At 40.7% G+C, this 144,179-nt stretch overlaps 4 protein-coding genes, 4 long non-coding RNA genes and 2 other non-coding genes across 23 annotated transcripts in view; 5 read left to right on the top strand and 5 right to left on the bottom strand.

Moving 5' to 3' along the window:
* Positions 1 to 2,306, bottom strand: part of LOC112841661 (interleukin-2 receptor subunit beta) — a 15,527-nt gene extending 13,221 nt beyond the window's left edge. The window contains exon 1 of the mRNA XM_025907658.1: positions 2,295 to 2,306. The gene's annotated coding sequence lies outside the window, so the exon portion shown is untranslated. The remainder of the gene's footprint in view (positions 1 to 2,294) is intronic.
* Positions 2,307 to 8,555: 6,249 nt separating this feature from the next.
* LOC102079296 (uncharacterized) lies at positions 8,556 to 19,591 on the bottom strand. Its single transcript, XM_025907657.1, has 11 exons — positions 19,509 to 19,591; positions 18,148 to 18,206; positions 15,741 to 15,951; positions 15,526 to 15,637; positions 15,327 to 15,417; positions 14,963 to 15,047; positions 14,733 to 14,866; positions 14,363 to 14,591; positions 12,451 to 12,535; positions 12,266 to 12,338; positions 8,556 to 11,033 (listed from the first exon to the last, which is right to left on the bottom strand). Exons 1-11 carry the CDS (start codon positions 19,516 to 19,518, stop codon positions 10,221 to 10,223), a joined length of 1,902 nt encoding a protein of 633 aa, XP_025763442.1. The 5' UTR covers positions 19,519 to 19,591; the 3' UTR covers positions 8,556 to 10,220.
* Positions 19,592 to 33,004: 13,413 nt separating this feature from the next.
* On the top strand, positions 33,005 to 33,077 carry trnav-aac (transfer RNA valine (anticodon AAC)). Its single transcript has one exon. It is a non-coding gene; the product is annotated as a tRNA-Val (tRNA).
* Positions 33,078 to 51,923: 18,846 nt separating this feature from the next.
* On the bottom strand, positions 51,924 to 53,057 carry LOC106097338 (uncharacterized). The gene is made up of 3 exons (XR_003220337.1): positions 52,751 to 53,057; positions 52,152 to 52,654; positions 51,924 to 52,047 (listed from the first exon to the last, which is right to left on the bottom strand). It is a non-coding gene; the product is annotated as an uncharacterized LOC106097338 (long non-coding RNA).
* Positions 53,058 to 58,098: 5,041 nt separating this feature from the next.
* On the top strand, positions 58,099 to 59,805 carry LOC109202572 (uncharacterized). The gene is made up of 4 exons (XR_002062504.2): positions 58,099 to 58,177; positions 58,670 to 58,828; positions 59,199 to 59,285; positions 59,661 to 59,805. It is a non-coding gene; the product is annotated as an uncharacterized LOC109202572 (long non-coding RNA).
* A 2,374-nt stretch (positions 59,806 to 62,179) lies between these two features.
* On the bottom strand, positions 62,180 to 71,579 carry LOC109202571 (uncharacterized). 4 transcript variants are annotated; one of them, XR_003220336.1, is made up of 5 exons: positions 70,674 to 71,577; positions 64,490 to 64,565; positions 63,738 to 64,226; positions 63,508 to 63,641; positions 62,180 to 63,366 (listed from the first exon to the last, which is right to left on the bottom strand). It is a non-coding gene; the product is annotated as an uncharacterized LOC109202571 (long non-coding RNA). The 4 variants fall into 4 exon arrangements; XR_003220335.1 differs by having other exon boundaries at positions 63,738 to 64,565; positions 70,674 to 71,579; XR_002062503.2 differs by lacking the exon at positions 70,674 to 71,577 and having other exon boundaries at positions 64,490 to 65,224.
* Positions 71,580 to 71,802: 223 nt separating this feature from the next.
* LOC102079083 (interleukin-2 receptor subunit beta) lies at positions 71,803 to 90,643 on the top strand. 10 transcript variants are annotated; one of them, XR_003220631.1, is made up of 12 exons: positions 71,803 to 72,024; positions 84,343 to 84,401; positions 84,877 to 84,989; positions 85,273 to 85,483; positions 85,587 to 85,698; positions 85,807 to 85,897; positions 86,223 to 86,307; positions 86,404 to 86,537; positions 86,679 to 86,883; positions 87,835 to 87,919; positions 88,032 to 88,104; positions 88,898 to 90,643. It is a non-coding gene; the product is annotated as an interleukin-2 receptor subunit beta (long non-coding RNA). The 10 variants fall into 10 exon arrangements; XR_002062497.2 differs by lacking the exon at positions 71,803 to 72,024 and adding an exon at positions 79,456 to 79,564; XR_002062496.2 differs by lacking the exon at positions 71,803 to 72,024 and adding an exon at positions 83,896 to 84,083.
* A 451-nt stretch (positions 90,644 to 91,094) lies between these two features.
* tmprss6 (transmembrane serine protease 6) lies at positions 91,095 to 112,283 on the top strand. Of its 2 annotated transcripts, XM_003459345.5 has the most exons (18): positions 91,096 to 91,359; positions 91,801 to 91,939; positions 93,302 to 93,444; positions 93,921 to 93,988; positions 98,454 to 98,641; positions 98,741 to 98,782; positions 99,864 to 100,068; positions 100,273 to 100,409; positions 100,965 to 101,077; positions 101,256 to 101,365; positions 103,821 to 103,963; positions 104,082 to 104,180; positions 105,974 to 106,087; positions 106,785 to 106,901; positions 107,107 to 107,275; positions 107,859 to 108,136; positions 110,939 to 111,075; positions 111,837 to 112,283. In XM_003459345.5, exons 1-18 carry the CDS (start codon positions 91,270 to 91,272, stop codon positions 111,999 to 112,001), a joined length of 2,457 nt encoding a protein of 818 aa, XP_003459393.2. In that variant the 5' UTR covers positions 91,096 to 91,269; the 3' UTR covers positions 112,002 to 112,283. The 2 variants fall into 2 exon arrangements, with proteins under 2 accessions (XP_025764039.1, XP_003459393.2); XM_025908254.1 differs by lacking the exon at positions 98,741 to 98,782 and having other exon boundaries at positions 91,095 to 91,359.
* Positions 112,284 to 116,583: 4,300 nt separating this feature from the next.
* On the bottom strand, positions 116,584 to 116,656 carry trnar-ccg (transfer RNA arginine (anticodon CCG)). Its single transcript has one exon. It is a non-coding gene; the product is annotated as a tRNA-Arg (tRNA).
* Positions 116,657 to 139,349: 22,693 nt separating this feature from the next.
* Positions 139,350 to 144,179, top strand: part of c1qtnf6b (C1q and TNF related 6b) — a 17,877-nt gene continuing 13,047 nt past the window's right edge. Inside the window, exon 1 of the mRNA XM_003459346.5 lies at positions 139,350 to 139,522. The gene's annotated coding sequence lies outside the window, so the exon portion shown is untranslated. The remainder of the gene's footprint in view (positions 139,523 to 144,179) is intronic.

Raw genomic sequence — 144,179 nt, 5'->3', positions numbered from 1 at the left:
CAATTAAATATAAATTAAAATATGAAAACAAAAAGAACATGCATATTCTCTGTCATATGGGCCTGCATGAATAAACTTTCTGAATCCTTTATCATCCGCAACTGAAAATAGTTGTGGATGATTACTACACCTTTCTAATGTGACGTTGTTGTCCCTCGCTCTCTTTCTCTGTCTCTCCCTCCCGCTCTGTTCCTGTGCTACTGCGAGTGTAACTACCGCCCCCTCTTCCCAGAGCAAAACACAAGGCTCGCATGCAGAGTGAAGCGGGAAAAAAGTACAAGAGAGAGGGTGAGATAAAGAAAAAAAACCCCCACTGCTCGCAATAAGGAGCTGGCTGGCGTCGTTCATGTCAAAGGTCCAGCTCTAACAGCCATTTCGTTAGCGCCCCACACATCACTACTGCCAACGGAATGAGTCACCACCAAAAAAAATCACAAAATTACTCTCGCAAAGATAAAAAAAAATACACATCTCTCCATAACAAAATGGAGCCTGAAAGAAAAAGAAATGTTTCTGCTGTGTGGGATCATTTTGATCTTTTAACTGCAAATAAGGTCACTGTTTGTCTGTCTTTGTTTCAGTGTAATTTATCAGAATAGGAAAAACAGCAATGTGACTTGCAGTGTGAATTATTTCATTTTATGCAGGTTAAATGTCACATCTGTTCTGCGGTGCTTTCTTACACAAACAAAAGCACCTCCTCAGTGTTTAGGCATTACAGAGCCAAACATGAAAATGAGGAGACAAACACACTGAGAATGAACACAGGTAGGCCTATATTGACACTGAACAGCTTTATCATCTTTTTTTTTTTTTTATTAATTTGTGTTTTATTATTTTGAAATCAAGCATCTAGGAAGACTGTTCTGGACCAGGCAGTCCTGAATTGTATTATAAAGGACTGCCAACCCCTTAGTATTGTGGAGAGTGTCGGAGAGAAACATTCCAAGATCAGAGGGTCCTTTAACGTACTGGGGGAATAGGAAGACATCTTATCAGAACCTTTTCCACCTGGCTTTACAGTTTGTGTACCCCAGCTTCATCTGTGCCCTGTGAGCGTGTTTTCCAAAGCTGGGGAAATGGTGTCAAAAAACCGCAATAGACTGAATGCAAAAACATTGGATAAACTTATTTTTCTGAATAGAAATTTATAATAAACTCTGAGTCAATTACATTTAAATGGGTAATATTATATTCACAGTACTTTCATTTTAATTTTCACTTAATGTCATTCACAATGTATTTTAAAGATGTCTACAATATTTTCAATGTAAAAGATATAAAATGATTCCATGGACAGTACAATACCTTACAGTGTATACAAGTGTGACTAGGTCATTGAATCAGTGTCTGTTGTGAGTCTCATGTAAGTTGCCTGCAATAATATTTAAAGTCCAGCAGGTGTCAGTATGGAGCCAAACAGCAACACTGTGTCGACACAGTATCATCGATACAGTTTGAATGTGCTGAAACGCTCCACGAGGCCTCATCTACCCATCACTACCCCAAAGTAACTTAATTAATAAAACTCAAAAATACATGGATTTGGTAACACAGCTCACCTCTCCTCTCTCATCTGAGTCTGGCAGAGACTGACTATATATAGGGCCATCAGTCTCCCTTCAATTATCCCCGCCAGCACCACTCACTTGGGCTGAGTGATCTAAAACTCTAATTAGTTGACTAAAAAGGACGAAAACCTCCTCTCACTTCTAATTAGCACATTTACACAACTAAATGGCTCTATTAACAAAAAAAATTCGGCAAATCCTTTTAGACCTGGTAACAAACAAAAGGAAGCATTTCTATGGTAAAAGAAACCCCTCCTCTTGGTTCAACCTGCTGATGTCATGTGTGACATCATCAGCACTTTAAAATGAGGAAATGCTAGGCGGGTCTTTCCCCAAACCTGACCTACATGAAGACTGAAACGAAAGAGCAAAGTAAGTATGAACAAACGACTTAATCTGTAACATAATAAAATCTAAAGAAACATGTATCTGACTATTTGCCTTAATTTGCAGAATGCTTGATTTGCCGGCAACAGAATGCTTACACAAATAAACCCGGGATAGTTAGTGCAGCAATGTTACTTTGACAAATAGCAAATGATAGCAAATAAATACACAGACAGAATAATGTGCATAATGTGCAAAAAAAAAAAGGTCAACACATCCAGGACAAATGGAGAGCATTACAACTGCTCATCCCCTGCGACCCTGAAAACGATAGGCAGAAGTGAATGGATGGATGGATGGTAATAAAATAAAAATTAAATACCAGTAAGAACCTACCAGTCCGGGTGTGTTCAGCGTTCTGTCATTTCCATGTCTGTAAGGTAATTCAGGCTTTACCATTGCCCTATATAGCACTTCTTTATTTCTTTTTTATTATTTATATCTAGTGTGATGTATGAAAGAGAGAAAAGAACAGAAGCAACACAATGTGGATGTTTTTACTGACGGTAGAAACTGGGTGTAGCAGGAATGAGGCATAATGCGACCATGATTCTGCATACTGGAACATTTTATTATATCTCACTCGATGGCTACGCACACACTTATGCGGCTGCTGCTCCCCAGCTGCCAGCCACACATATCCACAACAACAATGACATGACAGGACCCAGCTCAGTCTTTTAATGCGGCGAGGCATGATTGCAGATGCCCTGCGGGTGCTTTTGCCTACCCTGCAGCAGCACCGCCGACCACGCCCCGCCACACTTGGTGAAATGATTGGTCACATATTTTGACATGTCATATTAGGAACTGTAAAACACCACAATAGCCGCTATGAGTATGTTTTTCAATTCCCTTTGTACTCTTTATCAAGTTACTTAACATGTCAGCCACCAACGGCAGGTACAGCGGCACCTTGTAGACTTGTTAAAGTGAAACAAACTTTATTTGTTAACATTTTTTCACTATGACTGTGAAATAAGTGAAGTGAAAGTAGTATGATTTCAAAACTAGTGCTTAAACACTTAAAACAGCCACACAAACCTTAATTTCATGTCTTTGTTTTTTCTTGACTTTTCAAACTTAAATAATAAGTTCTGTTCTATTAAGGCTATTTTTAAAGAGTCCTTGGGAAATATGTCTTCTTGCTGGGAGAAGCTTGAGATCTCTTACCTCTGTATAGTACAGGGTTTATTACTAATTTCTACTAAAAAATTACTATTGGATTAGATACTTATTTGCAACCTGGCTGGCACATATGTTACTGTCAATTGCTTAATTATTAGCAATTACCCAGTGGGTCACCAGGAAACTTTAGAGGGTTGCGTAAGGAAGTGCATCCGGAATTATATCTTTGCCAACTCAAGCGCAAGAATCCATCCACTGAGGAAACCCTGTGGAAATAAGGGCTGCAGCGTAAAATATCATTATGTGGGCCCTACAAGCACTGATAGCAATCCACTCGTATATTTTCATTACTTATATTGTATTCTCCAACCAAATCCCTTAACGCAACTATTGTGCGCTCATGCAACTTGTAGAACAAAGTGTATTGTATAAGAAATGGTGAAAATGTGGAGCAAAAAATCATTAGCTGTCAAGGCTGCTGCTGCTGAACCATCACCAGTAATACCTGCAACAGCTAATAACAAGGCTTTTGCAGTCACAGAAGGCTGGTGTTGGACCAGCTGTGGAGAAGCACAGGAAGAGGGACTGAAGTCCTCAGGAGAGAGTGAAGAAGAGAAACAGGAAGGTGACATTAACATGGTGAGAAAATAGACAGAGGGACATAAGCAAGGATTCAAGTAAAATGAATGGCTACTTTGACTATGAGCCACTCCTAAAAACTGAATTGTACCAGAAACAACTGGTTGGGCCACCCTTAGCATCAACAACTGCAATCAAGTGTTTGCAATAACTGGCAATTAGTCTTTTACAGGAGGAAAAGACTAAATGGGGAGGAATTTTGTCTCATTCATTGTGCAGAATTGGACGGTTGTCATGACACAGCATCTCAATCTGATTCAGGTCAGCACTTTGACAAGGCGGCTCCTAAGTCTTCATTTTGTTTTCCTTAAGCCATTCAGAGGTGGACTATTGCATCTGGTGTGGTTTAGATCATTGTCCTGCTGCAGAACCCAAGTGCGCTTCAGCTTGAGGTCATGAACAGATGGCCGGACATTCTCCTTCAGGATGTATTGGTAGACAGCAGAAGTCACAGCTCCATTTACCACAGCAAGTCATCCAGGTCCTCAGGCAGCAAAACAGCCCCGGACCACCACACTACCATCATCTTACTGTTTGTATGATGTTCCTTTTCTAAAATGCTGCGTTACTTTTATGCCAGATGTAATGGGACACACACCTTGCAAAAGTGCGTGTCAGTCCACAGAGTATTTTCCCAAAAGTCTCGGGGATCATTAGGATGTTTCCTGCATTTTTTTAATTCAGTGTTTTCATAAAAGCCTTGTTTTAAAACTTTTTGTCCTCAATAACAGAAAAAAAAAATTAAAACAGGTAACACTTTATCCATCTCCTAAATTTATAAATTCTGCACTCAGCTTTGCAGTCTCCAGTATCATTGATGTGCAGACAGATGCTGCTCATTTTACAGTTTTGCTTGTTTCTTCACCTTTTCCCAACAAGCTACCTTTTAACTCCATCTTTCTGCATACCTGGCTTACCACTACACCTGCTGTCTTCAGAATGTCTGCCCGCAATGTAGCGGGACACAATGTAGTTCTGTCCATCCTTGATCAACCATAGTGCTAGGCAAACCAACTAGAGCTTGTACATGAAGAGCAACGTTATCCAGAGTCCGACCATCACCTGCTCTAATCGGAGGAAGCTCCAGTATATTCCGTAGCTCTTTTAATGCTAATTGTCTGGGTTGCTCATAACGCTCATCAAGGGCTTTGATGGCTGGAGTGTATGGGTCAGAAACATAGGGAAAGGCAAGAGCTAATCGTTTAGCTTGGTCTACTTTCAGATGATCGAGAAGGACATGATATTTAAATGAGACTGTGCAAATTGAAGATCTGGAGGACCTGCAAGAATGGGGAGAAGAAAAATGAATCATGAACTGCCTAATCTCCCTCATCATCATCAGGAGTTCCCTCATCACCTCATCTTGATTGGTAGGTAATTGAATAGGGCGTGTCTCTGGCTGGATTTCTACCTCTTGGGGAGGGTCCTGCTGCCCACGTTTGTCTGTGTCAATATGCTGGCATTTTCTTTGACTCTCTGTCTCACATCTAGTACTTCTAGCTCCAGGATACTGAATCTCATACTGGTAGGTAGGCAGGGGGGCGACTGTCATGACCAGAACGTCTCAAACCTTCAGTTAATGGCTGCTGTGAATCCATGACAATAACACGACTCCGGCTCGAAGGACTGTGTTTTGTAGGAAGGCTCAAAGAAGGTTGGAGCTTGTTACCATCATGGGCTCATCCGGTCAGGATGAAAATGAAGAGTCATCAATCACAGGTTTCTCCTATTATTTGAATATCCAGTATTAAAGGAAAGACACACATGGACTGCTAACTCTCAGCTGCTGCCTCATGTGGGAGTGAAGAAAGGGTGAGCTGTAGGTGAGTAGCAGTCCTTATATAACGGGTGACAGGTGAGTGCAATTAAGGGCAAGCACCACACCCAATCAAAGGTGAGGAAAAGAAACAAGGTGCATCTGGTGAAGTGAGTGTGCTCAAAAGTGAGTCTTTACAACAGGTGTATTGATGGATTAATGGATGCATGGATTGATTGATGTATGATAGTAGCAGTGTTGGGCAAGTTACTTTGAAAAAGTAATTAATTATAGTTACTAGTTACTTCTTCAAAAAAGTAACTGAGTTACAATATTCTAAAAGTAATTAATTACTTGAAAAGTAACTATTGCGTTACTTTAAAAAAAACGTTTAACCCCCTGGGGTCCAGGGTATAATTGGCCATTTTTAACTACTTTTGATTTTCCCTCCACATTTCACCTTTAAAAACTATTTACTTTGCCTTGTTTGGTATCATTCTTTTCAGCACAACCTCACGTGTCTGAATTTACAGTTATGTTTTCATTTTGACATACTGTATTAACACAATTGATCTAAAATCAGACAAAAAACATAAAATCCGAGTAGAAAAAGTGATATTTTTTACTGTAACAACCACAAACATGTTTAATGAATCATATTTCATAACTTTAAATGCAAATATAAATTGTCAATTTTAAAATCCTATGCACAAGTTTTGCAAACAACAAAGTTATTTGCATCCATTTTGTCACGGTCCTGGGTCAGTTCGACCCAGCATTTTGTGTTTCTTATGTTTTGGTTTAGTTTTGCATTAGTTCTTCTCTGCTGATACTGTTTTGATTATAAATATATTCTGTTTCTTTAGCTATATGATGATGATGATTATTTCTGGTTTAGGTTTCGTTATCGTGCCCTCATGTTTAGTTTAGGTTGCCTGTGCTTAGTCTTCTCTGCCTGTCCCCGGTAACCCCTGCAATAAAGCCGTTTGTTCGGAATTCACTTTCGCTTCCGTGAGTCCTGCATCTTGGGTCCTTCCTCTCTGCCTGCCTGCACACAGCCGAGACATGACAGATTTACCTTTTACCTTGATTTTTTAAATAACCATTTCAAACTATTTACAGAACAATCAGCTGTTCTTCAATAAGATGCCACACAAATTATTTGTGCCACTCCAAAAAAATAATTTCTGTCCACTATAAAGGAGAACATCACAGCCTGATACCTGCAGGTCTGACAGCAGCAGGTGTATCACTTCTGTTTCTACCTGGAGACAGCAGTCACCTCATTGTTCTGACACACAACACAAAACTATCCACAACACTACACACTAACTACACAAGACAGCACATTGACTACACACCCCAAACACGCTAAACGTCACAAATCTCTCACATCTCAAAACTCGCTCTCTCTCTCTCGCCGTCACTCCTAAAACTTCCCCTGTTTTTGTTTTGTTTTGGTTTTTTTGCTCATAAGCAGAGAGTGCTTGCTGCGCTGTCCTTAGACAGTAAACGTGACGAAACTATTGAGGAAAAACACGCGTATATATTGTTTATCATGACTCTGGTTTTACGTGGCCTATCAACACAATTTAAAAACTGGTATATATCACCTTGTTGCTTTGTCTTTAAGTGGTCATGTGATTGACTTACCACGACTACTTTATTCTTCCTCAGTCAAACAGCAGCACTCATGTGATTGTTTTGCCCCCTGAGCTCCAGGTGTTGTGCTAGACAGTGATCGTGATTACCATCCGCGGGAGCGCGCAGCTGCTTAAAGCTGTAGTCTCCAGATTACTTACAGCTACTTCCTGCAGCTGATATAAGATGCGGTAAACTGAACACAGCTTCAACCGTCTGTTTGCTGAAAAATAGTAATGGACCGCGTTTTCTTCTTAGTAACTGTAATGGCGTTGTAACGATAGGAATAGTAATTAGTTAGACTACTCGTTACCAGTGTTGGTCAAGTTACTTGAAAAAAGTAATCAGTTACTAATTACTGATTACTTCTCCCCAAAAGTAATCCCGTTACTTTACTAATTACTTATTTTCAAAAGTAATTAATTACTTAGTTACTTAGTTACTTTTTAAAAACACGATTTACAACCTGAATAGGTGATAAAGCGATAGATCTTTCAGCCCAATTCTACTTTTTCTGCATAATTCATCATACAAAATATAATCAAATGGAAAAGTCTCTTTTTAAAACTTTAAACTTTAAATCTTTTAACTTTATGCATCAAGCAAAAACTTAATTATATGCAACATTCTCTGACTGGAAGAAATTTGTTTAACATTTAAACCTATTTTCTGCACATTCCAGCAGATAAAATAAAATAATTTTTTGTGTTTACACTCACTCTTTCAAATAGATGCAAGTGAAACGCAGCAGAAAATAAATAAAATCAAAGACTAGCGGTCCTGTTGCTCTATTTTCACCTGTAAAGCAGGAGTGGGGTAGGCGGAGGTTTACCCTGGTGCAGGTGTGCCGCAGTGGTCAGTGGAAGAATCCGCGAGTTTCTCTGTGAATTTCACATTATGTCATAATACACTCGCTGCTTGCTTGGAAGTTTAGGGGTTTTTTTCGCTGTAAAAAGAAGTTTTCTTCCCACGCACAACGGACACTAATGTTTTTGTCACTTTTTATGGAATCAAACTCAAAATAAGGTCAGTACTTCCACGCTTTAAACGCTGCATGCTACACTCTGTCCCGCACTCCATATATTATGATCTGCACACAGCTGTTGTCACGAACGTGGCACACGCTTACGTCACTGTCATGAGACGTTCTCGCAAAAAATCACGGTTTTAGTAACGCAGTAACGCAGCATTCCTACGTGAAAGTAACGGTAATCTAATTACCGTTTTTGCAATAGTAATCCCTTACATTACTCGTTACTTGAAAAAAGTAATCAGATTACAGTAACGCGTAACAAGTAACGCGTTACTGCCCATCTCTGCTCGTTACTGAAAAAAGTAACACCGTTATTCCCATCACTGGATAGTAGTGATATAATGGGACTGTTTTTGCCCCCCCAACCTCCCTTTACCCCCAATCACCCCCTCAGGCGTGCTCTTAACCTCTGTATTTGGCACTTTAGCTAGTTCATGAGAGAGACAAGCGTCACTGACAGCCGGTGGTAACGGGGGATGTCAATATCAGGCACAGATAGTGGTAGGAAAAGTAAAGTTCTCTACCTGCTGATTCAAATATGTGATTCATGGTCAAACCCTTTTTAAAGCTGCGTATATTGCATTATATAGTGATTATTCACACGGCTCTGTTGGTGCCTGTCTGGTTTCTTGAATAAAATATTTAATCTAATTTTGATCATTGTTAAACAATCAAGTTGTTATTAAAAAAACAACTAGATAGAGGAAAAGACAAACTTTATGTACATTAGAACTTTTCACAGTGGTCACTGTTCAACATCGGGAAAAAAAGGGCGGTGTGAATGTGACGTCTGAGTAACAGCGCTTTATTACTGCCAATAAAATGCAAAAGCCCTCTATCCTGTGCCCAAATTTTAAACCTGAGTATGTTTGTTGAAAGGGTTCGTATACATTTCATTAGATGCGCGACAACATTTTTTTCTCCAAGAAAAAATTAAATCTTTCATCACTTCTTCTGAAACAGACGTCAGAGCGACGGAACCACGTACCGACATGAGCGCTGCAAAACTCTGCGGCAGCTGGCGCAGTGACTCTGGCCAATATTCTGACGCCCAAGATTCATCCACGTTTGGAAACTGGCTTGATGACGCATCATATGTCCCAGTGTCAGCGTGGAGCCCTGTCGCCTCGCCCCCACAACCCTGGACAAACGACAGGGACGAGGAAGAGGCGGTTCTCCCGACATCGATGCATCAGAGTGGGCATGGCCACCCTTTCAAAACCCAGAGAAAACACAGGAACAACTTTGTGTTAAAGATGATGACTATTTATATTTGAATTTAATTTAAGAGTAAAATTCTTAAAAAAACAAAAAACAAATGCAAGCTCTTATAAAGGTCAGTAATGTTATGAAGTAAAGTTTATGTTAGCTGCCGTTCAAATGTAAGTTAGAAATGTTGATATTTATTTGACAGATGATGGCGACAGACACAGCTCTGTTAATACCGTACTGTTGTCCTTGGGGCTGTCACAATATCACATTTTTCACAAGACATATCTATATCAGTCTATATCTAGACATTTGATTTTCAAATATCCTGATTATAGTTAATATGTGATTATCATGATACCCTCTAAATGACATCAGTTCACACACTATACAGAAAACACAACTATCTCAGCTATCTGGAACTTACATTCCTTTACCAACATTATTTCAGTACAATAAGCTACATGCCATTTAGATGATCTCACTAAAAACACAATATGAATGCAAACAGTTTTATTCATATAACCACATTATTATTAATTTGAGTTTAGTTTTTCATTAGATAATGCATTTCTCTTTTAACAGTAGAAATATCTGATGTAATAATTCACTTTTAAAAGCAAGGTTATAGTGCACAGTTCTGATATATGAAACATAATTTTGCATAAATATAAAAATAAAAGAAAATGCATTTAAAATATAAAATACATTGAATATCACCACCACCATTACTAAACAGCGTGAAGTGGATAAAGATTTATGTGATGTTACATTTTCCTGAGAACTGACTGGCTGTGATGACTCCTCCAAGTGCTACATGCTATTTTGTCCTGCTAGTTGAGCCTGCTGTCTGCTCTCAGCCCTCCTCCTGTTTCACTGGCATATATCCAGCACCAGAGGGCTCCACCGACCGGCCTGTTGACATCAGAGCAAACCCCTGTGTCATGTGACCTGTCTCCTCTTCACTACTGCTAACACCTGAATCCAAGCTGGGAAGCTCCGGGCTGTCAGCCTGCTGTTTCTCCACTCGCTCATAATCAGAGCAAACCGGAATAAACTTGCCAAACACACCTCCGCTGCTTCCAAACAGCCTCTGAAAATCTGCCTTTTGTTCATTCCCTTCCTCCTTCTCTTCCTCACCCTCAGGTTCCTCATCATGGCTATCAGTCATATTGATGCTATCTGCCTCCATGCTCTCTTCACTGACCTCTTCACAACTGCACATGCCTGAATCTAGACTCTGGAGCCTAAATCGATCATTGTCGAGCCTCTCAGTTTTCTCGTAGTCTGAAATCACCTGCACTGGCTCACTCTTACTGCTGCCTTTGAGCAGCAACATTAACGTCTCCTTTTCTTTCTCTCTCGCTTCATCGCTTTCCTGTTCTGTGCTTTTTCCTTCACCCTGACCACCAACAGGGCCATAAGGCGTGTCAGCCGCACAGGGCTTCAGGTTCCCAGCAGTGAGTGAAGAAATAGGAGGAGGGCTACAAAGCTCAGAGTAACTTGGGTTAGAGAAGCTGGAGCTGGTGGAGTCATAGCTGCCTTTGTTCAACACCATCTTCTCATCTGGCTTGTAGGCCACAACAGCATCCACAGGCGAGGTTAATTCTACAGTGATCATTTCCACTGGTTTCAAGAAGGAGTGAAAGTATTCACTGGTGAACCCACTCTGGAGGAGAGAAGTCACAGAACAGAAGAAGAGATTAGAAAGACTTGAAATATACAAGATATTCAATCTGCACTTTAATGGAATCAATTAAATAGGTAAGCATCAGGTGTTTGGGGCGCTTCACTCATACTTTACTGAATTTGAATGGTTTGGGTCATAAAGGTCTTAAGTCTGTGGCTGGATCAGTGAGTCACTATGTCTGTCTGGTTACACCTCCCACAGAGTTCACATCTGTCTGCAATGCTCTGTCTTTTTATGGTACATGTTGTGTTGGTCTGCTTTTTAAGTTGCACTGAGCTTATTTTTGCTTTTAGACTCCTTAAACTCTCTGTAGCTCCCTGCTACTTTACAGAGTGTTTTTAAATGAATATTTTTAGACATGAAAATTAGACCTTGATGCAGTCTACCTCTGTGGCTTTACAGTGAGCCTTGTTCCCAGCAGGCAACAGTTTAACAGAACAAATATTGTGAAGTGACTGTTGTTGTTAAATGGTGCTGCATGAATAAAACTGCACTGAACTGAAATCAAATCATTGTATAACAGACTTCCCCATGAACTTATCCAGCATCTGATTTTAACACTGTGATGAGGCACCCTACTCTTAACCCTAACCCAGTGGTCTCCAACCCTCGGGCCACGAACCGGTACCGGTCCGGTAAGAGTTGACGCTCGGGTGTGAAATTTATGGTTTTCAGGGTTTTTGTCGTTAACTCGGTTTCCCCGAGTCTTTTCCTGTGTTGTAGTTGTGTTTTATTTTGAAAGAAACATTTACACGTTACCATAGCAACCAGGGAGCATTAAGGGGCAGAGAGGATGTTACTCTCAATGTTGTTGGCGCATTTCAGGAGGACGCCGCTAATCAAGTTACACAATTACACAGTGAATGTGCGTTTATAATTATATTTACAAAATACCACCAGGTCATATCATTTAATTTTTTTGTGTTTATCCTTGACACTTTAAAGGCCGGTCCCTGAAAATATTGTCTGACATTAAACCGGTTGGTGACGCAAAAAAAAGTTGGGGACTGCTGCCCTAACCTAAAGAAGAGTCACTATTAGACTTAAAAGTGGTTAAAACTGAACTTTGAATATCTGGTAACAATTTAATTTACTGCAAACAAATTCACCACAGTATTTCATAAATGCTATGTTTACTGCCCTGAAGTGGCCACAGTATTATGTAATGCATGTGTTTTAACAGAGGAAATATCTGTGGTTCATACGCTTACCTGGATTTCTCGCAGGAAGGATTTTCCTGGGTCTGGTATGGGTCGACCTTTGATTTTCTTTACTATGTAAACCCTAAAAAAATAAAAATTAGCCAGAGTTGCCAGAAAATAACTTAAGTGAATCAAATTAGAAGAAGGTATAATAATATTATTTGCCATAGAAACTTGTGTCTGTGTGCACGTACCGGGTGGTTTTGTGAGTGCTTAAGAGCAGGCCTGCCAGCAACACCACCACACCGACTATCGTTACAGGCACAACAAACGTATTACCTAAAAAATACGGGACAGAATAGGTCACAGTGGCTCAGAAACATGAGAAAACTGGGTCAAACAGCCAAGTCCATGAGACACACACAGGTTTGTCTCTGCAGGCCGATACAGTGAATTTGAATAGAAATCAAGATGTGACTGTGATTTATTATTCAGACTGCATGTTTGAGTTTCCCTCTGTGTCTTTTGGTTCATCGAGTCCTCTGCCTTACTGGTTATGTCTCTGTGTTTCTTAGTTGCTGTCTCCACCGTGTCAAGTTCGCATCTCTGTGTTATACTTCCTGTTTTACTTTTAAGGTCCGTGTCTCATGTAAATGTGTTCAATTTACGCTTCCTTGTCTCGTCAGTTCTGATTTCCCCCAGCTGTGCTCTCCTTCTGTGTCTCATTCCCCTCGTTACTTCCCAGTGTATTTAAACCCTGTGTTTCTCTGAGTCAGTGTTGCGTCGTACCCTCAACAAGCTGTGTGTTCTGCTTCTGTGTTTCTAGTGTTTAGTCACCTGCTCAGGTTTAGTATTTATTTTCCAGTGTTTCAGTTCCTCTGTTCAGACTTTTGTTTGTCTTTTGGTGAGTTTAGTTAGTACGAGGTTTTTCCCAGCAATAAAGCTGCGCTTTAAGTTGTACTTCCGTGTCTGAGTCCTGCATTTTGGATCCACCACTCCTGCTTGCCTGCCTGCCACACAGCCAACCATGACATCTTTCCTTTACTGCAGCCTCCTTCAGTTGCTGTTTGCTTCTGGGTCTTTCTTCTGTTTGTCTTCATGTACTGCCGTTACGTATTTAAAATACAAAATATGAGTAACTGTATAGTTATAGTTACCATTTAAAAAGGTGGTATTGAGAATAGAGTTTATTTTGTTGAAATTAAGGGATTACACGGTGGTCTTTTCATGTTTTATATGTTAGGCTGTTCCCTCTCTATTTTTGGTAACTCCACGCCGATGGAAACCCAAACAAAACACGCACTAAGAGGCTCTAATGTCTGTGTCTCAATCTGGCGGCCCATGTCATTCCTACTTGCGGCCCGCATAATGACTTGACGAAATGTTTTTAAAAATTGTTCAAAAAATTATTTAATATGAAGGCAATAGGCAGAGTGTTACAGGCATAGCCAGTGGCGGTCCTAGCCTGTTTGGCGCCCTGGGCGAACACCCCCTCTGCCCCCCCGATAGTTGAACAATGATCACAATTAGATTAAATATTTTATTCAAGCAACCAGACAGGCACCAACAGAGCTGTGTGAATAATCACTATATAATGCAATATACGCAGCTTTAAAAAGGGTTTGACCATGAATCACATATTTGAATCAGCAGGTAGAGAACTTTACTTTTCCTACCACTATCTGTGCCTGTAGCGGAGATGACAATAAAGTTTACTTTGACTTCAGCAGCGAGCAGGCTCACCGAGGGCTCTCGCGCTCACTTTTCGCGTATAGAATTTTGAAAAAACATCAGTGCAAATTATAAGTCTGTATCATGATGTCTGGTGTTTTCGTGTTTGTTGGTTTGTTTTTATTTTGTTTTATTTTGCGAGTTGGTAATTTTTGCTGCTCCAGGCAGCCAGAGAATCCCCTGCCGCTCCGCCCTCTCCTCCCTGTGCCGCAAGCAGCATGCGCACCTCGCAAACGGAGGGCGCCCTTGCTCCCAGCAAATGGGCGATAGAAAACCGATCGGTGCCTATGCCATTCCCAATATGTGCTGGCATGATGTCGGGGCAGCATGAGTACGAGCAATTTTTTTGCTCGTACTCATGCTCAGCATGAATGAAATGGAAAGGTTTTGACATTAGTATGTTATATTAAACAAAACATGTTAAGATAAATGTACCTGATGTTGGTTTTATTTTCCCTATTTGTGACTCCCATGATGCAGTGGGGCTCCAGTCACTCCAGGCTCCCTCGGGTTGAGGTTTAACAGACCGCACACGAACTCGTGCCTCGTACCTCTCGCCTCGTATCAGCAAATCTTGCTCCAGCTCTGCCTTGCACCCTGGCTGTATCTTGCACTCCACCTCTTCATTGCACTGAATGCCACGTTTTTTGCGCACAGCAGGATCCTGACACACAGAAAGCAGCGCGGGGTTGAGAATGAATCTTGCTTGGATTCACACAGCCACAGGGTTGTCATTTAAATGTGCACTTTTAAAATCACTTTACACTTAAACTTGTTCACATTGTGTCACAAAATCTAAACTTACACTCCATGACTGATCCTGCTTCTTCCACTGCAGTTCACTACTGTATGAACTGATCCTTTCATGTTCAGAGACTTGGGACAACCAGGAAACAGAGGTGAAGTAAACTTTTGGCTCCGCAGGAGGATTCACCTTTACTGCAAGATCACACACACAGTTGTTTTAGGTCACCATGAATAGCTCACATTGTAAATCACAAAGAGCAAATATATTATACTGTAGATTACACTCACTATGACAGGATGGCTTGAAGGAAGTAATTACACTCTTCATTTGGTTGCAGTTCAGATTGAGGGACAACACATGGGAAGACAGAAACTGAAAAAAAAATGTTTTAAAAATATTTACTGTTAGAAAACATTTATTACAGAAGTTTCTGTTTGGCAAACTTCAAAGGGGGCTTAACAAAAGCTTGATTTTTTTGTAACGACAGAAAAACTAACTATTTGGAAGGAGTCAATGACTGCCCCGAGAACATTACTTTCTACTTTCTGTAGAATATTAGTTCTGACTTCTAATTAAACTACAAACTGAGATATAGGATATATGATTTTATCTCGGTGGTGCTACAATAATTTGATTTGTTCACACACTCACAGTGTATTCAATTTCAAAGATCAGGGAGCACTTCTTTAGCGCTGGTCTGGAGACGTCAACAGATTTTAGGTCACAGGAAGCGCTGTAAGAACTGAGAAAAACAGTATTAATCTCCTTTTGGTGCACATGATGACAGGTGTGAGTTATGTATTTTGAGTTTTATATGTTGAGGATTTCTCTTTGTGATTGAGGTCCTTACATGCGTCGAGATTTATAGTGAGCATCTATCGTGCATGCAGTGTCATCAGACATGTATTTGCTGTTCCACAAACATGTGATGATTTTATTGTAGTCAGTGTAGCAAATGAGATCTGTGAGAATTAAAACAGGAGAGATGGAATGAAAATGAGTAAATATATCAAACAACAGATCTTAAAATCAGTTAAACATGAATCAAGAGGATTAAAGACTAACTCTGTGGCAGGCTGGGACACTCATCACTTCTGCAGAGCAGCAGCACAGGCAGCAGAATAAACAGGGAAAGGGTTTTCTTATTTCTCTCCATTAAGTCGACAGTTTTCTTTCTTAGAGGCTGCTGGGATGGTGACTCGTGACTGTGACTGGAAGATTTGAAGGACTGTAGTTGCTTTAGGTATTGACTGACTGCTTTCTGATTCTTGTCATCCTGCAAAGGTAAACACATAAAATAAAATGTTACCATGTTAGCAACATGATTAGAGACGTTACTGAGTTTTATTTCTCTAAACAGTCAGACATCAACCCACATAAAAACAACACAGTTGGCTACAGATAAACACAGAATAAACAGAGGACGGAACAACAGAAATACAAGTGTTTCAGATCCTGCCTCAGTTTGTAAAACTAAAAGCAGTGATGATGTAATCCAGACTCCTACTGTGTAAACTAAGGAGCACTTAAACTTACTGTGCTTTAATTTCAATTCAAGTATTTATTGTCATTGTCAAGAACAATGAAATTGTGTTTGGAGCTTCTACAACAAATAATAATAAATACTAAATTCCCCTTAGACCCAAGTGTGACTATTTAACCCAGTGTGACTTCAGTGCAATGAGACGATCCTTAGCAAAAACATGAGAATATGACAGGTAATGTTCATGGGACATTCAAACAAAGACCTGAGAAATATGACAAAGTGCAACAGTGCAACCCGTTCATTATTGTACTGTGAGATATGATAAATGTCTATATTTCATACCAGTTCACAGCTATTAATAAGTTGGATATGGTTATTGTCCGTGAGAGGGGGGGGCAGAGAGGGGGGGGGGGCGAGTTCAGGAGCCTCACAGCCTGTGGATACAGGCTGTTGGCCAATCTGGACGTTCTGGCCTGTATGGACCTGTACCTTCTCCCTGAGGGCAGCAGGTGAAAAAGGTGGTGCGCAGGGTGATGTTGGTCCCGCAGGATACTGTGCACCCTCCTCAGACAGCGAGTGGGGAAGATGTTGCTAATCTCTGGCAGAATCGTTCCAATAATTCTGCCAGCTTCTTTCACCACCCGCTGGAGTGCTTGCTGGTCGGCCTTGGTGCAGCTGGGGAACCACACTAGAAATCCGTACGTCAGAACGCTGCTGATGGCACAGTTGTAGAAGTTCAACATCAGAGGTCTGGGAATGTGTGCGCTCCGCAGTCTCCTCAGGTAGTAGAGGCGCTGTTGGGCCTTCCGTACAGCTGAGGTGATGTGGTTGCCCCAGGACAAGTCCTCAGTCACAGTTACCCCCAAGAATTTAAAACTGCTCACCCTCTCCACCGCCTCACTGCCAATGAAGAGAGGCAGGTGGTTGTTGTGACCTTTCCTCCGGAAATCTACAATAATCTCCTTGGTCTTTTTGGTGTTTAAGACCAAGTTATTGTCGCGGCACCATGACTCTAGTTGTTGCACCTCTGTCCTGTAGTTTGTCTCATCGTTGTTAGATATGAGTCCGAGCACTGTGGTGTCGTCGGCAAACTTAACAATGAGATTGGACGCGCAGGAGGAAATACAGTCATGAGTGAAGAGAGTGTATAGCAGAGGGCTCAGAACACACCCCTGAGGGGCACCGGTGTTGACCACAAGGGTGGAAGAGGTGTTCTTACCCACTCTGACGCTCTGTCTACGGTTAGTGAGGAAGTCCACAATCCAGTTGCACAGGGAGGAGTTGAGTCCCAGTTGATGGAGTTTGGGACGGAGTTTGTATGGCCGGATGGGATTAAAAGCCGAGCTGTAGTCTACAAAGAGGAGCCGTGCATAGGTGTTCTTGTGCTTTACTTTCTTACCATTCATCCATTTTCTTCTACTTCACCAATTTAGCATCGCAGCGGTGAAAGCTAGAGTCTAGCTCAGCTTGCACAGGTCGAGGGGTAAGGTGCACCCTGGACAAGTCAGCAATCTGTCAGAGGGCCAATAACTAACCATTACTATACAATACAAAGTGCTGTTCAGCAACTGTTATTGTGGTTTGGAGACATCTACATAAAATGAAATTGAATTGAAATCATAATTTACATGAAGCGCTTCAAAAATTAATGTTTCCATTGGTGTTGCATTTGTGAGCTTTTCTTTCAGACATGCATCTCGACCACAGCCTCGCAAACTGTTGGCTGCTTGATTTGTGTTCACCTTCATTTGATCTGCTCCACCATGGCAAATCAAATAAAACTGATACATAAATAACAACAACCTGATCTCCTGGATGTTTTGTTACACAAAAGCAATTTGCACTCAATGTTAAACTGAACAAAATTCAGTAAAACATTTTTAATATTGTGCAGTTGGAACTTCAAACAATCTCTTATACAAATAATAATACCTGTACATTAAAGCACAGACGCTGTCCATTGAAAGACTTCAGTCAGTCACTTACCTGCTGGCTGAGCTGCAACTGATCTGCTTCCAACTGCTGACTTAATTTCACCTGATATCCTGTCAAAGAGCATCACATGAGGGTTTTACTTTATGTATCAAATGTAACCAACTAAACTGACAAGACAAAACAAGGGTGAAAAGTCTTTTGATCACAACCCACAGTGCTCTTCTGACGAACATTTGAACTTCTGATTGTTTCAGTTGAAGTATTTTAACCCTTTAGTTTCATCTAATCCAATTCTTCAACTTATAAACGGTTGTATATAATAGTACCTGCAGTGAACCTGTCTGTATAACTCTGAGCTGATAACTTTAAGCATGCAGTATCAGGTGGAAAGTGGTTGTTCTGGGTTGTTGCGTCAGTTTTTCATCTTCCTTGACTTTAGTACAGCCTGTCAATTCCCCCACCCTGATGTATTTTTGACCACACACACGCACACACACTGCGCTTCTTATGAGTATTAGCAGTAGCTCCCTTTGCATGTGGACCACACTGACATTTAAACTCTGTGTTTGTGTGGATTTGTGCTTTTTGTGGTTTTGCAGCCAAGTGCAAGCTGACCCACAAACACCCACATCCTCACCTAATGTGTTCACATTATGCATTAAATGACTTTAAGCATTTTATCTTTGCAAGAACACAATTATGTTCAAGCAAACCTTTTTCTTCATAGTGATCAATACAAACATACTAAGTTTAAACAGCATAGTACTGAAGTTGGTTTAGATTCTCATTCACATAATAAATATCACGTCACATTAGATATTCCAGCTTTGCCCCAAACATAGAGCCAGACTCATAAAGAAGATCTTCAGATCACATCTTCTATAGAATAAAAACTGTGGATCTTTCTGAGAACTCAAATGTTCTAAAAGCTTTTCAAGTTGATATAAAAGATGTGATGGGGACATTATGCTGATTGATCCTCTTAAAATGAGCTTTGGGAGCTTTCAGTTGTGTGCTGCAACTCACAAAAATGTTTCAAACCAGGCAGTTTTTTATGGTTTCTGTAACAGGTGGTCCAAATGCATGAAAGCAGTATCAATTCCTTCCTGATCTACTGTTATAAATATCAAAGTTCACATGCAAACTGGGACGCTCTGCGCTCATGGCTGCTCAAGGTGACAACGTGGCATTCAGTAATTTAACAAGATAAAAGCTCTGAAACTGTACAGAATAAAAAAAATACAAGAGATAAAAAATGGAAGAGACCCAATCAAGCCAAGATACATTTGATGTGAAGCGAGTCTCAACATGAAGGAAGAAACGTATTGTGGTACATTATGTTGTGAGTCTGCTTATATTTGCTTTGTTTTCTGGTCTATGCACATGCAAATGTTCTGACCACATAAACCTACCTGACACCATTAATGCACTGCTGCTCCTCAGTGTTGGTGTAGAAGCTGAACTTTTACTCTGCCAAATCTACCCAACGGTTGAAACATGTCACAAAGTGTATGATGTGAAGCAGCTCTTTGTTTATTCCTGTACTGAAATCCTCTGCATTTAAACCTTTCAGACAGATTCCAGTTTTTTCATAGAACTTAAACACAAAAAGTTCATCATGGGGTTTCACAAGGTTCTGTGCTAACACTCATATGGCATCGGTTTATGGATCCACAGCTTTCTTTCGGGACGTAAACAGACAGTGAAAGTCAGTCATCACATATCCTCTGGTGTCTGGTTGCAAATTTTGAAGCCAATATGATAACCTTATCCCACCAACGCAATTCAAATCAAATCACTCATAATGATTCTCTGGAAAATGAGTAGAATCCTTAGAACAGGGTTCATTAAACATTGTTATATGAACTGCAGAACAGTACATTTAAAAGCAGAAATAACACATAGAAAAAAAGCAAACAAAAAGCGAAGCAACCCCGGGGTGTAGAGCCTTAAAGCACAAACACAAAACACACACAAAGACAGACAGGAAACAGGCAGCAGGAAAAAAAGAGAGAGTCCCAGTGCATATCAGAGTCATCTTATATAGGGACGGTGACCCCCCCTCCCTTTTATCCATTGTGTTTTCTTTTCGTCTTCCACTTATGATATACACGACCCTACACCATAACTTGCAAACCAGTCTCTCATCCATCATTGCACTGGGTCCCTTTGACAGTTTCATGGCCAAAGTGAGTCTGAAAGTCTGCAGAAAAGCAGTTAATCAAAAAATCCATTGAACAATATTGTTGGGCCTGCATGCCAGACATAAATTGCTATCCATGCTGAGTGAGGGTTTACTTGTTCGCCTTCTGGTGTTTGAGGCGAGAACTAGAATCCCTGGTACACGCCCTGCAAAGGCCAGGTTTTTTTGTCTTACATAGATATTAAAAGGGCTGTACACTTCGTCTTTACAATCATTCATGCTTTTGTGTTACAGCCATTTAAGGGGCCATATGCTTTTATCTTACAGCCCCAGAAAGGGCTGCAGGCCTTTGCTTTACAGCCATCTTTTGTACAGCCATTTAAAGGGCGGCACACGCTGTGAAGCAATCCTGTTAAACACCGCTGCATGCTTCTGCTGCACAGTTAAATGCAGCTGCCTAGCTTTAGCAGTGCCAAGCTGAATTAACCCTTTGTTGGACTAGTCACAGTTGGCCGTTGATATTAATCAACATGTGCTCATACAACAAGTGGCACAACTTTTTCAATAATATAGTGGGAGATATATATGACCTAAATATATGGGCCATGTGATTTGAACATACAGGAAATGTTTAACACAGTGCCTCCACTCTATAAACACTTCGTTGTAAGTATGCATAGTCTATATGAGTATATATGATTACACACAATTTATGAAAGATTGATTGTATGTCTAGTGTATACAGATATATATGTCATAATAAAATCCAAAACACTGAGTCTCAGGTGTACCCCAGGGCTGTGCTGAGTCCACTTCTCTACTCTTTTTATAGATATGATTGCAGGCCTGTCCATCCAAGCAACAATTTTGTGAAATATGCTGATGACACCCAAATACACGGACCAGTATCTCCTCTTTGACTCCCACCACCCTCTGGAACACAAACTTGGAGTAATCAGGACCCGAGCAGAGAATGTTCCCTCTAAGCCTGAAGGGAAAAAGAAGGAACACACACATGTAAAGGAAGCGCTTAAAACATGCAGTTATCCTAGATGGGCTTTCATCAAGTCAGCAAAGATGCACAGAAAAGAAGATCAGACACCAAGTAGGGAGGATAAGAAAGACAAACGCAACAACGTTGTCATCCCCTATGTAGCCAGTGTATCAGAAAAACTCAGGAGAGTTTTCTCCAAACACGACATCCCAGTATACTTCAAAACCAGCAACACACTCAGACAGAAACTGGTTCATCCCAAAGACAAAACTCCTAAACACAAACTTAACAACGTGGTGTATGCTGTACAGTGCAGCGAGGAATGCCCAGACCTCTACATCGGAGAGATCAAACAGCCACTTCATAAACGCATGGCACAACATAGAAAAGCCACCTCCACAGGACAAGACTCAGCAGTCCATCTGCATCTAAAGGATAAAGGTCACTCTTTTGAAGATGCCATCGTTCACATTTTGGACAGAGAGGACAGATGGTTTGAAAGAGGAGTGAAAGAGGCCATCTATGTCCACTGTGAGCGACCATCTTTGAACAGAGGCGGTGGTTTACGACACCAACTGTCTGCCATCTATAATCCAGTTTTGAGATCCCTTCCCAGACGCCTTAACGCCCACTCACATCCTGGGCCATCTGACCTCAGGAAATCACATGATAGGGTGGGGCCAGGTTTCACAATGAGCTCACCCGAAATCTTGGCTGATTGTGACCTACACCCATTTTCACACCTTGGCTCATGTGATTAGAGGATCTTTAGGGGGTCCATTGTCCCTCTTGGTGGGTTACTCCCACAGAGCTTAAATCTGGAACTCTCCACCATTTGACCCTAGAACTGAAGAAGCTTCTCGGATGAGAGGTGAAATGTCTTCAAGCAAGTTAAAGAAGTCCAGACGCTTTTTTTTCCAAGCTCCTTAGACTTTGTGTCACAATGAGAGACCAATCATTTTTGTTTTATGTATCTTGGTGTTCTTACTCTTTTTCATTTTCACAGAGGTTTGAAGCATATGTACTCTTTATCTATGTCGTCTTCTGAATTTTATGACAAGTTTTCTGACTTTTGGACTTCCCCTAACTCAGTACAAGAAAAATGTAAGAAAGATGACACTCTCTTATCACTGTCTTTTTGCCTCTCCGAGTCAGAAGCAAGAAAACCACAAATACACACTAAAAGCTCAAACCACATCCTAACCCTCTTCTCTTCACAGAAAACAAATTTCTTTCCACTGATAAAAAAAACAAACCAAAAAAACATCATTCACAGGTCCGCAGCTCAGACCGTAGTAGAGGGACCTCTGGCTAATACGTCGGGTTCTGTGTCGGGCTCGTAGTCAAAAACTAGGTCAACTTTGCTAGCGAGAGACAGAGAGAAGCATTGAAAGGCTGCTCCAACGGAACTTATTGTTTCGGAGGAAAACACGAACACAGTGTACAGTCGAGTCTTAATAGCTGACTTGCAACTGGGCTGATCAGGCACTCTTTTTTGGCTGCAGTGGTTATTATTATATTTACATGCTTCCATCTCCCGTTTCTGGTTGGTGACAACCAGTGTTGGTCAAGCTACTTGAAAAAAGTAATCGGTAACTAATTACTGATTACTTCCCCCAAAAGTAATCCTGTTACTTTACTGATTACTTATTTTCAAAAGTAATTAGTTACTTAGTTACTTTTTAAAAACATGATTTAAAACCTGAATAGTTAATAAAGCAATAGGTCTTTCAGCCCAATTCTACTTTTTCTGCATAATCCATCATATAAAATGTAACCAAATGAAAAAGTCTCTTTTTAAAACTTTTTATTAGTTTTAATCTTTTAACCTTATGCATCAAGGAAAAATTAAATTATATGCAACATTCTCTGACTGGAAGAAATGTTTAACATTTAAACCTATTTCCTGAATATTCCAGCATATAAAATAAAATTGTTTTTTGTGTTTACATTCACTCTTTCAAATAGATGCAAGTCAAACACAGCAGAAAATAAATAAAATCAAAGACTCAGCAGTCTTGTTGCTTTTAAATCTATTTTCACCTGTTTAGCAGGAGTAGGGCAGGCACAGGTTTGCCCGGTGCTGCAGCAGTCATGTCAGTGGAAGGATCCGGGAGTTTCTCTGTGAATTTCACATTCCCGTGGCAGCGTACTCGGTGCTTGCTCAAACATTTAGGGGTTTTTTTCACTGTAAAAAGAAGTTTTCTTGCCACGCAGAGTGAACAGCGGATGCTAATGTTTTTGTCACTTTTTACAGAATCAAAATCAAAGTAATGTCCGTACTTCCACGCTTTAAATGCTGCATGGTCGTACTCTCTCACATGCTCGATATATTATCCATTGTTGATCTGCACACAGCTGTTGTCACGAACGTCGCACTCGGTTACGTTATTGTCATGAGACACTCTTGCAAACAAAATCACGGTTTAGTAACGTAGTAACGCAGCGTGCTTACGGGAAAGTAACTGTAATCTAATTACCTTTTTGCACTCTCCTTTTTCTCCCTCCCTCGTGCTCACAGAGACATAATGGGTATGGCAGTCCATTCTGCCGGCAGCACGGACTACACTGCCCATGAGACTACATTCTTTAGGGCTATGCCATCATATTAAATCTTTTTTTGAATAATTATTTTAAAAAATATTTCTTCACATCATTATGCGTGCCACAAGTAGAGGTGACGTGGGCCGCGAGATTGAGACACAGGCATTAGAGCCTCTTAATGCAGCGGTGCATGCTCTGAGCAGAGGGGGAATGGGTGCCCCAGGAGGTAGTAGCAAAGGGAGTCGACCGGCCACCGGATCTCCAAACATTTCTTCTCGACTGTGCTATACCGGCACTCCTGATCCATCAGCTTCTGGCTGATGTAGAGAACTGAGCGGTTGGCTCCCCCTACCTCCTGGGACAAAATGGCCCCCAGCCCTCTTTGAGTCATCTGTCTGCAGACAAAAAGGGAGGGAAAAGTTAGGTGTGAACTGCAGCAGCTCCCCACAGACAGTCTGTTTTAGCTGCACAAACACCACCTGGCACTGCTCCGTCGCTGGCCTAGATCGGGGGCACCTTTCCGGGTGAGATAGGTTAAGGGTCTAGCCCCAGGAACCGCCTCACCTCCATTGGGTACCCATCAAACTGTGACACCTCATCCACCGTGTGATAGTCGACACAGAACCGCATAGAACCATCTTTCATCACCACGAGAACTATGGGACTACACCGGGCGCTGTGCGACTCTTCTATTACTCTCATTTTCAGCATGTTGGCCATATCTTTCTAAACGATTTGTCTTTTATGTTCAGGAAGCCTGTAGGGCCATCAACGCACCGTCACGCCAGCATTCAATACGATGCTTAATGAGAAACGTTTGACTGGGCAGGGGGAGAACGCGCCTGCAAAGCTCTGTTGTAAAGCAGCAACATCTGCTCTCTGAGCTTGTGTGGGATGTGAGATGGTTATCACAATGGAGGGAGGTGGGAATGATGGACTCTGGCAACTCCCACCCAAACTCATGTAGGGCTGCACGATTTTGCAGAAAATGAGAATCACAATTTTTTTGGTTAGAATTGAGATCACGATTCTCTCACGATTTTCTTTTCCAGTATAAATATTTATTGCACTTATTAACTGCACATCAACTTCGTAACAGTTGAGACTGAACATAAAAACAAAAGATGTCTCACATTTTGTCGTTGCCGCAAAATGTTGTACTGCTTGTAATTCCGTTTCCACCGTTGCTCGACACTGCGTGTATAGAGCAGGTAGTGCAACATTTGAAAAATAGTTTTGGGACGGCACTGTGTAGCGTTTGTCTAGGGTGTTGATCATTTTCCTAAATCCCTCATTTTGCACAGTGTTCATGGGAGCCATATCTTTAACCAGGTGATAAGTGATAGCTTCCGTAATTTCTTTGTGCCTGCAGGAGTTCGACGGGTATGGGGAAGCGCTGTATAAGGTTCCCGTTATTGATGTTTGGGTGGTTGACCGGGACGGATTTTCTCCTGTCACTTTCTTGGCCTTTACAGCTTCGTCATCTCTCACATGCTCTCCATTGTTTTTTCCCTGCGGCTCCGCCCTTGTCATTTGTTGAGCAGGAAGAGTGAGCGCTTGTTTTCATGCAGATTATGTCCCGGATCACAATGCGGTACAATCGTCATCTTTTTTTTTTTTTAAATCGTTGTCATTTGGAAATGACATCGCACATAAGTATGAATTGAGATCGCGATTTTCTAACGATTAATTGTGCAGCCCTAAATTCATGTCTCTCCTTGACCGGGCTCACCAGAGAAGCGGTTTCAGCCTCCCTCCAGGCTTTAAGGAGGTTAAGGTGGTAAATCTGCGTGGCTCCTCCCCTGTCCGACCATACTACCTCATAGTCAACTTCCCCCACATGCAGTGTGACGACAAAGGGTCGTTGCCACTTGGCGCGTAGTTTGAGGCTGGAGTAAGGGAGTAAGATAAGATAAGATAAGATGGCCTTTATTAGTCCCACAGGTGGGAAATTTGTTTTGTTACAGCAAAAGTGCAAAGTTATGTAGCAGAAATTAGAAAACACTGGAATGCAATAAAATACAATAAAATAAAATAAAATACTATATACAATAGAATAAAATAGAATAGAATAATATATACAATAGAATAAAATAGAAATACAAATACTATATACAACTGAGTAGGAAAATACAAAAACACAACTTCGTCAGAAGAAGAATTGCACGTATAGCAGTCTTATTGCACATGTGTGGGTTTGTGTGTTTGATCAGCTGCAAAAGTCTTTATTGTAGAGTCTGACAGCAGTGGGGAGGAAAGACCTGCGAAATCTCTCCGTCCCACACCGTGGGTGCCGCAGTCTCCCACTGAAGGAGCTGCTCAGTGCCTTCACAGTCTCATGCATGGGGTGGGAGATGTTGTCCAACAGGGATGACAGCTTAGCCACCATTCTCCTGTCACTCACCACCTCCACTGGGTCCAGAGGGCATCCTAGAACAGAGCTGGCCCTTCGGATCAGCCTGTTCAGTCTCTTCCTGTCCCCAGCAGAGATGCTGCCCCCCCAGCAGACCACACCATAAAAGATGGCTGAGGCCACCACAGAGTCATAGAAGGTCTTCAGGAGTGGGCCCTCCACTCCAAACGACCTGAGTCTCCGAAGCAGGTACAGCCTGCTCTGCCCTTTCCTGTAGAGGGCGTCTGAGTTATGAGTCCAGTCCAGTTTGTTGTTCAGATGAACACCAAGGTACCTGTAGCTGTCCACAGCCTCGATGTCCATACCTTGGATGTTCAGTGGTTGCAGTGGAGGATGTTTGTGCCTGCGGAAGTCTACCACCAGCTCCTTGGTTTTACTGGCGTTGATCTGGAGGTAGTTCAGCTGGCACCAGTCCACAAAGTCCTGAGTCAGTCCTCTGTACTCCTTGTCGTCCCCATCAGTGATCAGGCCGACTATTGCAGAGTCATCAGAGAACTTCTGCAGGAAGCACTGGGTGGAGTTGTGGGAGAAGTCTGCAGTGTAGATGGTGAAGAGGAACGGAGCCAGAACCGTTCCCTGTGGGGCCCCCGTACTGCAGACGACCCTGTCCGACACACAGCCCTGAGTCCTCACATACTGTGGTCGGTCGGTGAGGTAGTCCAAAATCCAGGTAGTGAGGTGATGGTCCACTCCAGAGTTCTCCAGCTTGTCCTTCAGAACCGAGGGAAGAATGGTGTTGAAGGCACTGGAGAAATCAAAGAACATGATTCTCACAGTGCTCCCAGCGGTCTCCAGGTGAGCGAGGGAACGATGTAGGAGGTGAATGATGGCATCATCCGCTCCAATGCCAGGCTGATAGGCAAACTGAAGTGGGTCCAGTGATGAGCTCACAAGGCGCCGAAGCTGAGCCAGGACCAGCCGCTCCAGGGTCTTCATCAGGTGGGATGTCAGAGCCACCGGCCTGTAGCTGTTGAGGTCCTTGGGGCGTGAAGTCTTTGGCACTGGAACAACACAGGAGGTTTTCCAGAGCTGTGGGACTCTTCCCAGCCTCAGGCTCAGGTTGAAGAGGTGCTCCATCACACCACACAGTTGGTCCGCGCAGGACCTGACGACCCTCGAGCTGATGCCATCTGGACCCGCTGCCTTCTTGGCTTTAATCCTCCTCAGTTCCCTCCTAACCTGGGTGGTTGAGAGAGACAGGCTGGAGCCTTGTGTTGAGTGTGTATTGGATGCTGTTGTTGGGGGTGGGGAGGAGTGAGCAGGGTGAATAGAGGAGGTGTGAAGTGTCTGAGGTGTCAGAGGTGGAACAGCAGCAGTGGGGGTGGGTGAGTCTGCAGCCGATGTTGGAGACTGCCTCATGGCTGAATCAAATCTGTTGAAGAAATGATTCAGTTCATTTGCCCACCTCACATCCCTCCCAGGCAGAGAGTTCTGATGTTTGTGGCCTGAGATGGTTCTGAGGCCTCTCCAGACTTCACCAACATTGTTTTGCTGAAGCTGGTTCTCCATCTTCTGCCTGTAGCTGTCCTTCCCATTCCTTATCAGTCCCCTAAGCTCTCTCTGCACCCTTTTCAACTCCTCTTTGTCTCTGGATTTGAAGGCCCTCCTCTTCTGCTTGAGGACAGCTTTAATTTCTGAAGTAATCCAGGGTTTGTTGTTGGAGAAACACCGTACAGTCCTGGTAGGTACGGTGTTATCCACACAGAAATTAATATAGTCAGTAATGCATGTAGTAAGGCTGTCGATGTCCTCTCCGTGGTCGTCACAGATCACCTCCCACACAGTCGACTCAAAACAATCCTTAAGAGCCTCCTCACTCTCCTCCGACCATCTCTGCACTGTGCGGGTGGCTGGTGGCTCCCTGCGCACTAAGGGCTCATACACAGGGACAAGGTGCACCAGGTTGTGATCAGATCTGCCTAGGGGAGGGAGAGGTGATGAACTGTATGCCTCTTCTGCATTGGCATACAGTAAGTCCAGTGTTTTATTGTCTCTGGTTGGGCAGGTCACATACTGGGTGAAGGTGGGCAGTGTGGAGTCCAGTGAGGCATGATTGAAGTCCCCTGATATTATGAGAAGGGCTCTCGGAGATTGTGTTTGCAGTCTGCTGACCACAGAGTGGAGAGAGTCACAGGCTGCATCCGCGTTGGCCGAGGGGGGGACATACGCTGTTATCGCGATAACATGCGAGAATTCCCGGGGCAGGTAGTATGGACGCATGCTAACGGCTAACAGCTCAATGTCTCTGCTGCAGAGTTGTTCTTTTACAGTGATGTGCACTTGTAATACAAGTACCTTGTCTCCCCGTGAAAATTACCTGAGTTTAGCCCCTTTGTCGGGCTCCATTTCAGTACTCTTTACGGCCCGCTGGGGACCCCACCTCTTTTCCGAGCTGCTGGCACCTGAAACTGGTGTTCCATGGGCTGGACGCTCCACCGTGCAGCCTCTGGTCCGACGGCCAGGTGATCCTCCGCCGACATCCTCCGCTGCGGTGAGGTCGACAGGCCAATGGCAGCAGACCCAGCGGGCAGTGGCCTCGAGCAGTTCCTTCACAAACTGCTCGAGGAACACGAGGTTCAGCATATGCGCCTCCTCCGGTGACGGCCCCCGGACGTAGCCAGCTGCCTTCCAGCTGCCTGGCCCACGCAAACAGCCATTCTCTCCCTGCCATCTGACTGACATCCACCGGGAAGAGGCCCATGCGATCCACAACACCAACCAGCAGATGACCTCGAACACCCCCCGGGATGCTGGTGGCAGGCTGAAGACCCCTGTCAGTGGCAAAAGCTGTGTTGGCCACTCCTCCTTCGGCCAGCGACATGTCAGCACCGTGGCCTGAAAACCAGCGGATCCTCTCCCTCCGCCATCCAGTTGAGCGTCACTGACAACAGGGCAGGACGTGCTGGTGCAGGCGCGGCCCCCACTAGCTGTTCCAGCACCACGGTGTACTGCTTTGCTTGTTTCCACAGAATAGCCAGCTGCTCGTCCTGGGGCGCCGCCTGCCATGCGGACATCGCCGCCAATCCTGCATCATTTGGCCCAGCATCAGGAGCGGCTGGGCAGGCTGCAGGGCTGGCTGCTGGGCCGGCGGCTGAGCCGGCAGCTGACTGGCCGGTTGAGCCTACTATCCTCCTCTTGTCCCTTCACTGGGGCCATCACATCCCAGCCCAGCTCACGGTAACCCAACTCACAAATGCAGGCAGAGGTATACCTCTGCCCTGCTGCCAATCACACGCTTTGTCTCCTACTGTCGCCGTTCCTTGCTGTCAGGACTGGGTCGCCACGTCACATTGGACGATTTGTCTCCAGGTTAGGAATCGCACCCCCCACAATTAGGCAACGGGTCCCTCTTTTCACCTGGCCTTCACACATTCCTCCTCATATCTGGGGCCTCTCTCCTCCCAGTGCTCAGCTAGCCTGCCTTAAAAGGTCTTTACACAGCTGATACCTCAGCAGGTGATCCCTATCAGCTAATTTGTCCCATGCGCAGCCAGTCCATGCAACAGAAACAGAATAAAACCGTGCAAATAAAAACTACACTGATAAATAAACACTTAAAAATTCGAATTAAACCAATATACAAGATAAATACAGATGTCCACTGTGTGACAGACACTCCCGACTCCGTGCCACACACAGCTCTCTTGCTGGCTCTGGCACTACCAAAAGGAAAAGAGCATATTTCTCCCATATTGGGTCTTTTCATTGCCTCCCCTGTTAAATCCAGAATATAATTTAAAATTCTTCTCCTCACATACACGGTCTTATGTTAAAGACCTCTACCCTAACAGAGCACTTTGCTCTTAGACTGCCTGTCTGTTCTACCTGCCTATTAAACTAAAATATAATTTTAAAAAAAGAGTGACATTAAGAACCTACCAGTCCGGATGTGTTCAGTGTTCTGTCATTTTAATGTCTGTAAGATAATTCAGGTTTTACCTTTGCCCTGTATAACACTTCTTTACATCTATCATCTAGTGTGACATATGAAAGAGAGTTCAAAGGAAAGAACAGAAGAAGCTATGCACTTTTTTTTTCTGACAGCAGTAACTTAGTGATATGATCGGTCACAGATTTTGAAATTTCATATGAAGAACCGTGAAACACCACAACAGCCACTATGAGTATGTGATTTTTTTCAGTTTCCTTTGTACTCTTTATCAAGTTACTTAACACGTCAGCCACCAACGGCACCTTGTAGACTTGTTAAAGTGAAACTCTTTATTTGCTACAAATGTTTCATGGTTACTGTGACTGTGAAAGAAGGTAAGTGAAAGTAGTATGATTTCAAAATTAGTTCTTAAACTGTTTAAACAGCCACACAAACCTTAATTTCATCTCTTTGTTTTTTGTTTTTTTAACTTTTGAAACTTAAATATAAGTTCTGTTATATTAGGCTATTTTTAAAAAGTGCTTGGGAAATAAGTTTTCTTGCTGGGAGACTGATATGAAGATTGTGATCTCTTACCTCTGTATAGTATAGGGTTTATTACTCATTGCTACTAAAAGTTTCTGTTACCTAGCAACCGTAGCATAAGCAGCTACAGCTGTGGTGGACAGCCCATGTTTGACATGTTCGATGGAAATAGAGAAAATCTTTATTTTATACTATTTTTTTGACTGTAAACAGAGAAAATTGTATTGTTTGATGCATCTGGGAGATCACCACAACCATGCACTGAGTCCCTTTAGCCAACAATCATGCTACGTTTAGCTAGTAAACTAGTTTGCTAGTGTAGCTCTTGAAACAAGTATCATTTCATTGCGATGGTACAAATGTAATAGGATTTACATTATTGAGATTTTACTATATATACAAAAAATTTTGAAACAAAAAATGCAATTGTCTCAAATATTGTATTTCAGTTCAAATTCAAGGTATACATTTCTGTTTTGTATCATTTATACCTTTGTGACTGTCTAACAGAGAAATATTCATACACAGTGACCACTGTCTGAAAGCTTTAGTTATATTTAAGGACAATATCCCATATAACTAAAATAAACTAAAAAGATTTGATCCTTGTATGTTTCACATGAAATGGAAGACAAACTGATGCAGTAAATATTCTTTTATTGCATGAGAAAACTGCAGTATAATTTACGTAAGATGTTGAAGATATCGGAGCGCCAAACAGACTGATGTTTGGGTAAGAGGCTCAAACAGGACAGATATGATACAGAAACATGACATCCTTATAAAATACTGACACACTTTATGAATATGCAACTTTTCACAGCTCTTTGAACGTTGTATTTAAAATAAACTTCGTACTTTTCCCACAGAAACCAGCACAATCCCACTTTGATGAAAACAACAGTTTAACTAAATATATTCTGGATAAATCAAAGAATTATCAAACTTGTCTGTGGTTCCGTTTATTTTCCTTCTTTCTCTGTCAGATCCTGTCCTGCAGCATAAACATCAGTGAGTGGTTTCCTGTATGCAGCTGTTATAGTTTGGGTTGGAGATACTTCTGCAAATATGGGAAGCTAATTTTTAGAAACTGTTTTAAATGTTTTCACCAGTTCCTCAACTACAGAGAACAGCTGTCAGCTGCTGGCACCCTCTTTCTCCCCCTCTTCCTCACACACTGCTGAATCAGTCCTGGTGTATCACCAGGGGTGGAGAGCCTCTGTCCCATCACCTCTCACCTTCTCAGTCTCTCCTGAGTATGCACATTTGCAAAAGGAAATCAACCATGGCTGTTTATGGACGCATTATTGAAAGATACGAGGTTTCTCGGTGCTGAATCACGGGGAGCGTTTTAGTTAATTGAAGTTTTATTGTGATTTTAGTTTAAGACATTAAACTGGCCACGTTTTGAATAACATTTATAAAAAGAGAGCTACGCTGGACATAAGTAACTGGGTTAATGTGACGCCCTGCATATTTTAAGGATTACGATAAACTTCATGATCAAAATGCATTTTTTTAAATAGGTTGTGTTGTTAAATGAGTTGTGTGTCACTGTGCACAGCGAAAAACTCACCTGATGTAGTGGTAAGGTGATGTTCACCAATAGATGGCAACAAGGACAAATGAGTGACTGGCACAGGTATTTTCTATACAAACAAAATTTCGCACTGAAAAGCCTGAGTGGGAATTTTTGTTTACATAGAAAGTTAAAAAAAAAATTGAGGTCTTTCCAGTGTTTTCAAAACTGTGTTGCAGTGAGTTTTTCGGATACACATCAAACACAAACACGGAACAACAAAATGTGTAAAATTACATACACTTCTCGCTCATTTTTTGAGAATTTCACCACTTTTAGTTTTCATGGAAAATAGCTTGTGTTATTCATGACATGACATAATTTAAAATAACTTTCTAAAGTCAGTAAATAGCTGCCACTTAAGTATAAATGTAAATCATACAAATCATTTTGTATTATCCGGAAAAAAAAAGCAAAAACAGTTGTGCTGTTTTTTCATAATAACTGGGTAGGGGCGCAGTAAAAGTCACCAAGGCTCTGCACAGCTCCAAACCTTCTCTGCCAATGACATAAGTTTAAAAAATGTGCGCTGGGAGCTTCATGGTATGGATTTCTATAGCCAAGCAACTCAATAAGTATGTGGACAAAAACTTTCCTGCATGTAGGGAATCTTACCTCAGTTTACTTGTGTCAGTTAGGTCAGCTAGTGTGATGGCAGAGAGGGCAGCCTTTACATTATAGAAAGAGTCACATTATTTTTTTGCCTATGAGTTTCTAATCAAGCATAAATATTGACAGAAAATATATTAAAGGAAATACGTTCATGAAAATCACAGTCAAAGTTGCTGAAAACTGAGCTGAAGAGAAGAATTTACGCAGTTTCCGTAGTGTAGTGGTTATCACGTTCGCCTAACACGCGAAAGGTCCCCGGTTCGAAACCGGGCGGAAACATTATTTCTTTACTTCAAGCTGTCAGCGCGAGCAGTCGCAGCGGCCCGGCGCTCTCCACGACTTTGCAGCTTTCTTTTCTATGTTTTTGTGTAAATACCAGGGGCGATTTTAGCCCATTTTTGGGGGTGCTTCAGCACCCCCAAAATGAATCAAAGCACCCCCAAATATTTCTTACTGTTTTTTGACAATAATTGCTGTTTTTTTATACTAAACATATAAAAAGCATACAGTACTTGTTTGAGACGTAACATTTTAACAACAAAAGTATAGATAACCCCCCCCCCCAATGGTTTGTTCCAGCTCTCCGGCTCTCTAGTGCCGTTGCTGCCAGAGCGATGGTGGCTGAGACGCAGCGGAGCGGAGGTGGAGTGCCCGGCTTAAAACAGGACATATTAGCTGGATTTAACCTTCAGTTACTCTTTATATAGTTAGGTAGGAGTCAGACCATGTTTCTTTTAGCTGAAAAACATTACACCAGGTAACCTGCTGTGTTGAAAACGTGTTTTCCGACGATGTTTGCTACCTTACAATCCGTCCTGCTCTGTAGTAAAATCAGCGACACTTGACCGTCCTGTTGCTCCCATTGAAATGTATACAGCCTATTTAAAATGTAAAACTTAAAATTGTCCGTAACCTACTGTTGTTGCCACTGTCCTGTTTGAAATTGATACTAACTAGCTAACTGACCGAATGCCCATTAACCTTATAACTCCCGGTGTGTGTGTGTGTGTGTGTGTGTGTGTGTACAGAGAGACAGACAGGTTCATAATGGATATGAGGAAGTTATTTCCAAAACAAAAAAAGGAGCCACATTCAGGTAAAAGTGTAAAATCAAATGGTCCGTCTCTCAAGGATAATGTTGGATCAGTGTTTCAATATTTTATATCTTTTATTAGATGTTCATGTGGTTTGGTTATTTGCCTTTTGGTTGAAAGTAGACTGAGAGAGGACTTTTTGTTAGTGATCTTAATAGTATTTTTTCATATTAATGTAATTTTTTCATCTAATTGAATCTATTTGTGTATGATTGTCAGTCCAAAGAGGGAGAGAGGAAAGAGGGAACGTGAGGAGAAAGTACAAGGTCAGGAAGAACCAGGTAAGAAAAAAGACAGGGAACAGTGACGGGCAAAACAGAAACTATTAAACTGACAAAGAGAAAAAACCTGATTTTACTCACACAATCAGGAAGTTGTGCTCTCCCTATATTAAAGCTGCTATACAGAATCTGCAAAACAAACTGGGTTGAAACATTTTTGACCCTCTTTAACAACATTCCAACATAACATTATCATTGATTGGGGAGATTAAAATCAATGATATATTTTTATGTGGTTCAGCCACAACTCTACTAAAACCTCAGCCAGTAATAGGTAGGCCAACTTTTGGACCGTCCAGTTGTCTGTATGACTGCCACAGTACGTGCGCCACGTTTCAGAAAGTGCCAAACAGCCCTGCTGGAGTGAGGAGCTGTAAAGAGAAGCAGAGTGCTCTGTTTATATTCTAAAAATGTTTTAAGCTGGTTTCAAAGATTCTGTACAGCAGCTTTAAATGTTTTCCAAAAGCACACATACACTTATCAGTGTTTCTCAAACTTTTTACAGTGTGTACCACCTGAGAAAAATGTCAAGCTCTCCCAAGTACCACTATGAAAGCATGAAACTCATAAATCTTACAACACAATATTAGTATTATTAAATTAGTTAAATTAGTATCTGCAGTAAAGATTTTTTCATACATTGTATACATTCTACCACAGGCAAAGTTGCCTCCATTTTTATAGTTTTTTATTAATATTTTGTAATAATTTATTCTGTTTTGGGAGTGTTTTTTATGTATCTGTATTATACTGTTGAATTTTTACTCACTATTGGCGTCATTCATTCCCCCCCCCTCAAGTAATTAAGGTTAGGATATGTTTTTTTTCTTTATTACAATCCATTCTTCGTTTGCAGCATTTAAATAACCTTTATCAGATTTGATGGTTTTGTTACAGCCTTTTCAAAAAAGTGTTTTGGTTTTCTTTCACGAATGTGGGTATTCAATTGTGTTAAAATGTACAAAACAATGATGTCATGTTTTGTGACGAGGACCCAGGCACAGAGAGACTTGATGAATTTAAGAATCTTATGATTTAGTAAAGAAATTTGCAGATTTGCACAGAGATGGTAAAATTTTGATGACTGATAACGGAGACGAAGACAACATACGATGAGGACAGGGAGGAACAGGGGTTTAAATGCACCAAGGAGACAGTCATAGAGAACTCGGGACAACTGGAGACATTTAAGGATGCAGGGACTGAAAGAGACAGGGAAGAAGTCTCAGCGTGACGTGTAAAGTTTATCTTGCCTGGCTGGGCAGCTCTCTGGCTGCTCAGCACCCCCAAAGCTCTGATCCTAGAATCGCCCCTGGTAAATACTTACGCTATTGTGTACTTCACACACATGGAGAGTTGCCAAACTGCCTTTCATTGTTTTTGTAACAATGACAATAAAGAGCTATTCTATTCTATGTTTATGTGATGTTACATTTTCCTGAGAACTGACTGGCTGTGATGACTCCTCCAAGTGCTACATGCTATTTTGTCCTGCTAGTTGAGCCTGCTGTCTGTTCCCTCTTCCTGTTTCACTGGCATATATCCATCACCAGAGGGCTCCACCGACCTGCCTATTGACGTCAGAGCAAACCCCTGTGTCATGTGACCTGGCTGGCGCTGCACAGCTGGACTCAGACGTGGCCCAGGCAAGTTCAGAGGCAGTTGTGGGAAAGAGAGCAGGGAGCGTGGTAAAGCACTGGAAGGATGAGGTGGAAACAGGAAGCGTGTAGATTCAGTGGACTTATCAGCATCCTCCATGCCCTCATCCTGACTCAGCTGCTCCTCAGAGAGGGATAATAGACCCCTTCTGTCAAAATATTCATGAGCTTTTTGAGTGTTAGTTTCTATGAATTATTCATGAGCTCAGTAAGTAATTAAATTATGATAATTAAATTATGATAATTAAATTATGATATTAATAAAAATTATGATTTTCATAAAAATATGATATTCATAAAAATTATGATTTTCATAAAAATATGATATTCATAAAAATTATGATTTTCATAAAAATATGATATTCATCCAAAATATGCTAGTTCATTGCTTTTCTTCCCCCAAAAATAAGAACTAATTGCTTATTTTAGAAAAGTTTTTATATCAAATAGCATTCTTTTATTTTTTTTTTAATCCATTAAAAACTTTTTCCTTTTTTCCCTAAAGAAACGCCATCTGGTGGTGGGTCAGCGCATGACAGCGCATGAGTGCACAGGGCGCGCACGAGCGCGCCTGTGTGTCTAGGCGCGCTCGTGCGCGCGCCTGACTCGGGACCGTGCTTCTGTGGGGGGCTCCGTGTTTATGGGTGAAAATGTGTTAAACCAGTATAAATGTGTTTAGTTAAACTTGTGCTTTTGTAACGTTCAGAATGGCCAGACATACAGGGTGCATGCCTTGTGGGAAAAGTTTATTTCAATTTATATGCATTTGTTTAATCCGAACAAAGAAATTTAAAATCAAAGTCCGAGTCGCAAAAAACTCTCGCGACCATAAATGCACCGCGGCTCCCAGCGGCTTACAGCAAAAAACAAACAACAAAAAAAAACCTCCTGAAAAACAAAAGCCTTAGTCTTTTTTTCTCAAAAAACAGCCCTATCACTAGCTCCGTGTCTAAGTTCTTACTCGCGATCCTTAGGAAAATAAGCAGGGAGAAACTCCTCAAAAACCTCCGCGGTTTCTCTCCAAAAAATACGCAAAACAAAAAACCCCTAGAAATAACCTGTAGGGAACCCCCGTATACCCAAGCCTTATATTCGATAACAGGGCAAATCCTGAAACCAAATCCTTAGTCTTTTATTCTCAAATCCCGCTCAGAGTCTAAGTTCTCCCTTCGCTCCGAGCCGCACCGGCCCGCAACCAGAGCAGTCTCTTTTTCCTTCTTGTTCGTTCCCCGGCTCATCCCCGAATGCTGCCTACCTCGGTTGAAATTTGCGCCGGAGATCCACTCCGCCTCCCACGTGCCGCCACTCAGACCGAATACCCATTAATACCCCCTTCGCCAGACCGCTTAAAACAATTAGCGGTACTCAGACCGAATACCCATTAATACCCCCTTCGCCAGACCGCTTAAAACAATTAGCGGTACTCAGACCGAATACCCATTAATACCCCCTTCGCCAGACCGCTTAAAACAATTAGCGGTACTCAGACCGAATACCCATTAATACCCCCTTCGCCAGACCGCTTAAAACAATTAGCGGTACTCAGACCGAATACCCATTAATACCCCCTTCGCCAGACCGTTTAAAACAATTAGCGGTACTTTTACCTGTGTGCATATCAATCATACCTGGTAAACCTTACTGCCCCGCTGACAATTACATAACAAACGGGTGGATCCGTTCACACCCCGCTCACCCAATCGGATACAGGGCCGATTTATCTTCTCAGCGATAGGTCTATTCTCTCACCTGCATCAGGATAAATAATCTCACATTTCAAGTTGAATTTAACAGTTTTTCCCTCTCAGAAAAAACAAGTTTTCTCCTTTTTTCACAAAACAACATGGCCACCAGACCTACCAACCTCACTGTGGTCTCTCAGACCCCCGTAACCAGCTACAGAGCCTCTGCCAAGCCAGTGCAGCTCAAACGGCTGCATCTCTGTAGGGTCCAGCCTGCATCTGCTATCCCTTTGGAGGAGAGATTCCCTCTCAACACCGGGGGATTTTGGGGCTATGCTTTCAGCCTCCCGGAGAGCCAAATCTATTTCTACCAGCTAAAAGCAGGTGAAAGTTTTGGCCCACTGACACCACGGATTGCTTTTAGCTCGTCTGACTGGGCTGTTTTGACCCTCATCGCGACCCCTGAAATCCAGAAGAGCCTGCAGGATACGAGCTCCCAGCAACCGCAAACAAGGGACCAAGAAACGCAGACGCCTCGTGTTTTCAAAGGGGCCCATGAGTTTCCACCATTCACCCAACAACACCGGCCTTTAAACGCGGTGAGAAAAACCGTGACATATGCGCAGTGGGAGACTAAGAGCACGCCGTTTTGCAGGTGGGTCTGTAAGGCCAGTCGTCAGACAGCAGAAAATGCCGGCAAGGATGAGTTCGTGCTGGAGCTTACGAACACCCACTCAGGCGTTTTCAACACATTGCTTCGGATTCCCATTCAAGACTGGCTAAAGATGGTGGGGGAAAAGAACGGTAGAATTTTAGAGCTTTTTAAGCTAAGTACACGCACCTCTGAGTTGGTGCTGGTTGGAAATAACCCCCCGCAGTCAAAATAACCCTGCCCCCTCATCCGGTCCCCTTACCCCGCCTCCTCCTCCCCAGTGCTTTTTAAAAGCCGCAACGACCGTCTCCTCCACATCGTCTGTAAAAACAGCCATGAGTCACCACAGCTCTGGAACTCACTCTGCTCTAACCCCAGCATCCTTTCGGCCAGCAGCTGCTTCTACTCCAGCCGGGAACCCCGTGATGGATCTTGCTACTCCACCGCAGAGTCCCCACCGGGGGTCATCATCTCCGGCCGTTATGCGTGCAGATTCGCCGCTCCTGCCTCCATCACCTCAAGGTTGGAACTCGCCCCGCCACCCTGCTCTCGGCTGGCAATCACCCGAACAGACCCCGGTAAACAACCCAGTCTCCGGTGTCTCGCTCTGGGCTTTGAGGGACCCTGTGTGCCGGGCTCTTTTCAGAGAGCCTGAAGACAATGACCCCCACCCTGGGGTGAGCAGTGGACAATCTTCATCCCTGGACATTGACGAGGCCGCTACTCTACTCCCCACAGCCGTTTTTGAACTTATAAAACTAACTCTCAAGTACCTTGTCATGTCGCTACTCCAGAAACACCGACAAGACGTGTGTCAAGGATGCGCAGTCTCCCACCCCTCACAGAGACGCCATTCTTGTCTTTTCCCGTTGGAAAAATATTACTTTTTCAAGTACTATGATGAACTCTGCAAAAGAGTATGGAACGGACATTTCACCAAGACATTATTACAAATTTTACGGTTAGAAGGCTTTTCACCACCACCCGAGCAAGTCAGAGGTGTGGCCCAGGCGTATCTCTTTGAACTCAGAGACGCCCGCGATATAGAGGGCACTCTGCAAGAAATCGATGCCAGTGTCACTGAAGTTACTCGTACAATAATTGATCAAGTGTTAGATGACAATTACTCACTGTGGCTGTCCTAGTATTTGTTTTTCTTTTCTTTCCTATTATTTTTCTACCTGTTAAGTTTTTGTTTGTTTGCTTTTACTCGTTTCAGATGTAATGTTTTTTTTTGTTTGTTTTTTCATTACATCAAATAAATTGTTTTTGGAAAAACGTTGTATCAAATAAAACTTTCTTGGAAAATCATTGCAAGAATCAAACTCATTATTTGTTTTTACTCGTTCAAATGTATTGGTTTTCATTACATCAAATAAATTGTTTTTGGAAAAACGTTGTATCAAATAAAACTTTCTTGGAAAATCATTGCAAGAATCAAACTCGTTATTTTTGTTTTTACTACAATCAAAGTGCAATGTTTTAATGACAACAAATAAAATATTTTCATAAAGTTGTTACATGAGATAAGTAACTGCTCGATCATGAAATAAAACCATAGTTAAACATAACTTCAAAGAACACACATGGCAGAGCAGATTCTATTGAAACGGGCATATTACGACCCATCTCACCCCGGTAGTTTCTGTGGAGTGCAAAAATTGATTAAAAGCGTGCAGGATGAAACTGGTACAAAGATTAACGCGCAAACAGCCCAAAACTTCCTCGCCGGGCAGGATGCGTACACCTTACATCGAGCCGCACGCCTGCGCTTTCCGAGAAACCGTGTGTTTGTCCCCAGACCTCTAAATCAATTTCAAGCAGACCTTTGTGATATGAGAGCACTAGCTGAGCATAACGATGGCTATCAATATTTACTTACAGTTATAGATGTTTTCTCTAAAAAAGCCTATGCAAGAGTGTTGAAAAACAAAACAGGAGTTCAGGTCACTAAGGCTTTTGAGGCTGTCTTAAAAGACAGCCAAATTCCTCAAAAGCTACAGACAGATAGTGGTAAGGAATTTTTTAATTCCAGTTTTCAATCTTTAATGAAAAAGCATGGTATAAATCATTTTGCTACAGGGAGCGATCTAAAAGCCTCAGTCTGTGAAAGGTTTAATAGAACTCTTAAAAGTAAAATGTATAGATATTTCACTGCTCAAAATACCCGTAGATATATCGATGTGTTACAAGATTTATTACAAAGCTATAACACTAGTTATCATCGTTCCATAAAAATGGCCCCGAATCAAGTAAAATCAGACAATGTAGCATTAGTATTTCAAAACCTATATGGCACTTCGTCTCGTTGTAGAAAAAAGCCCATGAAATTTAAAAAGGGAGATCTTGTCAGGCTCTCTAAAGTTAGAGGTGTCTTTGATAAACGTTATGAGCAAACATTCACAAGCGAGGTATTTACTATTGATCAATGCATACCTAGAGACCCTCCTGTTTATAAAATCAAAGATTACGATGGGGAAGAAATTATAGGTAGTTTTTATGAGCATGAGTTGCAGAAAATCGCTCTTTGCAAGGATAAGCTTTATCACATAGACAAAATTCTCTCAAAACGTAAACAGAGGGGACAGCTTTATTTCCTGGTGAAATGGAGGAATTGGCCTGAAAAGTTTAATAGTTGGATTAAAGCCAGTGAGCTTAAAAACCTGACATAACGAACTCTGTACATCACTCTCACCCCGCTAGCCTTTGTAACGGTTCAGCATGACTCTCAGGGCGCAGGGTTTCTACGTCACACTACCATCAAACGCTAGTCTGAATGTTTTTAAAAATAACACAAGTAGCTCCTTTCGTGTGGATTTGGCTCACCATCTCAATCTCAATGGGGCCTGGGAGGTGGCTCTCACTGAAATTTCATATCCCTATACATGGCTTAATATCCCGAATGATAAGGCTTATTTTGAATTCAGGAAAAAGAGTGACGATGAGCAGCGACCTGATGACGTGGTTAAGACAAAAATACGCGCGGGGTTTTACGAGGATGCAAACACACTGAGAGCAGAAATCGAAGCATGCCTTAGACGTATCGACTCGGATATACAGGGTGGGCCATTTATATGGATACACCGTAATAAAATGGGAATGGTTGGTGATATTAAAGTCCTGTTTGTGGCACATTAGTATATGTGAGGGGGCAAACTCCTCAAGATGGGTGGTGACCATGGTGGCCATTTAGAAGTCGGCCATCTTGGATACAACTTTTGTTTTTTCAATAGGAAGAGGGCCATGTGACACATCAAACTTATTGGTAATGTCACAAGAAAAACAATGGTGTGCTCGGTTTCAATGTAACTTTATTCTTTCATGAGTTATTTACAAGTTTCTCTTTGTTCACAGCCATTGACATGTCGAAGAGGTTAACACGTGAGGAGCGGATCGAAATTGTGTTGATATCTGGTGAATGCAGTAAACGGGTCATTGCACCAGATTTCAATGCAAGACACCCTACGAGACCACCCATCTCCCATGCTACAGTTAGCAAACTGCTGCTAAGTTTGGTGAAACTGGTTCAGTGTTGGATTTGCCAAAATGTGGACGCAAGAAAACTGTCACTAATGAAGAAACATCAGTGGCTGTCCTAGCTTCATTCAGCAAGAGCCCACAGCGTAGCACTTGCCGCATGTCACTGGAGAGTGGCATTAGTCGAACATCCCTTTGGCGGATATTAGCTACTCACAAATGACACCCTTACAAACTCCAGCTACTGCAGCATCTCAACGAGGATGACCCAGAATTTGCAGAATGGGCAAAACAAAAATTGGAACAGGACCCTCAGTTCACGCAGAAGATTTTGTTCAGTGATGAGGCAAACATTTATATGATTGGTGAAGTTAACAAACAAAACCACCGCTATTGGTCTGACACTAACCCACATTGGATGGATCCCTCCAAGACTGTTGGAACAACAAAAGTGATGGTTTGGTGTGGTGTATGGGGTACAATGATAGTGGGTCCATTCTTCATCAATGGAAACCTCAAGGCCACTGGATATTTGAAATTGCTACATGATGATGTGTTTCCCTCTTTATGCACTGAAGCTGGCACGTTCCCTGAGTTTTTCCAGCAAGATGGTGCACCACCACATTATGTGTGCCAGGTCCGAGCATTCCTAGATGAACAGTTTCCTGGAAAGTGGATAGGTCGTCATGGGCCAGTTGAATGGCCCCCAAGGTCTCCTGATCTGACCCCCTTAGACTTTTATCTTTGGGGTCATCTGAAGGCAATTGTCTATGGTGTGAAGATAGGAGATGTGCAGCACCTGAAACTACGGATACTGGATGCCTGTGCTGGCATTTCTCCTGCGGTGTTGCTATCATTGTGTGAAGAGTGGGAGAAGAGGGTTGCATTGACAATCCAACACAATGGGCAGCACATTGAACACATTTTATAAGTGGTCAGAAACTTGTAAATAACTCATGAAAGAATAAAGTTACGTTGAAACCAAGCACACCATTGTTTTTCTTGTGACATTACCAATAAGTTTGATGTGTCACATGGCCCTCTTCCTATTGAAAAAACAAAAGTTGTATCCAAGATGGCCGACTTCTAAATGGCCACCATGGTCACCACCCATCTTGAGGAGTTTGCCCCCTCACATATACTAATGTGCCACAAACAGGACTTTAATATCACCAACCATTCCCATTTTATTACGGCGTATCCATATAAATGGCCCACCCTGTATATCTAAAATACCACCCCATTGTTAAAAAGTTTGAATTCACCGCTGGGGGTATATATCAACTCAGGTTTTTTCCTCCTCTGGCATATATGCTTGGTGTACCGGCAGGTGTCTGGCAACGGTTTGAGCGCAAATTTGCCCCGTATCCTGCAGATATAAAAGCGGGATGTTATCATCTATTCTGTTATTCAGATATAGCAGCCTTACAGCTGGTTGGTGATAGCTATTCGCCCCTGCTGCGTACTGTCAGAATAGAGGGTAATTACGGAGATATCGTTAACCTTTGCTTTAACAAACCAGACTACATTCCTGTTGCTCGGAAACACATAGAAAATATCCATATTGAAATCAAAACTGATCAGAACGAGCCTGTAAACTTTACCTACGGTAAAACGATAGTAAAGCTACATTTCCGCCCTGTCAAGGATCTCATCTAATAACAAAAATATGGATAATAATAGATTTATAAAGTATTACGAATCGCAGGCTGGTAACGGGCTGCCAGGCTTTTCAGGGGCGCCCGTAATTTACGGACGAGGAATAGCATCTATTTTCTCAAAATTGTTTAGATTTGTAACCCCATTCTTAAAGCGTGGGGTCAGCCTCGTTAAACCTCATTTGAAAACAGCTGTCAAAGGGATTGCTACAGATGTTGTGACCTCCTCGCTGTCTAACTTGAGTCGCTCAAACACACGAGAAGAGCAAGAGGGCGCTGGGTTAAGTTTAATTGCGCGCAGACCCCTAAAACGGCCTCCGGGTCGCAGGCTGACCGAGTTTAAAAAGCGGAGGAAAACTGTCAAAAAGAAACAGAGCGCTAAAACCACCAAACGGGCAACACGTAGGGCGAAGCAGGATATTTTCTAAAAAACTAAGAAACAAGCAACAATGTCTTTACTCCACGAGCGATCAAGCGAATGCACCTTGAGTGAACTGGATCTGTTCACAGCCCCCCTGACCCAATTTTCAATCGAGGACAAATGTTATTCAGAAATATTACCAGTAACAGCGCTGACTGATCGGGGACCTGTGGAATTTTACGTGCCTGGAAACGGGCTGCATTACCTGGATTTAAATGACACATTGCTGAGTTTAAGATTGAAGATAACAAACGCGGATGGGTCTGATATTGATCCAGATGCTAATGTTGCAATTATAAATTACCCTTTAAATACCATTTTCTCGCAATGTGACGTCACATTGGGCGACAGACTGATTTCACAAGCCAGCTCAACCCACCCCTACAGGGCTATAATAGAAACATATTTAAATTACTCAGAAGAAAGTTTGAAGACCCAGTTTAGCGCTGGGATGTTTTACAAAGATACAGTGGGCTCACACGACTCGTATATTGTAATCAACGGGCCTAACAGGGGATTAGTTCGGCGGGCAGCTTACAGTCAGCGGTCGCGAGAGTTCCACGTCATGGGCCCGTTACATTCTGATATTTTTTTCTGCGAACGATTATTGCTCAATAATGTGGATCTGAGGGTTAAGCTCATGAGAGCCAACGATGCTTTCAGCCTTATGGCGCCTCAGAATGCTAATTACCACCTGAATATTCTAGGAGCTTCATTGTATGTGCGGAAAGTTACTGTGTCCCCAGCTGTACGTTTAGGCCACGCTTCCGCTCTCATGCAAGCCAATGCACTTTATCCCATCTCCCGGATTAACGTAAAAACATTTTCAATACCTGAGAATTCACGGATATCACATCATGAGAATCTGTTTCTGGGTTCACTCCCCCGTTATTTAGTCATCGGAATGGTCGATCATCAAGCATTTACAGGCCGTTATGATTTATGTCCTTTCAACTTTCAACATAACGATCTGGAGTTCCTGGCTTTATGTCATGAGAGTAAGCAGATTCCAGCCAAAGCGTTTCAACCCAATTTTGCTGAGAATCACTCCGTAAGAGAGTTTTACAGCCTGTACACCGCTACTGGAAGAAACCTAAAGGATCTCTCCTTATGCATTGACAGACAGGAGTTTGAACAAGGATATACACTGTTTGTTTTCAATTTGAATCCATCAGATGACAGTCAGGCCTTATCACCTGTGATAAATGGAAATTTGAGACTAGAAATGCGCTTCAGAGTACCACTGCCTCATACAACTACACTGATCGTTTATGCATGTTATGATTCCATTCTCGAGATCAACTCCAAAAGACAAGTTTTGGTCGATTATTACTGAGAGGCTCAAGACATTTTGTATTGAATTATGAACAACCACCAATTGGAGAGTATAATGAGATTGCTAGTTGGGGACCGTTTCTTTGGAGTATATGCAGAAGATGAGTTATTATCATTACTCAAACGTTCATTTAAAAAACCTGCATATTTTATTATAAATACAGATCCACGGGATAAACCTGGAACTCATTGGCTTGCAATATCATTAGAGGAAAACGGAGGGGCCAACTTTTTTGACTCATTTGGTTTTCCCCCAGATTATGCTTTTTATCCTAAAAGCATTATAACGTTTCTGAAAAAGCATGCTAAACGAGTATCTTTCCATCAAAGACAGCTACAAGCAACACTATCCACGGTATGTGGACAGCACTGTATATTTTTCTTGGCTCAGAAATCGCGTGGAAAGAGTTATGATGATGTAGTTTCTTTATATAGCTCTAATCAAAACAAAAATGATAGCATGGTGTCATGTTTTGTAAAACGATTTATCAGATGTGTATTAATATGTAAAGCTGGCAATTTTAATCAAACTTCATGTTCTTTGAAAGCTTTTAACGATTGTCATTTGTGCTCGAAATAATTTCAATAAAACTGAGAATGTTTCTGTGAAAAAGTGGTGTATTGTGCTTATTGTTAAATAACAACATGAGAGAGAATTAACTTTTAAAAAACACAATCTTTTATTTATGGTTTGGATTACATCAGAAACTTAACCATGTGGGTGATAAGGCAATTCTCTTTCTTTTCTTCTTTTTCTTCACAATAACATCTTCATCAGAGGATCTGCGGTGTTCTCCTGTTTCTCTCGACTCTTTTATTGCTGCTATTTCCCTTCTAGCCGATAAGTTTGTAATGGTGGATAGGGGTATTTTTAGATCTGCTAAAGTTTGTGCAAGCAAACTCCAGCCTGTTGGTTTCACACCTGTCCGAGAGCTTGCTAAGAATTTCATCAGATCGAGCATATGACTTCCAGGTATTGGCTTCTGTCTATGCATGAATTCCCCGTCCTCAGTCCATCCTCCGGGGCCTTTTGATGCTAATATTCTATGCATTAGATATTCAGTGTTTCTCTTTGAACGAGGGTTTATGTGACTTAATACGTCCTGTAAAACTTTATTCACACTACCCATCTGCTCCCCCTCCTGGCTTGCCTCTTCTTGCTGGTAATCATGTGATCTCTCAATCTCCACTACTTCACGCTCCGCGGGGAGTCTTAGTGTTATTTCTCTGCTTTCATCTGATTTTTGTCTTTCAAGTACAAGGTACTTTTGTAAAAGCATGTTATACTTTTTTATCTTCTCATCGGAGGTTAGACCCTGAGTTTCCAATACACGTCTCATTTCACTATCGAGCTCATCTGCAGCCTTGTCTCTGATGGTTGGTCGATAAGCATTTGCGTGTGTTTCCTGTAAGCGTTTGATCTGGTCAGGTGAGATCAAATACATTTTCTGCATTGTTATTTACGGATCGCGCCTATAGCTAAATCAGCTACCATGGGTAAAACTGTTGTGAGGAGCGGTAAAAGAAAACCTCCTTTTTGATTCAATAATTTTTTCTTCTGCCTAACTCCAGCCTTTCGGCATGCCATTTGTCTGATCTTCTCCTTATATCGTTTCAGCTTGTTATGCTGGCATTGTGTGATTGGAATATTTCCTTTTAAGAGATTCATACAAATCTCACAAATAGCCTGAATTAAATCAGGTGGGCATTCTTGTAAAATAACCTTACGAATTTTAGGCGAGCTTCTGGTTAGTGTTTTCAGCAAAGCAAAGTTTCTTCTCAATCTTACAGACATTGTTTCTGTTATTTTTTCTTCGGTAAGAAAACACACAGCTGTTCTGAGGGTAGTATCCCTGTTCTCAGTCTTAGTTGCTCTGGACAGGTGGGGGTTAAATCTATCAATAAATATCCGTGTGGCTCTCTCGTGGCTTCTTCAAAACTCTCCAAAAAGAAATGCACACGTCCTGGGCATATTTGTCTAGCTAGTGTATTAACTTGTAATTTATCACGAGGGTTTTTAAATAACACCATATAAGTACTGTTCAGACTGATCGTCCTGCTGTGTTTGCCTTGTAAAAACACATTTTGTGTCAAAAACATTACGCTCATATCTTTATGATGCCTGTATTGCGTGAAAATCTTAACTACTTCTGGATGATTAGCTGCTTGAAAAATAACATCATCCAGCACAATGAGATGACTTTGGTGTGAGGGGAACAAGCTCTCATCTTCAAAAGATTCAGGCAGACCTTCAATGAATTTAATGCTTTTATTTTTCTCTTGAAGCTCAGAATACAGAGGCTGAAAGGATGTATAAACCCACACAATGTTATCAATAAGCTTGTTCAAAACATGTACAAAGTTTTCCAATACAGATTTCACAAAAAATGTTTTTCCCGAGCCACTTGGCCCGACAACCATACAGGAAAATGGCACATGAAGTCTGGGATCAAACTCGATTAAAGCAGGTTGAAACATTTTTAAAAACAACCAAAAAACAAAATCAAAAAGAAAAAAAAAAAGAAAAGAAAGAATAATCAATAACCAAAGGGTAAAGCTCCTGGCAGCAATCTACGCTTGTCATAAACAACCCGGAATTTTTTGGGGAATGATGAATTTTTTCAGTGCAAACCCAGCTTTATTACGAAGGATAGTGTGCTGTGGTGCCTCAAGTGTAGACCCCCCTTCACTGTTATCAATGTAATTGTCAACCAGGTTTTTCACAGATTCAAAGTTGACCCTTTCGCAGACATCGTGTGTTTGTGTGATCCCTTTTGCTTTCAAGACAACTTTACCGTTTTTGGTCATATAGCCATAGCTTTTGGGTCCAGCTGCAACAAACTCTGTAATGAAATCATCCTGCTCTAGTTCATTGGTGAGGTCGCCCAAATATCTACCTAATTCTAGTTCAGATTGATTTTGTTTGGTGAGATAAACAACACTGTCAGTATCGTAGTAAATTGCTCTCTCCTGCAACTGATCCAAATAACTGTAGAGTTTCATACGCCCATATGAAGTAGTGAAGGCCGCAATGAAGATGTTATCTGTGGAGTTTGGCAATGGGGTACATAGATTGCCATAACACCATTGAATAAGCGCTACATCGTCACTGACAAAAGAGAAATAGGTCACTTTGTATTTTGGAGAAAACATCAGATTAAAGAATTCCTCGGGGTCCCTCACCAGTTTGCTCTGTGTGAGATTATTTCTCTGACCAAATTTTCCCCAAAAAGAGTTTAAACACAGTTTGGCCATTTGTCTTTTAGCTGGGTTTAGTTTTATGTTTTCAGGGTCTAAAGTGATGCCTTGCTTAGCCTGGTAGTCTTTAATGTAAAGCTGTTTATCCTCCTCAGTTACAACATCTGATGGGTAGCCTGAAGCTTCTTGTTTTTTGCGCAGGAAATGATGTACATAGTCTGTGAATATTGTGTTACTCTGTTTCTCAAAGTGCCACACCTCGGTGATTCTACTTATTTGATACCCCTTTTCTAATGCAAGATTAAATTCTACAGTGGTCCAAACCCCTTTGAGGGCTCTCTCCTCGTTGCTATGGCTACACGCCCCCTGTTGGTTGTTCATTTCGGCACAGGTGCGGCAGAGGGTAAAGAGAAGCTTTCCTGACTTAGTTTTATAGGGTAAAACTGGAAAATAGAGTGCTCTGGGTGGGTATACAACCGCTTTGATAAACCCAAAGTAGTTTTTAGGGTGCTGAAAATTTCGAAAGATTATTTGAGGATGCCCTAAGGGGTAACTACAGGTGCTATTTACAAACGGATACAGCGAGGTAACATCCACATAACTGATTCTCTCCCCAGGGCCTGCACTGCAGCGCAGCTGTGCAGGGCTTGTACGCCTTCCAAAGAGGGCATGGCGGGGGTTCAAAGGTTCTGGCGGTTCGTAATGTTTGAGGAAGTTGATTACACTCACATCAGCACGTTTCAATTCGGTCCACTCATGCTCCCAGATTGTAACAAGACACACGTTATGTTCAGTTCTCAATTTAACCAGTTTTTCTTCAGTGCAGCTGTTTAGCTCTGCAAAAGTTAGGTCTAACAACGGATTAATGTCGGCCTGATTTGAAAAACACTTAACACACCCATGAAAGTAACAACCCAGAAATTCCCAGACATATGGTTTATCATTAATTAGGGCATATCCATCTAAATAATAAGCACCCAGCTTTTTTTCTCCTTGATTTAGCGCATGTCTGATAAAAACACCTTGCGTGTACGAGAGATATTCTAGCCATTGAATTGAGGCAGAGGAAAATGATTTGACCTGATTACGGTAATTTAAGGGACATGGTATTGCTAAAGAATTGGCTGGCATGAAGTTTGTTAAAAAAGTTTTCAGGCAGGCACTTGCAAGCGTGTTGCGGCTGAAAGGGTCTACTCCTGTTTCTTCAATAAACCCGTTTCTAAACAATTTGCATCCCTCAGCTAGAATCTCAACATCGTTTCGCAGTATGACAGGGCCTCTTTCATAAAATTGAAGGTACCGGAGCTGACTGAATCATACCATTTGTAAAAATCATCCCTGCCTTTTGTTGTCATTCTCTCTATGCTGTAAGCTGAGGGTGGAGGGTAGGGGCCTACATATTTTAGAGTTTCTCTGGAACTGAAAGAGTGAGGAAAGAAACCCTTTACGCTGTCTGAAAATCCCATTGCTTTTGGGATACCTGACAGGGGCATAGGGAGAAAACAGCTTGAATCCATGTATCTTTGATTATAATCGGGGTCTGTAAAGCTGATCACCTTGGACCCTTGCATAATTAGATGTGGTTTTATGCATTGTTTAGCCATTCGGGATAAAATAAGGTACCCGTCAAACCCTTTTGCATTATGTGCGATAAAAATACAGCCCTTAAAGAGTGGACGTCTAAAATGAGCGAGAAACTTTCTGCACAGTCCTCCCAACACAGTTCCAGGATTTACCGTCTAAAGTTCTCGTACAAACCAGAAAGGGAGTGTGCTCACCGGTTTCATTTACAAACGTTTCAAAATCGTAAAAAATCAACTTGTTGTTGTGTTTTGTTTCGCGTTCTAAACCTGCATGTAACACTGATGCGTTTGCTGATCAGTGGAGATTTCCTGGCGACAGATTGGGCATTTCCTGTTTTGACATTTGTGAGGTTTTTCGTTTACTGCTAAATAATAAAGTCTGGAACACTTGACACATTTTTTATAGAGCTGACAGTTGCTCGCGGATCTTTCACGCCTGTCAACAAGTTTTTATGGCTCTTGAAACAATAGGGAGACCGACAGGTGCGATTACAATCATGACACACAATAGGAGAGATGGAATATTGGTTACAGTCAGGTTGCATACAGACTGAACAACGAGCACGACAAAAATGTGATAACACATGGTTGTAGCCGATATAACAATGATTACAGAGATAGGATGTACCCATAAACCCTTTTAGATTTTTGATAGCATAGTAATGATTCTCAAATAAAAATAAACAAAGGGTTTTTTCTGTATTGGGTGTACTAGTTTCAAATTTACAAAGGCTGCGATCGTTTTCGTTGCGATAAAATACTATAATTTTACATCCGAGTAACCTTTCAAATGTAATAATCTGATTAAAGCCGACAGGCGTTTGATCATTTAGACCAGCTTTTTGCTGAATTTCTCTACCGAAAACCTCTGCTTGTTGATCGTTAAAATCAGGGTGCAGAAGGTGGGCAAGGCTTATAGCAAACATAACTTATTTGCGGGGTTATGAACAATATATAAAAAGCGCCTTTTCTTTCTGACAATTTCATTGTCAAGTATGTGTTTAAGCATCCTTTTTCCACTACCTGACGGGGGTCTAACGATCTGAGCTACAAGCTCGAGCGAGCCTTCACACATAACGGACCAATTTGACTGAACGGTTCTCAGGAACAGATTTTCAAATTCAGTTAAATCACAATTGTCCCTTAAAATGACTGAAACATTATTCTGCAGCTGAGGCCCTATCAACTCTAATTGTATAAGATCACCTGGACGTGCATGTGAGAAAATCCTGTCTGAAATTTCACGGGCCCCGGCCATTATACCTTCATAATATCGGGCGTAATCAGGTATATCGTTTGGAGGAGGGAAATTCAAAATTTCTCTAATTTGAACGTTATTAAATTTATTTCTGACAATTATATGCGGCTGTGATGAATTGTTGGAACACCCCTGCTCTGGATTACCCCCTTGTTGAAAGGGGTGATCGGACACATTATTCATGGGGTTAACAGAGACAATCTCAGACGATTGTTGTTGATTAGACTCATTGAAACCGTTTATCAACGGTAGGGGTGGACTGTGGTTAACAGACTCCCCGCGTGGTGTAGAACTGAGCAAATGCTGACTATCATTAAAAATATTTTGATTTAACCTATTTATTTGACTCAATAATTCTGGAGGTATTTGAACCTCGTGCTGTATTTGTGCTAAGGCTTCTAAAGCGCTATTAAGAGCCGCGAAAGGGTCAGAAGAGGCAAGGTTTTGCTGAGAATGAGCCTCAACATGCTCGAATCCTAAATTCTGAGTGTTATTTTGGGGGGCACTTTCACTACGGGCTAGTTGTGCAAGAGCCAAATCAATCAGTTCTAGAGGATCGTTATTATTATTGATCACCTCAGGGTGTTCATGATTCTGCGGAGGTGTATTCTGTGAATGATCTGCGTTTTCATTTAACCGGGATAACTCTATTTCTAATGCAAGAAAGGGGTCTGGAATATCTTGTTCCTGGTTGTCCATTGTTTTTTATTGTTTAACAAAGAATATATATATATATATTTTTTTTTTTTTTTTTTTTTTTTTTAAAAAAGAAATAGAAAATAAAAATAAAAACAATAAAATAAAATAAAACCTTATTACAAGATAAGCTGTACTAATTCACTGAACAGTGAGACAGCTCGAAGAGCTATGGAGGCGAGCTGGTTTCGCTGTCTGCGTGTTTGCCTTGTCCTGAGTGGCCTAATGGTCCTCCTACGCTTCCTTCTGAGATGCCCTAAGAAATTGAGGGGTAAGATAGAAATTAGTTAGTGATGTTTAATAGAAAAGGCGATAGTTTTTTATAAAATGAGAGAAAAAGAAAAAGCGAGAGTGACTGACCTAGATTGGATCTCCGAGGCAGGGGCTGTGAATGTCTTGGCCCCGATGCAGGAGGAGAAGCTCCGAAGCCGGGACTGTGAGCGTGCGCAGCGATCAGCTGTTCCCTTTCCCGGGCAGACAGATTCAGGTTTTTGCCCGAGGCACGCTGGGGAGCTGAAGCTCCGAAGCCGGGACTGTGAGCGTGTTCCCTCTCCCGGGCGGACAGAATCAGGTTTTTGCCCGAGGCACGCTGGGGAGCTGAAGCTCCGAAGCCGGGACTGTGAGCGTGCGCAGCGATCAGCTGTTCCCTCTCCCGGGCAGACAGATTCAGGTTTTTGCCCGAGGCACGCTGGGGAGCTGAAGCTCCGACGCCGGGCAAGCCCTTGCAGAAAGCAAAGCCTGTCTCTCGCGTGTAGAGAGACGGATGTTCTTGCCTGTAGCTCGCTCTAAAGCCGGTGGTGGTGAAGAACTGGGCGAAGAACTAGGTGAACTCGAAAAAACATAGTTATCCAAATCCGATATGTCTGAAAAAGTTTGATAAGTTAAAAAGAGGGTTAGTGTTTTTGTTTTTCTTGTACAATTAACTGTTAAGAGGGATAAGAAGAATGAAGCAGACCTACCGATTTGATCGAGATGATCCAAAAGAGAAGAATCAAGCAGGCTTATTTCAGAGTCTAAAAAGAAATAACAAGTATTTAAACAAACAGGAAATACAGTAAAATATAAGCCTTAATCAAACAGAATTATTTGAGAGTGTAAAAAGTAATAACTAGGAGTATTTAAACAGCAGGAAATAGAGTAAAATATAAGCATTATATGAACAGGGGTAAGAAAAAAGAGGTACCTGAAGAGGACATGATCGCTGCTAGTGTAGTCAAGCACTTTTTAACTCTAACTGAGTGATAAACTGGAGCTTATATATATATATTTTTTTTTTTTAATGTGTATTACAGGTGTTAGACTAGCTATTTTCTGGATGGCTTTGAAAAGCTTTGAGAGAAAATGGTAAAAAAAAAAAGGAAAGCAAGAGTAACACTTACCGATTGATATGCACACAGGTAAAAGTGCCGCAAATTGTCAAGTGGTCTGGAGACCGGGGTATTAATGGGTATTCGGCCTGAACGGAGATAGTTGTTGAAGTGGTCTGGAGACCGGGGTATTAATGGGTATTCGGTCTAAGTGGAGGTAGTTGTCCACGCGCCTGAAGTCAGATGGCTTGTGAGACACCGTTGCAAGTCTTAACCTGAGCGGGGGGATCGTGAAAATCCAAGCTGAGCGCGATTGGGTGAGCGGGGTGCGAATGGATCCGCCCCTTTGTTATGTGATTTGCGGTAGGGCACCTGGGAGGCGGAGTTGGTCTCGGGGCGCAAATTTCAAATGAGGTAAGCAGCATTCGGGGATGAGCCGGGGAACGAACAAGAAGGAAAAAGAGACTGCTCTGGTTGCGGGCCGGTGCGGCTCCGAGCGAAGGGAGAACTTAGACTCTGAGCGGGATTTGAGAAAAAAAAGACTAAGGATTTGGTTTCAGGATTTGCCCTGTTATCGAATATAAGGTTTTGGGTATACGGGGGTTCCCTACAGGTTATTTCTAGGGGTTTTTTGTTTTGCGTATTTTTTGGAGAGAAACCGCGGAGGTTTTTGAGGAGTTTCTCCCTGCTTATTTTCCTAAGGATCGCGAGTAAGAACTTAGACACGGAGCTAGTGATAGGGCTGTTTTTTGAGAAAAAAAGACTAAGGCTTTTGTTTTTCAGGAGGTTTTTTTTTGTTGTTTGTTTTTTGCTGTAAGCCGCTGGGAGCCGCGGTGCGTTTATGGTCGCGAGAGTTTTTTGCGACTCGGACTTTGATTTTAAATTTCTTTGTTCGGATTAAACAAATGCATATAAATTGAAATAAACTTTTCCCACAAGGCATGCACCCTGTATGTCTGGCCATTCTGAACGTTACAAAAGCACAAGTTTAACTAAACACATTTATACTGGTTTAACACATTTTCACCCATAAACACGGAGCCCCCCACAGAAGCACGGTCCCGAGTCAGGCGCGCGCACGAGCGCGCCTAGACACACAGGCGCGCTCGTGCGCGCCCTGTGCACTCATGCGCTGTCATGCGCTGACCCACCACCAGATGGCGTTTCTTTAGGGAAAAAAGGAAAAAGTTTTTAATGGATTAAAAAAAAAATAAAAGAATGCTATTTGATATAAAAACTTTTCTAAAATAAGCAATTAGTTCTTATTTTTGGGGGAAGAAAAGCAATGAACTAGCATATTTTTGATGAATATCATATTTTTATGAAAATCATAATTTTTATGAATATCATATTTTTATGAAAATCATAATTTTTATGAATATCATATTTTTATGAAAATCATAATTTTTATTAATATCATAATTTAATTATCAGAATTTAATTATCATAATTTAATTACTTACTGAGCTCATGAATAATTCATAGAAACTAACACTCAAAAAGCTCATGAATATTTTGACAGAAGGGGTCTATTATCCCTCTCTCTCCTCTCCCCCACTGCTAACACCTGAATCCAAGCTGGGAAGCTCCGGGCTGTCAGCCTGCTGTTTCTCCACTCGCTCATAATCAGAACAAACCGGAATAAACTTGCCAAACACACCTCCGCTGCTTCCAAACAGCCTCTGAAAATCTGATAGTCTGATAGTCTGAAATCACCTGCACTGGCTCACTGTTACTGCTGCCTTTGAGCAGCAACATTGACACCTCCTTTTCGTTCTCTCTCGCTTCAGTGCTGTCTTTACTTATTACAAACTGTTACGAAATCAGTTTTTACCCCGGTTCTTTATTCGTCGAGGGATCCAGAAAACGGCACCGGAACTCAGTAGTTATTTTTACAAAATCTTTATTCATCTTTATTCATCTTCATTTAAGCATGCACTTCTAGAAGGGAAGACGAGGCCGGTGTCCCTCTGAAACAATCTTCCCCTCTTTGTTAGTTACACCCAGCTTTATAGCAGCGACCCCATCATAAATCCCCCACAATGTGCTGCAAACTCTGTGTCTGTGTCTATGTGCACGAGCACGTGAGTGTCTATGTGTGCGCGTACCCGCGTGTCTATATGAGTGCTCGTGAGTGACTGTGTGTGCATACCTGGTATGTGCGTGCACGTGAGTGAGTGTGCATGTGGATGTGTGAGTATATCAGTTAAAACACTGTGGGTGTGTGTCTCTTCCTAGGGGCCATAAATACCATCTCCCCTCCAGACCACAGTTATCAAGTTAAATGTTGAGACCCCCACACAGGTATCCTCTGGGGAATTTCCACTCAGCATTAACTCCTCTTTGTCGTACTTTCACAGTTCAACTGGGGAGGGTCTCCTAATATCTACTCCTAAGTTCATGACACAGTGAGGCCTTTATTTATATCCAGGGCAGTGTCAGTGTCTCTACCATAATTCTACATTCTATCTTAACACATTTCTAAACTCTAAAGCAAACTAAACATTCCTACATGTCTAAACTCTAAAATAAGCTAAACATTTCTACATTACTTTACATATTTACCCTTAATTTAATTGTTATTATTATTATTATTATTATTATTATTATTAATGTCTGCATTGAAATCTTTTGCATAAGACTGACCCAGCCAGATTTCATTCCTTTACTGCAGCATCCTTCAGTTGCTGTTTGTTTGGAGGTCTTTCTTCTGTTTTGTCTTCACTTAACAAGAAACATGCGTTGTGTGACTATAAAAGTTTATTCTTTTATAATTACTCCCAGAGGTGTGGACTCGAGTCACATGACTTGGACTCGAGTCAGACTCGAGTCATTAATTTTATGACTTTAGACTTGACTTGAAAAAAGGTTGTAAGACTTGTGACTTGACTTGGACTTTTACACCAGTGACTTGGGACTTGAATTGGACTTGAACCTGTTTACTTGAAAAGACTTGATATTTTACCCAAATCTAAAATTTAACATACATATTATATAAAAAGTGCGGACCATTAATTCACTTTATTCATTCATTCATTCTTACCACACTCCGTATGTATGTGAGCGTGGGCTGTAGCACAGCCAATCAAATTAACCAGATTTGAAAAAAACAAGAACAAAAACGCTAGAGCCAAAAATGCTTCCAAGAGTAATTTCTTTCGGGTACATAAACTACGAAGTAGTCAACAAAAAACGAAATGCAATATGCAAAACATGCAAGAAGAGAATCACAGACGGAGATGGAACAACTTCCAACTTTGTCCGACATTTGAAGTTGCATAAAGAACGGTAGGTGGTGCTTTTTTTTCTTTTGCTACGATGAGACAGCTGACTTAGCTAACTTCATCTTATTAGCAAATGTTCTTCGGGCTACGTTGATGATACTGTTTGGCTTTAACAGGTATGATATGTTTGTCATGCTATTTTAAATCCGGTCCTGCAAGCGCATCCAAGAATAACATGCAACTTGTTAGCTCAGAATTGTCGGTGAATGGTGAGCAGGGTCCGTTTCAGAAAGTGGGTTCTGTAGCTGTACTCAGTCTCTCTCCGTCTCCTCCCCATCATTAACCCCGTAGATTTAACCCAGTTTAGACTGACAAATACTTATTTTACCATCACATCACAATTCAAAATCACTGTGTTTAATTTGCAATTAGTGTATGGTCGTGTTTAACTTTTGCATGTCTGAGCCAGGGAAAAAAAATTTTTTTTTTTTTGGTTAGAAAATCTGGCCCACCTTAGTGTGTAATTGAGTAGTCCTGCTATACATGGCCTTTTTCTTCTGTCATTTATGTCAATACATCAAATAAAATACTTTGATCTTATATTATTAGCTGTTGTTTATTTGCAAAGGTTATTCTCAACAGGGATGCTACACTGTAAAAACGATAACTAGTAGTTGTTGATTTGATTAAAGTTTTCAAATTAAACTGACTTTGAAATAAAACTTTCCATTTACAACCTAAAAAAGCTTGTCTGCCCAACAAATTTCTTTCATTGTTGTCCTAACTAAGATTTTCTAGTGAGCATAACAAAGATTATCAAATTTTGAGTAGATTTTTTGAGTTGAGCTGGGAACCAGTGGGAAACCCCGTAGATGACTGGCACACGTAGGTCTGAACAAGTAGGAACTACACCAAACGAGCCTGAGCAGACTGTGTGATAGTGGTTTGTTGATGTGTTCTGGACTGAAAACCTGCTAAGAAAATTTGAACAAACGTGGCCAACGTTGGATGAAAACAACAATTTTTCGACCATTACGGATTTTACCTGGTCTGAAGTTGGAGTGTATTATTTGGCCATTTTTTTGGACAAGTGCGGGAGCTGCCGACCATTTCCCCTAGCAGGTAAGCTAACAACATCTGTTATTAGGATTTTCTACAAGGATTTTCTAAGGGACTTGTATATCATGTTTAAGCTAGCGAAGGACCACGCGGGGGGGCCGGGGGTTTGAAAATGATATGCCAGGAGTTCGCTGTTCTCGCTGCTCTAGTGAGCCTTGAACCCCAAGCTAGCTATCGAAGCTGGTGGTAACAGACGTCTCCGAAAACGTAGAAGCATTTTTGCAAAAATGTGTTGTCTTAATAAACTGAGCAGATATTTGAAATTTACACAGCTACATTCTCGCCTGAAAATATCTTAAAAGTTTACTTTGTGACCCAGAAAGAGTAATAAGAGTAATATTAAAATTAAGTGGCTGCCGCCATTGTTTGAAGCAAGAATCGGCTGGGCCGCCCTATGAATTCTGGCATAGGGTGGGCCACGAAGGATACACCTGACCCATCCTTCAAAGCTGTGGAAAGTATTGTATTGTTTTAAGAGCCTTTTTGTTTGTGGAGTATTGATTTTATGTACAATTCCACGGGTTGACGCGATCTGTACGGTCCGACTTTGCACATGCGCAGTAAGGATCGTGGAGTCCGATCCGTAACTTTTTTTTTCTCTCGTTTTTTTTCTACATTATATTGAAATGTTTTATCATTGCAAACATTTTCTCTCAGGCGGAGAGAGGTCATGGAGTGTCAGCCTATGGTATCTGAGGTCCAGGAGAGATGACCTGCGCTGTTTTCCTCTGAGGAGGTAAGACTGTCCTAATTTATTTATAATTTAATTATTATTCAAATTGGGCATGATTTATACTAGATTGACTATATTAAAGTAATACACAATTTGCTGGGGTAATGCATTGGCCAACTATATTATCTTGTGCTACCACTCCAGTCAAGGCCCTTGCCAGTGTTATATTGAAATCCTTACCCTGAACATTTCTGCCAGTACAAGAAAAGAGTCCCCATGCTAAATCGAAATTGTGAAACAGAAAGGCAATGTCATAATTTTGACTTTTTGGTGCAACTTAGAACATAATATGTATTTGCATATTGATACTGGGTTTTGTGGAGTGTATTTCTATTCCTGTGCAAAAGACTTATTCATGAGAGATTTTTAAAGTAGGTAGGTTTTGCTGTTGATAACACAATCAGGCATATAACATGGTGCAGACTGTCCAAGACAGCTACCCAGGAATTTTCTGTGCTGAATAAATGACAATATTTTGGTATATGTATTGTTTAGATATCTGAAAAATTTCATCCGATCACAAGCAAAGACCTCCTGGGGACCTTCAATGCATCCCTTGACAAATTTGTGCCTGGCCTGCTGAAACTGTACTGGTCTAAGAAGGGAGCTCTTGGTGAGGAGATGGAAGACCTCCTGGATAAACTTGATGAACAGGTGAGTGAAGTGCTCCTTTATTTGACAATTTTAGAAGAGAGTATACTTTTCTCTTAACAGAAACTGAAAAAGATGTTGGCTTCAAATAAAACACATCAGTGGATATGTCAGTAAAAATGAATGTCATCAGTCATTGCTTTGTTCTTATTTGGCAGTATTTTATTTAATTTGTAAAAAGAAAGTAAAATTGTTAACATGGTGTTGTTGTTGTTGGGTGTGTTTTTTTTTTTTTTTTTGTAAGTTTTGCGTGTTGCTGGGTCTGACCTGTGCTTTATTTTCATTACTATGAGAGTTCTGATTTTGCATTGTGTATAGTACACCATATTACTACACTAATTGAAATTCTTGTTTTCCACTGAATACTCTTTAGACATCCAACATTGTGTCCAACTTGCACTGAGAGGCCTGCCCATTTTCCTGAAGAGAAGATGCAACAGCGGTTTTCCTGAAGTGCTTAGTAAGTACAAAAAAGTAATGCAAGTAAAACTAATTGCTATGAGATGTTTTTAAAGGATGAGTTAATCCAAAATGGAAATGTACACTTCCTCAGTGCAGTCCAGATAATTTTATAGTTGCAGTTGTCATAACTCTCACTCCCTTTTTTCTGCTGAGCAGCTGCTGGGCATTGTTGGTGGTTGTTCCATAGCAGAAAATATTTTTGTACAAAACTCACAAGGTGGCATTAATTAAAGGAAAATAAGCTTCTGCTTCTTAAAACCTCCATGAGTCGAACGACCAGCATGGTATAGAGGTTAAAGTTAAAATCTTCAGAAATTTGTTTTGTCTTTAGTTTTTCTTAACTTTCAATAATTCATATTTTACTTTTCTTCAGGACACTGACATTTTGGAACCAGTGTTGAACGGTGCATCAGTTGCCATCCTCACCATCCTACAAGATGCCGATACGTCTGTGCGAGAACATGGAGTTGTGTTGGAAGGGGACATCGTGCTACATAACATTCCAGATCTCTCTACTGCCCTGGCACACCGGCCTTCTGTATGCCCTCAACATTGATTATCCAAAGCAGATGAGTTTTACCTTTGAAGCAATTGCCATCTTATTTTGACCTGGTCGAACATTATGAAGGTGAAGTGGATAAATCATTATTCGAAATGTAAATTTTAGTCACATGAATCTGTATTGTTGACAATATATGGTGAAAACTTGTCTTGTAGTATTTTAAAAGATTTGTTATAGTGTTAGTTTCTTCTTCATTGATGGTAACATTTCTAATAACTTTTAACTTCCATATTTCATCATAGTAAGCCTGTGTAAAATGTCAATGTCTGGGTACATAAGCAATCGTTTGTGGCACTACCCTATTTAATGTGCAATAGTTATGTTCAGCTTTTACAAGACGGTCAGGGTGTGTGTGCGTGAATTATTAAATTGCTGGACACTTTTCTTTTTTGGTTCTGGACTCTAGGATTTTTAACATCTCTGCTGGGGTGCTCAAAGCACCCAAAAGAAACTGGAAACACGTTTTTGTTTGTTTGTTATTACTTTTCTTTCTTTCTTTCTTTCTTTTTCTTTTTTTTTTTTTTTACAGAAATTCACCCTACTACCCATGACATTCTGAAATGTACTGAAAAGACTGTTGAACAAAATAAATAAGCTTTTAGATAACATTGAATTGTGCTTTGTTTTATTCTATATCTATTTATTAAGTGTTTTTTCAAGTATAATAACAACATACATTTTCCTTTGTTTATATAGGTAAATTTTCAACTCACTGAAGTAAGAATTGTATGATTACTCAACAAGAATATCTGTGTTTGGTGAAGGCAGAAATACATGGCATTGAAACCAGAATTTCTTCGTTAGACTTCCAGGATTATCCTAATTAGGTGAACAAGAAGATCCAAGTTGGCAGAACTTGTAAATCTTAGTCAAGTCAACAACAGTTGGCAAAAGTTGAGAAAACTCAAAAATCTCTTGCATCATGTTGCCTTGAAATTTTACGTTTTCTCAACTTTTTCTTTTTTACAGTGTAGACAAAAACGGCGTTTTCTACAGACAGCCTAGCATACGCTCTCCACTTGCGAGTGAAAAAAGAAAAAGAAAAAACACCCCTTCCCTATTGGTGTTAGAGTTTACCATGTCAGCCAATCAAAAAAATGATAAGGCAACATGTGACATTTGGTTGTTTAGGGAGAAGGGGAAGTTTTTAGGAGTGACACCCGCGACGGAAAGCGGGCGAGCGAAAGAAAGAGAGAGAGAGAGTTTTCATATGTGAGACATTAGTGACGTTTAGCGTGTTTGGAGGCTATAGTTAGTTTGTTGTGTAGTTATTGTTTTGTATTGTGTGTCGGTTAGACTGCTGAATTTCATATTTGATCTAAAAAAGCTGTCAAAGGCAGATTCCAGTGTAAACGCTGTCTCCACATGGAAAACTGGACTGTTGCACCTCCAGTTGTCAGACCTGCAGGGTTTAGGCCTGTGGTGTTCTCCTCTGTCTTATACTGAACACAAACTACATCTTTTGGACTGGCACAAATAATTTGTGTGCCTTCTTATTTGATGCAGCACACCTGATTGTTCTGTAAATAGATTTAAATGGTTATATAAAAAACGCCTGAGGCCTTGGCTGCATTTTTAGGTAAATAGTACCATATAACTTTGTTGTTTGCAAAACTTGTGCATAATTTTTAGAAATGTACAATTTCTATTTGCATTTCAAGTTATGAAAATGATTCGTTAAACATGTAAAAAAATATAACTTTTTTCTACTCGGATTCTGAATTTTTTGTCTGAAATTAGATCAACTGTGCTAATATAGTATACCAAAATGAAAAAAAATAACTCAAATTTCAGATATTTGAGGTTGTGCTGTAAATAATGATACCAAACAAGGCAAGAAAAACATATTTTAAAAGTGAAATATAGAGGTAAAATCAAAAGTAGTCAAGAACGGCCAATTATACCCGGGACCCCAGAGGGTTAAAAAAAAGACTTGAAAGGACTTGAAATTCAAAGTTTCGGACTTGGGACTTGACTTGAAAGTTGTCTGTCTTGACTTGCGACTTGACTCTGACTTGCTTGACTTTACTTGAGACTTGACTTGTGACTTGAGGATAAAGACTTGGGACTTACTTGAGACTTGCAAAACAATGACTTGGTCCCACCTCTGATTACTCCTCCTCAGTATGTCATTTTTATTTTCATCTGTTACTACTTCACCATGTACAGCTATCACTGATAGTAACTCACTGTTAGTATGAATTAAACACTTGCTAATACCTTACTAAAACATTAATAATTCTTAACATTGTGACATTATTATTAAGTGTGTTGCGGGTTCAGATATTGAGGATGGGCACAAAAACAACACTAGTCCAGAGGAGTCAAGTCAAACGATGATTTTTAATGAACACGCGTGGGAGATGTACGCTGCAACATCAGCTGTAAATCTCACCCCAAACCTATACAATCAATTGTTTTATAATATCAGGGCATTAGAACGCCCCCTCATGCGTCAAGAAGGTACGATACAGACATAAGTTTCAAAACCACACATGTTCTGTTGACGACTTTTGACACATTTAAGAAGGACATCTTCTCCGTCTCGAGGCCAGGTGCTTCCCGTTAATCTTTCAACTCTCGCTTATCCCCTAGAACAAACTGTCCCTTATGCAGACATGATTTTGCAGTTACAAGGTTTTGCAAACTTATTATTTGAACTCTTACCTAAAGATGAGTCTAACTACTGTTTGTGTGTGTGTGTCTCGATCTCAAACGCACTCTGTCTGTGAGGGCAGAGGCCACTCTCATGTGTGCAATAACCTAAATGAAACTATATATGTACTATGTTGAATTAATGTTCTAATCAAATGCCACTGCTCAAAGCTTAATAAAAAGGATATAAATGAATAAAAGATAATCATGAATAACATGGTATATGTGTTTTGTAAGCGTGTTCTTTCCATAGCTCAAAGTCACTTTCACAATAGATTGTCTGAACCTAGCGCAAAACAAAGCTTCCGACCTTCAACTAACTGACCGAGCTTCAACTCTTTAAATAAGCACAAAATACAAGGTGTGTAGAAAATGATTATGACTGGACCTGTAATGAAAAGGTTAGTATGTGATGATGATAACACCTGTAATCCAAATTGTAACATTATGCCAACAGCTTCAACAAATGCTTTGATGAAATAATGATTAATGCAATGATTAATGATGATGATTATGAATAGTAGCAGTAAAATAATTTCTTTAATTCCACAAGTGCTACCAAAAACCTAAGTTTTACATACATCCCGTACATCTGTGATTTTAAATATCTGGGTACAGGTTGCAATGTGTGCTGTGAAAATTTATAGCAATTCCACATGCTTAGTTTTTTTCTTTCTTCCTGCTGGTGACTCCCATGATGCAGTGGGGCTCCAGTCACTCCAGGCTCCCTTGCGGTGCTGAAAAATAGACCGCACACGAACGCGTGCCTCGTACCTCTCGCCTCGTATCAGCAAATCTGGCTCCAGCTCTGCCTTGCACTCCTGTCCACATTGAATGCCACGTTTTTGCGCACAGCAGGATCCTGACACACAGAAAGCAGCGCGGGGTTGAGAATGAATCTTGCTTGGATTCACACAGCCACAGGGTTGTCATTTAAATGTGCACTTTTAAGATCACTTTACACTTAAACTTGTTCACATTGTGTCACAAAATCTAAACTTACACTCCATGACTGATCCTGCTTCTTCCACTGCACTTCACTTCTGTATGAACTGATCCTTTCATGTTCAGGGACTTGGGACAACCAGGAAACAGAGGTGAAGTTGACCTTTGGCTCCGCAGGAGGATTCACCTTTACTGCAAGATCACACACACAGTTGTTTTAGGTCACCATGAATAGCTCGCACTGTAAATCACAAAGAGCAAATATATTATACTGTAGATTACACTCACTATGACAGGATGGCTTGAAGGAAGTAATTCCACTCTTCATTTGGTTGCAGTTCAGATTAAGGGACAACTCATGGAAAGACAGAAACTGGAAAAAAATGTTTGTCAAACTTCAAATTTGATTTAAAGTCACAGATTGGAGTCACAAATAGCCAATCAGACAGAGTAGGTATAAACAGAGAGCAGCCATAAAGAGAGAAGAGATGAAGCTTCTTTAAGACAGATAATGAGTACATGTATCACCGCTCAGTACAAGACTAAAGCGGTGCAGCTTGAACTGTTCAACAGCCTCCTCAGGGACACTCCTCATTTTTGCAGACCAGTAGAAGTGGCAGCAGAATAAACAAGGAAAGGGTTTTCTTGTTTCTCTCCATACTTCAAGTAGTCAGTTTTCTTCCTTAGAGACCGCTGGGATGGTTTGTTTCCAAAGTTTAGTCCCTCAAAGAGTTGAAGGATTGTACTCACTTCAGTACTGACTGCTTCTTGATTCTCCTGCACAGATAAGTATACATGAATAAAGTAAAACATCATGGGGCTGATAAGATACAGACGTCACTCTGATTCTTCACACTTTTTTTGTGCATGCAGTCACACACAAACACATATAGAAATACATATAAACGAATGCAACAAGAATAAGCAGTCCTATAAACAGGTGATAAAACAAGATGTTTCACATCCTGCCTCATTTTGTCCTCTGTGTTTCCACTTACACAGACTAAGAAAACAGTCAACGACTTCAGTCAGTGACTTACCTGCTGCTCTCAACTGCTGATTTGATTCCATCTGATATACTGTCAAAGAGCATCATGGGACATCTTTGCGTATCACCTGAACCACCCGAAAAAACCCCAAAAACAAACAACAACAACAACGTCGATCTTCCTTTCTAAATGTTTAACATTAAGGCTTTAGTGACAGTCTGGTTGCATATTCAAAAATTCATTAAAAATCATCCTTAGTAGTTGAGGTCCCACTCTCAACACATCCCTCCTCTGGGACACCTACTGTACCTCTGTGCCAAGTTTCATCCAGATTCACTGTAATATTCCCCAGAAATCACAGGAAACTTGTATCCAATGCAATACAGTTAATAAACCATAATTATGTAATTTTCAAAAACTCATTAAAAATCAGCCTGAATAGTTGAGGTTCAACTTTCAACACATTCTTCCTCTGGGACACCTACTGTACCTCTGGGCCAGGTTTCATCTCAATCCGCAGCATCAATAATTGTTTAATATTGATGGATCAAAAGTGTTGCTGAGAGAGTCATGACAGGGACTATAAAGAGACAGCATATTTCAGCCATATTTGCTTGTCTTCACTGACTCGCTTTGAAATCCAGATTTTAATTTTGGAATATTAGGTGTACTTGTGGTTCCTATAGAATTTTAAGGTTGAACGGGAATCAGAGTCTTCATCTCTCAGGCCTCTCTTCTGTGGATGCAGCACATCATTCTGTACAATAATATAATATAATTTTTAATTCTACAACTGTTTATAACCTGCATAGTTCACATTTCTGTATAACTGTATATCTCATATTTCTGTATAGTTTTTTTATTTCATATTCTGTATAGTTTTTCATATTTATACCCTGTTCATAGCCTGTACATAGCTTGTACTCACTACAGCCTGTACATACTTATAGTTATAGCATATTCATAACATACCTTCATACCGTGTACATTGTAACATACCATAATAGACCCATTTCTGTAATATACTTACATACCTATATTATTGCTAATATATATTGTAATATATCTATATCATGGCTAAAGCACTTCTGGATGGATGCAAACTGCATTTCGTTGCCTTGTACCTGTGACATGTGCAATGACAATAAAGTTGAATTCTATTCTATTATATTCTATTCTATATTAATTCAGAAGACAAACACCCATCTCTGCTTTTGAGATTAGCATTAAAACCTTCAGTTTTGACAAATAATACAGTTAGAGTGGATCAGGTGACCCTGAATCTTCCCTTATTTGTGCTGCAATAAGCCTAGGCTCTTGCGGGCTTCCCATGATGTATGAATTTTTTCCTTCTTTGCTCGTTCTGTGTTTATACACCTCTCTGCATTTAATCATTAGTTAGTATGTATCTCTTGCTCTCTTGCACAGTGTATATGTTGTCCTGTCTCCTTTTCATCAACCTCAGCCAGTCACAGTGGATGGCTGTCTCTCCTTGAGCCTGTTTCTGCCAGATGTTTCTATCTCTTCAAATGGAGTTTTTCCTTCCCACTCTCACTAAATGTTAGCTCATATTGGGTAATTAAATTGTTGCTGTTTTCTTTGTATTATTGTTGTGTTTTTACCCAGCAACATAAAGTGTCTTTAGGTGACTGCTGTTGTGATTTGGTGCTAAATACATAACATTTAACTGCTAACACCAGAATTAATTAAATTGTATAAATTCAAATTATTCATTGTGACATACTCCTTGTCTTTTGAAATACTTAATTTTCTGTTTTTGGACACCTTTTAAAACAACATTCAATATTACAGGAACAGAAAGTCTTCTGTTTGATGAACTACCAAACTTACTGGTAGTAACACACACTGCAACTTGGAAAGACCAGGGAACACTTAATTAAGGCACAATACACAATAAATAGGTGAATTGATTTTGCCTCTTCACCACATATGACACTGGATACTGTAGCTCCTGTGAAAAATAAGTCCTCAAATCAGAAGTACTTGACCCCGTGGTATAATTCTCAAACACGTAGCCTAAAGCAGATAACTCGTTTGTGTGTGTTTGATCAGTTGAAGTCTTTGTTGTGGAGTCTGACAGCAGTAGGGAGGAAAGACCTGCAAAATCTCTCTGTCCCACACCGTGGGTGCCGCAGCCTGCCACTGAAGGAGCTGTTCAGTGCTGTTAGAGTTTCCTGCATGGGGTGGGAGGGATGAAAGCTTAGCCACCATTCTCCTGTCACTCACCACCTCCACTGGGTCCAGAGGGCATCCTAGAACAGAGCTGGCCCTGCGGATCAGCCTGTTCAGTCTCTTCCTGTCCCCAGCAGAGATGCTGCCGCCCCAGCAGACCACACCATAAAAGATGGCTGCAAAACATGCTGTAGGTATTACAGGTACTGTGCTGCAGTGGTTTGTATCATATCTATCTAATAGACTCCAATTTGTACATGTAAATGGAGAGTCCTCTTCACATGCTGAGGTTAATTATGGAGTTCTACAGGGTTCAGTGCTAGGACCAATTCTATTTACATTATACATGCTTCCCCTAGGCAGTATCATTAGAAGACATAGTATACATTTTCACTGCTATGCTGATGACACCCAGCTCTATCTGTCCATGAAGCCAGATAACAAACACCATTTAGTTAAACTGCAGGAATGTCTTAAAGACATAAAGACCTGGATGGCCACTAACTTTCTGCTCCTTAATTCAGATAAAACTGAGGTCATTGTACTCGGCCCTGAAAATCTTAGAAATATGGTATCTAACCAGATTCTTACTCTGGATGGCATTACCTTGGCCTCCAGTAACACTGTGAGGAACCTTGGAGTCATTTTTGACCAGGACATGTCCTTCAATGCACATATTAAACAAAAATGCAGGACTGCTTTTTTCCATTTGTGCAACATCTCTTAAATTAGAAATATCCTGTCTCAGAGTGATGCTGAAAAACTAGTTCATGCATTTATTACTTCCAGGCTGGACTACTGTAATTCATTATTATCAGGAAGTCCTAAAAACTCCCTGAAAAGCCTTCAGTTAATCCAAAATGCTGCAACAAGAGTACTGACAGGGACTAGAAAGAGAGAGCAAATTTCTCCTATAATGGCTTCAGTTCATTGGCTCCCTGTTAAATCCAGAATTGAATTCAAAATACAAGATCTTAAATAATCATGCCCCATCCTATCTTTATGACCTTGTAGTATCATATCACCGTATTAGAGCACTTCGTTCTTGCACTGCAGGCTTACTTGTTTTTCCTGGAGTATTTAAAAGTGGAATGGGAGGGAGAGCCTTCAGTTTTCAGGCCCCTCTTCTGTGGAACCAGCTTCCAGTTTGGATTCAGGAGACAGACACTATCTCTACTTTTAGGATTAGGCTTCAAACTTTCCTTTTTGCTAAAGCATATAGTTAGGGCTGGACCAGGTGACCCTGAATCCTCCCTTAGTTATGCTGCAATAGACGTAGGCTGCCGGGGATTCCCATGATGCACTGAAGTTTTCCTTTTCAGTCACCTTTCTCACTCACTATGTGTTAATAGACCTCTCTGCACTGGATCATACTTGTTATTAATCTCTGGCTCTCTTCCATAGCATGTCTTTTATCCTGTCTTCCTTCTCTCTTACCCCAACTGGTTGCAGCAGATGGCCCTGAGCCTGGTTCTGCTGGAAGTTTCTTCCTGTTAAAGGGGAGTTTTTCCTTAACACTGTCGCTAAAGTGCTTGCTTATATGGAATAATATGTTTGTTGTGTTTTTCTCTGTATGTATAATTGTAAAATCGAACTTACAATATAAAGCGCCTTGAGGTGACTGTTGTTGTGATTTGGCGCTGTATAAATAGAATAGAATAGAATAGAATAATGTACTTCAGACCGGGAGATTGGCAAAATGTATAAATAGGATGGCGATTAGGGGAATTGGAGACAGCTGCATAACACAGCAGGGATACATTGGGAATAAGAAGACAGTGGAAGTAACACTCAACACAAGAAAGAGACAAGAGGCCACCAAACTAAAACCCAGACTAAGACACACGAGCTTGACACAGACAAAACCATAAACAGACATGAAGACAAGACTGGCTTTAACACTAGAGTGTTTTCACAAGTGTTCCATCCACTTGTGGAACGCTGAAGAAGAACTACACTAAAAAGCAATATGGAACTGAAAACAAAAGAATACATAATGTATACATATCATCAAATAATCCAGGACTCACAAACAATGATATGATGAACAGAACTATAAAGAACAAAACTGAGAAATGCTTGGTAAACTGACCAAGGACTATGTCATCATGTCATTTTTTAATATCATAGTTAATGTGTCCTGATTTGTAGATAGTGCCATCTTACAAATACCAGGAAATCCAACTGGGTGACAAGCCAGAGTTGTCTGCCCACACACCCACTGACTAGAAAAAGGGTCCAGGACTCTTCAAGCTGGGATACAGGCATCAAAGAAAAAGATGCAAACAGATAGAAAGTCATCAGGAAGGCATTGCCTGTTGTCGCTGCTGCTGTCAGACTTTTTAATTCATCCACTTGTGTCAGACACATATTGAACAGGAATAAACATGACTCACTGCACTCACTCACTTTGTATACCACAATGTTTGCTTAGACACCTGTATGCTTATATTGTTTATCATATCCCAGAAACATTAATGTTAAAACTTGTGTTCCTATGTCTATATATAAGTTTATTTTCATATCTCTATATTAATCTATTTATAGCTCCATTCCCTCACTTCATTTTATACAATTGCTTTGTTCCTGCATGAGAGCTATTTAAAGTGGTTTCACACACAGTGCCTCCAGATGAATACAGAGTAGTTTTGGACAGCAGAGGCTGGAGAATGGTATTGCTCTCTGTGTGAAAAATAACTACTTATTTGAAATGAAGATGAATGTATGTTATCAAGGCAAAAAAAAGTTTTTTCTTTTAAACAGTACATTGCATAATGACTGAAAATGCAACGTACTGTTTATAGGGCGATCATGGCTCAAGAGTTGGCAGTTCGGCTTGTAATTGGAAGGTTGCCGGTTCGAGCCCTGGCTCCCACAGTCTCGGTCGTTGTGTCCTTGGGCAAGACACTTCACCTACTGGCGATGGCCAGAGGGGCCGATGGCGCGATATGGCAGCCTTGCTTCTGTCAGTCTGCCCCAGGGCAGCTGTGGCTACAACTGTAGCTTGCCTCCACCCGTGTGTGAATGAATAGTGGAATTGTAAAGCGCTTTGAGGGTCTTGAAAAGCACTATATAAATGCAATCCATTATTATTTTTTATTATTATTATAAGATAGGGGAAACCTGCAGTCAGCTGAGACCGCAGAAGTCACTTGGATGAGTGACGAAACTTTTCTCCCATTGAAAACGCTACGTCCAGATGAACAGAATCAAACTTTGGGGATTTAATTACCTGGATGATTGAGCATGCATCAAGACATTCTCCGTGTTGTTTCTGAATTCTTTGTCACCTTATGAATAATGTATATAATTTTGAATAATTTTATGTAAATTTAACTATTATTAATAGAAACTGAGAAAAGAATGTAATTTGTTTTTACACTTCTTCCTACTTGGATATGGGGATTAATAGGTAGTTATTTATATATTTTCATTATTTTCTGTATTTCAAACTGTAAATTAAGCTTGTTTGGTTATATTTTTTTATTGCATTCTTGTAATTTTTCATGCTTGTACTTTTAATACATTTTTAATCACATAAAAATAAATTCTGAAAGAAACCTGCATTTTTCAGTACAGGATTCACAGATATCAAAATTGATTTGGCATGCAGTGTTACATTGGTAAAGTATAATATATTGCATTAGAAACTTTCACAGGATCAGTACTGGAATATATCAAGTTCTGTATTGCAAATGTGACTGTGGACAAAAGCATTCGGGTTTTCCCAAACCAAAAACCCTGGATGACCAGCGAGGTCTGCACACTCCTCAAAGCCCACGATGCCCCCTTTAGGTCAGGTGACAGAGCTCTGTACAGGTCTGCTCGAACTGACCTGAAAAGGGATCCCACCTGTCCAGCAACAACACATGGGAGGTGCGGCAGGTAATAAAAGACATCATAAACCACAGAGGCAGAACTGTGAAAACAGAAAACCTGAGTGTGCAGCTGGCAGAGGAAATAAACAGCTTCTTCGCCCGCTTTGAAACACCACAACAACAGCACTCATCTGCTTCAGCCCTGCTCCCATCCTCATCCTCACCTGGTTCCTGCACCGCTCCATTCACAGTAACGGAGCACGATGTCAGACGTGTGTTCCTAGCAGTGAACCCCAGGAAGGCGTCCGGTCCAGACGGAATACCTGGTAAAGTGCTAAGAGCATGTGCCCACCAGCTCACCCTCATCTTCACCAGAATCTTCAACCTCTCACTGGATGAAGCAGCCATCCCGTCTAAAATCAGCCACAGTCATCCCATTGCCAAAGAAGTCTCCCATCACCAGCCTGAACTATTATCACCTTGTGGCCCTCACAGCCGTAATCATGAAATGCTTTGAGAGACTAGTCCTTCAGCACACCAAGGATTACCTCCCTCAGAATTCGACCCCCACCAGTTTGCATACCGCGCAAACAGATCCACAGAAGACGCCATCGCCCTCCACTCTGTGCTGAGTCACCTAGAACAGCGGCAGAGCTACGTTCAAAAGCTCTTCGTGGACTACAGCTCAGCCTTTAATACAATCATCCCAGACATCCTCTGCTGACCTTCCACCACTCGCCCATTGAGAGCCTGCTAACTTACTGCATCACGGTATGGTACGGCAGCTGCACTAAGGGATCTGATCGGGATATAAAGCGAAAAGGCGCTACCGTAAAGGCTAGTGTAAAAGCGCAAGAAAATTTATGCGGCGGATAAGAAGCGGCTGGCTTGACCGCGGCTCACAAATGACGGCTCACTTGACCGCAGTCACTTGCGCATATGATGCGTCATCAAGCCAGTTTTCAAACGTGGATGAACCGTGGATGGAGTCAGAAGATTGGCCAACGTCACTGAGCCAGCTGCCCCTGTTTTTTGCGGCAGTCATGTCTACGTCCTGTTTTGGGAGTGTTGTGGGAGTTATAGTGTCTTATTAAACATGGAAGGAATTGTTTATAACTACTGCTGTGAATAAAATATTTAATCTCATTTTGTTCATTGTTCAACAATCATGTTGTTATTAAAAACAACTTCATAGAGGAAAAGACATACTTTATGTAGGTTACATTATCTTTTGAATCTTTTGACAGTGGTCACTATTCAACATAAAAAAAAGGGGCGGTGTGAATGTGACGTCTGAGTAACGGTGCCTTATTATGCCCAACAAAATACATAAATCCTCTATCCTGCGCACCGATATCCTTCTTGTAAACCCGAATTTTAAAGCCAAGTATGTTTGTCGAAAGGGTTCGTATACATTTCACATTACCAAGAAAAAATGAAATCTTTCATCACTTCTTCTAAAACAGACGTCAGAGCGACGGAACCACGTATGGTGACATAATTAGCTGGTTTCTGACGTGTCATTTTGAAGCCTCGCGATTTTCACCATCACTACTTTCAAGCAACCGGATGAAGGTAAATACAGCGTTAACCTCTGAGTGTTGCGGTTTAAATGGTGTACATGAACGTGTCAAACTGCTCCAACTAGCGAACTGTTAACGAGGACATAAAAAGCGTAAGCACCTGTCGGCTTCTATATTACCAGATGTGTCATTGGCAGTGTGAGTGGATAGTTCGTTAACCAGAGTGCTTTAGTGCACGGACAGCCTGCAGAGTGCAGCCGCACTGAACTCTTGTGTTTGTGTGTTTGTAGCGCTAAGGAGCAAATAAAATAAGTTATTTCAAAGTTATGCACAACTCAAAGTGCCTTTGCGTCCAAGTGAAATGTTGCAGCATTTCTGAAGTGATTAATGTCTTGAGCAGCACCAAAACGGAGATGTGTTAACTATGATGGAGATGCACGGGAACGCGCGGCTCGGGGGGGGCGAGTACAATGGAGAAATCTCAAAGATTGTGGAGTTTCCATTGACACCAACTGAAAGAGGTGTGTTGAAGCCAAAATCTGCAGGTGGAATTTTCACAGCTATTCACAGAATCCAAACTATTCACAGAATCCATGGAAAATTTTACTAAAGATAAAGTACGGGATGCTTCAATGCAATATTTCAGGAAAATGTTAAACTGTGGATCCAACAATAGGTAGCACTGTCGAGTTGAAAAAAATGAGTTTAGCAGCAGCAAACAGGATTCAAGAAGTGACAGTAAGATTTCAAGCTCTGTGGTCAGAGTAGGAAAACAGGCCAGTAGGACTCTGAGTGACGCAAACTGTGCATTTGAAGTCATAGAGGCTGTGGCCAATTCAGTCAGTCAAGATAAAATGTGACCTGACTCTCTCTTAGTTAAAGGAAATATTGAAAACGCATCAAAAAACTCATGACTTTAAATAATAAGAATTATAATATATATAATAATAAGAATAATGAGATTTTAAGAACATATGTATTATGCCCTCTACTGTTTATATAGTCAATAATGTGTTAATCCTTTGCGTCTATCCTATGAAATCTAGTTAGAAGCACCTAACTGAGAACATTCACACGATGGGGTGAGCAACAAGTGTCCAGAGCGCAGCGATAAAGACAGAGTGGAACAAGTTGCAAGGAAGAAGAGGTGCTCTCTGGCCCTCTAGTCTAGGTAATGGCATATAGATAAACTGAGACATATGTGAAGCATACAGTGGGTCTGTGTAATGGCTTATTGGGTAGAAACAGGATCAAAACCAGGGGTGTTTTATACAATTATATCTGGCCCATCTCAATTATTAATGGCTCGTTGTATGTGGGAGCCAAAACCATGCAGGCAGACAGTGTTGGGGAGTAACGGAATACACATACTGGCGTTACGTTTTTAAAATACAAATATGAGTAACTGGGGGTGTCCAAATTCATAGGCTGCATCCTCCTGAGGACCCGGCCCACATAGACCACGTGGGCCGGATTCTCCAAAGGCCGGGTAGACCGGAAGTAAGTGGCTGTGAAACTGGACAGTCTAGCCTTCAGTTTTGCATTAGCTGCTGTCTCGGTGGAGTTTAATAAACTCAACTGTCTGTTTCTTGCTATGTAAAATATAACAGGACATTGGCCTAAATTCTCAGTCATCTTACATTTCTGTTTAATCAGTTTTCCGTTTGACGTTGATTCAACTGTGTGAAAACTATCACTTTAATCTCAGCCAAACCGATTTACTCACGAACAAATAAAACACTGAAAAAAGCCAAACAATAACATTTTTAAGTTGACTTATATATCATGTTTAACCTGAGTAGCGAAAGACCGTGAGGGGTTTGAAAACGATGTGCCGGGAGTTCGCTGTTCTTGCCCTGGCTAGCTATCGAGCTGGTGGCTAACAGACGTCTCTGAAAATGTCGGAGCACTTTTGCAAATATGTGATGTCTTGATAAACCAAGCAAATATTTGAAGTTTACACAGCTACATTCTCGCCTGAAAATATGTTAAAAGTTTATTTTGTGACCCAGAAAGAGTAATACGAGTAATATTAAAACGAAGTAGCTGCCACCATTGTTGGAAACTGTAATTGGCTGGGCCGCGCTATGAATTCTGGGATATGGTGGGCCACGAAGGATACACCCGACCCATCCTTCTGATCTGGGTAAAAGGAGGACGCATTTGTCGGCTGCATTTGTCGGAGTCTACGAATTTGGACAGCCTTTGTCACATCGCTGTGACGTAATCTGCCTACAAATGTGGCCTCAGGAGGATGCAGCCTATGAATTTGGACACCCCCACTATATTCCGTTACAGGTACTGTTTAAATAGGTGGTAATCAGAATACAGTTACTTTGATGAAATAAATAAAATACACATCATTTCCAGTTTAGTATGTTAGGCAATGCCCTCTCTATGCCTTCTCTAATTTTGGTGATTTAACGCAGTTGGGCGCAGGTTTAGCTCGGGTGGATGTGCGTGTAGTCATATATCGCCTGGCTGAGAGCGGCCGGCCCAGTTTCAAGTACGACTCGCTGCACCCTTTTTCTTTTTTACCCGATGTATAAATCATGGAAATCCTCCTGGCACTTAACAGCATACACTATTTTTGTTAGGATACCTGGGTCGTCGACCCGAAGTTTTGGGTTTTCATTATTATTGTACTTTGATTTTGCCTTTATTTATCATTTCTAGTCTTTTGGTTTCTTTGTTAGTGTTCTGCTTTCTGTCCGTGTTCCTTAGTTGCTCTGTCTCCCCTGTCTGCTGTATGTCCTTGTCAAGTCCGCGTCTCTGTGTTATGTTTCCTGTTTTACTTTGAAGTCCGTATCTCAGTTTATGGTATCAGGTTTTGCTTCCCCTGTCTTGTTAGCCCTGATTTTCCCCAGCTGTGGTTCCCTTCTGTCTCTCATTCACTGATTGCTCCCTCTGTGTATTTAAGCCCTGTGTTTTCCTTTGTCTGTGTTGCAATAATCATCATCTTGTACTGTGTGTTCTGTCTGCCAGCCTGCTGAGTTAGTTTATTTTGTATTCTAGTGCAGCCAGTTTTCTGTTTTGCCGTCCAGCATTAAAGCTGTATTTAATTTCACCTTTTGTTTCCATGAGTCTGCATTTTGGGTCCACCACACTTGCACACAGCCTACACATGACAATTTTACTCTGTTTGTGTTGGGTGACCCGATCCTTGGGGTGGACCAATTTTTGGCGCAGCGTGTTTTGTGGTTTAAAAGCCACAGAGACTCTGTGTTCAGAAAAAATGCATCTCAACTGCTCCGATACTCCTGACACATATTGGATCACTACGGGTTTTCGCTTAGGTAGCAGTTGCCCTTCGCTCTTGGAGCTTTCTTTAGGTGCCTTCCCAGCTTTGACAAATGTCCAGCTGGGATAACCACATTTACTCAGGGCCTTCTTGATGTGATGTTCTTCTGTTTCCCCGGCCGCTGTGTCTGTGGGGATGGTGTTCGCTCTATGTTGTAGCGTCCTGATGACACCTAGCTTGTGCTCCAGTGGATGATGAGAGTCAAACTTTAAATACTGATCCGTATGCGTAGGTTTACGGTACACATCAGCTTTTAAATGACCTCCATTACTGATGGAAATCTCACACCGATAGTCCACCTCTGAATGGCTTAAGGAAAACAAAATGAAGACTTAGCCTTGTCAACGTCTTGACCTGAATCACATTGAGATGCTGTGGCATGACTTTAAAAAGGTGGTTCATGTTTGAAAACCCTCCAATTCTGCAAAGATAAGTGAGCCAAAATTCCTTCACAGTGCTGTAAATTGGAGATAAAGTATCGGAATTTCAGGAGCGGGACCACGCCTCCAAACATGCTCCTTCCGGTTCTTTTTTATATATTTTCCCCCAAGCTGTTCATTCTCGTTTACGTGCAAACAGGGTGCGTTCTCGGCGAATACCTTATACAGCTTATCACTCAGGAGTAACATAATTTTACTCACCCTTCCAGCCTATATATTTATACCCTTACTCTCATCTCTTTTATTTGGTATTCCAACTCTGTAACATGGAACTTCTGTCGGTGCTGTGCTACTGGAAACTGAATTTCCTGGAGAAACCCACCCGAGGGATTAATGAAGTGTCATCTAATCTAATCTAATCTAATCTAATCTAATATAATATAATATAATATAATATAATATAACCTAAACCCTTATGGCACCAAGATACCAGAAGAGTTCAGGTTTTCATTATCCCTCATTCACAGCAGCAAACACAGAAGCAAGCTTCTATCAACGAGTCACCAGTCTCTCTACATTTACATCACAAAAACAGCAGCCAATCCTTCTAGCAGTAGGATGCTAGGTTCCTTCTATTTCAGTCATTCACAAAAGCAGCAGCAAGCTTCCTATCAACAAGTTGCCAGTTTCTCTGCATTTATCATCACAAAAGCAGCAGCGAATCCTAGCATCCTATTTTCTTCTTTTGGAAAATGCAGCAGCATACTTATGGCTCCTAAATGCGCGGTTCTTTCTTTATCCTTCATTCGCAAACGCAGCAGTGTACTCTCTACCATTGAGTTGCCAGTTTGTCTGCATTTAGCATGACAAAAAGCGGCAACAAATCCTTCTGGCCCTGGATACCAGGTTCTTGTCTCTCCTAACCTTCCTGTGCAAATACAGCAGCTCACTCTTCCGGTACTGGATTGGCTTCCACCATCAATCATTTGCACAAAACCCCCCAAAAAACCCCAAAGCATTCCTCACACCAGGATGCCAGTTTCTCCGTTTTGTCCAGTCTTCCTCAAGATGTAGCAGCAAACCCTTCCGGCACTGAGATGCCATCTTTCTCTGCCATCTTCCGTGCCATCGCAAAGCACCAGCGAACCCTCATGGCACCGGGATGCCAGGTTCTGTCCTCTATCACTCCTTCTAAGACATCCAAACTGCATAATTCTTAATGGCGTCCCTTTACTTCTCATGTGCTTTCACTAGCATCATCTAAACCAGGGGTCTCCAATCTCAGTCCACGAGGGCCGGTGTCCCTGCAGGTTTTAGATCTCACCCTGGGTCAACACACCTGAATCACATGATTAGTTCATTAAGATAAGATAAGATAAGATGGCCTTTATTAGTCCCACAGGTGGGAAATTTGTTTTGTTACAGCAAAAGTGCAAAGTTATGTAGCAGAAATGAGAAATGAGAGAAATGAAATTACCAGGCCTCTGGAGAACTTCAAGACATGTTGAGAAGGTAATTTATCCATTTAAATCAGCTGTGATGGATCAAGGACACATCTAAAACCTGCAGGGACACCGGCCCTCGTGGACTGAGATTGGGGACCCCTGATCTAAACCCTACCGTCCTTGACAGAATTATTCAAGACCGCTCTCCAAGCCGACTCGCGGTTCTGACTATGTCCTTATCTTCCATGAGGTTCGATGGACTAATACTCTGCTCTCTGTCGGTTTTGGAGGTTATCATTATAGAAGGCGATTTTCCTCTAATCAGTCTTTCAATTCGTCAACCCTTCCAAAGCTGCTTACTGTCACATCTGTTCATTTCAGAAATCGGCACAGTAGTTATCGCTACTTTACCTGAAGTAAATTAAACAGCTAAGCACCCCCTCTCCATCTTCTACTCAAAGACAAGCTCATGCCAGTTTTTACAAGCCATCAAGCCATTACCTCAAATCTTAAAATCCAGCATACATCTCCGTCAGAGCTTTATTTCAAAGTCGAGCCACATTACTACCTAATCGAGGGTTCTCTTCATTCATCTATTAAGATTTCTGTTGTTCCCAATTTTCTTTGCGCTTGTTTTTGTCCTGTTTTCCTTCTCTCTCGTGGCAGATAGCTGCCCCTCCCTGAACCTGGTTCTGCCAGAGGTTTCTTCCTGTTAAAAGGGAGTTTTTCCTTTCCACTTTTGCCAAAGTACTTGCTCATTGTTGTGTTATTTCTCTAGGCATTATTTTAAGGTCTTGAGGCGACTGTCGCTGTGATTTGGTGCTGTATAAATATGTTGAATTGAAAATTGAATTATTACCACAGAGCTCCTCGACCTTCGTAACGCACAGTTATTACTGCTTCCAGGGGATGCCTTCTTTGGGGATCTGCTAGGCCTGGGAGCTGCCACCATTCCCCTTCAAGGCCTTCCCCAAACCGCAGCTTAATTCACGTCCAAGCCATTCACCTTTATCTACTAAAACGCTGTCAAACCTAAAATGAGGACATGGGCCCAGCTGGTGAAAGACTCATTGCCAGTTATTGCACTTGCTTGCAGTTGTTGCTAAGGTGGCTCAACCAGTTGTTTCTGGTACACTTCTGGTCAAAGTAGCCATTCATTTTTCTTGAATCCTTGCTTGTGTCCCTCCATCTATTTTCCTACCATGTCAGTCTAACTTTCCTCTGTCTCTTATTCACTCTCTCCTGAGGACTTCAGTCCCTCCTTCTGCACTTCTCCTCAGCTGGTCTTAGCAACACCAGCCTCCTGTGATTGCAAAGCCTTGTTATTAGTTGTTGCTGGTACTACTGGTGTTGGTGCAGCAGCAGCAGCAGCCTTGACAGCTAATGCTGTTTTGATCTACATTTTCACCATTTCTTATACAATACACTTAATTCTACAAGGTGCATGTGCGCACAGCGAAAGTAGGGGAGGGAGTTAAGAGATGTGATTGGACAATACATCAGTCAGTAATGAAAATGTACTAATGGAATGGTGTCAGTGCTTTATGCTTTATTTTATGCTGCTGCCCTTATTTCCATGGGGTTTCCTCAGTGGACGGATTCTTGTGCTTGATTTGGCAAAGATATAATCCCAGATGCACTTCCTTACGCAACCCTCTAAACTTTCCTGGTGACCCACTGGGTAATTGCTAATAATAAAGCAACTGACAGTAACGTATGTGCCAGCCAGGTTAACACTTGTAAAAGTAGTTGTTGCATCACTCCTCCCAAAGTGTTGTGTAAACATCCTCTACTTCAGCTGTTAGTGAGGGGAGGCGATGTGTGCCTGTCTGTAGCACTGCTGTGTAAAGTTGTGTCAGTAGGTGTGTTGATACTGACACTGTTGCAAATAAGTATCTAATCCAATAGTAATTTTTAGTAGAAATTAGTAATAAACCCTATACTATACAGAGGTAAGAGATCTGAAGCTTCTCATCAGTCTCCCAGCAAGAAGTCACATTTCCCAAGCACTCTTTAAAAATAGCCTTAATAAAACAGAACTTTATTATTTAAGTTTGAAAAGTCAAGAAAAAACAAAGAGATGAAATTAAGGTTTTTGTGCCTTTTTTAAGAGTTTCACTTTAACAAGTCTACAAGGTGCCATTGTACCTGCCGTTGGTGGCTGACATGTTAAGTAACTTGATAAAGAGTACAAAGGGAATTGAAAAACTCACATACTCATAGTGGCTGTTGTGGTGTTTCACAGTCTCACATATGAAATGTCAAAATATGTGACCAATCATATCAGTAAGTTACTGCCGTCAGTAAAAAAACCCACAGTGCATAGCTTCTTCTTTTCCTTTCTTTGAAATCTCTTTCAAACGTCACACTAGATATGATAGATATAAAGTGCTATATAGGGCAAAGGTAAAGCCTGAATTATCTTACAGACATGGAAATGACAGAACACTGAACACACCCGGACTGGTAGGTTCTTAATGTCACTTTATTTTTATTTTATTATATTTTTGTTTAATAGAGAGGCAAACTGCTCTATTAGGATATAACAGAGGTCTTTAACATAAGCTGGGGCGTGATTATTAATGACTTTGTATGTGAGGCGAATAATTTTAAATTATATTCTAGATTTAATAGGGAGGCAATAAAAAGAACCAATATGGGAAAAATATGCTCTCTCCTTCACTGTTGGTGTTTTAGGAAGTTGTTAGACAATCTGATAATAATGAATTACAACTCATTATTATCAAAAGTATTGCTTGTAGTTTCATCTCTGCTCAACACCAGGATTTTAAATCAGAGCATCAATATGTGCTTGGAGTGCAGACTTTCAGCTTTATTTCAAAATTCAAAGCAAAAGTTTTGTGTCATCTCTTTATTATCTGGTATTATCTGGTATTTAGTAACTCAAAAGCATGCTGTATGCAGTCCTTGGAGAATATCGTTTTTTTATTTGAGAAACTCTTGGATTGTTATACTTGTGCATCGCAGTGGTATCTTCACAGTGGCCCTGAGCTCATGAGCTGTATCTTCCCTTCTGCATACTTTTGTCTCGTCATCTTTCTTGTTCAAGTCTATCTTGGTTTCTCCTAGAGTCGTCTTCTCCTTCTTTCAGCTGCTTGGTTTAGAAATCATCACAGTGGATCATTGGCCTCCATTTCACCCTGCCCCAAGCATCCAGACTGTCTGGATGTTAGGACTCTTTTCTTCCTCTCTTTGTGTTTTTCTGCCTGGCAGCTCCATCTTCAACATCCACTCTCAAACATCCCTCCTCTGCACATGTCCAAACCATCTCAGCCTTACCTCTCTAACTTTGTCTCCAAACTGCTCAACCTGAGCTGTCCCTCTGATGTTCTCATGTCTAGTCTCGTTATTCTGTTCACTCACAGTGAAACCTTAAGATCTTCAACTCTGCTACCTGATAGTGCTACCATCTCCAAACCATACACACACAAACCATACATAGCTCTCACTACCAACTTGTAAACCTTGCCTTTCACTCTAGCTGTACGTCTGTCACAAACCCCTCCTGACACTTGTCTCCACCCTGCCTGATCCCAAGTATTTAAACTCATCCACCTTCACTATCTCCACTCCTTGCACCTGTCTCTCTCTCATTAACATGCATTTATTCTGTTTTGCTTCTGCTGACTTGCAGTCCTCTTTCTGACATCTGTAGTGCTGTTTTTCAGCAGGAGGCCACACTGCTCCTCACTGATAAGCTCTTTCCCATAACTTCATGGTATGGCTCCTAAGCTTTATCCTTCTGTAGTTGCTAAGCTTTAGAAAACACTGTCATACTTAAAAATTGCCTCAGACATCCTCTCATTGTCCAGGATTGGGTTTACCAATATGGTCAGCCATTTCCTCCTTACTAATCCTCTCCACTTACTGATTCACTAACTTTCCTCCATCCGTCCTCCTTTCTCTCTCATCTTAATGAGCTACTTTACCTTGTGCACTGGTCAGAATTTGATCTCACTTGAACACAGCAGTGACCTGATGGGTCTTTATCCAAACTGTGCTCAAAGTCAAGGTTGCATTTGTTGTTTTATTGCAAATTCTGATCTGGCCTTGTTGTTCTTGAGTGTAACCAGTGGTTTGAACCTTGTTGTAAACTCTTTTTTACATTCATAAAGGCATCTCTTGATCGTAGTCTTTGACAGTGGTATTCTTAGTAGTTCGTCTTTATTCAATATAGAAATAATTCTGGCAAAGTGCACTTTAGTTCTTCTGCATCACCTTGCTTTGACATCTTAATGATGGCCTCCTTCACTTGCATCAGCATCCTTCGTCATTTGAAGAGTTCCAGTGAATAGTTACCTAATGCGGTTTTCGGCCAGTATGCAAGGTGATTATTATGTAATATTATCAGTAATTTTTGTAATGCATCCCAGAATTAGTTTTTGTATTGAATGCTAGCAGGGCTGATGATAGATCCTTTACCACCTGTTTTGAAGGTGCAGCCCCAGATTGATTGATAATACTTTATTCATCCCGAGGGAAATTGGGTTAAGGCTGCAGCCGTGCCAGCGCCATGATACCCCTCAACCACTCATGTAAAGAAAAAACAGAATGAGGAAGGAAGTAAGGGACAACAGACTTTCTGGGTAGTGAATGACGTTTTTTTTTTTTTTTTAATCAGTGGAAAGAAATTTGTTTTCTGTGAAGAGAAGAAGGTTAGGATGTGGTTTAAGTTTCTATTTGTGGTTATCTTGCTTCTGACTTAGTGAGTCAAAAAGAAAGCGATAAGAGAGTGTCATCTTTCTCACTTTTTTCTTGTACTGAGTAAGGGGAAGTCCAAAAGTCAGAAGACGACATAAATAAAGAGAACATATTCTTCACATCTCTGTGAAAATGATAAGAACGAGCTAGAACACAAAGATACATTTTTAAAAAAAAGTCATGGTCTGTCATCATGACACCGCTGAGCTAATGAAATTTGCATCAGCTTTGGTTTTCTTGCATTTATATTTAATGCATCATATTATTAGTAATCTGCAGGCACTTTAAAGGTCACACACTTAACTGGCCAACTTGTCTGCATCGATCAGCTGATGTAGACTAAAGAATGAAACGACAAGCAGTGAGAAACCACAAACAACAAACAGTGGGAAGGTTTGTGCGACAGTAATCAGAAACATGTTTCTGGAGCTGGAGACACTTACAAACAGGTACAGAGTGAGGAAGAAGCCAGACTACAGGAAAGAGAAGCCACACAATGATCTGCAATAGGATCACAGAAATGCATGGGAAGAGAAAGAGAGTGGAAGGAGCGTGCTGTGCATCATGGGAGGTCTAGCTGAAAGAAGGCAGTGCCAAAGACTTGCTCTGAGGATATGTTGGGATTTTTAAAAAATAAATAAGATCATCTGGAGGTTATCATAGTGAGAGTACTTAAGGCAGAGGTCATACTAAATGTAGAGCTACATAAATCTAGATTGATTTATTTTGATCTATTTTCTTTACATAGTGTCGATACAACAAGTTCAGTATTGTCTGAATAATGTAAAACAGTCTCGTCTGGCCTCATAGATAAATATAGCTGGGCTCTAACTCATAGCAATGAAAATGCATGCAGTACTTTAGTGATATTGTTGAAGTTAAGCATGAATAAAGATGAGTGTTAGCACAGAACCTCATGGAACCCCATCATGAACTTTTTGTGTTTAAAAGAGTTCTATGAAAAAACTGGAATCTGTCTGAAAGGTTTAAATGCAGAGGATTTCAGTACAGGAATAAACAAAGAGCTGCTTCACATCATACACTATGTGACATGTTTCAACCATTGGGTAGATTTGGCAGAGTAAAAGTTCAGCTTCTACACCAACACTGAGGAGCAGCAGTGCATTAATGGTGTCAGGTAGGTTTATGTGGTCAGAACATTTGCATGTGCATAGACCAGGTAACAAGGCAAATATAAGCAGACTCACAACATAATGTACCACAATACGTTTCTTCCTTCATGTTGAGACTCGCTTCACATCAAATTTATCTTGGCTTGATTGGGTCTCCTTCAATTTTTATGTCTTGTTTTTTTTTTATTCTGTACAGTTTCAGAGCTTTTATCTTGTTAAATTACTGAATGTCATGTTGTCACCATGAGCAGCCATGAGCGCAGAGCGTCCCAGTTTACATGTAAAGTTTGATATTTATAACAGCAGATCAGGAAGGAAGTGATACTGCTTTCATGCATTTGGACCACCTGTTACAGAAACCAGAAACAGCTGCCTGCTTTGAAACATTTTTGTGAGTTGCAGCACAAAACTGAAAGCTCTGACAGCTATAAAAGCACATGTTAAGAGGATCTATTCAGCATAAGTTCCCCTTTCACATCTTTTATATCAACTTGAAAAGCTTTTAGAACATTTGAGTTCTCAGAAAGATCCACAGTTTTTGTTCTATAGAAGATGTGATCTGAAGATCTTCTTTATGAGTCTGGTTCTATGTTTGGGGCAAAGCTGGAATATGTAATGTGACGTGATATTTATTATGTGAATGAGAATCTAAACCAACTTCAGTACTATGCTGTTTAAACTTAATATGTTTGTATTGACCGCTATGAAAAAGGTTTGTTTGAAATGTGTTGTTGCAAAGATAAAATGCTTAAAGTCATTTAATGCATAATGTGAACACATTAGGTGAGGGTGTGGGTGTTTGTGGGTCAGCTTGCACTTGGCTGCAAAACCACAAAAAGCACAAATCCACACAAACACAGAGTTTAAATGTCAGTGTGGTTCACATGCAAAGGGAGCTACTGCTAATACTTATAAATAGTGCAGTGTGTGTGTGTGTGTGTGTGTGTGTGTGTGTGTGTGTGTGTGTTGCTGTTTGTGGTGAAAAATACAACAGGGTGGGGGAATTGACAGGCTGTACTAAAGTCAAGGAAGATGCAAAAACTGTAGCAACAACCCAGAACAGCCAGTTTCCACCTGATACTGCATCTTAAAGTTATCAGCTCAGAGTTATACAGACAGGTTCACTGCAGGTACTATTATATACAACCGTTTACAAGTTGAAGAATCTGATTAGATGAAACTAAAGGGTTAAAATACTTCAACTGAAACACTCAGAAGTTCAGATGTTCGTCAGAAGAGCACTGTGGGTTGTGATCGAGAGATGATCTAGATTTGTGGCAGTATTTCTGGCAGTGACTTCACAGACTTCACCTGCTTTTTTTGTCTTGTCAGTTTAGTTGGTTACATTTGATACATAAAGTAATACCCTCATGTGATGCTCTTTGACAGGATATCAGGTGAAATTAAGTCAGCAGTTGGAAGCAGATCAGTTGCAGCTCAGCCAGCAGGTAAGTGACTGACTGAAGTCTTTCAATGGACAGCGTCTGTGCTTTAATGTACAGGTATTATTAGTTTTATAAGAGAATTGTTTGATGTTCAAACTGCTCAATATTAAAAATGTTTTACTGAATTTTGTTCAGTTTAACATTGAGTGAAAATTGCTTTTGTGTAACAAAACATCCAGGAGATCAGGTTGTTGTTATTTATGTATCAATTTTATTTGATTTGCCATGGTGGAGCAGATCAAATCAAGGTGAACACAAATCAAGCAGCCAACAGTTTGCGAGGCTGTGGTCGAGATGCATGTCTGAAAGAAAAGCTCACAAATTCAACACCAATGGAAACATTAAGTTTTGCAACACTTCATGTAAATTATGATTTCAGTTCAATTTCATTTTATGTAGATGTCGCCAAACCACAATAACAGTAGCTGAACAGCACTTTGTATTGTATAGTAATGGTTAGTTATTGGCCCTCTGACAGATTGCTGACTTGTCCAGGGTGCACCTTACCCCTCGACCTGTGCAAGCTGAGATAGACTCTAGCTTTCACCGCTGCGATGCTAAATTGGTGAAGTAGAAGAAAATGGATGAATGGTAAGAAAGTAAATTAAAACACAGTAAGTTTAAGTGCTCCTTAGTTTACACAGTAGGAGTCTGGATTACATCATCACTGCTTTTAGTTTTACAAACTGAGGCAGGATCTGAAACACTTGTATTTCTGTTGTTCCGTCCTCTGTTTATTCTGTGTTTATCTGCAGCCAACTGTGTTGTTTTTATGTGGGTTGATGTCTGACTGTTTGGAGAAATAAAACTCAGTAACGTCTCTAATCATGTTGCTAACATGGTAACATTTTATTTTATGTGTTTACCTTTGCAGGATGAGAAGAATCAGAAAGCAGTCAGTCAATACCTAAAGCAACTACAGTCCTTCAAATCTTCCAGTCACAGTCACGAGTCACCATCCCAGCAGCCTCTAAGAAAGAAAACTGTCGACTTAATGGAGAGAAATAAGAAAACCCTTTCCCTGTTTATTCTGCTGCCTGTGCTGCTGCTCTGCAGAAGTGATGAGTGTCCCAGCCTGCCACAGAGTTAGTCTTTAATCCTCTTGATTCATGTTTAACTGATTTTAAGATCTGTTGTTTGACATATTTACTCATTTTCATTCCATCTCTCCTGTTTTAATTCTCACAGATCTCAATTGCTACACTGACTTCAATAGAAACATCACATGTTTGTGGAACAGCAAATACATGTCTGATGACACTGCATGCACGATACATGCTCAATATAAATCTGGCCGCCTGTAAGGACCTCAGTCACAGAGAGAAATCCTCAACACATAAAACTCAAAATACATAAATCACAGATGTCATCATGTGCACCAAAAAGAGATTAATACTGTTTTTCTCAGTCCTTACAGCGCTTCCTGTGACCTAAAATCTGTTGACGTCTCCAGACCAGCCCTGAAGAAGTGCTCCCTGATCTTTAAAATTGAATACACTGTGAGTGTGTGAACAAGTCGAATTGTTTTCAACCCCCCGAGATACAATCATATATCCTATATTTCAGTTGAATTATGGGTCAGTGCTAATATTCTACGGAAAGCCTCGGTGCAGTCATTGCATCCTTCAAAATAGTTTGACAAAATCAAAATGCTAATATTTCATTTTACCTGCTACTTGATGCACTCAGGTCATCCTCTGTCTAAAAGAAGCTTCATCTCTTCTCTCTTTATGGCTGCTCTCTGTTTATACCAAGTCTTTCTAACAGAAACTTCTGTAATAAATGTTTTCTAACAGTAAATATTTTTCAAACATTTTTTTCCAGTTTCAGTCTTTCCATGAGTTGTCCCTTAATCTGAACTGTAACCAAATGAAGAGTGCAATTACTTCCTTCAAGCCATCCTGTCATAGTGAGTGTAATCTACAGTATAATATATTTGCTCTTTGTGATTTACAGTGCGAGCTATTCATGGTGACCTAAAACAACTGTGTGTGTGATCTTGCAGTAAAGGTGAATCCTCCTGCGGAGCCAAAGGTCAACTTCACCTCTGTTTCCTGGTTGTCCCAAGTCCACAAACATGAAAGGATCAGTTCATACAGAAGTGAACTGCAGTGGAAGAAGCAGGATCAGTCATGGAGTGTAAGTTTAGATTTTGTGACACAATGTGAACAAGTTTAAGTATAAAGTGATCTTAAAAGTGCACATTTAAATGACAACCCTGTGGCTGTGTGAATCCAAGCAAGATTCATTCTCAACCCCGCGCTGCTTTCTGTGTGTCAGGATCCTGCTGTGCGCGAAAATCGTGGCATTCAATGTGGGCAGGAGTGCAAGGCAGAGCTGGAGCCAGATTTGCTGATACAAGGCGAGAGATACGAGGCACGAGTTCGTGTGCGGTCTATTTATCAGAACCGCGAGGGAGCCTGGAGTGACTGGAGCCCCACTGCATCATGGGAGTCACAAATAGGGAAAATAAAACCAACATCAGGTACATTTACATTCCTAGATCAGGACTGGTCTAGGAGTGGTCTGTCTACAACAAACTCTCGTTAGCCACCAAAGAAGAAGAAAAATGGCAGACAACAATAACACATACTACCAATATTACAACTGCATTAATTCTCAGATTCAAAGCATCAATGTCCACATCTGGCCTGTTTCCTTGAGCTGATCAAAGTGTTTAGTTTCCATTTGGTAGCTGCTCATGGGAACATAAAATATGCAGTCCATATGAGGTGGCAGTGCAAGGCCTTGAATGGGCTAAAAACCAAAAGAGACTTATCATAGAGCTCCTGCAACAATTAGAGGGTTGTCACATCAACAACTCTGCAGCTTCATGGCACTGGCATGTATGGCTGCTGATGGAAATGGTTAGCTGGTCTCTACTGATGAATGCTTACAGAGCAGCTACAGCAACAACAATACTTTCTTTTCTGATTCAGTCAAATATTACAAACTCACAGGATGGGCCTGTAATGACCCAAAACATGCAGCAAAAGGAACAGAGATGTTCCTAAAAGGCCAAATCAGTCACATGACCCCAGCCCAACATGGCGTACTTCTCACTTAGTGAAGACAAACAGAAGAAAGACCCAGAAGCAAACAGCAACTGAAGGAGGCTGCAGTAAATGAAAGAAACGGCATTTTGAAGGTTTCTGACTTCAGACAGTCACATACAAAGGATTCGCACTCATGGATTAGTAATAATAATTAAATCAAGGGCATGAGTGAAAATGTCTGTATTTTTGTATTCCATGCACTTCATGCAAAATGCATCCTTAGTCTGAATAATAAATCACAGTCACATCTTGATTTCTATTCAAATTCACTGTATCGGCCTGCAGAGACAAACCTGTGTGTGTCTCATGGACTTGGCTGTTTGACCCAGTTTTCTCATGTTTCTGAGCCACTGTGACCTATTCTGTCCCGTATTTTTCAGGTAATACGTTTGTTGTTCCTGTAACGATAGTCGGTGTGGTGGTGTTGCTGGCAGGCCTGCTCTTAAGCACTCACAAAACCACCCGGTACGTGCACACAGACACAAGTTCCTATGGCATATAATATTATTATAACTTCTTCTAATTTCATTTACTTAAGTTATTTTCTGACAACTCTAATTGATTTTTATTTTTTTAGGGTTTACATAGTAAAGAAAATCAAAGGTCCACCCATACCAGACCCAGGAAAATCCTTCCTGCGAGAAATCCAGGTAAGCGTATGAACCACAGATATTTCCTCTGTTATAACACATGCATTAGATAATACTGTGGCCACTTCAGGGCAGTAAACATAGCATTTATGAAATATTGTGGTGAATTTGTTTGCAGTAAATTAAATTATTACCAGATATTCAAAGCTGTGTTTTAGCCAATAGTGACTCTTTCTTAGGTTAGGGTTAAGAGTAGAGTGCCTCATCACAGTGTTAAAATCAGATGCTGGATAAGTTCATGGGGAAGTCTGTTATACAATGATTTGATTTCAGTTCAGTGCAGTTTTATTCATGCAGCACCATTTAACAACAACAGTCACTTCACAATATTTGTTCTGTTAAACTGTTGCCTGCTGGGAACAAGGCTCACTGTAAAGCCACAGAGGTAGACTGCATCAAGGTCTAATTTTCATGTCTAAAAATATTCATTTAAAAACACTCTGTAAAGTAGCAGGGAGCTACAGAGAGTTTAAGGAGTCTAAAAGCAAAAAATAAGCTAATGTAGCTTAAAAAGCAGACCAACACAACATGTACCATAAAAAGACAGAGCATTGCAGACAGATGTGAACTCTGTGGGAGGTGTAACCAGACAGACAAAGTGACTCACTGATCCAGCCACAGACTTAAGACCTTTATGACCCAAGCAATTCAAATTCAGTAAAGTATGAGTGAAGCACCCCAAACACCTGATGCTCACCTATTTAATTGATTCCATTAAAGTGCAGATTGAATTTCTTGTATATTTCAAATCTTTCTTATCTCTTCTTCTGTTCTGTGACTTTCTCTCCTCCAGAGTGGGTTCACCAGTGAATACTTTCACTCCTTCTTGAAACCAGTGGAAATGATCACTGTAGAATTAACCTCGCCTGTGGATGCTGTTGTGGCCTACAAGCCAGATGAGAAGATGGTGTTGAACAAAGGCAGCTATGACTCCACCAGCTCCAGCTTCTCTAACCCAAGTTACTCTGAGCTTTGTACTCCTCCTATTTCCTCACTCACTGCTGGGAATCTGAAGCCCTGTGGGGCTGACACGCCTTATGGCCCTGTTGGTGCTCAGGGTGAAGGAAAAAGCACAGAACAGGAAAGCGATGAAGCGAGAGAGAAAGAAAAGGAGACGTTAATGTTGCTGCTCAAAGGCAGCAGTAACAGTGAGCCAGTGCAGGTGATTTCAGACTATGAGAAAACTGAGAGGCTCGACAATGATCGATTTAGGCTCCAGAGTCTAGATTCAGGCATGTGCAGTTGTGAAGAGGTCAGTGAAGAGAGCATGGAGGCAGATAGCATCAATATGACTGATAGCCATGATGAGGAACCTGAGGGTGAGGAAGAAAAGGAGGGAGGGAACGAACAAAAGGCAGATTTTCAGAGGCTGTTTGGAAGCAGCGGAGGTGTGTTTGGCAAGTTTATTCCGGTTTGTTCTGATTATGAGCGAGTGGAGAAACAGCAGGCTGACAGCCCGGAGCTTCCCAGCTTGGATTCAGGTGTTAGCAGTGGGGGAGAGGAGCAGCTGAGTCAGGATGAGGGCATGGAGGATGCTGATAAGTCCACTGAATCTACACGCTTCCTGTTTCCACCTCATCCTCCCAGTGCTTTACCATGCTCCCTGCTCTCTTTTCCACAACTGCCTCTGAACTTGCCTGGGCCACGTCTGAGTCCAGCTTTGCACCTCCAGCCAGGTCACATGACACAGGGGTTTGCTCTGACGTCAGCAGGCAGGTCGGTGGAGCCCTCTGGTGATGGATATATGCCAGTGAAACAGGAGGAGGGCTGAGAACAGACAGCAGGCTCAACTAGCAGGACAAAATAGCATGTAGCACTTGGCGGAGGCATCACAGCCAGTCAGTTCTCAGGAAAATGTAACATCACATAAATCTTTATCCACTTCACGTTATTCAGCAGCACTGGTGGTAATATTCATGAATGTATTTTGTTTTATCTCTTATATTTATGCAAAATTATTTTTCATATGTCAGAATTGTGCACTATAACTGTTCTTTTAAAAGTGAATTATTACTTCAGATATTTCTATTGTTAAAAGAGAAATGCATTATCTAATGAAAAACTAAACTCAAATTAATAATAATGTGGTTATAATAATAAAACCGATTGGATTCATATTGTGGTTTTAGTGAGATCATCTAAATGGCATGTAGCTTATTGTACTGAAATAAATGTTGGTAAAGGAATGTAAGTTCCAGATAGCTGAGATAGTTGTGTTATCTGTATAGTGTGTGAACTGATGTCATTTAGAGGGTATCATGATAATCACATGTTAACTATAATCAGGATATTTGAAGATGTAATGTGTAGAACAGGTCAGTAATAACATTACTGACCTATGTAAGAGCTTGCATTTGTTTTTTAAAAAGAATTTTATTTTTGTTTTTTCAATAAATATACATCTGTAATGGAATGGAAGTAGTTTCCATTATTGTTCTGATCTTGGTGTCCTTGTATGTTGTTGACCATCATGTCAATCGTAAAATATGTTGTTTACTGTGATGAACTTCACAGTAAAATAAATGACAAGTGCAAATAACTTGTGGGCCTTTTATTTTTAAAGTTTAATGTAAACCGGAGAAAAGATTTTACATGAACATTTTCAAAAAATGTGCTCCTGATAATGAATTGATTTGCAGAAGCAAAATGGTGATTTAAATCAGTGTGGAGTGATAAACTGATTAGTCCCTGAGATAAAGACACTCATACCTCTGTGTGTAATAGACTCTTGTTTGCATGGAAAACTAACTCTGGAGAATTGAGGTTGTAAATAACTCAGCTTTATTCCCTGCAGTCCTACCTGTGCAGGTAGTTGCCTGGGTGCACTGCTGTTGCTTGGTGATGATTTGTGATACCAGGTTGTGTACCTGACTCACTTTTACTCCTCCCAGTTATATCAAACCATCAGTTCTTGCTTTGTTGAGGCATAGAGGTAAGTCAGCTAACTCTGAGTGACATGCTGAAGCCAAACGAGCTTTGGGAAATATTGACTGTCCTTTTTTGAACCTTTGGACTTACAAACAGAAAGGAGACTGCTCTTTGTCTGTCAGAGCAACATGTGCGGCTCTGTGATTACCAAAGATGGCTGGTAAAAGACTTTTGGTTGGAAATTCAGAACTCAGCGAACCCTCATAGATGTCAAGATGATTTCTCAAGGACCAAGAAATGTGGTGTAATGCAATGGCGCTTGGCCACGGGTCAAAGAAGTCAATTTCCTGTGACCAGGGGATCACAGATGTTTCTCTAAGCAATGGGGTCAGTAATACTGAAATGTTAAAACCGCAGCAATGCACTCTGATCTATGTCCTTTGTAGGGATTTTTGCGTATCTGACAATTTTTAGAGTAAATGCGTGTTTTAGAGAATGCACAAGACCTTTCAAAATGGAGGCTCCTTCTTTGCTTTGAATGCCATGACTGATGCAGGTTCATACATGTTTCCATAAACTGTGTCAATATGCTTTGTAACAATCAGGTGTGTTTGACTGGGATTTGCAGATATCTAATACTTAAAAAAAATAAATATAATAAAATTTTAAACAAATTGATACTTCCCAAACATAACTTACTGAAAAACCAAGTTAGAGGTTAACTAAATGATTAACTACATTTTAATTTTTCTCTAAACCAAAGATGCCACAGCATTGGGACTGTCTCTGTCAGATTCTTTGTAGATCATGTTAAGCTTTTGTTTTCAGGTGGGAGCTGCTACACAAACTGTGGCTCCGCCCACTAGGAAGTCTCGGTCCTGCAAGTGCAAGTGTGTCCTTGCCTTCCTCATCATCCTCATTGTCATCCTTATAGTTGCAGCAGCAATTTTGGCTTGGTATTTCCTGGGTGAGCAAAACATTGTCTCTCATTTTGTTAATATTTTAATCTCAAGTTGTGCTACTGACAATGACAATGCTGTGTGAGTGGCCACATGTATACAGCATCTACAAAATGTGGTTTGCATGTTTACCTATGATCTTTTGCAACATGCTCAGTTTCAAATAACTGTCAAGTCATGAGGATTATTTGAGGATAGTAGTCATCATGTGCATGAGAAGCTGGTGGCGTAATAGTACTGCTTATTGGGATATAATTTAAAGACCCAAACCAGAACACCATACGTTTGGATCCCTGTAGAATTGCTGTTTTGGCAAAGGATATGTACTTCAGAATATGATGGAACTGGAGAAACATTTAAATGCTTTGCAGCCAGATCAAATTTGCAACACGCCAACAGGAATTACATTCTGAACCAAGGCCAACTCTTCCAATTGCCAAACATAAAATACCAAATAATATTTTACTGACATACACCATTGACAATGCAGCCGTTATGGAGTACTATCTAAATGTAATATTTTAGTTCTCTCTCGGCTGACTAAAACATGTTGGTCCTACAGTGACTACAGAAGCCGGGGTCATGCATTGGTATCGGGAGGAGTAAGGAAACTGAATTCAGTTGACCACAATCTGTAATTTAGTGACATCTAGTCATGAAATTTTGCAAACTAACTTAGAGTTAGGCAGCTCGGTGGTTAGCACTGTTGCCACACAGCAAGAAGGTCCTGAGTTCAATTCCACCATCAGGCTGTGTTGCGTGGGCATGGGTTCCCTCTGGCTTAATAGATTGATCTAAATTGCCCATGGGTGTGAATGTGAGTGCGAATGGTTGTCTGTCTCTGTGTGTTAGCCCTGCAACAGAGGGGGACCTGGACAGGGATCTGGGATATGATAACCCTGTGACCCTGAAAAGGGTAAGTAGAAGTAAATGGATGGAACTTAGAGTTAGTGTGTAAAATTATAAGAGGTTTTTATTGTCCTCTGTGTGGTAGTGTAGTTTAGTGGTTGAGCAGGTACCAGCTGTGAATGTAAGGCTTGAATTAGGTTGACAAGGATGTGGTAAAGAAGCAGAAACTCACAGACAGCTAGGGAAAGCAAATCAGACATGCTATATTTATAATGGTACCACACACTCATACTGAAATACAGTGAGTAAACATTTTCCACTTTCCTTTTTTCTTGCCTTTCATGCCTATTCTTAGCACAGCTGGGCTGTCCCATGGATCATTATCATACGACAGATCAAGAATCACTGTGATACTGTTATTATGTATTGTGATAGCATCACAGTTACTCTTTGATGTCTTTAATTTCTGTAATTTCATTTCTAGTCTCTTTATGCTGTGTTGTTCCACATTTCTGTAACAGAGTACAAGGTTTGGGTGTTAGAGGCTCGTGTCCAGCAGCAGTACACTGCCTACTTATCCATCCTCAACAGGAACTTCTCTACTGATCTGTCCTCTCACAACAGTCCCGTTTTCAAGAAAGAAGCCAAGGGCGTCGAGAGGATGGTGAGCGGGGACCACGAATCCCTCTGACGCAGATGTCCTAAACAATAATTTAGATCACTTCATAGGTGATCCTGTCAGTTTCAAAGGCTTTCTGTTTTTCCAGTAATTTTCACAATGTAATCTTAACAAGTGAACAATAACAAAAAAGGGACTGAAACAAATAACGCTTAGCAAGTTTGTTTAGGCACTGTAGATGAAATAATAAATATTACCATAAACAGTTGTTATCATTAAAGTACATTACACTAGTAAGCCATAGACCAGAACAGAAGAAGAGCAGACTGTAGTCAGATTAACTGGTGACTACGCCATAAAGAACCACATAGGACAGCAGAAATAATACATTATAAATTAGCATTCAGGAGGCTGTGTTTGGCAGTATATCGTACATATAGTGCATGTGTACTGACAGGAACACTACCATCCTCCACCTGAATGATTTGATGTGAACAGCTGATAGTTTTTCTCTCTTTCAGGTAGAGAATATTATGAAAGGTTCGAGTCTTTCTCGATACTTCAACTGCACCACTGTGTTTGCCTTTGGGTATGTACATTACATTTTTTCTTCACACAGTCACAGTCATAATAACAGGAGTGTAGTTTAGTGGTAGACTAGGCGCCAGCAGTGATTCTAAAATACAAATTGAGCCTTGAATTAGGTTGATAAGTAGTGAATATTGTGCCATCAAGACTCCAAGTTCAGTTCAAGTTTTTGTCAACAAGAGGATATTTTCTACTGATAAGCTTTAAGTATATTTTTAAATTTACACTGTTCTGCACATTTTTTTTGTGTAAAACTAACCTCAGAAAAATATCTTTGTGGCTTTAACATAAGCTTTTACTCTGTTGTGAATAAGGGAGCAGCCACCAGTTGTTTCTTTGTAGTGGTTGGTGTTTTATGCTAACTGCTACAATACTGATGTGTTTCAACAAGTTCAGAATATAGGCTACCACTTTCTGAACTGACAAAAACTGAACATGATCAACTTTATCTCACCAACAGTTTTAGGTATATTATAATCGACCCAAGATCATGAGGTAAAAGTACCAACTATATTGCAGGTCATGCCTGTTTCCATAGACTGTATACAAAAAGCTCGACATGGCAACCTTAAAATGATAGATTACAGACTTTAGACTGATTGTAGATTTCAGAATTCACCTTGTTCAGATGTTGTTGTTTTATTTTTCTTTTCTTTTTATTTTTCTTTATACTGTAAATTTGGACATTTTAGCCGGGAAGTTGCTTTTGGGGCCAAACAAGTGAAACACTATGACTATTTAAGAAACTGTCATTTCTGGTATTTCACCACATACCTGCACAAACAAGCATACTTATGACCAGTGTTGGGTAAGTTACTTTAAATTAGTAACTTAGTTACATTACTAGTTACTTCTCTAAAAAAGTAACTCAGTTACTTCAAGTTACTCGTTACTTTCAAAGTAACTAGTTACTAGGGAAAGTAACTTTGGTTTTACTCAGAATTCTCTTGTTAATGTGTTGCTTCCGTAACTGGATACCCAGCCAGATTGCCAGTCTTTTAGCTTGCTTACTTGCCACAAGTGCACTGTGCCACCTACCAATAGAAAGGAAAAAATAATGTGCACATTTCCACGAGAGAAATCCCACGCCTGGACCGTCGTTGACCGCCGCCATGATTCTAGCCTGCTTTTTACATCCAACACAAAAACTGCAGTCGTGGTGCTTTTGATTGTACTCAGAACTTGGAAATTCTGCCTTCTGAACAGGAAGATGTAGGTAACACCAGACTGCAGATGAGCTGCATACAGAGCTGGACTGGGACAAAAAAATCATCCCGGGCATTTTGACTAGAGACCGGCCCACCATTATAGGAAAAATCATAAAGCCTTTGAATGAAAATAAACACTGTTGTGACAGTGATGTACACTGTTCTGATGGTATATATGTATCAATCTATCAATTGTTTGTTGTAAGACTCAGATAATTATTTTTTTAAAAGCGAGACATTTTAAATGAGAATAATAAAGAAAAGTATTTCCTTGTCCCCCCCTTTCCCTGTTAATGCCCTACCTGGCCCCCTGGCAACACTTTGCTAGACCCGCCCCTGCACAGTTACCAGCTGTCAGCTACGTAGAAAAGGATCCTGGTGTTATTTGTCTCTCAGAAACAGTTCATAACTTCCCTTCAACTCATTCATGTCACCTAAAAGGTAAACCTGTTTCTCCATCACCTGTTCAGCTCTGATGATTCAGTAAGGACATCTCCTGGTTTCATCTTCATGTTTCCCTCTCACCAGATAACCAAACTGATATCATGACCAGCAGCTTTACAGCTGTGGCTCCAACAAACATCAGCTGGTACTAGAAATTAATATTAAATAAATTCTAACAACAGCTGATCAAGCTTAAACGTGCTGCTGTTGTTTAACGCGATATCCGCTGGTTTCCTCTTTCTGGCGCAAAGTGGGCGATAAATAAACGAGAGAGAAAAGCCGATCAGCTGATCATTGATCAGTTTCGTGATTGAAGTAGAAACAGGAGAGGAGAGAATGAGAGAAGAAGAGGCAGCTGTGCAGCTTCAGCTTTGTGTCTTTTTCATTGTAGCTGAAGTCCGGGACAAACTGTGTTCCTTTTCACCTCAGTACGAAACGCGTAATATTTTCTCTGAATACCAGACGATTCTGTTTTTTACGGGACGGTTGGAAACTCTAATAATTAACCGTATGAACAAAATAAAGTTCAACATCAGTAACATAGCACCCACCCAGCTGTATAGAAACTCCGTCATGCTAGCTAGCACGCAGTACGAAAATGTCAGCATACCGAAAATAAACTCCACCTAAACTTGGTTTATATCTTACCCTGATAGACTGCAGGTCATAACTTCTTACCTGAAGTTCAGTTCACCTGACACGCGAACCGGCGGCCGCTTCGGGTCTCTCCTCTTGCCTCCCTTTTCCTTCATCCACCTGCTGGCCTCCACCACTTGCTAATGTTATTGAATCTGTGGAAGCTCCGCGATATCCACCACACGAAGTAACGAGTAACGAGCCTATCTAAATCCCAGTAACGAGTAACGCGTTCCTGGTTTTGGCATAATAACTAGTTACCGTGCTCGTTACCACAATGATAACGTAGTTACTGTAACGCGTTACTTAATAACGCGTTAGTCCCAACACTGCTTATGACAACACGAAGCCATAGGCACCAAATACTCCCAATCAGTAAAGACAGTAAAACACTAGAAGTCAAAAGTTTGGACACACCTTCTCATTTAATGGTTTTTCTTTATTTTTACTACTTTCTACCATTGTAGATACATGCTGAAGACATATATATGAAGCAAGATATATAGAATTATGTAGGGAAAAAAAGTTGGTAAATATATTTAACTATGTTTTATATCAGGGGTCCCCAATCCCAGTCCACGAGGGCCGGTGTCCCTGCAGGTTTTAGATGTGTCCTTGATCCATCACAGCTGATTTAAATGAATAAATTACCTTCTCGACATGTTCTCACAAGTTCTCCAGAGGCCTGGTAATGAACTAATCATGTGATTCAGGTGTGTTGACCCAGGGTGAGATCTAAAACCTGCAGGGACACCGGCCCTCGCGGACTTTGATTGGGGACCCCTGTTTTATATTTTAGATTCCTGAAAGTAGCCGCCCTTTGCTTTGTTGACAGCACTGCAAACCCTTGGCCTTCTCTCACTGAGCTTCATGATGTCGTCACCTGAAGTGGTTTTCACGTCACAGGTGTGCCTTGTCAGGGTTCATTAGTGGAATTTCTTGCCTTCTTAATGAGGTTGGGACCATCAGTTGTGTTGTGCAGAAGTCAGGTTGGTACCCAGCTGACAGTCCTATGTGACAACTGTTAGAATTCATGTTATGGCAAGAACCGATCAGCTAAGTAAAGAGAAACAACAGTCCATCATTACTTTAAGAACTGAAGGTCAGTCAGTCCTTGCGAAAACTTTAAGTGTCCCCAAGTGCAGTTGCAAAAACCATCAAGCGTTACAAAGAAACTGGCTGACATGAGGACGCCCAAGGAAAGGAAGAGCAAGAGTCACCTCTGCTGCTGAGGATAATTCATCTGAATCACAGGCCTCAGAAATCACAAGTTAACAGCCACTCAGATCAGAGCTCAGATAAATTCCACACAGAGATCCAGTAGCAGACACATCTCTACATCAACTGTGCAGAGCAGACTGAGTGAATCAGGCCTTTATGGTCAAATAACTGCTAAGAACCAAGCAACAAGCGCAAGAGATTTGAAGAATCACAAGGAGTGGACATTAGACCAGTGGAAATCTGTGCTTTGGTCTGATGAGTCCAAACTTGAGAGCTTTCGTTCCACCTGCTGTGTCTTTGTGCAGAAAAGGTGAATGGATGGTCTCTACATGCATGGTTCCCACCGTGAAGCATTGGAGAGGAGGTGTGATGGTGTGTGGGTGCTCTCCTGGTGACACTGTTGGGGATTTATTCAAAATTGAAGGCACACTGAGCCAGCACGGCTACCACAGCAGCCTGCAGCGACATTACATCCCATCCAGTTTACGTTTATTTTGACCATAATTTCGTTTTCAACAGGACAATGACCCCAAACACACCTCCAGGCTGTGTAAGGGCTATTTGACCAAGAAACAGAGTGATGAAGTGCTGGCCTGGTCTCTCCTCAGTCACATAAACTAAACCCAATCAGGATGATTTGGGATGAGACTGTTGGAAAACCATTTCAGGTGACGACCTCATGAAGCTCATCGAGAGAATGCCAAGAGTGCACAAAGCAGTAATCATAGCAAAGGGTGGCTATTTAGAAGAATCTAAAATATAAAAAGTGTTTTGAGTTATTTCACACTTTTTTGTTTCCTACATAATTTCATATGCTCATTCATAGTTTTGATGCTTTCAGTGAGAATGTACAACGTGAATAGACATGAAAATAAAGAAAAAACATTACATGAGAAGGTGTGTCCAAACTTTTGACTGGTCTTTCATTGAGTCTTGGTTGTGTTTTTGTCTCTGCAGGGAAGGAAGTGTTGTGGCTCACTTCTGGATAATGCTGAACATACCCAGCAGCCATGCTGATGGAGTCACGCTGGAGAAGGTCAGCAGGAGCCTGGTGGAGGGCCTGAAGGGGTACAGCAGGTCAAAGGTGGAAGAGACAGCCAGCTTTAATGGATACCTGTTCCATCTCCCTACACTATCTGTCAGTGGTAAGAGGAAGAAAATGGGCAGAAAAACAGCTAAAGAAATATTTAAATTTAATGTACATTTAATTTAATTTCTGTTTCTTTTTGTTCTGCTCCCTACAGAAACTGACCCCAAAGTTGTAAAACTTTTGAAAGCCTCATTTGGTATCAGTTTTTATTTCAGTTTGTTTATAATTTCTTGTTTTGTATTAATTCATTCATGTACCGGAACTTTAATTACAAGTGGCACAGTCCACTGTACATTTGACAAGAAATAAAGTAACTCATGGGAACAGAGGTAAACTGGATTTTATGTTGAGCATGCTTCTCAGTATAATTTAATTTATTATACTGTATACCTAATTCACCGAACAAATATCATTTTGGAGTGAAAGCCAAAACATTTTAAAGCCTTATTTTGACATTTGAACTCCACCTACATTAGGTTGCATCAGTATTTAATTGGCAACATTTAATACCCTTTTCTTGATTTGCTTAGAGGGGCACTCATTGATCATGCTTAGAGTTTAACTACATAATAGTACAGGTAGTTTATATGTTGAATTTTGAAATGATTTTAAAATGTTTTGAAAGGGGATTAATAATAAGATAAAAACAATGTAACTTGGATTCAAACTAACAACTGAATTATTTAAATTTGCTAACAAAATATTTAACTTACAAAAGTAAATGCTCTGATTCAGATGGCTAAGATATAAGATATTTTCTGTGAAAATCTTTAGTAATGTTAATGGAATGTAAATGTTAATGTAAACTGTTAACCAGTGCTAATAGTATCTGGGTGCTCAGTGAATGTCTAAGTTAAATTCATTTAACATTAGTAAGCTATTTATATATTGTTGGGTTTGGAAGATAAGTAGTGCAAAAAGTTTTGTAGGTTTTATGCTAGTTAGCTTGAATGCTAATGTTAGCAGCTTTATTAGCATAGACACCAAACACTATAAACTGATTTTCTCTTGTGTTATACTTTTATATGGCCCATTGTTCTAGTTTAGTTAATTGATCTTTTAATTATTGCTTTTTAAACAATTCCTTTCAATGTAATAGCTCCATATCTAAAGTCAAAGTAAAACTTTATATTTAGCGTGATGTCATCAAACCCTACCAGCTTAAGTTAAACCATAGAAACAAAAGTCATTGAAGTTTAACATTTACAAATCCCATCATCTGTGCACAAAAATGCAGACTCAGTTCTGACTTTAATTCTTGGCTTTTTTGCTCCAAGACTGCTACCGCTATCAAAAGGTGGTGTCCAGCAGCCCCGTTCTGCTCCGTGGCCCTAACACACAGCGTTCCTCCTGTCTGTGGCACCTCCAGACCACCCCAGGCTCCCAGCTTGAGCTCCATATGGAGTGGCTGCTTCCCGAGTGCAGTGACAGACTGCTGGTGTACAACTCGCTCACCCCTGCTGATAATCATCTCATCACATCGTGAGTCTCTCCTAACAATACAAGTATATTTAGACTGATACACAGCACTGTGAGGCATTAATGTGAAGTGCCATGAATATTTAAAAAACACAAAATATTGGCATGACCTTTAAAATAGGATGATTTACATACATCTAGGCCTCTATAGTTCCTGTTATAGATGACCAAAATATAAACTCATACTAACATGTTATTATCACCCAGTGTGTATGGCTGCAGCAGACATGAGCACGTGGTCCGTGTCCTGTCATCAGGAGAGTGGATGACGGTGGTTTGGAAACAGGGTCTATACAATTACAAGGAATCCTTTTCTTTGTCTGTGCAGGCTTGGGAACACCACGGTAAGCCTACCTGAATGTTTTGCACTTCTCTCTGGTAAAAAATGTATCATACAATAATTTGACTAAAAGTCAACATCCTAACATGCGGCTAATGTCAGTTTGATAAATCAAGTAAAAAGGATGCAAATGTCAACTGAAAATACCGATGTCAACTTTTTGGTGGCACTAAAAAATTTCAGGTGATACCCCCAAGTGACTATGTTACATCATCTGGAAAACTTTTTGGTATTCTGTCCAATAGATGTTTAGATATGTCACACTATAAATGAAATTATTGACCGGTTAGTTGTGCAATAGCTACAGGAATGACCAGAGTGAGTGGGATTTAGTCTCTGGGCAGCACAGATATCAATATCCTCATGTATTTTTATGGCAATCTATCTTGGTCTTACAAAACCAACAATCAATCAAGTTCAGAAAGACATGGTAGAAATCAATCGTGTGTGGATCCTGCTATATTCATGATTTCCCCCTTCTTTTCTGTATATATTGACATGAAATGATTATATTGTGGATTGAACAATCTTTCTTGCTTTGTGTCTTCATCATTATTAGACTGTAATTCCACTATACAGCTGGAGGCAGTATCAGGGGTCCAAGGGACACTAAAGACACCTTTCTTTCCCAGCTACTACCCTCCTGACACCAACTGTACCTGGAGCTTTACTGTAAGCCTCTCCTTCAGCCATGCATCTTTTATTGATCCACACCTTGATTGATTATTTTATTTATCATCAAATGATCCACATCAAACTTTGAATCACTAAAGGTAACTCGTATTATAGTAAAGAACCTGTTAAGAAAATGACTTGATGGATACATTTACTGTCCTGTGTGTGATTTCAGATGCCCAGTGCAGGGATGGGCTTGTGTTTGACATTTGAGGGCTATGAGCTAAGCAGAGCCAGCTACAACCAGGCCTGTACCCAGGGACAGTGGGTCATCCAGAATCGCAGGTAAGCTGTGCCACAAAGACCTTTTTCTGCCCAGTGAAGCAACGTTAGTGCCTATTCTGGAACTTATTGTTCATGTTTAAACACACAAAAAGAAAATTTTAGATAGCCCAACATAACACAAATCCTCATCATAACTGATATAACAGGTCATGCTTTCAAATAGTTCCCTCTTTAGCAAATAGTCATGTGTAAAGCATTTCGTCTTTCTGTGTAATGCACAGGTGCTGAGTTCTACTTCTTCTTAGCCTCAGTAAAATGTATTTAGACCAGGGGTAGGCAACCTTTCTGATGGCGAGTGCCATTTAAAATTTCCTCAGAAGTCAGTGTGCCATATGATTGCATTAGCAATAAATTTAATAACGCTCTATATTAACAGTTACACACTATATAGAACCACTTTATAGAATTATATTTGTTTGCAGATGTTGGCAGCTATCAGCGAATAGTTATCAGCTATTTTGAAACAAACAAAAAAAAGACACTTTTTATCCATAACAAGAACTCCATAACAGCAAATACAGAAAATACAAATGCTATTTATGGTCTCCTCACAACAATGATAAGAAAAATAAACTGGGCCAATATGGCATGTTTGTTAATACAGAGACACACATGTTAATGTGATCTCTGGTCTCACACTCAGAGACACAGGTCTCCGAGTGTCCAGCATTCAGACGGCTACCTGAGGACACTCATGTGATAGAAAATCTGCTCACACAGATATGTAGAGCCAAATACTGTCAATAAGGCCTCTGCAATGTTCTGAAGACAGTCAAACTTGTCAGGTAGTGATGTGCAGCAGGTGAAAATGCAAACTCCATGAACACGCACAGCTGTAGATTCCAGCTATTTCGATGTTATATGTATGATTTCTATACATTTTATGTCAGATAAAAACTTTGGTTGTAAGCTTCAGATAATTATTTAATAACACCCAGACATTTTAAACGAGAATAAGAAAATATTTCTTTGTGCCCCCCTTTCCCTGTTAATGCCCTACCTGGCCCCTGGCAACACTTTGCTAGACCCGCCCCTGCACAGTTACCAGCTGTCAGCTACTTAGAAAAGGATCCTGGTGTTATTTGTCTCTCAGAAACAGTTCATAACTTCCCTTCAACTCATTAATGTCACGTAAAAGGTAAACCTGTTTCTCCATCACCTGTTCAGCTCTGATGATTCAGTAAGGACATCTCCTGGTTTCATCTGCATGTTTCCCTCTCACCAGATATACAAACCATCATGACCAGCAGCTTTTACAGCTGTGGCTCCGGCAAACATCAGCTGATACTAGAAAGAAATATTAAATAAATTCTAACAACAGCTGATCAAGCTTAAACATGCTGCTGTTGTTTAGCGCAACATCCGCTGGTTTCCTCTTTCTGGCGCAAAGTGGGCGATAAACAAACAAGAGAGAAAAGCCGATCAGCTGATCATTGATCGTTTCATGATTGAGCAGAGGGAGGGGGAGAATGAGAGAAGAAGAAACAGCTGACAGCGTAACCACAGAATAACTCCAGCTTTGTGTCTTTTTTTCATTCTAGCTGAAGTCCGGGACAAACTGTGTTCCTTTTCACCTCAATACGAAACGCGTAATATTTTCTCTGAATACGAGACGATTCCGTCTTTTTACAGGCAACTCTACTAACTAACCTTATGAATAAAATAAAGTTCACTATGGTATCACTAACATCAAAGCACCCACCAGCTGTATAGAAGCTCCGTCATGCTAGCTAGCACGCAGTACCAGTTATTGTAACTGACTGTAAAAAGTCAGCACAACGAAAATAAACTCCACCTAAACTTGGTTTATATCTGACCCAGATAGACTGCAGGTCATAACTTCTTACCTGAAGTTCAGTTCACCTGAGACTCGGACCGGCGGCTGCCTCGGGTCGTTCCTCCTACTGCCTCCCCTTTCTCTCATCCACCTGCTGGCCTCCACCACTTGCTAATTTTACTGAATCTGAGGAAGCTTCGCCATAGCCACCACCAAACAACTGAGTTATTTGTACACACCGGCCAGCATCTGGCCAATCCACCACCTTTCATTGTTTATACGGTTACAAAGGAAAAAAAGTCACCCGGCCACCGAGCAAAAGCCCGATGGCCAGTCCAGCATTGGTCGTGCCATCAGTTAACCCTTCGCGTGCCAACTGTGGCACGCGTGCCTAGGGTTGCCGACCCCTGATTTAGACCATGAGAGGATTTTGTTCCCTACTGAACAACAGGGGGCAGTGTTGTACCACACAAGCCAACCAAATCCCCTTTATGTTTGAGGGCATTTTAATTCCAGTATATGCAATTTACATTTTTTTAAATGTTTTTTTAAACTCACAAATCCATTACTTCCTTTATTTAATCAGGAATAAACAAATCAGTAGTTGCTTGTACAAGTGGAGAAGTGATGCCTTCAGGGACACTTCCCTTCAGTTTCACCCTCCCTCTCCTTTCTCAGACTGTGTGGCACCAGAGCTCTGCAGCCCTACAGCGAACGTCTCTTCCTGCTCTCTATGACAACCACTATCTTTATGACATCTGAGGTGTCACTCACAGGGCCGGGCCTTCAGCTGCAATACAGCGTCTTCAACCTGTCAGATCGTGAGTTGTGGATGCTGGAACTGACAGCCATGAAATGCTGATGAAAGTATTGGGATGTCATTTTGTGACCTTTTCTCAGCATAGTTTTGAGCTCTGTGTGTATTTGTGTGTTTTATAGCTTGCCCAGGACAGTTCCTGTGCACTGTGAATGGTCTCTGCGTGCCCATCTGTGATGGAATCAAGGACTGTCCCAATGGCCTGGATGAGAGAAACTGTGGTATATACAGAACTCCAAACAGAAACAATTCTCCCTTCACATTTAGAGGGTGCTCAAATACTGAATGTGACACATACTAAATGTGCCCATTCTACTTAAAATAATGTTGAATTTATTGTCTATCAGCCACTAACCTCTTGGTGAGGCCACTTGTGACACTGGAGAGCCAAAACTGCCAGATTTATATGACATGCATGAGAGTAGAACTGTTCCAGAAAAACATCAGATATGTAAGCCTTATCAGAGTGTTGCTAATGAAAGCTGGCTGGCTTTAAATCCAAGGGTGATGTTGATCTGATCTGATGGGCCTACTCTTTAAAAATCGCATGAAAGCACTTGGAAGGCAGAAAGAATCTCTAATTTTAAAACCTGTGAGTGCTGGCAGCCTGTCAAGCTACAGTTCTATCAGTGGTTTGACTGAGGTCAAGTGTTCACTATTGATTCAGTGCTGTGAAAAAAGTTTCATCCCCATCCTGATTTTTTTGTTTTTGCACATTTTTTAACACCTAAATGTTTCAGATCATCAAGAGAATTTTAATATTAAACAAAAATAACCAGTTTCAATGCATAATGCAGGTTTTAAATGATTGCTTCATTTATTAAGCGAAAAAGCTATCTAAACCTTTCTGGCCTCGTGTGACGAAGTAACACATCAAAAAAAGGTGAGAGACAAAGTCAGTGACATCTGTCAGTCTGGAAAGGGTTGGAAAGCCATTTCTAAGGCTTTGGGACTCACAGTAAACCACAGTGAGAGTCATATCCACAAAAGGAGAAACCTTGGAACAGTGAACCTTTCGAGGAGTGGCTGGCCTACCAAAATTACTCCAAAAGTGCATCGAAGACTCATTCAGGAGGCCACAAAAGAACCTCAAACAACATCTAAAGAACTGCAGGACTCATTTGCCTCAGTTAAGGAAAGAGTTCATGATTCAACAATGAGAAAGAAACTGGGCAAAAATGGCATCCATGGGAGAGATCAAGGAGAAAAACACAGCTGAGCAAAAAGAACACAAAGGCTCGTCTGACATTTGCCAAGGTTTACATCTGGTGTAAAACTAGCACAGCATTTCATGAAAACATCATCATACTAACAGTCAAACATGGCGGTTGGTGGTAGAGTGATGGTCTGGGCTGCTTTGCTCGATGACTTGCTGTAACTGATGGAACCATGGATTCTGCTCTCTGCCCGAAGATCCTGAAGGCGAATATCTGACCGACTATCCTGAACCACTCAGGCTGAACGGACACTTGGTTTATTGCTAGGTTTATCCAAACCAGGTAGGTTTGGATGGCTTTTTTCCATTAATGAATAAAATCATCATCATTTAAAAACTGCATTTTGAATTTACTCAGGTTATCTAACATTTAACTATGACAAACATGCAAAAACATAACACCCAAAATCTGGAAGCGACAAAGACTTTTTCATGGCAAAGACTGATAATATACTAATTTACAGAAAGTAAAATATGTTAACCACATAAAGATAACACATCAAAATTCAGACATATTTACTGCATATTTCTGTTATACAAAAGCATCAAAAGCACTTTATTTAATAACTTTTTCAAATGTACTCTTTAATAAAACTCCTCCTTTGCTTTTCCCCTAATAAACATAATCCAACATACATTAAATCAAGCTATTCATTATCTACTGCGACACAATCAAAATACGTTTTAATTTGTAAATAAGAAGCACAGTGGGCTAACTCATGTTACACGTCTGAGTTTTTCTACAATATTTTGTCAGTGAATGGTTCTGAATGTAGTGTTTACATGTGTGTCTCTCAGTATGTGTGGCACAATACAAATGTCCAGAGGACAGTCAGTGTGTGGACTACTACAAAGTGTGTGACCAACACCCAGACTGCCCTGAAGCTACCGATGAGATGAACTGCACTGAAGGTAACAGGCTGCAAGTGTCCTTCTTTTCACACATAAAATACTTCCACAGCCGTCGGCAAAAGGTAGTTGGAAAAATCACTACAATCCCCCTTTTTGGAATATATGTAGTCAGATGCCTCTAACACTACATTTTCTGTGTGCTGTATAATGAAATGTTAACCAAAGCCTCCATTCACCTTTTAAAATGCTTAGCTTATAAAAAGTGTGCTTTAAGATGTAACCACCCAGACGTCATTTTAAATCATCGATTCATTCAATCGTTCAAATACTTTTCTGACGTCTATCTCTGAGGTGTCTGGCTTTTTAATTAGAAGGTGACAGTTAGAAAGATGCATGAAGGTGGAGGATAAGAAGGTGTGGGTTGCATGCAACAAATCGCCCACGGCAGGATCAAACCCTGCCTGCCTGCTGCCACAGGGACAGCCAAAAACTGTTTTCAATGAAAGATGTAGTGGCCTGTTTTTATCTTGTCCTGCATCCCTTTGGAAGATCCAAATGACTTTGTCCTGAACATCTCAACAGGAACAGGCATCACGTGCATGTTGGTTCCTTTTAGCTTCAAGCCGAACTGATGAAGGAAGTAGACACAAAACTGTACACAGGCTCTATTAGAAAATCAGCCAACTCTGAGATTCCTGAACTTTATTGTTTAATGGAAAGGCATTAAATATGAATTTATACTTGTGTCCATGCCCAGGCGTGCAGTGTACAGATATGACCTATGTGTGTGCCGACGGAACGTGTCTGAAGAAACCAAATCCTGAGTGTGACTTTGTCACTGACTGCCCTGACGCCTCCGATGAGAAACATTGTGGTAAGAAGACTCGAACACCTAACACCTTCTAAGTTTCCCACTTTATTCTCATTGTTTTAATTGTATTACATTTAAATTTTGAGACCTCTGTGTGCTTCTATGTCAGAGAATTTGTTTCAATAACTCTTGAGCATTTTATTTGAAATGTATTAGCACACACTGCGCGCATCAGTGTGTTTAAACATACCTGTGTGTGTGTATCCAGAGTGCGGCCTGAGGCAGTTCTCCAGCCGCATTGTTGGGGGAACGGACGCCTCAGAGGGGGAGTGGCCATGGCAGGCCAGCCTGCAGGTGCGGGGTAACCACATCTGTGGTGGCGCTTTAATCGCCAGTCAGTGGGTGTTGTCGGCTGCCCACTGTTTCTATGACGACCGGTAAGGGCAGGAAACGAGAAGGAAGGAAGTGGTGTGATGAGTTAAATGTTAGAAAGTGCTGTTAAAAGGAAGACAACCAGACGCTCTCTGTTGTGTAAAGATTAAAATATTGTCGTCGTCTGCCGTGACTTTGATGGAGCGTTTTAGTCGTGTTTTTATAAATCAAGTTTATTTCTGCTGCTGCTTCCTCATGCAGTCCTTCGGTTGCATCTTTGCTGACCGGGGTTTAACTGTGACAGCCTGTCTGAGTCAGAGGCAGAGTATTTATGTATTTGTATACACTTGTGTTTTTCAAACCCACAATCTGGACCATCGCCAAAACTATAGCTGCAGCATCCTCTAGAGCATTACTTATTCTTCTCTGCTTAATTTTCTTGCATAGTGATTAAAAGCTTATGCAGCCTTCAGAGTCTGTGGATGAGGAAGATAAAAAAGCTGAAAAAGTATAAACATATTTCTTGGCATGAGTTAATACTGCTAACTGTGTGGGTGTTTTCTTTTTAAATAGCTCAGGGAAAAAAAATAAGCTTTCTTATTGGCTCTATAACACATTTGACCTCTTTGTGTTCTGCTCCTGCTGCAGTCTCTACTCCCCCTCAGTGTGGACAGTCTACCTTGGCAAACTTCTGCTCAACCGCAGCAGCCCTACAGAGGAGGTGGCACGGGTTCAACGCATCCATCTTCATCATTACTATGACGATGAGTCCCACGACTACGACCTGGCCCTGCTCAAGCTGGACCGGCCCGCCGCTGCGCTGCTGGCTGGGCATGCTCGACCCACCTGCTTGCCCCCACCAACGCACCAGCTGGAGCCAGGCCTGCTCTGCTGGGTCACTGGGTGGGGGGCACTCCGTGAGGGGGGTGAGCTTGGAAAACAGGGAAGGGGAGGGCTTGAAGGATGTGCAGAGAAGATAGAGTATGGAATGGCAAACTACACTTTTAATAACCAGTAAACCTGCTATGGCAGTGATTTCCAAGTTTTTGGTTTGACCTCTCAAAATGCCTCCATATCTGCTACACTTTAACGCCTCAAGGTGCTTTATATTGTAAAGTAAAGATTCTACAATAGTATAGAAAAACCCCCAAAATCAGACAAACCTCTATAAGCGAGCACCTCTGGCAGGTCTTGATTAGACTCTCCTGGTTAGCTGGGGCTTTTCATGTTCACTCACTGCCTGCACGGGCTTCTTTCAGAAACTCCAGTTTCCTCCCACGGTCCAAAAACATTTGTATTAGGTTAACTGGTGATTTTGAATTGGTTGTAGGTTAGATTTTAGAGTGTGTGGTTGTCTCTCTGTTTTGGCCTTATGATGGACTGGAGACCTGTCCATGTGTACCGTGCCATCTGGACTACTTTTTGTCCGGAAATGACATTAAAATATTGAAATAAAACTGCAAAGACACAGGTCCATTTCAGTGACTTGAACGAGCTGACATAAGGTTTAGCAGTCTGTAACCTAGCCATCTGCTGTTCAGAGCAGCTGTGCCGGTAATAAACCCAAACTTTAAACCTTTAAAAAGTGAGTATTAGCCACAGAGACCGGTTTTTTTCCATGCTTATTTCTGCTGTAAAGTTGGGCAGTTTAATATAGGAGACCGTGGCAACTGACTTGCTTTCAGAGCCAGCCTCAAGTGGCCATCCATATTTATTAGAGCAAAGTTTAATCAGTTTCCTCTATGATCAAACATCTTAGAGGTTTAAAATTTATCTTCTGACATTTTAAATGGATTGCTGTTTTCAGGTTGGGGACCTCTACCCTACCTGCCTCTCAAAACAGCCATTTTTCATTCTCCATGATCATAAATCACATTGAGCTACAGGCTGCTTTATGCACAGACACAACAACAAACCTTAAAAGACACTTAAATCCCACGGAGCAGTTTCATAAACACTACTAGTCCTAGAGTGCTGCTACATTTACTGCTTTAAAAATGGAAGGTTTACTCTAAAAAGAAGAGCACTCACACACTTTTTAGTTTTTCTTTTAAGCAAGTTTGACTCCTGTTGCAGAATGATTACCAACTTATGTATTATTCAGTGTGATGCATCATTTTCAAAACCAAACGACTGTGTGGTTTTTAAAAACATCCTTTTGTCAGTGCGTGTGAGATATAGGGAGTTTTTGTGCAGCTGGCGATGTGGAGGCAAGTGGGTGTGCTATTTTGATATCTGAGCAAACACACATGGAAAAAAAAAACCTCATTTAAATTAAAGAGGCAGGAGGAGATGGAGTGGTGTGGGTGGAAGTGGTTTCTGCTATCACGATGAACTTAATAAACAGAAGGCTGAGAGAGAGAACGTGTGGGAAAACATATCCTGGCATGCAACGCTTCAATACAACTTCTGAGAAAAATCGAAGGTAAATTTGAATGCATTAAAATGCATTTGCATTATCATAATTGGAATAAACTGTTTTCTAGTTACCGTAAGGGGAGACTTTTGTAGTTCATTATTAGTAAGTGAAGACACGTCAACCAGGCTTTCCAGCAAACATGGCACTGCTGGGTTCTACATTATGGGGAACAGGAGCTGCCCACACAAAGCATGCTAAGTGTGGTCTGCCCAGATGTACACACCAGTAGCAGGGATCACAGAGGGCTGCCTAACTGTGCCCTTTGGTACATTACAGCCACCAGCTGTATGCAGCGTGGAACAGCGTTTCTTAGGTTCTGAATCAATCACCTTCTCTCAGCTTCTCAGCCTCCTCTTATTTCTGGCAGTGTACTAAAACATGTTCTGTGGTTTCATTAATATAAATAATATGCTAACAGACATACCCATGTAGGCCCAAAGTGGGGTGGCTGTGCCTCATTAGATAGCATGGGTAATATACCAGCTGGAAGGTTGGATACTGGATACTTCAGTCTACAGTGTGTCTGGGAATGTTGACAAAGCACTTAGTTTTAGGAAAAAGTGCTTGAATGAAACTGTCTTTTGTTTCAGTCTTCTAGGAAAGTGGTTAAAATGCTCAGAGTAGAAATACCTGTGCACACACAGGACCCACAGCACCTTTGCCCCTTTAGGACCCCTATATGAGCTTTCTATGGGCAAGCACACAATGGGTTCCCTCACACCTGCCCACAAAGGGCACGTTAGGGACATTTATTGGACACTGGAAGTTGCAGAGTGTTGTTAGTGTTGTTAGGTGATATCTGTTGCAAACGGTGCTGCACCAAAATGTTCTCTGTGATTGCTTTGCTCGCTAGCAGATTGCTGCAGTTTGCATGAAAGTATGCTGATTTGTCTGCAGACATGTCAACAGTGAAAGTTGAAATAGTGCGATGGGAAGTGAAAACAGAGAATGTTTGCCTTCACAGTAAAAGTTGTGTCTTACTGCTGAAACCAACATGTTTGAGAAGACACAGCTTTGACTCTGAACGCTAGTTAGCATCTTCCAGGCGTACTATGGGTGATGACAATTAAAACAATCAAAAGGAGGTTGTCAGTGCAGAAATGTATACCTTTTTGCAACAACCTCCCAAACGCACTCGCAGTCAGGGAAAACTCGTTTTTCCCTCATCACTGGCCATTTCCAGACAATTGCTAATGGGTCTCTAAGCTGGTGTTACTGGGGCCTTAAGCAGTGCACAAAGACTCAACAGCATTAGGACTGAGAGGATATTCTTTTGCCCTCTGTCACTTTGTCCTTTTACTCTTCCCAGGCACAGCCAGTAATGTGCTTCAGAAAGTTGATGTGCGCCTGGTTAGCGAGGAATCCTGCATCCGTTCCTACGGACACCTGGTTACTCCCAGAATGCTTTGTGCCGGTTACCGCAATGGAGGGAAAGATGCATGTCAGGTACAAAGAAATACAAGCTGCATGTGCTTTGAACTTTGTCAGCAAAAATGGATCAAATGACTAAAAATGAAAAAGCAAGTGGAACTCATAATGTCCAACACAACACTTAGCACTTCATCCCCTCAGCTCTATACATTGTTTTCTTTACAGCCTGCAGTCTTACTGTTTTGTCAGTCTCACCATTCCCATCTAAAATATCTTTAACTGCATTTGAAAAAAGAAGGGAGAACAAAACAAGCCAAAAGACGACCAGACTTTGGTTTGCTGGGTGGCGATACCGCACAAGTGTGCATGTAGAACTGCCAAGAAACTGTAGGTAAAATCAAAGCAGAGATTCTCTCTTTAGTATAACTAATATTACAAGAAATCTAAATTCAATAAGTTCCTGCAGTGTTTTAAAGTTGATATGATGCAATAAAAGTAAAATGCTATGTATCACTTAGAATAGTCCTGCTCTCTGTCCAGATGTCCTCAAAACCACCAAAAAGGAGAAACCGATTAAAACTCATAAATAAAGATTTTAAATATTAAAAAAATCAATAATGTTATTTCCTCTATTTTAGCCCAGTTTTTAAAAACACATCCATGTTATAAAATGAGTTTTAAAAGCCACATATCTAAGAACCTACGCTGATGATGATGATGATGACATCATAGTGAGTCACTGTAGTGATTATAAGTAATGTCAATTATTATGGTGCCTCTGTGCTGTGAAGACCCAGTCTTATTTGTGCCTTGTCAACATTACCTGTGTCTGTTAGGGAGACTCGGGCGGTCCCTTGGTGTGTCAGGAGCCTTCAGGTCGCTGGTTCCTGGCCGGGGTGGTGAGCTGGGGTAGAGGCTGTGGGCGTCCAGACTACTACGGTGTCTACACTCGCATCACCAGGCTCACCAACTGGATAAAGCAGGTCATCAGCAGCTCCTGAGTCACTGATGTCATACTTCCACCAGAACACCAAGTCGGGAGAGAGTTAAAAAATGCCTTAAGGTGTTCACAGATGACCTGAGACTGGTTCTTATCCAAACAACTGTGAAATGTTAAAGGCTTTTTTCCAAGGTACCAAAAGTAATAATATACTGAAATGATACACCTCTAATAAATGATAGTAAAAAACGCTTTAAAATTGTACCCAGCGAACTTGATAAAATCATTTACAAGCTGAATCTTCCTCATTTGAAAGATAATAAACTTCACACATAGCCTCATATACTCTGTGTTTGCATCTCTGATTCAAAATGAATGTGAAAGATGTGTAACAAGACAAGTCCACAGTCATGATACTCGCTGCGTGAGTTTATTTATACTCTTAGTACTTTTAGCCTCGAGCTGGGTACTTTGGAGGAGACTGAGACTCCTGTACTTCTGCAGACTCCAACTTGTTTTTGCAGCGGAGGAGGCGCCCCCTGCTGGTTATTAGAAAGAATGTTGTTTTAAGGCTGCACCTTTTGGACCTGGAAGTTATGGCTTTTGTTCATATATGGTCTTTGCGTATCTAATTGCAACATAGTAAAAAGTGAACCAGAGAAAGAAAAGATCATCTAATTAAGGGATGTTAAGCTGGTTTCAGTGCCCTACAGTTTGCCATTCTACACTACAGAAAAATCTGTCAGCACAACTCTTTCAGCTTAAACTGTGAGAAATAAATGTTTAAAATTACAGAAATGTTTTGGTAGGTCATTGCAAAGACCACCCTGTAAGTATAAAACTGAAAGTTTTCTGGTTAATTAACAGAAGTCCAGTGTTTTTGCTATTTTTGGGAGGACATGGGGGTGTTTTTTACTTAATGTTATAACTGCGGAACCACTGGCAAGAAACAGAAATTTCTATAGTAGATTACTTTGGTGTGGTATGAATGACCTTGGGAGCATATCAGCTGGAAAAAAATTAATGTGACAATACAGTTAAAATCTATGACTTCTTTCACCATTTCCAAAGCTGTCCAGCGAGCTGTATTAAAAACTTTATCAGATCAATTCTGGCTGCACACCTTATGTATGACACCCCTGATCTAAACTTCATAGTGTCTAAAGTATCTTAAGAGACACAACTGCAATAACTAGCAGGTGGGTTAGGGTTGCCTTGTTAATTAGGACACAGAAAAGTGAGTATTTGGTTAAACAAAATAGGATCATTCTGGAGAAAAAGTGGAGGAAAAAACATAGGATCAATCATGTAGGAGTTGCATATACAAAAAATGTTAAATTTTTTTCGAACCATTTGGGACAAATACATAATCCACACTTCACACAGTGCACATGTCTGTGAGCAACATTTACCTCCATGCAGCTCCTGCTGAGGTAAAACTTCATGCTTTGGAGGTACAAGATACAATTTCACAAGTTACATTTTGGATGTTGGTTTACAGCAGGACCATTTTATGAGCTGTCATAAGCAACATTCGTAAGTGTTAAAAATATGGTTATTTTGACAGAGATGGAATAGTTATTTTAATAAGGTGGTACAAAGAGACATTTACCTTGTTTTGAGCAGACAACTGTCCCACATGGTGATATAACACATGGGATTATGCAGACATGACAATGTCGTGTGGCTAACTCCTCAGCTTAAGACATGATGAGGGCTCAAAAATATTCGAAAAACAAGATAAACTAAAACGCACCAAATTTAAAAACAACCCCTCTGTGGACTCTGGGGGACAGTTACTAAGAAAATAATTGTGTGGCATCATTAAAACAACTGAAACTACTGCATACAAAAAAACAGAAAAATCTGCTGATTCTGAGGAGCTCAGGTGGCAACTTGTTTCAGATTGGGTTGATTTTATTTGGAGTGACCCAGGTGCAAGGTTTAATGGGCTCTCACATGACAGACGGTTTTTCTTTTCAATTGATTTTATCATGTATAACAACAACATTCTCAAAGGGACTGGGAGCAGGTGTTTGGCATAACTCCCTGTTTCTGGATGCTCATGAGTCACTGTGATTTTTTTTTAATGGGATGAAGGGCGATGTTCTCAAAAGGTAGATTTGATTACAGATATTAACATCTATCTATTTATTTGTAATTGTGCTCACTCCAAAGAAATTAACCATCTCTGCCAAAAAACACATTACACAAAACTTATAAATTGATTTTCAAATAAGTATTTTGAATCCATAGCAAAGCACAGCTTAGTACTTGGTGGGAAAAACCTTTGTTGGTTAGCACAGCAGTGTCCTGAAGTTGGTCACCAGGTTTCTCACATCTCAGGAGGGATTTTGGACCACTCGTCTTTACAGAGACTCTATAAATCCTTTAGCTTTCTTGACTCCTGCTTGGCAACACAAAACTTCAGCTTCCTCCACAGATTTTCAGTAGGACTGAGGTCTAGGTAGGTCCCTACATTAATGTGTTTCTTATTTAGCCTCTCTTTTGTTGCTTTGCTGGTTACATGTTTTGGGTTATTGTCAGGCTGGAAGACTAATGGAAGTTTCTCATCCATGACTTTATGGTACATGACCCCATGCATGTTTTTATGTACCCATAAAAACAGGTCAAAGCATAATGTTCTACCTCTGTGCTTGACTGTGTGGATGCTGTTGTTTGGGTCATACTCAGCATTTCTCTTCTTAAGAGAAATGTCTTCTCTGAATAATTTAGATGTTTACTGGCAAACTTAAAACAGGCCTGTACATGTGCCTTAGTGTGTGTTTCTTGATGGCTGTGGACCAACTGCCTTCAAATCATTAACGAGATCCTACTGTGTAGTTTCGGGCTGATCCACCAACGTTCTCATGATCAACCTCAACTTGTGAGCAAGAAGCTTAGGATCAAATACTAATTTCACTGAATTCCATAAGAATCCAATTAAAAGTTTTATGTATTTTTTTTTTCTAGACGGTTGATATTCTGTCCTTCTCCATTAAACTACCATCATTTGGAAGTGCTCTATCCATCCATCCATCCATCCATCCATCCTCCCCCTCTCTTGTGTTTCTCCTGCACATCTAAGAAATGAGCCCTAATCCTCAGGGGATATTTCAATATTTTGAAGTTTCCATTTTCAGTGTAATTGCTCTTTTATTAGGCTGTAAACTATAATAGCAGTTCTGCTCTATGAAGCATAGCTACAGTGCTCAAACAGGCCTTTGGGGGCCACGAAGAACAATCCATCAGTGGTGTGTTGCCATAATGTATAATGTTTATAATTGACCTTCACAGATTTTGTTTATTTTTATTCATTTATTTTGTAGCCCATGCTTTAAAGGGTATTTTGACTGACAATCATGTCTGATGTCTTGAATGTATAAAACAGATATCACAGGTTTAATTTCACTTTTGTACACCATTAAAAATTACACCAGTTTGCATGATTTTTAGATCATGACATTTCAGTCATTCTGTCCTGGCCACCATTAGGGGGAGACATTACACACAAGTGGCAAATAGGGATTTAATTGAAGAATAAAATAATTACTCCTTATTGATACCCATTTTCATCAGCTGTTTGTGATGACACATGTCACTAACATGACAGACAAACTCCAGACGCTGAGGCACAGGCCGCTGGGATACTGACTCACAGTGATGTGTCATAGAAAGAGACGAACAGAAGGACAGTTAGACAAGATAATCAAAATTCAAGACGGTCTCCAGTTTATGTTTGCAAATTTTACACACTACTGATAAAACAAAGACTAAAATCTTTTTTTTTCCTCAGCTGCTGATGCTTTTGGAAATACCAAATCTTGTGAGCTGTGTACACGAGATAAAAAAAAGCCTGCATAACACAACACAAACTCCCCGAGGTCCCAAAATAAGATCCTTGCGCATGTTTATGTTCTTAAAATATTTTTATTCTCATAAAACAAAAGTCTGGATGTGTAGAAAGAGCAGCTGAGGTACTTTCAGGTGTGAACTGAGGCTTAGCTCATCATGATCAAGCAATTAAGCATATACTGTATACAGGAACAAGAAACCAGTACATTCATTCAAAAGTAGAAGCACATAAATCAGATGAGAGAGTCTGAAGGAACAGGCCAGCTCGCTTGGCCTGAGATGTTGATTAAGTTATGGACATCGGCCATCTCGCTGCTCTGATGTTTTGCTTTGCCTGTGAAAACAGTTAGAGGAGGACAGATGGGGTTCGTTTCATTCCAACTACGATACCACCATCCTGTGTGTCCTGTCTGTACTGAGCCTTTTTGAAACATTAGCAACAATATTTACATTAAATATAAACAGACATGCAAGGCTGACATTTCGATGTCAGCCACAATTAATACAGGAATCCTGAGGCACGTTTCCCAAAATTCTAATGTTTGCATTAGCTGAACAAATGAAAAACTAAAGACATGCTGGAGGGATTGCGTTACATGATTTTGCAGTCTAAGGAGCTTCCAAGCTCCTTAGACCATGATGACCTGGATAAGGGAGAACCTTCACAGACACGATTTTTGATTTTTCCTATTTGTAATGTACTCATTATTTATCAGACTGAAGTGTAAAGATGCTAATTAGGTGTTGGCACTCTATTCATGCTTAAAACCCACAATTTAAAGGTAAGACGACCCAGGTGGGACTTGAACCCACAATCCCCAGCTCCGGAGGCTGATGCCTTGGCCATTAGGCCACTGGGCCCAGCTGCCAAGATGAAATCACATGTAGACATTCTTTTTCACCTCAGTGGTTTTTGACGCCATAACCAAACTCTCAGCGGCAGTAACTCAACCAGAACCGTAATTCATATGTTTAATTTCACTTTTTAAGTAAGTAAACAATTCATCACAACCAAAATCACAAGTATGTTTGAAAGCCTGGTCAAAATTGTGAAAATGACAATGGACTCTGCAGGAGTTACCCTTATCCAGCAAATTCCAAACTTTTCCAACAAAATGTACTACTATAGTAACAAACGTAGTTCTGGGAGGCGCTGGACATCCTGTGTCTTTGTCCACAAACTCAAATTTCCCTGTAAAATAACAGGGAGAGACTTTCTTGTGAATGTTGCAACATCCATCTCCGCTTTTCTGCACTTTATGTTCCCAAAAGGTTGATTCTGTTCATCTGGACGCAGTGTTTCAGTGGGAGAAACGTTTCATCACTCATCCAACTGACTTCTTCAGTCTCAGCTGACTGCAGGTTTGCCCAGCCTTATGAACAATACATTTTCATACCGGTGAACAGTGGGCTGTGAGGTCAATGTCTTGATCATTAATACACAAATTGTCATGATCATTAATATACATTGATCAATGGCCATGAGTACCATTCACAGAGAGTTGGGGAATGGCTGCAATCACAGCATTGTAAGATGGGAAAAGATGTACCCTTAGGCCCCCTCCTCGATTCAGAGATGGTTTTTTCCTTTTCAGGTAAATGGCCTCCTTGACTCCGCGCTCAAACCAGCGTTCCTCCCTGTCCAGGATGTGTACATCCTCATCATTGAAAGAGTGTCCACTGGCCTGCAGGTTTGAATAGACTCTGAGGTCTTGGCCCTGACGAGTTAGCTCTTCTGTGTTGTCCCATCTGCTTCGCCAGAGGTCATTTGGTTTCCCCGATGTATAAATCCTGGCAATCCTCCTGGCAGTTCCTATATTATTTGATCCTCTCTTGCTACATCACACCACACTCTTCTCTTCCTTTCCTGTGAGCAGGCTCCTCCATGTTCACATATTTTTGTAATTCTGTCATGCTCAAGCTCCCTGAATACACTTTGCAGAACTAACACTCAGCACTTCCACCCATTGCCTCAGCAAATTATGATAATCAGTGTGTTCTGGGCATGATAATTTATGCAATTATGTTTTTTGTAATGTTCAAATGCTGGACACATTTGTACAAGACGCATTCACTGAACTTTACTGGTGTGTAGTTGGGATCAAAAAGAATATTGAGTATGAAAATAGGTGTGATCCAACAGCTGTGCCAATGTCGATATAAGATGTTTTTTATACGTTTGACATAATGTGAAGTATGCAGTTGGCTAACAAATAGAGCAACTTGGTTCTGCAACAAAGAGCTGAGTTTAACTGAAGTAATAGATTCCAGCTGTTTGATTTATGATTTATAAATTACCACTTACATTTGACAACTTCTTTACCAGTTACATCTTGCTTGTACCAAATTAAACCCTCTTTCACCTTCAGAACTATTTTAATTATTCTTTACACAGATTCAGGAAGGTTGCTGGAAACATTCATGAGAGATTTTGGTCCATACTGACATGATAGCTGCAGACTTGTTGACTGCAAAACTGTGTGTTATCCTGCTGAAAGCAGCCCAGATGGATGCACTGTGGTCATAAAGGGATGGACATGGTCAGCAACATTACCCAGGTAGGCTGTGGCATTCAAACAATGCTCAGTTGGTACTAAATGACTCAAACATCTTCAAACAATGATTATTACACCACCAAGATCCTGAACTGTTGATATAAGGTAGGGTGGATCCATGCTTTCATGTCAAATTTTGACTCTACAGTCTGAATGTTGCAGCAGAAATTAAGACTTATCAGACCAGGCTATGTTTTAATTCTTCTATTGAGTGGATTGTAATCTCAGTTTCCTGTTCTTAGGTGACAGGAGGTGCTAACAGGGTGATCTGTCTAACTGTTTTCTTCTGACCTCTGGCATTAACAAGGTAATTTCAGCCAGAGAACTGAAACTGATACTTTCTTCTTTTTTGGACCATTTTCTGTAAACCCTAGAGATGGCTGTGTGGGAAAATCCCAGCAGATTAGCAGTTTCTGAATTACTCAGGCCAGCACCAGGGACACCAACAATCACCCCACGTTTAAAGTCAGTTAAATCATCTTTCTTCTCCATTCTGATTCTCAGTTTGAACATCAGCACGCCACACCTACATGCCTAAATGCACTGAGTTGCTGCCATGTGACTGGCTGATACTACATATAGAGATTTGCTTTAAGGAGAAGTTGAACACATATATTTAAGTAAGTGGCTAATGAATGTAGTAAAACCTTTAATATTGTCTTTGTCTTCCAAAGAAATGCTGCTGGATGGAGATTTTGAGTATTTAGGCCAAATATGAAAACGCCCTGTTACAGAATTAAATGACTCAGCAATTCCAGTGAACCCCCCTGACCTCAACAACGTGAGCTAATAGCTCTCATTTTACATTGCACAGCTGAACAACCATGTCAAACTCTGACCAGCTGGCTAAATTTCACAAAAGCACAAGTAGAGCAGAGAAAATTAAGATCTGATATTTGCATAATTGTCTTGAATATGTGAACATTCCAACAAAACACTCTTTGGAAGCTTTTATATGTGCCAACACGCAAACCACTATTGCTGGCTGCAATATCAAATACCACTTAAAAATGGGGTCAAATCCAAAATAAATCCTGCTCAGTCTATCCTAAATAGTGTAGGTATAACTAAAGGCTCGTGTGGGTGTGTGTGTGCAGTAATAACATTGCCCATAGCAACATGAAATCCACTTAATCTCAGCCCAGTAGTTAACTTGCTGTCCTCGGGGCTGCTACATTAAAACATCTTCACTGCGCTCACTCAGCTGTGAATACTGGCTTTGCAGCAGTGTGTGAAGTGTCCTCACGCACAATAGGATTTATTTACAAACCAATTTTTCACAGATATGGAAGAACTGAGTAGATGCCATGGATGCAGGCTAAGATGCAGTGTATTTATCTTCATTTAAAAAAGACCATCAAAGAAAACCATGAAAGAAACTGCTCGGCAAAGACAGCAAGACAGTGAGAAAGTTGCATATGTCCTGCTCAACAAATCAGTTTCCCATGGACAAGTGCACAGACTGGGAACCAAAACGCCAAACCTGTGATTGAACAACCAACACTGCTCCCAGAGCCACAGCTGCCAACCTTTTGGTGTGAAATTCTGGTAAATTAGAGTCTTAAAAATAGAAATGTGAAGAATCTTAAACTTGATAGACTGACAGATGGCCACAGTGAGTATTTACATCCAATGAAAATGATCATGAGTCTCACTTAAGGAGATATTTACAGATTAAAGCAGACTAGTTATGGTAAATGGTAAATGGCCTGTATGTGTATAGCGCTTTACTAGCCCCTAAGGACCCCAAAGCACTTTACACATTCAGTCATCCACCCATTCACACACACATTCAAACACTGGTGATGGCAAGCTACATTGTAGCCACAGCCACCCTGGGGCGCACTGACAGAGGCGAGGCTGCCAGACACTGGCGCCACCGGGCCCTCTGACCACCACCAGTAGGCAGCGGGTGAAGTGTCTTGCCCAAGGACACAACGACCGAGACTGTCGGAGCCGGGGAACCTTCTGATTACAAGACGAACTGCCAACTCTTGAGCCACGATCGCCCCTGGCCATTTCGTTATGCTCATTTCAAACTTCATATTTTTCATCTTTTTATTTTGGACACTACTTGAGCAGCTCAATAAACTCCCTTTTATCTTTTACTAAGCCTTTTGTAGCCCTTCAGTTCATCCTGAAGGGCTACATAAGGCTGTTACTTTAGTTTCCTCCCTTTTAAACCTGCTTTCTTCTGATTGGCTGCCCCTTGCAAACTGAAGGTTTAAACAACAAGTGGGTGGGGCTGCTCTGAGTCAGAACCTGAAATGACCATGTCTGCTCTCACTTATATCATACAGAGCTAAGAGTAAAAACCTGAGCTTAAAGCAGTCTGATGCCTGACCTTTTGTACAGTGGCCCTGAAAGGTCAAATGTCCCCGTCACCCCGCTATCAGTAGCTCTTCCTGTTAAAAGGGAGTTTTTCCATCCACTGTTGCCAAGTGCTTGCTCACAGGGGCTTGTCTGATTATTCTGTGTATTATTGTAGGGTCTTCATTGATAAATATATATATATATATATATATATATAAATAAAATGAAATTGAAATTGAAAAATGCTGCAAAAGCACACAAGACACTACCAATGACAGTGGAATTGTAAAGTGTTATGTCAATCAGAACAAGACCTTCTTGGTCACACAGTTTACTTCGAGTCCTGCCCACTTTTGGTCAGCAGCAGTTATTTTGCCCACAGTGCTTGAAATCGTCAAATATCTTTCTATGGTCTCTGGTCACTCTAGTCTCTGCAAATCACTTCCAGTGTGTGTATATGCACAGCTTTAGTGATTAGTGTGCAGTTTGACCAAGTTCATTATGATCATCCATTGTAATCCACCACCATAACAGGAAAATCTGAAAGAAAAAAGGGTGAAAAAAACAACAGGTCATATGTTGTTTTCAACACTGAGCACTGTGTTGTTATTCAGTCATATTTCACATGAGCGTGTCTGTTCATGTTTGGATTATTGCCTGAACTGATTCAGAATCTACTGCATCTGAAGTACGTTTTACTTACAAAGTGGAGAGCAAGGAAAAAGCCAGTGTCTGTGGATTTATGTGGATAACACATTTCACAATTCACAATTACTGAGCTGTGGTCCATTTACTAATAATGACATACACACTCTCTAAAAACAAACTGACCAATATTTCCATGGAAACTAGTGGATAAAGACAGCTGCTTTTTTCACTTCTTCTGTATTGCCAAATTTAAAAACTGTCTCAAACTCGAAGCTCTAAAACCCTATCCATCAAATATTTTCTGCCTTATCCATTAAAATGATAATAATAATAATCAAAACATTGTTTCAGTTTGGTCCCGCACACCAGCAGTTCTGTTAAATTAATGGAATACAATGAAGTAAATGGTAATACAGCTTTCTTGGAACTCATTTACTTCACTCTCGTGTCTCAATGAATACAAAATATTGAGCAATGAAAAAGCAAAAGAAATAAAGTGTTGAATAATTACTGTAATTTTAAACCAAACTTGTCATAAATCTTGGTTTTAATTGTTGTTATGGGGTATAAGGCTGTTATTCAGTTGATCTCTCCATTGTTGCCCTTAGCTTCTTTCTTAATGGTTTGAACATCTTAAGGCTTTGTGTGTTTAGACTGGAAGAGAAGGGTAGTCTGGGAGGAGAACGCTTGTGCAGAAATCCATCAGGAAATATGAAAGGGAGCAAAAACACAAAAATAAAAGACTGGTAGCTAAAGCAAAACGACGAGCATTTTTTTATAGAGTTAAAATCCTGCCCTCTCTGGCTGTTTGCTTTTCTTCTTTTTTCTTTAGTTTTATAACTTTGTAAAGTGGCATGGGGTCAAAATCATCTTGTTATGGCTCTAGGAGGGCCTCCTCCTGAAGTTCCCTGTGTGGGCGTGTCCTATCATCTCTCCTGCCTTAGGTGCCGCCTTTTCCTTTAGTACACCTGCCTTCCATCAGCAATTAAAGGTACTTAAGGTCAGAGAAAGGTGAGCTCTGGTGCCAGAGTGCCATGTGAGTGGCTGCAGCTAGTGAGCTTTACTTTATGATTGTTTGCTCCTGCTTGGTGGAGAGGAGTGTGCTTGGTTACTAACCCTTTTCTGACTTACTTTTCATTTTTTACTGACCAACGCTTGAGTTTTGTTTTGTTTCTTTAAATGGTGATAGCGGCTTGTCCGTCTCTTTTAGCTGAGTTATAAATAGAAACTTTAATAAAACTCTTTAATTTAACAATTTTGCCTCTGTCTCCTTTTTCTGACCCGGACACTTTTTGTTCCCTCATCGCCTGGACCTTTTTAGGGGAACGTAACAATCTTTAAAGAAGGGTACAATATTCAAATTTTGTTCTCTTCACTTTCTGTTATCAAGATTCATATAATATTTTCATTCTAATAAAAAAGCTAAAAGTAATGTAGCTAATGTAATGATAATTGGTCTGCTACCAATGCATCTTGTTTAACTAACATTATATGACATTAATTTCAGTGGGAAAGTATTCTAGAGCTGTTATCCATGGTCAAAATCATCATACAAAAATTAGTTTATGAGGCAGTTCTAACATTACAAGTCATAGCTTGATGGCTAGCAAGAATATAAAATATATGATGCCATTATAATTAATAATAATTAAAAATTATTAAAAATTACAGATTTCTGTAGATTTGTTGGAAATATTTAGGTTATTGTAAGAGTATAGGACAATACGAGATACAGAATTAAAGTAAAATGATAAATAATGTGGCAGGATGAATAATCAAAAAGTCTAATTCAGGGGTGCCCAATCCCAGTCCTCGAGAGCTACTGTCCTGCAGGTTTTAGATGCATCCCTACTCCAACACAGCTGAATCAAATAGTTGGATTACCAATTCGGCATGCCATCAAGTCTGGCAAAAGCCTGATAACGAGCCATTCATTTGATTCAGGTGTGCTGGAACAAGGACGCATCTAAAAGCTGCAGGGCAGTAGCTCTCGAGGACTGGGATTGAGCACCCCTGGTCTAATTGGTCCACTACAGTTACTTACAATGAAAGTAACTGTACTTACAAAGGACGCGGAGGCTGATACTTAAGCATTGCAGTGAACTGGGAAGATGAGAAACAGGTGTGTAGAAGACTCACTGCTGTGGTCCTCATTATGATCAGTCAGCCAAGCACCAGGGCGAGCGAGAGGAGGTAAGAGAGGGAGAGAAGCAAAAGCTGCAATGGAGATGTCAGGACAAGACTAGCTTTAAAAAATGCCCAACACATTGTTACTTTTGGTGAGAAACTGTAAAATAATTTTTAAACTAGACACCTTAGACACCAAGCAAGTTCCAAGTTCATAGAATATGTTAACATTAAGTATAGACAAAAAGTGGTGAGGATATAACTATAGCCAGTAGATGAATGAACTTTGAAGTACCAACATTAGCATATTGGCTGCCTCCATGTTTTGTTTTTTTAAGCCAAAAGCTACCTTCTGTAGATTAAAGTGTGGAGTGGTGATTTATCAGCTAACACTAGCAAGCTTGGTGAGCGAGCTGGATTTATAAACTGCATGGGTACAGTGCAGACACACACACATCGGCTAAATAACGAACTAGTAAAATACTAGAATTTTACTAAGGAAAACTGAAGCACAAATTTCTGGGCTGGTCTATACTTCACAACAACCCATAATGTTAATCTGATAGTTCATTTAAAGTACAAACACTGTGAAGAGGTCCAGTCTGATGACGTGACGTAGTCGCTGAGAGCATCCACAGCAGGCAAAAGTGTTTTTAAACAACACTGTAAATATTAATGCTTCTAATAATAATCATAAATAATAATAATAAAATACTTTATTGCCATTGTCCAAGAATGTACAATGAAATTATACATTATTATATATACATTGAAGGCAATGAAAATGTGAACACTGGAGTATGTAGGGATTTTAACATGTGACCATATTAATTAGTAGGGCCCAGAATGCTGTGATTCCATCTAGTTGTAAAGTTGGTGTCTAACCAGTTATGTAATGGAAAAAGAAGTTGGTATTTCTGGGAACCATTTAGGGTCCCTGGCATGAATCATCCTAATCATCCTAAAGCTATTATGACATGTTTTAGCCTTGACATTATGACTTTGAAGTAAGTTGCTGTGATGGGATGCAGTATGTTTATATACATTAAACTTAATTGAGCTCACATGTGTCTCAGTTTCAAGCTGGGGTGCCCACAGCATGCTGTTGGCCATCACTAATTTAATTTAATTTAATCACTAATTTAATTTAGGATTTTTCTTTACTTTTTTTGTAGACAGTTTTACAGCTTCAGTGTTTTTAGCTTTCATGTGAAAAATAAAGTTTTATAAGAGGAGTCCTGTGAAACACTACACCCCATGATTCAGCTGCTTGTAGACTCACCTGTACAAGTAACAATGTGAAGTCATTATTTCCTGTATGACTTTATCAGTTTTTCCACATCACTAAGGATGAATTTTGGCCCATATTATTTCCAGCGTTGCTTCAGTTCATTGTGGCTTGTGGGCATCCGTTAGCATTCTTCACAAAATGTTAATTGGGTTAAGGTCTGGACCTGTACAAGGTTTGTTGCAGCAATGTGATTGAACAAGTATGGCAGCTACATGGAGACAAAATAAGACAATATGAAGCCTTCCATTCAGTACGGTCAGCTTGGCACAGAGAAGTAGAAGAATCTCAAACGTTTCCACTCTGAGTCAGGTGTACACTGAACCAACTGTATCAGCCTCAGACATGGTGCTACAAAACAGAGAAACAGGAATGATAAGCACGATTAACACTGGGACACATCAAAGCACTGGAGTGGAGACCCAGCCTCAAAACAAAGAATCTAATCAGAGTATTTCTAAGTGTGAGAACTGAGTTGATCAGCCAATGTTTCTAATTCCCTCGTCAATGACGAGGATTGTCAAGAGAAAACAGGAGAAAACAATCATGACAGCATGGCTTAGGAACAAGGTGGTGGTGCGCAGTTTCACATTTGATGAAACCACAGCATATCAGCACAAACACCTCATACCAACTGTCAAACATGGTGGTGGAGGTGTGATGATTCAGGTTTGCTTTATAGTCACAGGACCTGAGGACCTGCAGTCAGTGAGTCAACTGTGAACTCCTCTGTATACCACAGTATTCTAGAGCAAATGTGTGGCTGAAACTGAGTCATGAAACAGGGCAATCTACAACAGAATGGCTGAAGAAGAAATGAATAAACGTGTTTTAGTGACTAAGACCAAACTCCAGACTGCAGCCCTGTTAAGATTCTATCAAAAGCTGTGATGGGACCTAAAGAGAGAGCTTATGAAATATGTAGCACTGGAACAGCGAGGCGATGGGCTGCACTTTTTACCACAGAACAAGGCCTCAAACTCAAAAGTCAAACGTGGGCAGTTGTGAGACACCTAGAAACATGCCTCCATACAAATGTGCTGCAAAGCCTAGGCACTCACACATTCATGTAAGATCTAGATTTTATCAGTGTTGGTCATTTATAGAATATGATAACGTTAGTTCATACAGGTGTAATGTTTGTGAAAGGGAAATATTAGCTAATGGTGATTTTTAATGTCCAGATTTGTTAATGACTGATTGTTTCAGAAGTAAAGTTTTCTAAGCTAGTATTATTCAGTAAACCTATGGAAATGATTAATGTAATGGTGGTATAATACTATGCACTATGGAAAGGAGAGAAAGAATATGAATTATCAGAGGAACATAGACTAATGTACAATAAATGAGCTGAGGGAACAGCTCAACTAAAGGGAGAGGGAAGAGTGGGCACAAAAGATATAAAAAAGGAAGGAAATGTGATTGAAAGATGATAAAGAAGTGAGGAAAACAGTTCAAAAAAAAGATGAGAAATGAGGAATATAGTAGGAGGATATGTGGAATGAAAGAGACAGATAGAAAATGACCCCAAAGCCAAAGAAGGAAATTCCATAAAGGCAAGCTCCAATCAAATAGACAGCATGACCGAGAGATGAAAAGACCTAAATGATGTGAGGGAGTGGGGGCGGACAGTGAGGAGGACAAGGGATGACAGAATGGAGGAAGAGGAGAAAATTGGATTGAAAGAGTGAGGGAGATATTAGGGTGGAAAGGAGATAGAAGAAAAAATGGTGGGTGTAGAAAAACAAAGATATGGAGGGGGAGGTGAATGAGGGGGAGTTACAAGCAGAAAAGTTTGGCAATATCTCTGATTAGTTAGATACAAGACATATTAAAGTTTTCCAATACAAAAGTTAACTTCAATGTAGAGCATGGGAAAGAAACGAGCCATTGCATGTGACTTGGAATTTAAAATCCTTCTCACCACATGCGAGGTCTTGAATAATCAGGCCCCATCTTATCTTAATGATGCCATAGTACCATATCTCCCTATTACAGCACTTTGCTCTCAGACTGCAGGCTTACTTGTGGTTTGTAGCAAATGTAAAAGAATGGGAGGTAGAGCCTTTTGGCTTCCAGGCCCCTCTTCTGTGGAAAGAGCTTCCAGCTTTTCCAGCTAACCATATAGTTATAGGACCCTGAATTCTTCCCTAGTTACACTGCAATACGTCTAGGCTGCAGGTTGTTTCTTCCTCACTTACTTTTTCACTCACTCAGGAAATGCAGAGGGATGTTTATACACCCCTCTGCATTTAATCAGTACTTATTATTAATCTCTGGTGCTGTTCCACAGTGGGTCTTTGCCCCACCTTCCTTTCCTCACCCCTAACTGGATGTGGCAGATGGCCGCCCCTCCCTGAGCCTGGTTCTGCTGCAGGTTTCTGGTAAAAGGGAGTTTTTCTTTCCCACTGTCGCCAAAGCACTTGCTCATAGGGGGTCATATGATTGTTTGGATTTCCTCTGTTTCCTGTATTACTGTAGGGTGTTTACCTTACAATGTAAAGTGCCTTGAACTGTTGGATAAATGTATATAAACAAAAATGAATTGAATTGAACTTATTCAAGGCAACACAATCACATATCGTCCTTTTTCATTAATATCTACTCTGATTGGCTCCATCTGACTCATTTCCGAGTTATAGTGGGTGTAGAACCCAGTGAGTAATGTGCGTTGGGTTATTATCCAAAAGTCCCGTGACGTCATTTGTATGTAACACGAATGCCACAGCAATGTCGAGGCGATGGTATAGCAGCTGCTCAGTCTGTGGCTTTTGTCAGACTCAGGGACCCTTCTCTGCTTTACCATCACTACTATATGCAGCTGGTCAGTCATCCCCAGCTTGTCTATCTATATCATTTACTGTGCATGTGCTCTAGTTGGTCCTTCACCCCCTGATACTTCTCTTGGCTGTCCATGTTTAGTTATATATCTCTAGCTCTGGGGATCCTTATATTGTCATTAAAAATTGTGTCTTTATGGGCTACAGGCAAATTTGCTTCCTAGGTATCATTAGATGATGAATAAATATGTTAACATATAGATCCACATTCATATCCATAGTTAACATAGACTGTATATTGAACCTTTGTGTCAGTATAGTTTTTGGAGACAGTTACAAAACATCATTCTCCATTGTTTGAGTTAAAAACCTGCCATATAGAGAGGCAATTATAATCCCAAAGACACGTATCCAGACTGACAGAAACGAGACATTTCTGCACAGAGCAGATTGCTGTTTGATTTGATGGATTTACAAATGATCACTAGAAACCATTTTAAAGCCTATCTTAAGATTTTAAATAGAACCTTAAATAAGTATTAAAACAAACTGACATATTTCCCACAATGAATACACAAATAAAATAAGGATTTTTTCGTTTTTTGGATTCAATGCAATCGGTAACGCCCAAGAATTAGCAGGTTTGACAAATCTTTTTTCATATTTTTTTGCATAGAAACATCTGATTGGAACGGAAATCAAATCTGAGAGCGACACCGAAACTAAACAAAAGCACAGAGAGAGAGAGAGAGAGAGAGAGAGAGAGAGAGAGAGAGAGAGAGAGAGAGAGAGAAGTGTAAACATTTTGGCCCAGCTCTGCAACTGTAGCAATAAATCATCTCGGTGCTAAGTTTACTAACTGGAGCTCAGCTGTAGCTGTGAAACAATATTTTAAAGGGACAGCGCAGGATGTGAAATTGAGCAAACTTATAAAACTTTTAAGGTGACATAACTCTAACATCTGATAAATCTCCAAAAGCTGTGCACACACATTGCACAGGTAAAGTTGCAATTATTAACTTTGCACAAGAACACACAGCTGGCTGCTTAAGCAAAGAACATAACCTAATGTATTATGTATTATGGTGGTGTCTAGCTGTGTGCCTGAGGTAAAATAGTATTATTTTACCATTTCCATATCATTGGATATTCAGTGAACTATGAGCACACTTCTTGCCAAATGCATTGGTCTGATTGGTTAGATCTGTTTATTCACATAGGAAAGCATTATCCAGAAAAATAAATGCCTCAAATTCATCCTGCAAAATGACATCGTCAGTGTGAACGGCTGCTTTGAGAATAGGTGGGTCAAAATATTATGAACGCACAAATTTTACTTTATGCATCCGCTGCTAAAAGCCTAAAGTCTTACAGCCAACATTGATGCGGGACGTGGGAGGTAAACACTGGAGAGATAAATAGAAATTAGTGAAACAGACCAATTATTTTACATAGAAACTATCGTGTCATCTATAATTACTCAGACTTTTAGGTTATATAAAGGCTTTCAACTGTCCAATAGAAAGAGAGACATCCACATTGAGAGACTGCAGAAACTATACAGTCCAGATTACATTCTCTCTCTCACACACACACACACACACACACACACACACACACACACACACACACGCTCACACTCTGTTAAGTCCCCCTGTCTGCCCCACCATCTGTTTAATTTTCTTCCATGTTGAGTGTCCACAGATGGGACCCGAGGAGTCATGCAGAGCTGGGAAATGACATAAGTCGATGCAAGAAAGAAAATCGCTGGTAAAGCTATCAACAGATACAGACACAGACCAAAGGATAAGAAAGGAAGTGTTACATTCATGCAGGTGACCAGAGGAAAACGATTGCGAATAATTTTGAGAAGTGGAGTCGAGTGGAATAACACTTATCACCGGCCTGAAGTGTATTATAATACTTACACTGAATGTCTCCACAAAGATCACAGCTACACTAAGTACGATCTTGGATGAGAGTGCAACGGTTTGTGGGGGTGTGTTTCACCTTTTAGAATTAGTGTGAGCTTTGATTTACGCTGGTGTTGGCTGTAATTTTTGGGGCGTCACTGAGCAAAATAACCTTTCAGTGTACTGTCTGCAGTCTGCGAGAAAAATAAGCCTCTCCTTTTCATTTTGTCTTTGTTTTCTAGGCTTTAAAAAATGTGTCCCATAATGAGAGATTTTAGACCAACTGCAGCTATAAGCATCATTTTTTTGACCATGGAGGTCCGGTGGGAGAGAAAGAACTATGGGATCTCTGAAACTGATACTCACCGTCTCTCCCCAGCAAAATTGAGATTTTTAGATATTTTGAAAAGACTCTTAAAAACAAATCATGTTCAGCCAACATATATTCCCCTATTTGAAAATCTGGATTTATTAATACACTTGTCTGGCTATAGGTGGCGTCACATCTGTTAAATAAGACCTCAAGACACCCCAACCTCCAGTCTAACTATAAGAGTCTCCAGATTTTCTCCAAGGTCACTTTTTGCCATAAGCTGACGAGCTAAACAGGCTTCATAGAAAGGCACATCTGCAGCCAAGTCATGGAGCACTACTCTGTTAATAGTAATTATGTAAACCAGATAATGTAGCTGGAAGGCAATGAATGGATGGAAATCTGAGAGGATTAACTTTAAGATTAAAGAGAAATATCTTGGGCCAAAATGAAAGAGCGACTTTGCCAAACACATTTCTTTTGTTATGATTATGAACCAAAATACTTGCTTTGAAGATTGGAAGATGGTTGGTTGTCTGGCCCCTCGTGCTGAAGGTCCCTAAGGTCTGAGATTGTGTTTACTGCATGTGATACTGTGACATGGATCTAATCACTTTGTTTATTAAATAAACTTTATGTATACTGTACAATGATAAAACCAGTGAATGTATAAAAGACCCCTAACTCTGTTTTTTTACTGTCATTATCGACTATGACAGTTGTGCTAATCATACAATCAAAGCTTCTGTCATTTCAGTTCAGTCTGATTTTTTTTTCCTTGGCTGGAAGCCCCCGAATGTATTTTCTGGGTTTGATTCTTTCTCTCAGAGTTTTGTCCCATATTATTGTTGGTGCCAAGACTGTTACAATGGCCAACTTTAAGCTTTCTCACAGGTCAGCCTAGGACTCTCACCATGAAACCACAGTCCCAAAGTCTTATACTAGACCACCTCAAATCATTTCAGTATGAAAAGGTTATTTTTCTGAGTAATTCTGAGTAATTCATTTTGTTTTAATGGCTTATGAAAATCAGAAAAAAACCCCGAAACATTATTAGAATATTTCATTTTGAGTTTGAGTACTAGTGCTAGTAGTACTATTCAAAGAGTGTAAATGCAGTCTATTTAGTCTAGTGCAGTATATGCAATCACAGTCAATGGGAAGTTGTCCAAATTCAATTCAGTTTAGTTCAAAAGTCAATTTAGGTTTATTTATATAGCGCATTGACTGTTATTGTGATTAGGAAATCATAATAACAGTCACCCCAAGGTACTTCATACTGCAAGGTACAGACCCTAAAGTATTTTGGAGAAAAGAATTACATTATCCCCTTTCAGCAACCACTTGGCAACAGTGGGAAGGAAAAACTCCCGTTTAACAGGAAGAAGACTCCTGCAGACCCAGGCTCAGAGAGGGGAAGCTATGTGGTATGAAGGGTTGGTGGGGTGATGGAAAAGAGGAAAGAAGAAAGTGAAGAAGATGATCATCAACATGGAAGGGAGAAGCCTGGCAATTTTTAATTTTTTTAAAAGATGCTAAAGCAGTAGGGATGACTTGGGAGGATTGTCATGAAAAGTTAATTCAAGAACTTGAGAGAGTTTCGCAAGGAGTGGACTGAAGCTGCTGCCAGTGCATCAAGATGTCTTCAAAGAAAGAGCTACAACTGTCACTCGCTTATATGAAGCCATTCTTAATCAGAGACAAGTAGAGTTACATCAGATGCATCTTACCTGGGCTACAGGAAAAAAAAATAAGTGGAATGTCAGTCAATGGTTTAAAATACTCTTTTCAGATTAAAGTAAAATCTGCATTTCATTTGGAAATCAAAGTCCTAGATTCTGTAGGAAGAGTGAAGAGCCTCAATCCAAGGTTTTTGAAGTCCAGTGTCACGTTTTGGTATCTGTGATGATTTAAGGTTTCATCTGTTGCTATTGGTGATGGTTGGTCCGCTCTGCTTTGTCAAGTCTAAAGTCAACACTGCCATCTGCATGGAGACTTTAGAGCACTTCATGCTCCCATCTGTTGACACACTTTATGAAGATGCAGTTCTCCTTTTCCAGCAGGACTTTACATCTGCCCGCAGTGCCAAAACTAATACCAAGTGGTTCGCTGACCATCTTCTCACACTGCTTGATTGGCCAGTCATCTCCTCCGACCTGAGAGCCACGGAGAATCTGCAGGATTGATGAAAAACACCTGAACCAAAAATAAAAAGAGCTGAAGGCCGCTATCGAAGCAGTTGTATAAAAAACATAATTTTCAGCAGCTGGATGTTTCTGCAGTTAAATCCTTTTATAATGAATCTCTGGAAATATTCAAACAATCTGATATTCATAAATTATAAGCCACAAATTTCAAAACGTAAACAAAAAAAGTACTTGAAATAGTTCGCTTTATGTGTAATGATTATAAAAGATATGAAAGTTTTCAATTTCTGAATGAAATTATGAAAAAAGCTCAAAAGTGGAGTGGACAGCATAAGGGATACAAGCCTTCAGTTTCCACTTGTCCAGGGGTTAAAGTGAGATGTGGCAGGTGTGGGAACCCTGAGATTGGGTGTAGAGCTGCAGGGTGTAGAAAAGATTTAGTCACAGAATAAGTCACATAGTTTGTTTTGTAAGCTTGATTTTTCATTCTGCACATGCTGTGACAAACTGACCTGTACTCTAATATTCACTGCTTTTTGTGGATTTTTGGCTTCAGCTGAACTCAACAAGATGCAGCAGATGTTTCATAAGCCACATGGCTTATTTCCTACCTCTAGACAGTATGATGCTGATAATATAATTCATTTAGCAATAATCAGTGTCTGCTACCCTTGATAAAATCTAACAGCCTGTTCTGTAATAGTCCAGCACAGTGAATCAGTCATGGTTCTGGGTCCTTTTGGCCCAGCGTTCTGTGTTTCTTGTATTCTTGTCATATTTTGTATTATGGGTTATTTTCTGGTTCGTTAGTAGTCTTTGGTATTCTGTTTTGAGTTTCTTATATTCTCTGTTTAGTTCCTTGATTATTTAGTATTTTCATCTTGTGTCTTTGTCCTCTGTGTCTCTCTCCGTGTGTCTTTGTTTGTATGTTGTGTGAGTTCTTGTGTCTTGTTTTCCTCGTGTCATTCTGTATTCCCCCTGCTTTTCATGTTTATCTATGTTTCCCAAGCTCGTCATATCTTCTCTCTCTCCCTCCCGTTCCCTTGCTCCCTCTCGTTTGCCTTTTCCCCACTCCTTTGTCACGTTCCACTGTTTCCTGTTTTATTGTGAAAGTCTCGTGTTTTCATGTTTAATGTGCTTCCCCAGTGGCGTCTTGTAAATTTGTGTCACGTGTGTCACTTCCCTCGTCAGTGTCTCCCTTGGACCTGTGGTGCGATCTCCCCTCATGGTTGTGTGTTTCCCTGTGTACCTGTTCGTGTGTTAATTTATGTCTCAGTCTAGTTTTGTAATGTTTTGTTTCAGCAAATAAAGCCGAGGGGTTTTTTTTGTTTACTTTTGCTTCCTGTGTTTTGGTCCTTTACTTTCTGCACACAGCAGAATCAGGACAAAACAACTGTAAAATTCACCACAGTCCTTCAAACTCACCTGTGCAGCCAGCAATAAAGTACTTGGGATTTTCATGCTTTGAACACAGAGTTATTACACTTCAGTGTGACTATATTTATTTTGCAGCGTTTTTCACAAAAACATAATTCAGCAGCACATCATCACGTTATCCACTATTTGATTTAAAAACTCTAAAATGAATGAGGACATCAGTTACTGTACTTACAGTAACTGCTGTAAGTACAGTACCAATCTCATCTTCTTCTTCTGCTCCCTCTTTCTCCATCTTGGAAAGTTGCATTTGAAATTGCCTGGCATTTAAAAAAACTTTTCTCCATTTATGCCACCCTCCTTTGTAGATCCTCAAGTACTGTGACCAACTTTATTTGAATGCATCACAGGGATTAGAAAATAAAGATGCGAGCGAGCCACGGGATGACATTATTTTCATTATTTTCTTATTACTCAACTCCAAGCCATCACTGGAAGCAACGCCAGGCTGCAGGACACAAAAAATGAACTCACTCGACAGTAATCTTCATTAGCTGCATATCAGATTTAAATGCTCATTAACTGAATGCTGTTTAACCCCTGGGCTTGTCATTTTGATTGCAGCGGAGTCGTTGCACAAACAGAAGAAAGCCTCTGTAGTTCATTTAGTCACAAACTGAATTCCTCAGCTGTGTTCCTGTCAATATTAATGTCAGCATGGCCTGAAGTCTATTCCAGCTGACACTGAGTGGATGTACACCCCGGACAGCCCAGTATAATGCTTCACTGTAATCAGTGTCTGTGTTTCTATGAAACCCTGGTGTGTGTTAATACACCCACTACACTATTTTTAGTAATGTATTTATTTATTCTACTCTTTTTATTAATATATATTATCTTATTTATATATTTATTTTTACCTAAGTCTTACCTTATGTGCAATTTTACTTTTTCTATATGCAATATTGCGAGGGCTCTGAGACTAAGAATTTCATTGCTGGTAATGATGCGCCATTGTTACCTGTATATGACAAATAAAAACATCTTGAAACAACAACCCTTAGCCTCTTCGTGAGCCAACAAAACCAGAATAACTCTAACAATAAATTAAGACTGAAAAAAGAAAGAAGAAAAAGAGCTTTTATAAGTAAACAGTCCCCCTGACAAGGGAGAACATGAGCATGACTAAAACCACTGCTGAAAATGTGATGTGGTTTAGAAAAGTCAAAAAGCACGGACTGAAACAGGCAGGCCAAAAGTTGATCAAAGTTGGCAAATGAGCTGAGAAGAGCCAACCAAAAATGGAGTTCTACAATAACAAGCAGAAATAAAAGGCAAGCCAGAACAACTTAAAAACACACTCACAGACAAAGAGTAAAGGAGGCAGAAAAGCACAGGCGTCATTCTCAGAAACAAGCTATGAGTGGAGAGGATGGAGGCGAGTAAGAAGGTGGAAAAGAAATGAGCTGCTTTTGTCCCCAACAAAACGAAGCAAAACATTTGATCCAAGGAAGTGATGGTACATTGGACGCACTGTTATATTACCCGAGTGTTGCACCAGAGGCCGCTGATTCATTGGGCCAATTTAACTCTGGCCCTGCGTTCCCAAAGCACACAAAGGAACAATTCATTTGTGCTTTCAAATGTTGAGTCTGGTCCAAGCCAAACCAGATCTTCTTTACACGGCGAGATTTATATACATGTTGCTGCTGACTCTGTAACACTTCTGAGAGAGAACAGGTTCCTCAAAGACCTCTCCCCACTCCTGTTGCACATTCTTACTGTAACAACCAAGCAGCAGCCTGTTGGGCTGTCACCAACACAACAGAGCCAAATTGTGCATTTCCTGGAGGCGTCACTTGAGACTGACTTCAAAACAAGGTCGGTGCCCATACGTGTTCAAATGACCAATATAACTGCAATAAAAAGCACTTGTACAGCCTGCACAGAACGACTTTTGGTCTAAATGGATCATTTTTATTTCAATCGAGTCCATAAATCAGTAAGTGACATAAATGTGGCCACATAAACATTTCACATTATTTTTTTATTATTATATATTACAATGAGAACATTGCATGTGATCATATGTTTGAGTGGCTTGACTGAGAAAATGTAACCCAGGCAACCAAAACAAAATGAATACTGAGACGTAAAACTGTGACTCTTGTTTATGTGACTGCAGTGTGAGGTTTTATATCTTTATGTATCTTTATGCGTTCACATTCACAGTCTTGAACTTCTGAACTTGTGTGCTCAGCAGAGCTGCCAAAACAAACATGTCTAAATGATGTTTTTCAGAAATCCTTTTTTTTCTAAGAAGTGCTCATGGCTGTGTTACATTTTTAAAATAAACATTTGTAAAATAAACATATGATAGAGTGTAATTTATTGGTAAAGAAGCCAACTTCCACTCTTTTCTCCCACCATACAGCACGGTCCTACATGGTCAAGGCCATCACCGTTTGGGTCAGTCAGAAGCGCTTGACACAGATTTCATGAGTCTTCTCTGTGTTTTTGCTTTGTTTTCTACTTTCACTTCTGTGGCGTCTGGTTGGCTGAGGGCTCAGCACTGAGCTGGACAGGAAACAAAACATCAAGGACCCAACCAAAAACCCCGGAGAAAAGAGGAAAGCCCGTGTGATGGAATGCTAGGAGGAGGAGGAGGCAGGGCTGTGAGTGTAGATACAGATAGATCATGGGAAGTTTTGGGAGGTAACTCTAACAAAACGCAGTTTGATTTTTTTTAAGCCCTGTTGCTGTCTTGCTTCTAGACTAGAAAAGTAAGAAAATGACCAAATTAGTGTCTAAACCCCAAAACCCATGACATCATCGCTAAGCCTGTAAGCTGAGTGTACTTAGGGTTTTAAAAGCCTCTGACCGCGTTTGCTGCTGAAGCGTCATGCAGGAGTTCAGTGATGAGGGGACCTGGTAAAAGAGCAGCTGTTAACAAAGGATCTTGTTAACAGCTGGGTACGCTGGCTTTATAATTAGCTGTTTTTACCATCACAGCTATCCTTTTGTGTGAGTGTTATCCAAAGAGTGTGCTAAGTACTAGCTGGCTTCAGGTTGAGGCAACTAAAAAGTGACTTTGTTTCACTTTTGACTCTAATCAGTGCTAATAGGAGGGAAATTCCCCTCTGCTGATCTTACAGAGATAGCCTAAATGAATGCTTCTCTGAGTGCAGACGCACTAGGCTAATTTATTTCACACAAAAAACAAAAACACCCAAACTAATCATTTCTGTTAATGATTCTAGACAGACTAACAAAGGCAGAGGATCTTTTTTCCAAAGTAAAGATGTTACCACGGAACTTGAGAATGAAAGCAAGATAACTGACAAACAGAAAACTGTAGAGCAGACCTGAGGAAATGGAAGCTCCATAGTGCTTTCATGTATTTGGCTTGGATGAAGGTGCCTAATCAGGCGGCTAAATGGTGAAGCAGTGGATTCGTTCAAAGGGATGTATTTGTAAGTAGCTGGCAAGCTCCAAGCTGAGAGGAGGCATTTCATCATGTCTTGATGCATGCTCAATAATCTAAGGGAATCCCAAAAAGTTGATTCTGTTCATTTGGACGTAGTGTTTTCAGTGGGAGAAACATTTGAATAAACTCATTCAAGTGACTTCTTCAGTCTCCAGAGACTTAAGAAGTTTGAAAAAGTCACTTGGATGAGTGACGAAACGTTTCTCCCACTGAAAACGCTGCGTCCAGATGAACAGAATCAACTTTTTTGGCATTGCGTCATGGTTCCTATTGCACTGGAGGGTTAGCCACTGAAACCAGTGCACTTCTTAATCTTCATCCATCCTTCCATCCATTTTCTTCCACTTAGCCAGTTCAGGGTTTTAGGGGGCAAGAGGTACACCCTGAACAGGTTGGCTGTCTCCTTGTCTTAGCCCTATGACAGACTGACAGACATTAACCCTCACATTCAAATCTATGGCTAATTTAGAATCACCATTTAACCAAACTCTGTCACCCTTTCCTCCAGGAGGAAAGTAATTTGAGGCCTTGCACAAAAAAGCTGCAGGGTATCAATCTTCCCCATTCCAGAGTCACTGTGCTTCCCCCCTGATAGATTTGAAACACCAGTTTTTACCTGTCTCAAGAGAACAAAGCTCATCTGAGACCACTGCCACGGCAGTAACTGATAAGGCACACTGGTATGGATCATTGCTGGAAGGTGAACATTAATAACAGGTAAAGGTAGGGAAGACACGGAGGATACAGGTGTCCACTGTGGCCCCTGTGATAGACTGGCAACCTGTCCATGCTGTAACCCGCCTCTCGCTCTCTGACATCTGGTCACGGCCTCCCTGTGAACCTGATCTGGACAAGCAGTTTACAAAAGAGATGGATAGATAGTTTGGCATCCAATGAACTTAGCTCTTAACAGTTTTTGGTAGTTCTGCACTTGGCTTCATTTTTCTGCCATTTAGGTTGATGTTTACTTAAGAGTTCACTTTCACTGCTGTCAGGTCATTTTCAGTCTTTGCACTGCAATATCAGCTGACTGAAATGTCTGGAAACAGTGGTTTCGCACTGGGCATGAAAGCCACCCATTTTGTGTTTCAGAATATTTTTACTTTATACTTTATTGTCCCTTCAGAGCACATTTGTTTTGGACTTCAAATCCAAGTTGACAGTACAGCCTTTAAAACTACATAGAATACAAAGCACAACAAATCACATTTTAGGCAAGGTAAGGCAAGTTTATTTATATAGCACAATTCAACAACAAGGTGATTCAAAGTGCTTTACAGAGACATTAAAAACAAAAACAAATAATAAATAAATAAAATAAAAAGCATGATTTAAATTTGATTAAAACAAGCAAACAAACAAACAAACAAACAAAACAGTATATAAAATCAAATATCAAAACAGTAGATAAAATCAGTAGTTAAAAAGTAGGTTTTGAAATTTAAACTTAAGTGTGGATTTGGTGCTTTATTCAAATGCAGCTGAGAATAGGTGAGTCGTCAACCTGGATTTAAATAAACACTAATCAACATGAACAATAATTGTACATATAACTGTTAGGCTGCACTCACCCAATGACCTCCACACTACACAGCGCTGTTCAGAGCATCAATTGAACAAGCCACTGATTACTTCTTAAATCTTTCAAACTTACAGTGTGGAACTTTGTATCTTCTGCCAGAAAGTACAAAGTTCATATTGTGAGAACAGGATGTGAGCTGGGTCACACAAAATTCCCCCGGCTTATCGTAACACACACTGTCCATAAAGGGACTGAGGGCTTTGACGAGCTGCCTGACCTATGATTATCATGGCTGCCTGCACCACTTTTAGCAGCCTTGGTTTTTTTTAAAGACACAAAGAAAATGTCAGTAACCTTTTTGTTAAGAACTAGAACAATTTGATATACCGATAAAACAAAATAATCAGAAAATAAATTAGCTAAATTATTTATTTTGTGCACACATGCACTTGGACCACCAGGACACCCAGATGATAGATACTCCCATGCCTGCTGGATTCATTCTGATATTCTGCAGCATATGTTTCACAGTAGATTGTTCCTCAAAAGAAGCTGCAGATGAGATCTTCAGTACACTTAGTGGAAAGGGATGCTGACTGTTTTACACTGAAAGACAGACATTTAGGGGACAAAATGCTGGTTATGCATTTTCACAGTGTTAACAGCAGCTACAGCAGGACTTTATGAAGGTGATAGTTTTGTAATGGAACAAATTAAATGAAAATATGTTGCTGCAGTCCAGAATCTGAGTCATGGGCATCTGTGCTGCCTGGACAGAAGTGAGCGATGACCTATATTAGAGTTTGGGTGGTGACAGCCCCTCATGCCACTTTTAGCTCCCTGTTATAAAACTCCTGGATGGAAGCACAGCTGCCTTGACTCTCTGTTAAGTAAGAGTGATGGATCTGGAGTTTAAGGAGAGAGAGAGAGAGAGAGAGAGAGAGAGAGAGAGAGAGAGAGAGAGAGAGAGAGAGAGAGAGAGACTATGTGTGGAGGAAGGGCTGCAGGAAATGAACACACCAGGGAGTAGGGAGTAACACTGACTTTATGTTATTTGATGAAAGAGGAGGATTTGTTGTGCTGTGTGTGAGGGTAGGTTATATACAGGAGTGGGAGGGAGGGAATGTGTGTGTATAGAGGAGAGAGAGAGAGAGAGAGAGAGAGAGAGAGAGAGAGAGAGAGGTTTCTTCTCAGTTGTTCCTCCTCTCAGTCTGACACCAGCAGTCTGCTTTTCCTCCTCGTCTGAGACTCCTGCAGGTAAGAAAAGCGACCAGACACTCTGACAAGATGTGACAGCGACTTTATGACAATCGACCTACTCTGCATCGTAATGCTGTACAAAAAAAAAGGAAAGAAACGGTGAATGGAGATAAAGAAAAAAGCAGCCGGCGGTGCGCTTGCAGAGACGTGCAGAGGCTGAAGAAGTTGTTCACAAGTCGCCAACTCAGCAGTAGTTTTTTTTTTTTTTTTTTTTTTTTTGTCTTTTGCAAACTTACCCCAGCAGCTATATCACCGCGCACGCTCTCACGCGCCGGCCCACTGCCCGACATTGCGTGCGTGTGCGCGCGTATGTGCTTTATCCGGAGTGCAGCTGCACGCCAAGTTGATGCTCTGGCGTTGTAGACGTGGCTTCTTAAACCAATTCATTATAACAGCTGCATGAGTGCAGTGTGTGTTGATCAGCTGATTAGTGGTTGTTACTTGTTATGATTCACAGACACACGCACGCACGCACGCACACGAACGCATTGGGGTGATGTATGTTGGTAGAGCATGATGTAAGAGATTAATTTTTGTTCCCGTTTGATGATATTAAACCAGCTATAAAATCTGACTAATTATTATTGCCTTTGTAGCTGCATAGCTTTCAGTAACTTTAAAACGTCTGTTGCACACTTTCTTTTCCTGCCTTAAAGCAAGCTGAACATGGGGCCTAATCAATTTGACAGCATGTTGCATAATGAAATAAGGCCAAGGGTGTGTCAGCCTGCTGTGTGCTTGCCCAAAATCTTCAAGTATAACTCATGTTTCTGTTTATCCCCCTTCACATTTCTGCAGTATTTTCAAATTTTGCTAAATACAGGAAACCCGCTGAATGGAACCTTATTACAAAGTCTTTAGTAAAGCACGTCATTAGTTTTCAAAAACCTAAGCATGTAAATGTAGAACTTATTAAAGACAGGTGGAGATTTAATTTTAAAACTGTAAGAAGCAATTTAGTAAGAATTGGCTGGGCTTATAAGACGCATCCTCTGCCATGGAGATCTGTGACAAATGTTACGGTCGTGCCAAGACGTGTTACCAAAAGCCACAAAAGGATAACACATGGTGCTGGAGGAAATGTCACTTCATTTTTTGGAGACTATGATATTAGTTATTAAAAATAAATAAATAAGTAGATATTCTTGGCAATCTGGTGAGTAGGGGTTGGGATATACCAGGTTAGACCAAAGTGGAGGACCTCAAGTGGTACTTTTAGGGGCAAATCCTAAACAATACCTTTAAATGCACTCATGCATCAAATAATGTTGCTACCCACGTTTAATGCTGGACCCTCACCTTTGCCATTTACAGTGACTGGCCTGAAGCCACATGATCACATTTCCAACCCATCCTGTTAAGCAGAATTGATATAACCTTGTTGGTGTTCATTTGTGTTGATATTCAGCTATCAGGGTGATGTGAGATATGCATCCTTTACATATGTGGCTGCATGCAGTCCTACAAAAAGGAACAGAGCTGGCCTGAAGGTGAGCATGGCATACATAGGGCAAAAGCTGATTGGTTTAATAGTGAGCCCCATGGACACTGCCCCCTGGTGATGGTTAATAGCTACAATACGTAGACATGGTCTGAAAAGCTATGCATAGGCTCTGCGTAGGACACACACATGACCATGATAGTCCCTTTAGTTGGTTCACTGATATGCATGTGGGCATTTGTACAGTATTTGGCCCTGGTGAAGTCAAGAAGCCAAAACATGTTGGCCGTTTTTATATGGCACAAATATTGCTGAAGCTTTGACCTGTTAAAGCTGTTTTCATGAACACTGCTGGAGCCCTGAACTGTTTTAGGACTTGTTAAGACAGAGGTACACACGTGTTGGTCCTTTCTGGTAACTTTGGCTTTCGCTCACACTGCAAACACATGCTTGTTACTGGTGAACTGCTAATTCTAAATGGATGTATCTGATATCCCCGTGTTGGTGTTGTTCCCATCATAATAATGTTGGTCCAGGATCAACATTGTAATTGTAATTTTTGTAATGTCATAACTTTGAGTTTTATATAAAACTCTCTTTGAGAACAAATGGTCAGCATTTTAAGCATTTTCTTTATTCATTTATATAATGAACAAATATTTTATTTAGTTTGCTTTGCTGTTGGCCAAATGTAGGTTGTTCATGTTGGTTTGCTAGCAATGGTTTTTAATTGCATTAGTTAACTTCTTGGCTTCTGCTAACGCTCACACAATGTCACTGGTTAGTTGTGAAGTTGATCTTTGACCAATGTTAGTGTCATAATGTAGGAACAACACCAACACAGAGATATCAGCTTGTGCTTCTGAATGAGCCATAGGTGTGAGTGAGTGTCCTTGTCTCTGTGTTTAGTCCTACACGCCACATGAGAGAAAGGACATCAGAACGACCCGATTCTTCTCATTATCTAAGGTTGAGGTGCGAAAGCTGCTTCAGAAAACCCAAGAAGATGCATCTTTTCTTCATCGCAGTGCACAGCAGCTGGGCACTGCCTCCACTGACCAAAACCTATAATTTCAACAAGTGTTTCCTATGTTGGGACTGCAGTAATATTACTTCCTGTCACTAAGGGTTGGATTTTTATAATCTGACAGGTTGCCAGTCAGTCAAGCAGAGTGTCTGCTGAGCGCTTCCCTGTCCTGTGTGCTGCGTTCCTGTGACACAGGACTTGCTGTAAAAATAAGCCACCCATTGGGGCACACTCTGGTAACCGGAGAGCAAATATACAGTAGCATGTGGGATTCTTTGAAGTCTGCAAAATGTATTTTTTTGTATGTCAACTGCAGTGAATCCACACTTGACAGCTCTCCAAGAAAAAAATCCAAATAATCACTTAGATTTTCCACACCAGCTCAACGTTCCAGCGTAAGCACTTTCAAGCTGCACCACTCATCCTCTTCTTATGGTTACTGCTTTGTGACAGAAATACAGCTTTAGTCTGGATTGTCTTTAAAGGGAACTGAAGGCCATTTCTTGTTGCATTCGCCACAGAATATTGCCAAAATGACAGAAATACAAATTCATATGATAAATCTGAGCCTAATTTTTCAGACATGTTGCAGAATAGAGCACAGATGCGTTGCGTGACATCTGACAGGCTGTAATAACGAGGCAGATAATAACTGTTATATTTTACTATCAGTAGTCAGATAAAAATGTTGGGGCAGCACTCCGGTTATTTCATTTTTCCTCACAGTCATGCACCATCCATCATCTCAAATCCTTTTAACATTCATCCATCACTGTAAAAACCTCAGAGAATCTGTCATCCGTCTCTTCCCTGTTTATTTCATTTCCTTAGTTTTCTCCTTTCTCACACAAACATTTCCTCTCGTTCTGTTATGTTGTTCCTTTTCAGAAGCATTGTGTTTGAGGATGAAAATGAAATAGATGAGAGGGAATAAGAGGAAAAGGTGAAAAATGCAGACCAGACAAGCACATGCGGTTTTGGTTTTATGGCCTAACAATACCACTCTCATGGGCTTCATTTCCTACAGCAGCAGGCCTCTAATTCTATCAAATAAACTTTTTTATAAAGACTGTTTTCAGAGACTTAGATGCTTCTCTGAGAAAACAGAAAATTACAACACATGTAAAGGGAAAAATATTAGATCAATATTCAGATTTTTACTGACTGATTGTTGATTGACTATTTTCTGTAGCTAGTAGTGTTGGGGAAAATGAGCACTCAAAGCACTTTATACAACATGTGTCATTCAGAAGCAAATCAGGGTTACCCAAGGATACTATGGCATGCAGACTGGAACAGCCAGGGGTCAATCAACCATCCTTCAAGTATTTAGATGGCCTGCTCCCATTCCTGAGCCACAGGCACCAATATGTAGTTAACAACAAACTGGGCAATTGATTCCAGTTTAATTTAATTTTTTTATAGTGCCAAATCACAACAACAGCCGCCTCGAGCAAAGTAAAGATAGTACAATAATAAAGAAAAAGCCAGACGACCCCCTATCAGCTAGCACTTGGTGATGGTGGGAAGGAAAATCTCCCTTTTAACAGAAGAAGCCTTGAGCAGAACCAGGCTGAGGGACGGGCGCAATCTGCCATGACCGGTTGGGGCAGCAGAAAACAAAATGTGCTGAGATCCAGCATGAGGGGTGCTCACTGTCCACCAGTCAGTGTTACATCCCCTGCTCCTTAGAGCTCACTGTAGAACCCAATGTAGACTAATCTTGAGATTTGCATTTAATACAACATCAAAGTTTGTGCCTCTAGTTGTGTAATGAAGCTCAAAGGAAAAGATTGTAGCATTCCCCTTTTAACCAGATGGATTTTATGGTCTTGTGTTTCTCTGTGGTTACACTTTCAGGGTGGGAGGGTCTGGCTGCCTCTGGGTTATGCAGCTTGGAAACATATGTACTCACTTTACCATAAAGCACTCTGGGTAAAGCATCAATCAAGTGTCATATTGTCTGTGTTATGGTTACTGTTACACAGGCACAAAATGATGGACAACTTTTGTTTTTTTTCTTCATAACCTTCAATTATGCACTCAAGTTTCATTTGTAATAAACAGTTTTGAAAAGATCCCCAACCAGTATAATAATTTTGTTTTATGTTGTGATCAAATTCCCAGCTTCAGAAAACTTTCTCACTCTTGTTTCTAGTCTATAGAAAGACTTATGTTTCACTTCT

This window comes from Oreochromis niloticus, linkage group LG6 (assembly GCF_001858045.2).
Source record: "Oreochromis niloticus isolate F11D_XX linkage group LG6, O_niloticus_UMD_NMBU, whole genome shotgun sequence".
NCBI classification, from domain to species: Eukaryota; Metazoa; Chordata; class Actinopteri; order Cichliformes; family Cichlidae; genus Oreochromis; species Oreochromis niloticus.
This window is presented reverse-complemented; position numbering and strand designations above follow the sequence as displayed.

Excerpts from the sequence above, each read along its gene's own strand:
- LOC102079296 (XM_025907657.1), bottom strand. Across the intron at positions 15,638-15,740 it reads GTGTCCCAGCCTGCCACAGA|ATCTCATTTGCTACACTGAC; the intron begins GTTAGTCTTTAA and ends TAATTCTCACAG. Across the intron at positions 12,339-12,450 it reads AGCACTCACAAAACCACCCG|GGTTTACATAGTAAAGAAAA; the intron begins GTACGTGCACAC and ends TTATTTTTTTAG.
- tmprss6 (XM_003459345.5), top strand. The coding sequence starts at position 91,270 with ATGTGGTGTAATGCAATGGCGCTTGGCCACGGGTCAAAGAAGTCAATT. Across the intron at positions 106,902-107,106 it reads CTCCGATGAGAAACATTGTG|AGTGCGGCCTGAGGCAGTTC; the intron begins GTAAGAAGACTC and ends GTGTGTATCCAG. Across the intron at positions 108,137-110,938 it reads GGGGGCACTCCGTGAGGGGG|GCACAGCCAGTAATGTGCTT; the intron begins GTGAGCTTGGAA and ends TACTCTTCCCAG.